The following is a 144,179-nucleotide window of genomic DNA, read 5'->3' as shown; positions in this document are numbered from 1 at the left end:
TGTCGCTTAACGTTAGACATACCATTGTCCTTACTATATAGCTCTCCGCGTTGTACTCAACTTAAGTGGAACCCTTTTCGTTAACCTCCATGCTTCAGCCTTATAGGCGACTACCGATGGGATGCAGTTGTTATGCCCTTTCCTCTTAAGCGGTACCGGTAAGGTGCTAGTCATAATGTGTGAGTACCTTCCAAATGCTCTCCATCATAATCATATTCTCCTAGTTATTTGCCTTTCGTGGTGCTTAGCTGCGGTTACTACCTGTCCAAAGTAGGCATAATCGCCTACCACTTTCATAGCTTCGCTACCTATTTTAAACTACTGTTCCTTTTTCAGGCTGTTCAACATTACATTAGTCTTCTCCATATTAATATTTAGACCTGCCTTTCTGCTTCTTCTGTCTAGATCAACAATCCTGTGTTGCGATTGGTCCCCTGAGTTACTTAACAAGGCAACGTCATCAGCGAATCGCAGATTACTGAGATATTCTCCATCAACCCTAATGCCTAACTGCTCCCATTCCATGCCTTTTAACCCTCTAAGCAAGCTGTAAATAGCACAGGAAAGATCGTGTCTCCAGGCCATCACCTTTCTTAATTAGAATTTTGTCACTTTTTATGCAGGACTATGGTTGCTTTCCAGCCGCTTTAGATATCTTGCAGTGCTTTCACAGATGGCTCACCTACACACTGATCTCGTAATACCTGCATCACTGCATCACTGCTGCGGGTTCGACCGAGTCAAATGCTTTCTCGTAGTCAGTTAATGCTATGTATAGGGATGGTTGTATTAAGGCGAAAGCTTTTAATGGGTAAGGATTTGCGTCCGCGAGAAGTGTCACATTTCTTCGCGAGGTTGCGCGGGACACCGGGTCAATCATATTGTTACAGTACGTAGTGACGGAGACGATGACGAAGTGCTGGGCTAATGAACAACGACGACGCTGAAGCTAGGTTCTGGTTGTCCTGCGAATGTGTCCTGTGTCCCTCACGGCGAACTGTTGCGGCTACAACGGAGTGTGCCTCGTAACATCTTGGTAGAGGGGTAGAGGTGCGGGGTAAGACACCAATACTGCAATCTGAATATCTGCAGTGGCCGCCAGCTTGGTCCTAGCTCTATGCAGTCCGACGCAGCCCCTTCTACGCCGGAGGGGGGGGGGGGGGGGTGCTGCGGTCGCCGCACGATACAGACGCATGAAGCTCCGCTTCTTCGCCCCATAACCACCGAATCTCTTCAACTCACGCTTCCACAAGCACCACCATCGCCTGGCGCAAGTTACAGGGAACACCCCAACGCAAAACCGGCAAGGTTGGGACCAAATTTCACCCGCAAATTGCAGTTTATTCCAGGATATCGAGAACTCCGAGTGAGACGCCGAAAACCCACCATCACAGTGTTGCTGGGCCGCAGGCGCGCAGCTCCTGGGTTGCGAGCGTCGGTCCGAGTACCTCCTCACCAGTGCTGCTCAGTTTCTACCACCGCCTCGCACCGCGCCCGCTGAGGGAAACAGGCCAGACGCCTACAGGTGCCCTCTGACCCCACTGAAGCTCAAGCCATGACAGTAGAGAATTCCGCTTCTCCCGCCCTCTGCCCCGCTGTGGAGTGTAAGACCGTTCCGCCATGTCACCATCCTCAGAAGGAAATGGCTACAGTTATCATAAAACCCAAGGGAGGCTTCTCCGTCCCTACCATCCCGGCCCACCTTCTTCACACGCTCATAGCCTCGGCCGCGGCACTCACACCGAAGGAAGTCCACCAAACTATTTTAAAATTACGACCAATGCAGAACCTAATAGCGGCAGATGTGTATACCTGTTCCACCAAAACCAAACTGTTAAAGCTTACTGAAATCAAGCTACTGGACAACAGCGCTATCCCCGTGAACACCTACGCTGCCTTTCGATATAATACCTGCCACGGCGTGATCCACGGGATCAGCGAAGCAACCCGACCTCAACTGCAAGCAATGCTGCAAGTGGACGGGCATATCATCCTCGATGCCCACCAGATGGGCCGCACGAACAGTAAAAAGATTCCCTTTCAAGGTAAAGTCGTCCCACGCCATATACTGGTCAACAGGTGCCCCTACCAATGCTACCCCTTTCAGCCAAAGATCCAGCTGTGCACGCAGTGTTACCAAATTGGGCACCGGCTGGACGTTTGCCCCAATATTAACCTAGCACCAATCTGTGCCGTTTGCAGCCAGCCAGTGGATGAAGGCCATAGCCAAAACCTTTGTGAACCGCACTGCCACCACTGCGGAGACGACGACCCTCCCACAGCCCTCCGCTGATTTCAAAGAAAATCCACCACTGAGGCAAGAATGAAAACTTACATAGAACGCCAACGGCGGCATTCAAGACCAAGACTCCTCCAAGTCCACATCCGATGCACCAGATGATCCTCCCAATTCATCGCACCTCTCACGCACCACCATCCGCACTAGCAACCGTTTTGCTGCCTTGAGCGACAAATCCCACAGCAACTCCGCGAGCAAATCTCCTGGCCCTGCCTCCCGCACTTCATCATCATCACCTCGCCGCATAAAGGGCCAGAAGTCGTCGTCGTCACCATCCCGGCAACAACTCAAGCCGGCCCTTAAATCTGTGCAGCCTGCTGCTCCCAAACGCCGCGTGTTATATGCAGTCCACAGCACGACCAATCAGGTGAGCAAGCCAGTTAGTCAGTCGAAGCCCCCCAAAAAGTTATCCAAGCCCCACTACCCCCTGCCTCACTCACAGTCACTCAGACACTCCCCCCTCCTCCCTCCGTCACTGCAAACATGGAGGTCGAGTCGACCCCTTCCACACTAGCCATCGTCCTCGCTGCTATCGAGCAGCTCACCACTCGTGTCAGCACCGTCGAAACAAGGATGGAACAAACCATCCAAGAACTGAATGCTACAAAAGAGCAGCCGAACGCACGCTTGGAGCAGATTTACTCAGCTCTCGAACACATAACTACTGTGCTAACTCAGCTCCAAGCACAGCTAAATGTAATCATGGAGCGATTCCCATTCAGCCTGCCCCCAGTCAACCTATAACACCCGCCACACACGCTACTACACCTTAGATCATGGCTTCCACTTACATACTACAATGGAATTGCCGGGGACTTCGCAAGAAGGCCGCTGCCTTTCGCCTGTACTTGCGATCCGTCAACGATCTCCCTGCAATCATTATTTTGCAAGAAGCGCATGGCTGTTAGAATATTCCAGGATATACGTCATGGGGGGGGGGGGGGGGGGGGGGGGGTATGCAGCCAAGCATACGTGCCAACGGCGAGCACATTCCCCTGTCTGTACGGTCCCTTATGTTCTCAAAAGCCTGCCAACCGTTCAAATCGACACCAGTCCCTACAACACGTCAGAGACAGAATATGTATGCACTTTTACCCAGCTTCCTCACATACCTGAGCCAATTTTAACACTCAATACCTATTGGGCACCATCCGCAAAACCTTCTCTCAAATGGCTCACTCCTTTTCTTCAGCGGTATCTTTTATGTCCAGTCGTATGGGCTGCAGATTTCAACGCTTTCCATCCCGACTGGCTTTACATGCGTACTACTCACTCGGGCCTTTCGGTTTAGCCTTTGTAACGACCTCACATCACCAACACGTCAGGGCAACAGCGTTCAGCGCGACACGGTTCCCGACCTCACATGGTCCCTATGAACACCAGGCGGTGTATGGGAAACTACTGATCTCACCTTTGGCAGCGACCACTTTATCATAACTTACCTCCTTCTTCTATGTTCCAAACATACAAAAAGCGCCCGCAGAGCTTACTTGACGAACTGGGCCCTTTCAGAAGGCGCCTTGAATCGATGTCCTCTCAAAATTACTTCGAATGGCAAGAAAATGTCACACAGACCACGCACGAAATGACCCAAAGTATCAAAATAACTGAAAACGTCCCCTGCCATCGACTCGCACCTGCTCCATCTTTGGGATCAACGCCACGCGCTGCAAAAGAAGTGGACGCGAAATAAGCACTACCGTCTGCTGAAATCCATCTAGGAGCCATTACAGCAGAGGCCCTGGACTACGCATGCCAGCTGGAGACCAGCAACTGGCTCCAGTTCTGTGACTCGCACACAGCCAGAGTATGGCACATACTCAAAACAGTGATTGGGTAGGCATGTGTTCCCACGCACATTCCGCTGTTACAGATATCTACCGGACTCTGATTCCACACTTTCTTCAGAACTCCACACCAAGTCTTTTCCGCCCCATCCTGCAGCTCCTGTAATAGACCCACCTAAAAGTAACCCCACTGACCTTCCCATCGATGGGGAATTCATCATGGCTGAATTCCGCACGGCTCTTTCTCAGTCTCGACAATGAACGAACCCTGACCCCGACGGCACAACATATGGCTACCTTCGCAATTTCCCTGACACTGCACTAGAAGACCTGCTCGGTCATATAAACGACGTATGGCATACAGGGATCCTCCCCGGGGCGTGGAAAACTTCTCATATAGTTCCCATTCCCAAGCCCGGCAAAAGAGCAACCCTAGACACCATTTGACCGATTTCTCTCACGTCATGTGTGGGCAAGCTTATGGAGAAGATGATCCTCGCTCGTCTCACTTGGCTCACATATAATCCTGACTCCCTTCATTGGGCCATGACTGGATTTCGAGTTCATGTCTGCACGCAAGACACGATGTTCTGCATTCAGCAAGAGGTCTATCAGTACTCTAGCAGTCATCAACTCCGCTTCATGGTAGGTCTCGACTTCCAAAAAGCTTTCGACTCGATCTACCATTCTGCCATCCTTGAACAACTTAAATGTGTACCCTGCAGCTCCCGCCTGTACAATTATATTCAAAACTTTCTCACGACGCGTCGCCACGCTATCAAGCTGCCAACTACCTTCAACCCTACTGGACACCCACTCGCGGGGTTCCCAAAGGGTCTGTTCTCTCACCTTTCCTCTTCAATCTTGCTCTTCGCCCTCTACCCCCTCGAAAACGTGCCGTCACTCTTCTTTGGGCTTTACGCGGACGACGTAATCCTCTGGACGTCCACAGGCAACCCCGGCACTATTTCACTCACCCTTCAACATGGCATTGATATAGCTATCAACTCTCATCAGGTAGGGCTAGCCCTTTCTCCTACTTAATCTGAATATGTAGTGGCCACTAATCCCCCTCACTGAGCTCCAGCGCAAGCCGATCTCAATCTTATCCACCTCACCCTAGGCGACACACCCCTACCCCGTCAGCGAAAAATCAAAGTACTCGGTTTCGATCTCACGGAGGATGGCAAAGGCACCGAATGGTTTAACACATGCGAACGAACGCTCACTCAACTTATTCACATAATCGGACGCATGACACATAGACTTCAGGGCCTCAAGGAGCATGACATACGCCACCTCGCAGAGGCCCTCCTCTACACTAGAGTTATGTATGTCCTCCCATACATACGACTTACCCCCTCCCAACAACAAAAATTTAACAGACTCCTACGCCCCGCCACACGCCTGGCACTCAGGGCGCCCCGCTACACCCCGCTTTCAAAACTCGAAGAAACCGCCCTTCACACACCTCTCGACACGGAAATCGACATGCACCTCCTAGCACAACAATCGCGCCTACGCCTGACGCATCATGGCCGACAGATTCTCAGCTCTCTTCACTACAACATCAACTACCTTCCCCCGATTCCACCAAAACCATCTGCTTGGACAGTTTTGCCTCGTATCATATACCACTCTTACCCCGCAACATACACCAGTAAACCATGCTGGCCGCAGGAAGGCTCGCATCTGCACACTACGCTACCGCTACCCCGACCCGAAAAATATTACCTATACAGATAGTTCATACCATGCCGAGACTCAGCAAGGCACAGTGACTGTTATAGCCCCAAGACAAGTGCCTGTTGTCACCCACTTTTCACATGTTCCTACCTCCTTATCTCTTGAGATCCAGGCCTTAGGCTCAGCCATACTCTGCCACACCACGCCTGGCCAACACACCATACTTACTGCCAGCCGAGACGCGCTTCGTGGCTTTCTTGAGCACGCGCTTCCTCCTCACATCCCCCACCAACTCTCAGTTCACTTAGCCCATTACCAGGATATGACCTATACACTAGACTGGGTTCCAGAACACGATGGAGTGCCGGGCAACGAGTTGGCTGATCAACTCTCCCGTGCAGCAGCTCTTCCGGGAGGCTCGCGCACTCCCTGGCCCACCCACTATCACCCCCCGACCATAGCACGCCAAGAACGAGCTAGGTGCCACAAGATCCTCCAGGAGCTCCTCACATCCTCCATTATATCGCCGGATGCCCCTCCCGCCCTAAATGCTCTCACTGCTCGGGATACCTTGACACCATGCGCGTGCTGTGGGACTGCCCACACAGCCTCCAATCCCGCCAACAGTACATAAACTCTCTCCCACCCAGTTATCGACCTAGGGCTCGCTCCACCTGAAGGGGCAGACGCGGTGGCATGTTAGAGGGCCCTCCTGTGCCACATCAACGGGGTCCTTCCGAATGGTTAATCCTTTTTTTAATCATTTTTTTGGCTCTGGACTAAGGGCCCACTTACGTTACCATTGGTTTTGTCTTTATTCAATAAAGTTTATTCACTCACTCACTACAGCGGCAAAACCAGCGCGCACTGTCGTCGTGGCGCAGCCTCGTGAGCGGGGCACCTTTTGCGGCACCGATGACGTCGACGTCAAAGACCGACTCGCTATGTACGAGCGAATCAGTAAGCACAACCGATGGAACGCAACATTGATACTTGCGAACGCCATTTTCTACCTGGCTGGTACGGCGTGCGTCTGGTTTGAGGCGCACAAAGATCTGAAATCCTGGGACATGTGCAAAGAGAAGCTTTGGAATCTTTGGCAAGCCGATCGGACGCAAGCTCGGCGCTAAGAAGGACCTAGCATCGCGAGCACAATCGTAGACCGAATCATATCTGTCGTACATACAAGACGTACTAGTTCAATGCCGCAAAGTGAACAGCACCATGCCCGAGTGTGACAAGGTGGGCTACATCTTAAAGGGAATTGATGACGACGCCTTTAACCATCTCTTTTGCAAAGACTGTACGATGGTCGATCCGTCCTCAAGGTATGTCAGCGGTTTGAGCAAGCTAAACATTGTCGTATTGCTCCCCGCTTCGACCGCTTGCCAAACACAGTTGCTACGTCTTCGTGCTAGGATCTGCCAACACTGCAGCAGGCGTTCCATTAGCCAAGTTTGACCAGGATTGTTCGCAGACAGCTGGAAGCAATGGCCCCCGTCGTATTCACACCTCAGCCGGCGGACGCTTAATGCGAACGTAAGCCTCAGCTCTGGTCAGCCCACCGTTCCGGTGGTAGGTGCTGCGGCTCCGACTGTGCCCTTCCCGACGCGATACCGCTACTGAAACCCGGAAGAATGGCGGACCTCGGACAACCGACCCATCTGCTTCAACTGCTCACATGCCAGCCACATATTTCTCCATTGCCGCAGCCGTTGGGTTCCGCCACCACGACCTCGCTACTATCATGATCGCAGCGTCGTCTGTGGACCACACCCACTCTCTCCGTGATACGCCCTCTCGTGAATTTAACTCGCCATCGCCACGTATGTCCAGCCGCTCACCGTCTCCCCAAACCCGCCGTTCCCGCTCTCCCCAGCCTCGCCGTTCATCGTCCTCTCACTTCTCTGGCCCTCTCCCGGAAAACTGATCAATGCAGCTCCCGAAGGTGACGCTGCATTGACGACCCGGCCCGAAAATCCTCTGTTGACCCTCGCTCATCGCCGCAATCTTCTAGATATCTGTATAGATGGTGTCCCTGTTACCGCCCTCATTGACACTGGTGCCCAAATTTCCGTCCTGAGCTCTTCGTTTTGCCGCCGACTCAAAAACGTTGTCACACCCGCCTCTTCATCAGCCGTTCTTGTCGCCGTTTGAGGCGTCGCTGCCGTCGTGGGACTGTGCACAGCGCGCGTGAGCATTTGTGGTCGAACTACCCCTGTGCTCTTCATTGTAATCGACCGCTGCCCTCACAATGTGATCCTTGGCATCGATTTTTAACGGCTCACTCTGCCCTGATTGATTGTTCAAGTGGCTTCCTTCGCTTAGACCTGCCTTTCTGCTCTGACCACACAGATATCAAGCCACGCCTCCGCTCCATCGAGTTTGTTCGCCTACCGCCCGAAGCTGCCATGTATGTTCCTTTGGCCCCGTTTCCTGCAATTCCTGATGGTACATACTTCACTTGTCCAATCAGCGATGTTGTTCTCCACCGTAACGTCATTCCCCCTCACACTGTGGTGACCGTCACGGATAACAGAACCTATCTTTCCGTCCTAAAATTCAGCCACTCCGCCCAAGTTTTGCCCCATGGCATTGCACTCGCTCACTTGTTTCCGTTGGCTGACTGCTAAGTTTCTGCCCTGAAGTCTGTGCCTCTGTCTGAGCCCCCCGTATCAGCTTCTCGTCCGACCCTTTTCACTCCCATGATAGCAGCGGATTTGACACCTGAGCAAGCTAGTGCTCTCTCCGAACTTTTGTTTTCGTACAGCGACATATTTGATTTTGGGTACCGATCTTTGAGCCAGACATCTGTCGTTACCCATCGCATCAATAATGGTGATGTCAGCCCCATTTACCGAATGCCTTATCGAGTCTCCATTGCTGACCCCCACGTGATACAGAAGGAGGTCGACAAGATGTTGACAAATAATATTATTGAGCCTTCCTGCAGTTACCGATCGCATCAATACTGGCGATGCCAGCCCCATTTACCGAAGGCCTTATCGAGTCTCCCTTGCTGAGCGCCACGTGATACAGAAGGAGGTCTACAAGATGCTGACAAACAATATTATTGAGCCTTCCTGCAGTCCCTGGGCATCCCCTGTCGTTTTTGTCAAAAAGAAAGATCAAACTTGGAGATGCTGTGTCGACTACCGCCACCTCAATCAGATAAATAAAAAAGACCACTTCCGAGAATTGACGACGCCCACGACTGCTTGCATGGTGCAGCTATTTTTCTTAGATCGAAATGCGTTCCGGCTTCTGGAAAATAGCTGTCAACGAACGGGATCAAGAGAAAACGCATTTGTCACCCCTTACAGACTATATCAATTCAAGGTCATGCCATTTGGCCTCTGTAACGCTCCTGCGACCTTCGAGTGCATGATGGACTCGCTTCTCCGTGCCTTCAAGGGGACAACGTGCTTATGCTACTTAGATGACGTTGTCGTTTTCTCTCCCACGTTCAAAGTCTCCTTCAAAGTCTTTCTACGATATGGCCGTCTTCCGCCGCGCCGGTCTTCAACTCAATGCAAAAAATGCAGCTGCGGCCGCCGCCAGATCAAAATCCTGGGACATTTGGTTGACGCAAATGGCGTGCAGCCCGACCCTGATAACGTTCGTGCAGTCCGCGAGTTCCCTACACCACGTAATGCAAGCGATGTGCGACGTTTTCTCGGGCTCTATTCCTACTTCCGTCGCTTCATTCGGAACTTCGCTGACCTAGCTCGTCCCCTTACCTCCCTTCTGCAGAAAAATGGGAATTTCTCGTGGAGCCGCAAGCAGGCTCAGGCCTTCACAACTCTCATTTCCGCCCTCACCGCTCCTCCTGTCTTGGCGCACTTCGACCAGTCTGCACCTACAGAACTGCGCACCGACGCTAGCGGACATGGTATTGGCGACGTCCTTGTCCAGTATCAGCACGGCCACTCTCGTGTGATTGCCTGTGCCAGCGCCTCCTACTTCTGTCCGAGCGCAATTATTCTATTACGGAGCATGAATGCCTCGCACTTGTTTGGGTGTTGACCGAATTCCGCCCCTATTTGTTTAGGCGGCCCTTCAGCGTAGTGACGGGCCATCATGCCGTGTGCTGGCTGTCCTCACTTAAGGACCCTACCGGCCGCTTATGTCGCTGGGCCTCACGATTACAAGAATACATGTTTACTTTTGTGTACAAGTCAGGCCGCCAACATCAAGACGCCGGCTTAGTTCGTTTCGGCGTTCTCAAAAGCGCCGTTACGATCTCCAGCACAGTAACACCTACTACCCTCTCGTACTCATCTGGCTCCCAGCCCGACGTGTAGGCATGTGCGAGAAACTTTGCCCCGCTACGTGGGCCCTTACCGCGTGCTGCAGTAACTTACCGATGTTACGTACGAGATTATGCCTGTGAACCGCAAGTCGCCGACAAACCATCATCCAGAAGTCGTGCATGTTGCCCGTCTCAAACCATACATTTCACGCTCACCTGTGTAGTCTACGCACCGGGACTGTGCTTCTCCAGCAGGCGGGGGGGGGGGGGGGGGGGGGTTGTTACGGTATGTAGTCACGGAGACGATGACAAAGTGCTGGGCTAGTGAACAACGACGAATCTGAAGCTAGGCTCTGGTTGTCCTGCGAGTGTGTCCCTGAGTGGGTGTAGGTAAAAACGTCCCCGGAAAAAAGGTCCCCGGAAGAAACGTCCCCTGAAGAAGCGGCAACTAGGAAAAAACGTCCCCAAGGCCAAAGCCGGCCCTAAAAAAGATTTCTTCCGGAACTCACATGAAAAAAACACCTTTTATGCCATTGTTTCTTGGCTTTGAGTTAAAGGCAATCATCATATGGAACGTGCGTCCTCTGGGGGCCCGAAATGTTTACAAGAACTGTGTAAAAGCATGGTGAAGGAGCCATCAGGCTCTTTATACGTTGCGAGGTTCCGAGCTCCGCAGCTCGTTAAGCAATCAAGCAGGTCTAATAAGTTTGGTAACGCTGCCCACTTAGAAAGGTATAACCGGATCGGCGTATGGTAGTCTCGGGGAACCGCCCAAAGCAGAAGACGTCACTAGAATTACTTTCCAGACCTTCTGGTGACGAAGTTCAACCGTTCTTCTGATGCTTGCGTAGAATTGTGATAAGGGTGATGATGGTATAAGCAGAACGAGGCTTAACCGGTCGTGCATCATGGACATATTAAAGCATCGCTCCAAGCTTCTCTGGTAAAGCCGGTGATAAAAATTGGTTCACAGGAAGGGAAAGGCGCAGTATCTGTCACAATTGTGTCTGTGGACACCTGAACCGCGCCGTAAGGGAAGGGAGGAACATGGGAGTTAAAGTGGAAAAAAAGAGGAGCCGTAGTGGAGGGCTACGGAGTAATTTCGACCACCTGGGGATCTTTAACGTGCGCTGACATCGTACAGCACACGGACGCCTCTTCGTTTCGCCTCCATCGAAACGCAGGCGCCGAAGTCGGGTTCGAACCCGGAAATTCCGGACAATAGTCGGGCGTCTTACCACTGTACCACCCCGGCGGGGCTAAAGCCGGTGGTCAGCTCCTCGTTTCCCCGCAAACAAAGTGAAGACGAGGCGCTGTCACTGGGCATTACCGCTGCCATAATTTTTTTTAGTCAGTTCGATGTTCGCGGTCAATTCCAAGCCGACAGGTGAAACCACTGTAATAAAGTTAACATGCATCATTCATCATTGCAGCTCTCCACGGGGAAACATAGTCTACGTCCTATAGTGCAAGACTTCAGCCCCGTTCGTGGACATTTTTTCCTACTTCGCCAATAGGGACATCTTTTCCGGGGACGTTTCTTCCGGGGACATTTGCTCCGGGGTCCATTTTTTCCGGGAACGTTTTTACCGGATCCTGTCCCTGAGTGTATCCCTGACGGCGAACTGTTGCGGCTACAACGAAGTGTGCCTCGTAGCAATATCCTGAGGACATCAGAAAAATAAAATATTTCTCCACCGGGAATCGAACCTCCATTCCTCAGATTCCCAGCCGAGCGCTTTAATCAACTCCGCCACGTATCATAATTCTCCTTGTCTGCCGTAAGGATAACAGCAGCGGAATTCCGAGAGTGACAGATTCTGCGCCTTTCCATTTCCTGTAAACAAATTATAGAACGCCGGTGAACTTTATGATGTGTTCGACGAAACGCTGGTTGTGTTCGACAAGGGGCGCACGATGTACCGTGTGCAGCAGCAACGCTCAGGCTTTCGCATTTCTCCCCTGCAGATTCTGCAGTGCTCCCGGAATTTTTCCGATAACTTTTCTATCACCTGGTTGATAGTATGGATATTATCGATGGTAGAGTACCCTTTCCAGAAACCTGCTTGATTCATTGGTTGATTAAAGCCTAAGGTTGTCCTGATCCTATTCAGAGTGATAATCACTGGCAGGGGTTTAAATACGCTTTTGATTCTCAAGAAGAAAAGCTGGAGAGGGGGAGGGTGGGTGGGAAGAAAGTAGGTAAAAAAGTTGTTTCCTCAGTATGTATTTCTCAGCCTACAATCGGTGAACCTGTGGCCTGAAAAAAAAATAAAAGCGGCAGTATCAGGGAAAACTACAATGCGGGGGGGACGACTAGATAGCACCTGAAGAAGGTTCGGTGCAGACACATCTTTCTTGAAAAGGGACAGGCATTTCAGAGGGTTCTGATAAGGAATATATCTGCAGGGGAACAATTTCAAAAGCATTCCGCAAAGGTGAGAGAAGGATAAAGATACACAAAAAAAAAAGAAAAAAAAAGTTCGAGGGCCAACATCACCGGTTTAGCCAGAGAAATACATACGGAACAATTTTTTTACCTAGTTTCTTCTCACCCACCCTCCCCCTCCCCAGCTTTCCTTCTTTAGAATCAAAAGCGTATTTAAACCCCTGCCAGTGATTATCGCTCTGCCCAGACGAAGACAATTCCACTTTTGTCGAAACGTTGGCTCGACCTGCGAACTGAGGCTTCCCCTCTACCCTTGTTCAGTGCTCTTTCATACCGTGTAGCCATCTTCCTCTCGTTCTACCTAAATCCTTAATCGACTTTGTGGCTCGAATTAATAAACGTCAAAACTACGCATCTGAAAGCTAATTGAGTTGGCTTTCCGGCAGCGCACCTTGATAAAATAGTGCCTATCTAATTTTGACGCCTCAAACACAGACGCCTTTTGCAGGTTGGTAACGTTGCAGAAGTTAGCATTGTTTTGGTGAAGTTACTACGCTTAACAACGTCATTACCTATATGCTCAATGTGGGAAAGCCAGCTCAATAAACTTTCAAATGCGCCTGTTTGGCATTCAGTATTGGGATCCACATTGGCAGTATGTTCCAAAACGTGGCTAACTTTTGATGTTTATGGCCTTCAATTTCGCAATGTAAATTTACTTCAATAAAAATAAAAAAAAGCTGATTTGGCGACTCTAGTATTTTGTCTAATTGTTAAAAATCATCAAGTAAGTGATGTCCGCCTTGTTGTAAAGCCTACCTGCACAGATAGCACCGACGTAGTTGTTGTAGTTGTCAAAATGGAAGTTCCTAAACAGTTGAAAGAAATGGTCATGGCACAAACATTTCATTTGCTTGAGGCATATATTTAAATAACGTTATTTTCGCAGCCTCCTGAATGCACACGCTCTTAACGCGATTTGAAACGCTGCTGTCTAAATCCCCAGAGAGAGAGAGATAAAATAGAAAAGCAGGGCTGTTCACTATATATACGCGATGCTGAGTAGGCTACCCTACACGTGGGGAAGGGTACAAAGGGAGACAAAGGAAAGAAAGGGCGGCAAGAAAAGGCGTTTGACACATGTCCAGAGATCTATGTAAAAGGGGTATAGTGCATACATTCCCCAATGTTAAAAAAACTGCAGTTAGTTCAACTTGGGTAAACAGAAGGCCGAGCGATAGCTCTTCGTGGGCACGCTACATGTTTCCCGTTCGTTGGCGGCATCGGATGCTTGGGCGTTTGCGTGGTCGACGGCTTCTGCAGAGCGCTTCGTGCACCTTCGTTTACTGATCCGATCCCGGTTAATCGTTCTTCTCATTCATCTGGAGTTTCCCTGTCTCTATTAGACTTGGTTTTACTGTCGTCGCTTCACCAATTCCTTTCCTCGACGCGCTATATTCGCTGGATGATCTGACCGATTCCGCCGTTAGTTGGCGACGCTGATGTTCAGTAGCACTGCGAGCTCGACGATCCTACGTGCTTGGCTCTTGACCCGTGACTGGTGAGGCAGAGGCTCGGCAGCCTCTTATACAAAGTGATTCCGCGATCCTGTGTCGTTAGCATACAGTCCTCAGTTACCAAGATGTTCAGCTACCGCCCGTAAGCAATCATCCGACATGCATATATTTCCCGATTTAAGCACGCCGTATGAACGTGGCAGCATGACCTATGAGTAGCGTCCCCAACTGGTCAATCCAAGAGGCCTGTATTCCTTCTCAAGAGCGATTCGAGTTGGTAGCTCCTTCGAACGTTGTGGCAGCATGTGGTATTGTCACGTCACACAGCCCATCGACTAATCCGTGCTGGGCCAAGTCATCTACCAACTACCACCCGGCCGGCGGCTCTGGCACTTAAGGTCAAAGGTCAAGGTCACTGGCCACACTGAATTTACTGTGGCTTAAATTTTTAGGTTTGATCTTGAGGTCGATTGAACGTCAAATGCTCGGCGCGACAAGAAACATGCATTTTCGTCGAGTAGAGCTATCGCCCTAAAAAAGTATCCATGGATAGCGCGCGCCTTTCAAACGCGAAACAGTGACTCGATCCCCGCATATTTCGACGAACTTACTTCTATCGGCTCTTGCTCTCTTTCAATGGACGGTTGTACCCCTACCTTGCTGGCCTCGGACGAACCGTTGCGCCCAAAGGAATGATCCGTATAACGTTTAAACTATCTGCAGTTTGTGTGAAAGGAGGCTTATATTTGTAACAACGCAGTTCGCTTCCGAAAGTCTCTGAATTTTTCTTGTCTATTCTTAAAGTTATAGAAGACCTTCTGCCGTCGCTTTCTTGAATATGATATGGTTGTTTAGAACGGGACCTGCCAATCGAACACAGAGACCATTGATATTGTACGAAGGAAGCTCTGACCGACCTATAAGGCATAGCTTCTCCCACAACGCTGATGACCCTACACCTTGCTCCTCGACTCTATTCCCATACCTCGAGATCGTAAACGCAAGACGAGTGCAGGCAGACTTCATTTTGTTTAGACTTATGATGGATGTGCATTTTCTCCAGACTTGCTGGCTGGAGATCTGCTTTAGAATACAGCTGGAAACGACGACAAGAAAATCTTCCGTTTTCCCATATCCGCATTATGAGACAGACACTCTACCTTCAGACTGCAGCACACATTACCATAGGACCGCGTGTGTATATGATTGTTTCTGAACTTAGTGTGTCCTTTCCGAACTGAAGTTCAGAAGGCTATGCTGACTTCGCTTCCTATCCGTTGCACAGCCTCTGTACGTACTAATCTTATTCGCTGATGTTGTTTCTTATAACCTAGTTTTGTGGCTCCAGTGTTCTTTGTCATATTTTGTTCACTGCAGCCATACGTGACATTTTTTTTTTCTCTCCTTTTATTTATTTATTCATACCCAAATTCCACTATATGTTGTTTTATATACCATCTGACATTTTCTTTTGTCACTCTTCTCGTTTTTTTTTTCTCTCCATCGTCGCTTTCCTTTGGCTTAATTCCTCCAACCCAATATTGTGATATGTGCTCATACTAACGGGCCGAACTGAACCGAGATGACGGTGGACACAAGCATCACGTTGTGGTAAACACAGGCCACTATGATCAAGGTCAATAGAAGGTGCCATCTCAATAAACTACCTTTTTTTAATTATGTTGTGTTAAGGGTTGAAAACCTTTGAATGTCTTATTCACCTCTAATTTAAGTTATTTTATTCGTCAATCCTTCGATTATTCTGCTGTAATTTCCGCGGAAAATTATGCTGCTCATTATTTGTATTGTAATGCACCTACATGCCTTGCATAAGCACAGTATATTGCTCACATTTTGCTTTCCTATTCAAATGTTCCCGAACAAAGACCCTCGCTGTTCGTGACCCCTATCAACAAGCTATAGTCGATTGATTAAATAACTAATTGATTGGTTGATTGATTGTTTGATTGATTGATTGATTTATTTATTGATTTATTTATTGATTTATTGATTGATGTTATTGTTGTTGGTTTGCGATATCTGTCAATGAGGCAAATTAGTACACACATGTCGCGATATAACCCGACTGGCGACAGCTTCCAATCGAAGATAATGTTCTGGGCAGGGATGCTGGTGAGCAAGAATTGCTATGTCATCGCAATATTAACGCGCAGAGCAGGATTAAAGAACATAAGGTACATCGAGATATGTTTTCTTTGTTTTTCGGGTTTACGTAGAGTTCTGCGCAGACGCTGGAAAAAGTAGAAGACATGGTGTTAAAGCAGTTCAATGGCGTTTTAGTAGCCGTTAGAAAGATTCGATCGAATGTACACATATGATATATGTGCTTTTAGTTCTCATTTCACCCATTTCCCTTGTCACTCTGATTCTCCTTCACTTTAAATGAAACTACAGAAAGATTATTGCCTCTCCTGTAATCGAAAGTAGATGTAAGCAAGAAATGGGTACGGGCGCCGTGGTGGCTTTGGGACCTCCGTGAGTGGCCGCATATTCATGGCGCTGTCGGCAGGAGTGAACAGTCTTCTGTCGTGGCTAATACATCGCAAAGTGATCGCTTTCCACATGATGTTTCCTACATCTCCTTTATCAGGTTCAATTGCTGTCACGAGCGGAGAATGCGCAAGCGTGTCAAATTTCGGGGTTGGTCTCTTAAAATGTGGAAGTCGCCGCTGACTTGGCCATAGTCAAACTAAGTTGGACACAAATTTTGGTCAAAATGAAACCAAATCGAATTTCGGGGATTCGTGGGCCGAATTTTGGGGGTTGCAAACGCAAATTAAAAGTTGCCACCATGGCCGCAGTAAAATTTAGGTTAGGCACCAATTTTCGCCAAATAGAGGTGAGGTCATTTTTTGGGGTACAGAGGACAACATTTTGGGGGAGAGCCACCAAAATTTGAAGGTCAGCAATGAATTGGCCATACTCAAATTAGCTTAGACACCACTTTAGGTCAAATTGGGACGGGCTCAAATTTCCGCGGTTTATCGCGCCAAATTTAGTGGGTGCGAAAATACACTTTTTTGCGCACACGTCCTGCAAGTTCTGTGCAAGGTTTTCTGCTGTATGTACCTATTAATTCTGTTTAAACAATGATAAGAAATTGGAAACAATGATTTTTATAACTCGTTTGGGCAGCACCTAGCGTTTGTATACAGGTCATGTACGAGGGCTTTGAGATCAGAGAACTCATCTCGCAAAATCTCATTCGATGCCCAGATGATCCCGTTTCGGCTCCCGGATGGCTGAATATTGGTACCAGGATGTTGGCTCTCGGTTTTGGCTCAACGTCGCTTCAAGGTCGCCGACAATGTGGAAGCATTTCATGCCGAAACCACACTATATAAGCGCGAATGGGTTTCCAATCACGCGGCTGCGCAAACAGACCAGCTTTGCTTGTCACTGCATGCCCACTGCGCCATCGCCGCAGGGGAGCACACCGCGTGTTTCACTGCCGGTCTCTCCCGCTGTGTTTTTATGTCGCCGTCTTCAGCAGCTTCCCTCCTTATGCAGTAATTCCAAGCACACCATTATCACATTGGCCTTCTCAATATGCGTTAAGCGGCCCAAATATGTAATAGCTCGCTACCACTAAGTTCCTCAATCACCGATTTCGTCGATTTTGTCTAGAGCTTGCAAGACCTTGAAAACCGAAACCTGAACCGATACAAAAGTGAAACCCGACGTGCTAACGAACATAATTCGCATTTGTCGTACACGCGCTAAATTACCCGCCATTTTCATAAAATAAACTTTGACTGGTTGTCACAAATGTTTGCTCTTTCAAGGCAAAACAGTACATTTTGCACTCAAGCGCTAAGCGAAGGATAGCCGTATCACTGTCAGGGATGGTTATTGTTTGCTAACTTACCAAGCTAGAAACATTCTACTTGAATGTGCCAGAGCAAATAATTATAGGCTCAAACTGCGGACATAACGCACTGTATATTCACAAAAGTGCTACATCTACCATTCCGTTGACCGTTGTGCCGCTGAGCAAGCTAATTCTTCCAAATGATTTTTAGCATCTATCTTGTTATAGTCAAGGTTCTATGGCAGAACACGACACAGAGTAGGAAAAAGCGAGGGGCAGTGGACTGCAGGGTCTGTTGCTGCAATTCCAACTTCGTTCCTTTTCACCGACCTAAGTGTTTTGCCGCCCCATAACGAATTGAACTGCGTATGCAATCAGCGAACGCTGAAATATTGCTTCTAAACGAAACATGGCTCTCTGCAAACGTCGATAACAGTGAGCTTCTGCAGACAGTAGACACAGGTTAAGTATTTGCGTTACTTTTCGTATCTTTCAATTGAATGATTTTTGGTATTCGCTATCTGTAGCATTCACTTAGCAGTTACTTTTCAAACAAACTATATGACGCTATGAGTATTCCTGCACGTATTCGGGATGTTCATGTTCTTTTAGTTAGCGATTTTAACTACGTACCCGTCACCACGTTGCTTAATTCATTTTCATTACCCGTCCATTTTTCGACTAAATGCTGTAACTTTCCGCGAGTATGTGAAAATTTAATCTAGCATGACTTATCACTTAACCAGTTCTAAAAAGATCATCTCCTGTAGTATATGATATCTACTATTAGACAGTTTTCCAGGACTGGCCACTCGTATTTCGTACTCACCCTAATTAAATGATAATAGATTTCTCCATTTCTATATGATTCGTTTATCCAGGAGACGATTTTGTCAGCCTCTTTTGCTGTCAGCCTCTTTTTCATGAATGAAATATGGGGAGTCCACGAAAGATTTCGGTCGATGACCACTCCCAGAAAGCGATGGCTGCTTTCGTAGGGTACTGCGTTACCATCAATACGTACCGTGTAAGGTGACATGTTCTTGCGTGTAAATGCAACGAGCGAACACTTTTCAGTTGATATCTGTAGACCTTGCAGGTGGAGGTAGGCCGCAACTTGCGTTTTGAAGCCTGGCGCGTAACTCCTGATGCCCAGATACAGATGTCGTCTGCATATATTGAAAGTGCGCCGACTGTGGTTTTAAGTCGACAAGCCCGACAAGAGTAAGATTGAAACGCGTTGGGCTTAGTACTCCGCCCTGTGGGGCTCCACGGGAAGTGAAATGAGATGTTGGACCATCCTCAGTCTGCATAAAGTAAGATCTCTTGGATAAATAACTGCGTATCCAACAAAAAACACGACTGCCAAGCTCGGTAACTTCCAGAGCGTCCAAAATGGCCTGGTGAGCGACGTTGTCATATGCGCTCTTTATATTCAGGAACAACGCCGCGGGTAAGCGCTTCAAAAATTTTTGGCGTTGTACAGATGATAGCAGGTCCACCACGTTGTCAACTGAAGATCGTCCAAATCCAAATTCTGACATTATATCCGCATATATGCGATAGCACTCCAGGTACTACTCAATACGTGTAAACAGCATTCTTTCCAGTGCTTTACCAACGCAACTAGCCTGTGCAATTGGACGGTATGATGTCAAGTCCAGAGGCGATTTGCCAGGTATCAGGAGCGGAACTAAACGACTGCACTTCCACTCGTCCGGAACTGTACTCTCACTCCATGATTTGTTGTAATGTTCCAAAAGAACGTGCCTAGCTTCTTGTCCAAGATTTCCAAGCGCAGTGTATACGTTACACCGTCTGGACCCGCCGATGATCACCGTCTACAAGAAGCCAGCGCAGCGTCAAGTTCCTCCACGGAGAAGGGAAGGTCCATTCGTGAATCCCGTGAAGCTGGAACATTGTTGAAATGTAGCGTTGCCATTGGAGTTGATTGGCCTGCTACCCTAGCGCAGAAATCTTCTGCTACCTCGACCTCACCACGTCTTTCGTAGAGTGCGAAAGATTTTAATGGGTAGAGCTGTTCAGAGGATGTTCGGAGACCACAAACGACATTCCAGATGCGTGATAAAGGCTTGCGGGGATCAAGCGTTTCACAAAATGACCGCCAACGTTTTGCCTGGAGGGCTTGAAATCGGCGCTGAATTTTCTTTTGCATGCGCCTCGCATCTCTGAGGTCGAGGCGCGACTTCGTGCGTCGCTATCTACGCTTTGCCCTCCGTCGCAATGCTCGCAGGCGCTGTAATTTCGTATCAAAATCTGTGTAGGTAGGCATTGGGGTGAAGAAAGACGTCGCGTTTATCATAGCCTCCTTAATTTTCTCTTCAATACATGCAGAGAGGCCTGCTGTGCAAGCATCTTCCATAAGTGCTTGAAATGCTGACCAATCGATGTGGCGCATTCGTGGGACAGACGTGGATGTAGAAAGGCCATTAATGATCGCATATGTAGGAATGTGGTCACTTCAGAGTGTTTCTATATCTGCAAACAATTGGACGTTGCTGGTAAGGCATCGAGACACGAAAGCTAAAAAAATCAAGACAGCTGCTGTAAGTTGCCACTCTAATAAAGGTCGGTGTACCGTCATTAAGACACTGCAGGTCATGATCAGAGGCGAAGGACACAAGCTTTCTTCCCTTGAGGTTCATTCGAACACTTCCCCACATGATGTGGGGAGCGTTAAAGTCTCCTATGATGATCCAAGGGCCAGGTGTAATCGCCATCAAGTCGCTCAATCGGGTGGCGTCAAAACGACTTGATGGCGACATATACGCACCCACCAGTGTAAACGTGAGATTGCGCTTCTTCTCTGTACTAGTTATCGTTGCTGGGAGAAACCGGATGGATTACATATGTGAGTTCTCGCCGAATGTAAATGATAACCTTGCTGTTTCCCTGGTGTGTTGGAGATGCAAATGCCTCGCAGCCTGACAGTCGCAAGATCTTTGGTACATTCGGCTCACAAATAACAAGGATGCATGGGGATGCGATTTGCATAAACATATTGTCGAATATCTGCAATTCGGGAGTGAAGCCAATGGGCATTTCATTGGAAAATAGAGGTGTCCTGGAGTTTTTTTCCAAATGGTAATGCTGGAGGAGCCATTGTGTCCGCTACTGTAAAGCCGCTAGAACTGGTATTAGAGCGTCCAGAACCTGTAGCGCATTATGTGCTGCTGGCGTGTGCAGACTAGATAGCACAGCGCAGATTGCATTCATCATGGACGTGAGAGTGGCAATTACCTGTAGGTCTCGGCCATGTCCCACATCCTGACTTTTCTCTAGTTCGGCAGTAGGTGCAGGACATTCGGTTCGCGGCAAGTTTCCTGGCCCAGCGGACGTGGAAGGTTTTAGTAGCGGTGGCCAGTTAACGTCTGAGGCAGCACCTCCAGATTCACCGCCCGTCGAGATCCCTTGATTTAAAACTGCAGGTATAGTAGTAGGACAAGATGCAGGAGTTCTCGAGGCCTTGCTGTCAAAATTAACTGCTTTCTTAGAGGATCTTCGGCGACGCGAACGACGCCGTCGCACCTTAGCAGCGGCCTCTCTGTGTGTAGATTGATCCCGCACCATGTTCTTCAGCACTGCCCTTTCTGTCTTTAAGCGGGGGCAGTCCTTTGAGGAGGAGTCATGAGGGCCACGGCAGTTGGCGCACTTCTGAACAATCGCGCTGCAAATGTCGCCGCTGTGCGACTCGGAGCATTTAGGACACACTATGGAATTTTTGCCGACCGCACTTACGTGCCCGATCTTCACACACCTTCTGCATTGAAGTGGCTTGGGCACGAAAGGCCGGACCGGGTGTCGGAAATGTCCAACCTTCACATGCGATGGTATGCAGTCTCCCTTGAAAGTGAGCTTGATGCATTTCGATCTCCCGAGGCGCTGCACTTGCAGTATGGAGGTGCTATTTGATGCTGGTTTTATTAAGACTGGTAGATCGGTGTCAGCGATGGCCACGTCAACATTGCAGATGACTTAAGAGAACTTCTTGTTGGGTTAGTTGGTGGCTATTCATTATAAGTTAAAGGCGCCAAAACAATACGCACACACACAAGAAAAGAAAAACGGGACAGAGCTCTGTCCCGTCTTCTTTTCTTGTGTGTTTGCGTGTTGTTTTGGCGCCTTTAACTTATAATGAATTGCAGTTGACGCCGGCCATAGTACCACTGTCCTGAAGAATATGGGAGCGCACACAGATGTCTCCGAGTTTTTTGATGGCGGTCAATCTCTCCAATGCGCACCGCTCCATGACATCAATGGAAATTATGTTTTTGTAAGAATTCACTCTAACGTCTTCAATCTTTCCAGGGACGAGGCTTTCGAGGAACACAGACTTGACTTGCCTGTTAAGTTGGTTCAGATTGTCTGTTGGCGTCTCTGGCACAAACAAGACCGTGTGTGTCGAAAGGCCTCGCGTAGTGATGACAGTAGACGTGCTTGATGAGGACGAATCTTATCGTCGATGTAGTCTTCGCTTTGCTTTCTTGCTAAGCACCGGCACGAACTCATCGTCGTCGGCCGAAGAGTCATCCTTAGCAGGCGAGTACAGCACGGTGGGCTGGCTGCTTGCGTCACTCGAGTTGTAGAGGCGCTTCCTATGGACGACCGCTGCCGACGCACCGGGTTCCACAGGAGGCCCATGGGAGTCCACTTGCATCGCCGTGCGAAAACGGGAGCGGCACCTCCCGGTTATGTGACAAATTCCAAAAAAAAAAAAAAAAAACGGAGACTGGAATGCAGCGTTCTGGTAAAGAACAACTTCTTATTTCTCCTCCTACGCACTGGAGTGTATTTAAATAAGAGGTTGGTTTCCTTACTTACACAAAAGTACTGCTAATAACTGTGAGGTCTAACAAGCAATCACTGCGGTTACGTCAGTCGATGCAAAGGTTTTGCTCACAAGAAAAAAAAACTGTTTCGGTATGCTAAACGAATGAATTCTCAGTGTCGGTGGGGGGTGTATTTTAAGGCAGCAAGGGATTACACAACAGCTATCAGAAGTACTAACTGCTCGATTTTTAACTACACTATTTGGGATGTAATGAATGAGGAAGGCGTTTTACTGTTGCATCTCCAAATAGCGTAATTTTTCCTCGGAATGAATGTTCCCTTGTAATCAAAATCGTATATTTCTCCTCCTTTTTGGTCAGCTCAAACCGGTATCTTGCTTTACTAGAAAGTCTTTGATTTTCCTCTGATGCATTCAATCATTTTCGACATAATAGTTTTAACAATAACTGAAAAGCCGAGGATTCCAAACCGAGGAAACCTCGGCTTCTCAGTTATTGTAGAATGTATGCTGTTATTTACAGAGAGTCTCTGTAAATAAGAGCATACATTCTACATTTTGGTTGAATACCAAAATGTGCTCGTCTGTAATCCTGATTAAACATTTTCAGCAGTCAATTCATACAGACGGTGTACCCGATGACTGGAAAATCGGCAAGGGAATTATCAGACTGGTGAAAACGCTCTCCTAATACCTATCTCCCAGTATCACTTACCAGCGTTCTGAGTAAGGTCATGGAATGCATAATTTACTCACATCCCGCAAACATTTCGGAATGGAATTTTTAAGGCGAAAGCGTGTAATGCCTCATCGTTGTCGACAAAAGGTTGTCAGCGGAGGTGTCACACTATCGAGAGCGAGAATAAAAAAAGAATAATAAGCCTTGTCTTCACCGGGAATCGAACCGGCATCCCTTGGATCCTCAGCCCAGTCTAAATTCTGATGATAATAACGTTTCACGGGCACTAAACAGTATCAGTCATACAAATAGGCGTCCTAACGACATGACCTTACGAACAAGAGTAACTCGAGCTGCTTCTACCTTGCTGTATAAGTGTGTTGCAAACACGTTAGTTTCTTAAACTATGTGTGGTACGTGAGCTGACAAATGGTATAAGTGACCATTTTGCTGTTTTTTTTTATTTGTTTTGTTGTAGACTGTACGAGGATAAATTTTCGTCGCGCGTACAAAGTTGGAGGCATTAAACCTCTACTGGGCCATATATTAAGAAAATACTTTTAAAATTTAATTTCTATCACACTGCGCACAAGTATGCACTCATAAAAGAATGTAAAAAAATAGAATCTTTTATTCAAAAAAACAAATAGAGGAGAAATAGGTGTGTTAACGTTTGGTAACATAACGCAGTATAGAGGCTAATTTACGTTGTGTGGAAGGTTGGTTTACCCCTTTCTTTGGTTTACCCCTTTCTTGGGTAAACCAAAGGTGCAGGCTGTTTCAAAACTCAGGATATGTCCTGGCAGTGCTTCTGATCCCTTGAAATCAACAGTTCTTGTCTCGGTTCTTTTTGCTTTCCAGGCTACCTTTTAGTTTCCTTTCCTACCTGCCAAATTATGTGATGCAGCAGGTTGCACGCCAGTGCCGGATGGTACAGGTGTAACAGAAGTGGTAGGCGGACAGTAGCTGTTGGAAGGCGCAGCTGGTGCTGAATGATCCAGTCGATGGCTGTACTCGGAGTCATAGGACTCATGTTCTCAATGCATGTCAGAGAAAAGAGCGTTCCTGCACTAGGCACATCTAAAAAAAACGACAAAATAGCCCGGACAATTGGTACAATATGCTTCGACATCCCAATAGACCACACCGCACATAAACAAAATATATCACCGCAATGAGGTAAATTGTGACACAAAGCATACAAACATAATGTCAAGGTCGTCGTCGTCTTTGAGTTACGAGTCTTCACTATCCCTAGGTATGCATCTGAAGCGTACTGATGGATGCTTATAGAAGAATCCGGAATCCATCTAAAAGAAGAGCATAAAAAGAAGAGAAAAGAGGAAATAATTCTTAGACTGCATGAATAGAATCAGAGAGAGTTGAATAGGAATGCATGAAGAAAAGCCTATGCACAACCTAATGCGCGCCATGTTACCGTCTGGTCACATACATGATTTTGAGAACCTTATTTTCGCCTGCGAAGCTACGCTCTTCTAAAGAAGTTCCCACGCGCATTTTTTTATTGCGTCGACATGCAACAAGCATGCTTATAACTGAAAGGGAGCCACAGACTCTTGAAGAATCACAACACGGCTCACTAGCAAAAGAAGGACGAGTATTATGCAATATTGCGCCATGTTACCATACGGTCACGAACGTTAAATTTAGTGTACCAAGCTCGCGATAAATGGTATCTAAATGAGCCGCAGACATCTTTCGCTTATTGGTGCATTTGTGCATCATTTTAGCATTACCGAGATAAGAGCATGCATAAATATAAAAATGGAGAAAAAAATTACCATAAACAGCACGAGCGCATGTGCTCCGGCCTCGACGGAAAGCTCTAGTCATGGTACCCCTCGCGGAGATATAAGTACTAGAAACATCGAGAAATAGATGCGTTACCAAATGGTCGCTTGGCGCGTTAGTGAACAGATTCGAGTGCTTGAGTCTCTGTGATTGGGTAGTGCGCGGTAAGTTACCAATTGGTAACGTGGCCCCGTAGAAGCGCTGGAGAAATTAAAATGAGTTATTAGGTGTCCTTCTTGGGATACTATATATCAGATGACCAATGTAAATGAGGTGGGCACAAAGGCTCCAGTCCAAAATTTATTTCATAATATGACGAAGCATTCCCGTTGAAAGAGAAAAGGATGAAAAGTAATAAGTTTAGAAAAGCATGGAAAACTAAAACGCTATATAAAGAAATTTAAAACAATATCAAGTACCATAGGCTATTGAAACTAAAAACGCTGATCTTTTCACTGAATGCAATAAAACAAAGGAATAAATTAAGTAAAAACTTGGGATTATCATTATTACGTCATTACTGAAATGCTAATTACAATAGTGAGCGCTTATAGAAGATTCGCAATAGCCCAAGTAAAGTAAGACTTCAAGCAAATTATTTACTGAATAGAAAAACGGACTGATAATTTTGAAATAGTAACCAGCAATGTAATAATGACTTGCTCTGATTTAGCTACTGCAAAAAATGAGATTTTGTTAGCGTTGGCAACGTAGGTTTCAGTAATCCAGTCTCATGAACAGCGCTCTGAAACCTAACTGTTACCTTCTAGTCCGCAATTTCCGAGAAATCGCTGATTTAATTAAAAACGTAAAATATAACGCATCAGCAGAGCATGATAACATCCCAATCATCTCCACTGAAAGATGTATTGGTGCATCTGTGATGTTTTGACGTATGCCATTAATATCATGCTTAATCTGGCACGTTCCCAAATCATTTAAAATAACTAGACCGTGTCCTGTAGGAAGGGTGGAAACAGGAATGAAATTTATAACTATCTTCCAGTCTTTATATTGCCACTGTTATCTACATTTTTGAGTCACTAAGCAATACCAGGCTCGAAAATTTCTTTCAAATTTCAGTACGGAACCAGCTCTCAGTGTGGCTTTGTGAAACGGAGGACTGCTGAACAGGTGTTGTTAACCATCAGAGAACATAGTTGATAACTTTGAATGCGAGAAATAAATCCTTGGTTTATTTTTAGATTTTCTGAAAGCCTTGGATTGTTCCCGATATATTTCGTTACATAAATTGGCTCACTATGGGGTTTGTGGTATACGCTTAGATTTATTAAGAGGTTATCTGTGCACCAAGCAAGATATTCATTGCGCGTATTAATGATGTCACTAATATTCTTGACTCGCCAGACCGGATCATATTTATTTATTTATTTATTTATTTATTTATTTATTTATTTATTTATTTATTTATTTATTTATTTATTTATTTTGTTTATTTAATTATTTATTTATTTATACACACTGCAGCCCCTTTATGGGGCTGCTGTAAGAGTTGGTTGAACTTATCTATGGTAAACTTCATACAGAAACAAATACACAAAAAAAAAACTAAATTCACATGAGTAAGGCATAGTTAATGCGGTCAGTTTGGCGTGTTGGTACATATTTTTCAGGAAAAATCAGCGCGAAAAAGACGGAGCGCCCGTCATTGTCGTCTCGTCTTTGTCCACATGTTCCTTGCACTGCTTTTTCAGAAAAGTAGAGCATATGTGCTAATTACACCAATATGATTTTTTACTGACTCTTCCTTGCCTTAAAAAGAAGTAAGGGTCAATGATTGCTTAAACGATTAGGGAATTGGTTGATGACAGACTAAGTTTTGAACCTTACTGAACCAACTTAAGTAATGCTTAAGCCAATCAACACAACAGCATTGTCTATGGCTATAAATATAACAGCAGGATTATAAAACAAGTGACTAATCAGAATTGTTTTGGTGTTTTGTTCAATGAAAACGTTGCATTGAATGTGCATACTTTTAATTTAGGAGAAGATATAAATAGAACCGTAGGATGTCTTTACAGAATCCCTAACTTTGCACCCGTCTTGCTGAAGATTTCAGTGAGGCTATTTTATTCTAAAATCATATAAAGTATTTTCACGTGCCTTCCACCTCTTCCTAGGTGGCTTGTTCGAGAGAAAAGCCCTTGAAGATATTGAATGGCCATTACGATATACCGTGAGATTTTTCCACAGAGACCTTGATTAAGAAATATGCCATCTACTGCAGTATACATTCATAGCCAGAGAAAGAGCGCTATAGCTGACGACAGACCAGGAAGAGGAGGACACACACACATGCACACACATCCTGGTCTGTCGTCTGCTATAGCGAATGAATAACCAACTCGCCCAGCAACATACCCTGTTCACATTCATGAAAATAGGCTGTATGCTACTCTACCAGATAAGCCTACCGTATACTGTATTATCTGAACACAAAGAAAACTTGTACTGTACCTACCAGTCGGAATACCTAGGACAGAAAGCAATGAACTTTTCAGATGTCATCTCATACCAAGAAAACATAATTAAATGCGGAATCCTTGCCATCGCCAAATGAATTTCAACATAAAATAAATTGATATTTGAATGAATATTATGTGCAGTTTCGTGGAACGTAGTCGCGTAATTCAGTTTTTTTTTTCTTTAATATGTAACCTTGTATTTGTATAAACATTCTTTAGTATGAAATTTGTGTTATCAAGCCCATAAATTGTTGGTTTATATATACAAATCAGAGCAAGTATCGCAGCCCTTTTTGAACATATAGCTTATAGCTTTGGATGTGGAGTCTTGCATTAATGATTGTGTTATATGTATATGCATTATACGTGTTTGGTGTTGTCGTATAATGAAGCCAAAGCCCAGACAGTTTTGCGCCTTTTGCTTTGGCTTCCCTTTACTTTTAGAAAGAATAAACGCCAATTCCAAACAAGTATATGCGTGTAACCCGCATCAGCACAACAAATCCTTATTACTAACTTAATAGTACTCCTCTTGCATGTGTTTCTTATTTTAATATTTTGGTGTTCTTGTATCTAATACCTTGTTCTACAGACTGTATGCTGATCACTTAGTTAATAATACATCAGTAATGCACCTGGACGTTTTAAAAGACACTGTTCGCCTTTTCCTAGCTCGCTAAAATTCCTTCCTTGCAAAGCCCTGGTTCGTTCAAAAGCGGATTATATATGCTCTGTATGTCTGGTATCAAGGAGTCGTTCGCTCTGTAAAATGTTCAAGGTCCTGCATCTAGCTTTATCTCGCATATCACCGCACTTATAGAGTATAGGCCATAAGCAACACAAAAATGCAAAGTCGCTTTTCGACGATGTTCTTTTCATAAATTATTTTATTATAATCTACATCTAAGGCAATCTACATCTACATCTACATCTAAGGCAATCTACATCTAAGGCAACACAATCATCTTAAACTTAGCCTTACACACTTTGGTCTCAAGGTAAGAATTGCGTCACTTCGCCCTGACAGTTCTTCATATATGTTTCATACCTAGCTCATCTGGAATTTTGAAATCCTCGTATAAGTGCCGAGATCATTGAGATTGTTTTTCGCGCAGTCATCACTAGTCTTCTTTGTAACAGTTTTTACCATGTGTTTTACCTGCCAGTTAAATCGTAATCTTGTTGAAAACATTTGGATGTGGTGTTCGGGGTCCCATTTTAACGGTAGCCTGTCAGGAAATATTACATCACGTATAACGAAGTTTTGCTGTTTCTGTTTGCTTTGTGATTTGAAATTGATATTGTCTTTGATGCTGGTTTTGTGCTGGTGATGATATCGTCGCACATCCTTGGAACCATTCTGCTTGGCATATAATTTCAGGGCTGTGGCATTAGAAGCCCCATCACGAAAGAAAAAATAGCCATTGAGACAGTCATGATATCACAGGACCACGTGTCATGACCGATCACTGATTGGTGAACGATGTCGTGAGAGCAGGTGACAAAACGCTCCCCAGTTCAGTGGGCTTTGGAACCCTCCCACACCACGCTGTGTAGGGGTCATATTCCAAGTCGTTATCGAAAGTGTCACTATCTCCTTGACGTCGAGTCATCTTATCGGTGTAAACGCCAGAACAGGATGTCAGTTTTTCGCTATCACTTCCGGTTCCGGCGAAGTCAGAGAGATGCGACACTTTCGATAAAGACGTAAACTCGGAATACAGACCTAGGGCATGTCTAGTATTAATGCAGCCTTGGGAGATTCATTTGAATCTCCCATGCTGGAGTGCAATCAAACGTCCGCTTGTGCGAAACTTAGCTACATTGCAGTGACTAGTACTGCGCCAAACCTTGCACACGGAAGGCACCCAGGCGTCCGTTTACGTAGCGGTTTCTCTCTGCCCCCTTTTCCCTAACCTATTGTTTGAAACAAACTGCTGAGCGGCCGTATTCCGTATGGCTGCTGCGTGACTAAAAACTTTGTCCTCATTTGCATACGCCATGCCGCCCGCACCTAACTGTCCGCCGTGCATTCACGCGCAGTGACCACCCTCGCACGCACCCGCGCACCATATTTCGTACATTTTCGTCGTCTTGCTTCGGAAACCATGAACGGCCGGTGCCCATGAAAACGGTGCAGCCCGAAAGCCGGAAGCGCGCTCTCGCGGACACCGACCGGCGCGAGCACGTGCTAGCCCGTTTTATTTGTTTCTTGTTCGCGACTGCCCACCCCGTTCGCGTTTCTTTCCCGGCTGTGTAGTAGTTGTAGCTGCTTGCCTTGGCCCTGTTACCAGGGGCGCGTGGGCGAGGGGAGTTGTTACCGGCACACCATAGCCCCCACTCCCCTCACTTTCGACTGTGACGACATCTGGTGGTCGAAACTGCCAACGAGACGTCCGCACGCAAAAGTTCCAGGAGACGCGCGCCCGAGTGCTCGCGCGTACGCGTTTCTCGATGTTCCTATGCGCTCCACCGCGCATGGCGGGTGAGTTCTGCTGGATCCGCTCGCCATGAAGGTTAGGGGAGACTAAAAGAAAGCGAAAACGAGATCCTGGGAGCACAGTATGCACGAGGATATCCGCGTAACCTGATCCCCATAAATGGGAAGAAAACTTACCTGTTCTTCACTTCAAGTTTTTTAAATAATTAATTTCAATGTTATCGGCTTAAGTTCATTTATTATGTCCGCGATGATCTAGAGGGAATGTCGGCAGCTTTGCAGAGTGTTCAGAACAGGCCAGCGTTCCTTCAGCGAAGGGTCGTGCAGATTTTGTACATCGCTGGATCCACCATAAACCAGCAACCCTTTAGCCCGAGATTAACAAATCCGGCGCACACACTGCTCACTTTCCAAATAAAACATTGCTTTATGAAGATGTTGTTTAATGCGCTTTTTTAATTTTAATAAAACTAATAATGAATTAATAATGATAAATTTAATTTATATCAATTCATCGCTCCCAAGAATCGGGTGAGAAATTAATGAAGGGAGAGAACAGATAAGCAAGATGTCAAATGTAAATAATTTGCAACATACAAGTGCTGGTCGCCGAATATCATTTCGGCTTTGCAACTACAGCACATAACCGCTTGCTCTACATCCGTTTGTTTGAAATATACTCGTGATTTGCTGCTTTTGTTGTGCGTTTTGAAAAGGCTTGTACAAGGGGGGGGGGGGGGGGGGAGTACATATGTTTTTACTCATTGCTGGCTCGCAGTTCTTTCGTATACCAGCGTGCAATTAATGGGTTTAGACGAGAAAAAAAATAAAGTGGAAGCACGAAGCTGAGAGAAGCTCTCACGTCGCCCAATGCTTTCTTTTACCGAGGTATTATTCTACACATGAATTTTACATCATTAATGTCGCTCGCACCGGCGTTCGCCCATGCCTTTCTCGAATGTCTCATGGGGATGAAAAAGCCGCTAGGGATGACTATCATCAACGTGAAATGTAAAAGAAAGTATCTGACCCACGAAATCAACTTTGAAAGTTTTAATGACAAATTCATTCTCATTATCATTATCATCATCATCAGCAGTAGCAGCAGCAGCAGCAGCCTGTCTATACACCCCTTCAACCGTATGTGTGCAATTAACCTGATCCAATGCCGGCTGCATGCATGCACTTGATCCCCGCAAACTTCTTAATCTCCTTCTTAGAATAAAAAGGTAGCACAATATGGCCGACCAGAAAAAAAAAGAGACCACAAGCACGAACACCAACTAGCCCAGCAACAGGTTTTATTGAATCATATTCCTAATCTCATCCGCCTGCTGCTTGCCTTTCTTACTGGCCAATAGGCCCAAAAAAAGAAGTGGGAAGGGGGAGGGGGGATAGGCAGGCGAGCATGACTGGCGCGCGGTACTCCTTTAGTCCAATCGCACCTACTCAATAAAGCAGCTTTGTTCGTAAGGTGTACAGGGCTTCAGGCATGCAGCGGACGATTTCACCGCTTGCGCAATACGCCATAGCGAAACGGGCCGCTCATTTTGTAGCATCCACGTTCGAAGACAATTGAAATTGCATCGCTGGACACCCTGTGCGCTTTGGTTTTACGAAGCGACGAAAGCACTGGAGAAAAAATAATCCCAAGAGCAGCAACGGCGACCGCGAGATGCGTGCGGAAACGCTCCGGCAGCGAGGCTGCTCGGGAAGCTTGTTTAAGACAACACGCAAGTCATTCCCTTTTTTGGGATGGATGCCGGTCCTCCACTCGACGAAGCAAACGGTGCGTAGGCCAGTAGCAGCACCCCACATCTTCCTCGCGGTTTTGAAGCGTAGGCGACCGGCTGGACTATTAACTGCACGGATGGACCGACAGCTGCACCAGGCCCTGTCCGCAACCACCGCATCCGTCTTTGCTCCGCGCAGCGCACAGAGGGCTGGTGAGGGCGCGTCGTAGGGAGAGGCAGGCGGAAAGGGCTGCGCGAAAGCGTTTTCTCATTACGGCCGTTTACGGCTGGGAGGTTTGTCGGAGACTGAGAGCTAATTTCTCTCACGGCACCCATGACCGCTCGCGAGGCGACGAAACAAAACAAAACAGGCATACGCTGCCGGTTCTCTGCACGTACAAGTCCTCCCTCCCGTTCGCTTTACCTCTCAGCTCTATTCCGCGCTGGGTCCAACTCCCCAAGCTGGCTGCCGAGAGGCTAACCCTTCTCGCGCTACTGACCATGCGCGGCCAACCCGCCAGATTAGTTCATAAAAGCGTTTTCCAGAAAAAGAAGGACCGACAAAGGGAGGCGGCAGAGTATGCGCAGCCAAAGCGCAAACGGGGAGAAAGAAGGCTGCCAAAGAAATAAACAAGCGGCCGTCGTTGAAACGGCGCCCCTACGGGCAAAAATTGGTGGAAAGCTGCCGGCGACGCCGCATGTTGCAGCGGAGGCAGAGCGAGAATTTCTCTCCCATTCCGCCAGCGTAAAGCTCGGCTCTTGTGCGGTTCTGTGGAGCGCCGCCATAAATGAAGCCAATAGAAAAAAATGAGCACACGAGTGAAGAAAAACGGAGGGAGGAGTTGATCTATTTGCCCCTCGTTGTAAATAAGTTTTCGCGTGCGGGCTCGGCGGCCAGCAGCGGCCAGGAGTCCACATTAGCTGGCTTAACGCGGTTGGGTATTCTCTCTCAAGCGTGTCCCGCGTGGTCACTTTGGGGATCGTTTTTTTTTTTTTTATTATTATTATTAATATTACTCCCTTGGTCATGTGTTTGGCTTCCACTCGTTTTCCTGATATGTTTATCTTTTTTGCTCGCTGTGGCTGTATGCGTGCGATTAAAAGGGGCAGGGGTTCCGTAAACTCTCCCCGCTCTTTGCCCCCGGCTAGAATCATGACACGCCTTGCGAGTGTGCGTTCATTCAGGCTCTCATATGAGACAACCTGTCCGTTTTTGAACCCGCCCTCTCTCACCCTGGCCCTTCTCACCACATCCGACATTTGCGCGACGTTCTCATATTTCTGCTCATTCTCTCTCATTTTTCGCTTGGGGGAACATTGTATGAGTAATGACCGCACTTCCGGCGTCTCGAAAACCCAATAACGGAACTCTGAAGCAAGCAGCCGTGTAGGTAAGCACGGCTGTCTCCTCTTCTCGCGACTGTGTGCACGACATTGAGTAGTGCGGTTGCATGTATTTCCTTATTTGGAACTCCTCCTCGGTTTATTTTTTGCTTATCATTGATTAAAATGCGCCAATCTAGGTAAGTAAATTACACAGTCGATGTTATGTAATGCAATTCAACGTCCGCTCCGAAATTGTCCTGGAATCTTTCTTAAGTTTTCGCTAACGGAACGCATTCCCCAAAACAATTTTTTTTTTAAGCTGTCGTTAGTGGACCAATTTCCTAAAAACAGTTTTTCCATTTCAGGACTGGAACCATTTTCGAAACAACATCCTAACAGGGACAAAAGTCTCCAGTACACGTGAAAAGCAATCTAAGAACATGTCAGTTCAGTTCAGGCGTTCAGTCGTGTCCGACTCTTCGTGACCGTATGGACCATGTCACGCCACGCTTTCCGGTCTCTCACTATCTTCTTAACATCACATAGCTTCATCTACAATGCCTCGAGAATGCCATCTAACCATCGCGTTCGCGGCCTACCCCTTCTCCGGCGACCCTCAACCTTTCCCAACATCAAATCTTTCTCCAGCGACTCCTCTCTTCTCATCAGATGACCAAAGTAGCTGAGCTTTAACTTTAGAATTTGACCCTCCAATGAGCAGTCAGGGTTTATGGTCGACAATATCGACTGATTTGATCTTCTGGCAGTCCAAGGAACTCTTAAGAGTCTTCGCCAGCACCACAATTCAAACGCGTCAATTCTTCGGCGGTCAGCCTTTTTCACAGTCCAACTCTCGCATCCATACATCACAACTGGAAAGACCATAGCACGGGTTATACGGATCTTGGTTGGTAGACTAATGTCTCTGCTCTTTACTAGGCGGTCAAGGCTAACCATTGCTCTCTTTCCCAGAAGCAGGCGTCTCCTAATTTCATGGCTGCAGTCTCCTTCCGAGGTAATCTTGGCGCCCAAGAACAGAAAATCTGTCACAGCTTCCACTTCTTGTCCATTGATGCTCCAGGACTTGATAGGGCAAGACGCCATGATCTTCGTCTTTTTAATGTTCAGTTTAAGCCCAAACTTCCCACTCTCTTCTTGTACGCGCATCAGAAGTCTCTTGAGTTCCACTTCACTATCTGCCATTAAAGTGGTATCATCCGCATATCTAAGGTTGTTGATACGTTTTCCAGCAATCTTCACTCCAGCTGAAGACTCGTCCAGACCGGCCTTCCTCATGATGCACTCTGCATATAGGTTAAATAGGCAGGGCGACAGTATGCAGCCTTGCCTCACCCCTTTCTCAATCGGAAACCAATCAGTAAGACCATGCCCAGTTCTGACTGTGGCCTCTTGCCCTTCATAAAGGTTCCTGAGGAGACAGATGAGGTGAATTGGAACTCCCATCTCTCGGAGAGCTTGCCACAATCTGCTGTGATCTACGCAGTCAAACGCTTTCGCATAATCAATAAAGCAGAAGTAAATGGGTTTCTGGAACTCTCTTGCTTTTTCCATGATCCAGCGAAGGTTGGCAATTTGGTCTCTAGTCCCTCTGCCCTTGCGAAACCCAGCTTGCACGTCCGGAAGCTCCCGATCCACATACTGCTGCAGCCTACCTTGCAGGATTTTTAACATCACCTTGCTAGCATGCGAAATAAGCGCGATCGTGCGGTAGTTGGAACAATCTTTGGCACTGCCTTTCTTTGGAATGTGGATGTAAACTGACCTCCTCCAATCCTGTGGCCACTGCAGGGTTGTTCAAATCTTTTGACATAATGTATGCAGTGTGTTAACAGCGTCGTGGTTGAGGTTTTGAAGCAACTCAGCTGGAATATCATCAATTCCGCTAGCTTTGTTCTTAGCAAGGCTGGCTAAGGCCCATTCAGCTTCACTCTTCAGGATGTCTGTTAACGATCGCCTCATCTGACTACCACACACCGGATGCTCTCACGACTGCAAATAGAATCACGAGCAAATACATAATAGCATATGGTTCCTGCTCATCTATTCTGCAGACTCGTGTCCAACACGCAAGATCTACGCCAACTCGTCGGTTATTTCAAGTTGTACTCTTGAGTGCAGAAGTATAGTAGGCATAAATGCACAGCCTTTGCTATAAGCATAGAGACCAAAGAGGTTTGTTTCTCACAGCGAAGCGCTTATGACATTCAGGCAAGTTTTCGAAGGATGAGCAGGAAAAGCACTTGCGAAAGATCTGGAGGTTCGGCGATACATAGTGAGTCACAGAGCACCGATCACAACGAGGCACATTGGGTTCTTTAGTTGTACGTGCAACCAGGAATGTGCTTTTAAGCTCAGCGTTTCTCCCTTCAAAGAAAAAGAAAAAAATAATAAGAAGGTAATAAATGAGTATACGGCGACTGAAAGGCTGGTTGCAAAAAAAAAAAAAAGTAAGAGCCACAAAAGGCGCAATAGTTGGTATGCGACCCGCCTTCGAGCGGGCTTGATACAGGGTGATTTCACTGCATGAGTCAAGTTTTTCAAGCCATACCAGTATTGGCCATGAAAGGGGGAGGAGGGAGGCCCTCCACGTCGCTCGCCATTTGCTGTTCAGCAACAAAGTGCATGAAAGTAATCTAATAAACCGTTGTTTCTACTTTCTTTTTTTTCTATTTGGCATAAGCAACCACGTCCGCCCCCTGGAACCAATCACTGGGACCACCACTGGGCCATACTAGTTCGCTGTGTGAGAATAAAATCTTCGGATCATTCTTCGCAGGCACAAAATGCACATGGAAATAATTTTAACGCTTAATTTCTTATTTTGTTAATGACATTTTTCTCTGGAACCGCTGGAGGTATGTGAAAAAGTTTCGATGGCAAAAACTTGAAGGGCGTCAAGAAAAATACGATAGTGTCTGAAGAGGCCGCTTTGTCTGCTGATTTTTAAGATACATTTACCAAGGGCCGATTCTCGGCCTCGAATTTCGGCCTCGGCGGCCGCTTTTTGATGGAGGCGTAACGCTAGGCGTCCGTGTGCTGTGTGATGTCAGTGCTCGATAAAGAACCCCAGATGGTCGAAATTTCCGGAGTCCTCCACTACGGCGTCTCTAATAGCCTGAGTTGTTTTGGGGCATTAAACCCCACAAACAAAACCAAACCAAACCTTCTGATGGCGAGAATGGAGGCAGTGCAGAACACACAGCGCGGAGTATGCATTCCGCTGCTGAAAACACATAGAAAATATTAGACTGTCCTCATGACCTCAAGCTTTACCAGGGATGCCGACCCATGCATACCAGAATGGGATGAACAATTCGTTTCAGAAATCCGGGAAATGTAGCGCGGAGCAACAACCCCGGCCCGCGACATACTTTTTCACGGAAAATCATCGCATCTGCAAACCGACGGGCGAATTTTTAAAAGGTAACCTTAATGCACTGGACAGAGCCTTCTTCTCCAGTGTAACTTACCGCGACTATATGCAGGATTGCTGCTCCGCCTATGGCTGGTTCGCTTTTACAAAGCAGTTAAAATATTAAACGTTGAACCGTTGAAACGTTATTAAAGACATTGAAAATGCTCATAAATTCTATAGATTTATAAGTTTCGCCTTGCCCAGTGTGCCGAATATTTCTAACGTATACAGCAGAATACCGTTTTAATAACGAACGTCATTTAACTGAAGTATTCAGTTGAAGGAACTTTCTGAAATCCCCCACGGAAGCTCCATTGAACGCTATGCAGATGTCCTTCATTTTAACGAAATTCAGTGTATATCATTTCAGTACTGCGAACATGTTCCGCGGCGTCATCTTTTGTCTCCCAGGTTATACTGAGCACTTCAACAAGCAGAGGCTCGCTTTTGTTGCACATTTTTTTACGTTGAGAACCATGCATGTTTCATTACCACATGGCGGAAAATGTTTGTCATTTAGCTTCAAACTGAATTAACTATCTAAATAATCTCGTAGCCACCCGAATCTATAGCTGGCTTTACACGCTTAAGTGGCTACACAGCCATACCTAGCCATCAACAGTCAAAGCTTCAGCTCTCTTATGCCTTTCTGGTCCAAGAAAGGCGTGTACGTATTCTTGCGGGGTTAACCATGATCTACTGAAGCAATGATCTGCTTCGAGAAACTCGAAGTTCTTGCTCCCCTGCAGACCATTGTGCCGGACAAGGTTCCCTAGAGCTTGGACTCAATGTCTGAGCTGAAGATCACTGCAACCCTAAGTTCAAATGTACTGCAAAATGTTGTTGTACTCTTTGCTTGCAGATGAGCGCCGTGACAAATAAATCGGCTGTGATGTGAATTGAACACCCGCTGCTCTTTGTAGCTAATGAAAACAAGTTTCCACGCATTATTTTGGTACAGCGAACATTCACTTTTACCAATTTTTTCCTAAGGGCCTTGATGTTTGTTCGAGTGAAGTTTGACTGTATAGCTGAAGCAAACTTGAAACGGACTCTGTGCAGCTCCTGATACAACACTCAATAGCTGTGGGTGCGAAACACAATGGCTATTATATTGCATAACCGAACTTCACAGGACATACTGTAGTTCTTCCCCTCGATCAAATGAAAGTAGAATTAAGAGATATCACCGCACCCTCGTCCAAACCATTTACACCAACTGAAAGACAGTGTGGGCATATACCGGTTACTACTGACCAGACAAGAAACAGACGAAGGCACTCTGAACAACTTAAATATTTTCAAGTCTGACTCTTTGCTCAGCAGCGTTAGCTGCAACCTTTCATTGAAAATTATAGAGAAGCGTCATGTCTGTAAACAAAGTTGACACTGCGGTCGGAAGCGGCGCAAGGGTGCAGGCATAAGTATACGTTATACGTACGCCAAGCGACGCTGCTTTCGAAACTACCCCGCGTGTGGGAGTAGTTCGAAGCGTGCGCATCGCTTGTGCGAAAAAATATTTTTGATTATCCCTGGAGAGTATGCACTTCCTCAGCCTATTTCGTTAGTGGAGTTATCAGGCGAAGCGCTGTATCGGCGTCGTTCTCCGCCCCTGTAGTTCGCAACCACAGCGCGGATACGATGTAGGATTATCTGACTGATTCAATGAAACCGAGAACGCACGTTGTATAAATACTGATAGCCGTAATATTCCGGGACGATTTCTAGAGTATTCAGGGACGAAGATGGACTAGGCGAGGTAACTATTTTATATGAGAAGCCTTTTTATGTGTTTGCTGCTTGTAAGGCGAAAGCCTTTCAAGTTCGTGGTCACATTCGTGTCCGTTGGTTAGATGTGTCCGCCAGGAGTGTCCGCTGCATGAAACTACAAAGAAAAAAATCCTGTTTCCCCCGGCAATCCAACCACTACCTTCCATCCCCATGCCAAGTGCGCTAACCACCACGCCCCGCCGGGGTTTATTTATTTATTTGTTTGTTTGTTTGTCTGTTTGTTTGTTTGTCTGCTTGTTTGTTTGTTTGTTTGTTTGTTTGTTTGTTTGTTTGTTTATTTGTTTGTTTGTTTGTCGTTCCCAATGGTCATGAAAGTGTGGTAAAAGAAAGGATACACTTTGTTTCAGAAACCTTTAAGGTTAGCCAGCTCGATCAAAATTGGCATCCATTCAGGTTTCTCACTTTGGACATTATAGCTTGCTTTGAGATTAGTAATACTTTCAATGAAATACCCACTCGCTGAGCGAGCACCCACGTCAGCTTCACTCACAGCCATTCTCGTTTTTCATACGCTGTGGAGGCAAAACAACATGATTAAGTCGTATGGCCCACCCCTTTGGTTATGGACATGCAAGAACCATATACCATACGGTGCGATTGACAGATGCTTTATTAACGTCCGTTGCAAGATGTCCCAGAGAAATGCTGCATCCCAGCCGTCAAGGAAAATATGGTTATAGTTTCCGGTTTACGGCAAATCAAGCAGTCCACCAATCACGGTGCAAATAAGTCTTTTTCCCTCAACCATGGTTTAACAGGTGATGTACCACTGTGTAAAAGAAAGAAGAAACGTTTTGCTGATGATCACACTGGCATATTTTAAACTCTTTTTAAGACGGCCTTACTTTCCCCTCCCCACTATAACGAACGATACACAGGCACTGGCAACATTATATCAAACAAGTCCTTGTACAGGTGCGTATGTGTTAAAGCACTTAGGTATTCCCGTGAGAATCTAACATTTCGAAATGTTAAAAGAAGCCACAACCTCTCACAAAAATGCATTCAACCTTCTGCTTTTGATGTTACTAGGCGACGCCAAAAATTTATGTCAGTCATGACATAGTCGAATGTGGAAAACTGTACGCAGAAAACATCGCATTTATCAAGTAATAACATACACTTTGACATTATTTGTCGCAAAAAATACGGGGCCAGACCAAGCCTTCCCCTCTTCACTGAGCGAAAAAAATTTGTACGACTTGTTTTCCCCCAAACCGAATCCCAGACAAAAACCACTAGCAATCTGTGAATTTTCTGCACGCTAACCATTGGCATAGGTAGCGCTTGCAATACATACCAGACTTTCGCAACAGTGAACAAATTGGATACAGCTGAACGTGCCCACTTCGTTGTTTTCGACTGCGCATGTTCACTTTCATCACTCCAGTAATCTTTCCTATCTTTGCAAGTGTTGAAGCGCTGCTCTGAGGCGCGTGAGAAACAGATCTTTGTCTAACTTGAGGATGATAGTAGCGATGATAATGACGATGGAGTTAGCCATAATGATGATAGTAGGATGATAATGACGCTGCAGTTTATTATGATGATGGCAGTAGCGATGACAATGACGGTGCATTTAGTTGATAATTATGATAGCACTGACAGGGATCATGGTGACAGTAGGGATAGCAATGACGATGCAGTTAGTGAGAGCAGTCCTGCAAAGTGACTTTCGCCATTTCTGCTCTTAAGCAGACTTAAGTGCCGCCTTGTAGTTTTCTTCAAGCTGCTTAATATGCTGTGATTTTGAATAGGAATAACACGATCTTTCAGTTCTTTGTGACTTCGCCGGGTGCGCTGCCAACTTGCTCTATTTTGCTTGGTGAAGCAGACCTTTGTCGTGGGAGTCGATCGAAGTCTTGAATTACTGGTAATATACATACATTGAGGTATGTACTAATGCTCTTATTTTACTCTCTTGCGTCTACCCGTCGCATGCTTTGCGGCCGCTGCCCGTCGCTTTCACCGCTGTCCGACTGAAAGAATTTTGAATAAACTGATGTAGTTATCTTTCTTGTGCCTCACGACGCAGCTAACCTCAAAACTTGTTGGGATGCCGTGAATTGTCCCCGAAAAACAAGCAAGCGCGGCACGGCACGCCTGTATGCGAGCGGTTCCGGCTTTTGCTATAAACAACGAAACTGACTGCTGTCTCAGCGCTGTTGCACCTCCGTGCCATTGTGGGCTGCGCTTGTCTGTAAATCTCAAGAGCTTTGCTTCTGGAAAATGTTGTGCAACTCGTCACGTACAACCAGCGCTGGTCCTAGCTTCTGCTAAGAGAGTCGAACTCCCGTCCTCATGCGTCCGAAAAGTAGGACTTCTGCGAGTGCTACTGGAGCCTGAATTCGCGGCTTAAAAGCAGCCGCTTCAATTGAATGCATCACTTTTGATGAAAGCTGCAAATTACTCAAAACAATGACCTTGCGACACTGTATTGCAGCTGGCCAGTGCCCTAATCGCTACAGCGTAGCAGCGATTCGTAATTATCGAGTAGAGCGTCACATTTCGAACCAAGAGCAGGCCGTCAGTTCGAGACCCTTGGGAACCACAACTTGGGCTAGCGCTAATTTCATGCCCAAGAGGACTCAAGCGAACGAAACTAATGATCAGCCGAGGTGGACTAGTTGCGCGTATGGACTGCTGATCATGAGGACGTGGGCTCGACTCAGTCCACAGTGGCCACGTTTCTATGAAGGCGGAACGCAAGTAGATCTTGTATACTCTGAGATATTAGCGCACTTTAATGAATCCCAACTGTTGAAATTACCAGAGCCTTCCATTACAGCGACATTAATAGGCAATGGCGTTTTGGGACGTTAAACGCGGTTACCATACCTGCCATACAATGCAATCATCGAAAGGTGGAATGCATATGAGGAGCTGTCTATATTAAGGCATAATGTGCGTTTTCTTCTCTTTTCTTTCTTTATTTTTTTTCTCGCCTGAGCACTGCCTATGCCAAATACAAAACTTCATCTTCCCGGAATTCCTGCGATGGATAAAATATTCTCTAAATAAAAAGCTTGCATAGGCAAAGGTGCCAATTTTCTCCTGGGTAATTTCGAGAAACTGGATCTTCTAACAATCGAGCAGACGACACTGCAACATCCAGTCCATCAAGGTGCACTGAACTACCTGTCATGTGTCAACGCTAACATGATATCACGAAAAAAAGGAGAGCTGTAGACATTACCGCATAGAGTGCACACTGCATACATGTGCACGGAGGTCTCTAGATGAGTTAACCGTGCAGTTCTGGTGAATTTGGAAGATTATAAATGTTCAAAAGAGGGAGTAGTAAGGCATTTGATTGAATACAGTGTCTTCAGCGGGCAAATGACAGATTGCCTTCGTGTCGGAGTTGTGCCCAGCGTTTCGCGTGCCAATGCATTTTTTTTTTCACACACTATATCACAGGCGCACATTATTGGCTGCGTCGCATGTGTATACCGCCGCCACCTGATAGATTTTGCGTAGAGTCGAGTACGCGCTACGATGCCAGCCCTAATTTTGTTCGGATGAAAAAGCAATAAATTCGCCTTTAACTTTTCGAATAAAAGAATGGAATGGGTTAACCCCCAGGGCCGACATGAGATGCAATGCTCAATATTTGATCCATCACTAGTACCTGCATAGGACTTCTCGCACCTAAAAAAAAAAAAAAAAAAAAAAGAGATACGTTAATTCACGAACAAAACCGAGCGCTGGTGTTTGCAAGGCAAATTACAGGATATACAGGAGTGGCATATTCACAGAATGAAGCATAATGCATAGAATAAAAAAAAGAACAGTGGTTGCAAGAAACTGCTTTTCGAAAGCATTTATTTACATAATTACAGCCTGCCCCCTTCGGTTTAATGACCCTAGTAGTATCTGCAGTATATGGATAAAACAGTAACCAAATATACATTATTTTTTCTGCAACAGTGATTGGTTCATAGAATGACCTACAAGTTCCCTTTGCAGGCAGTGGAATTGTGCCTCATTACTGAGGTTTCTATGTCTTGCATTTTTGTTGCCTGTGCTTTCTTGCACGTTTCGCTACACTGAAGTTGCTGAATTACTTCTTACAGAGTTTTACACCATATCGCAGACAAACTACAAAAAATCTTGTTTCTTTTTGTGCATTTGCATCAAGCATTACTTTCAATGTTTCATAAAAAGGCATACTTGTAACCAAATTATCACATCTGACATTTCTTTTTCTAACCATGACGTCGTGAATACCCTTGTTGCGGTCATGTTATGTTGCTCATCGAACAAATGCTGCGAAATAAGCCAGGTGAGAGAAGTAGCCGACGTTTCCCTATAGTTGCAATCAAAAGCTAATTCCATCGAAAGACTTTTAAACAAAAGTGTTTGGTGTTTGTTTGTTTTTTGTGTTTTTTTTATTGTTTGTTTGTTTTGTTTTTTTTTTTTTTTTTTTTTGTCTAGTAAACGCCCTCGGAAACGCAGCTTACTTTCTTGAGCAGAAAGGGCCGACCTGCCAGGGGCCGCCTGCTGTTGCTTTAGCACATTGAAGCGCCTCGCGCGTCCTTCGAGGGGCTTTCATTCTCTGAGCGAGGGCATGTGTCAAATTGGGCTAAATCGGCCGGCCAGCGGCGTTCAGCTGTGTTTGCCGCCGTCAGGCCAACACGCGCCAGGCGAAATCTCGGCGGACGTCTGCTCTCTCTCTCCTTCATACTTCTTCTCCTCTCAAGCCCGCTGTCTCGCGGTGCTCATTCGCGCGCCAGTCAGTGAGATATGGTGCCCGGAAAATCCACATCCATACAAAAGATATATGTCGACTGAGCACAGCCAAGCCTGGCAGCTCGTGGCACGGCGTTAATGGGTGAATCTCCATTGGATCGTGTTTGCCGAGCCTGCCTTTCACCATCGCGCCCGGTAACAGTGCCCACGAGGGGCAATTTATAACGAGCCGAAAGGCCATTTTTATCTATTTCTCTCACAACCGCCGGCCTTCTTCGTGTCTGGACCGCGAGGCTTCCAGCGAAGTACGGCTCCATTAAGATTCTTTACTTTACGTAGAATTTGTGGCCCGGTGTGTCGTGGAGTCTCATCTGATGCCGGCGCCTGTTCACATACGCGTGTCGAGCGAGCATAGTGATAGAAGCTTGAGGGGGAAAAAAAAAAAAAACAAAAAAAGGGAAAAAAAAAAACGAGAGAGCAACGAAGTGGCAGGATATATATATATATATATATATATATATATATATATACATATATATATATTTTTTTTTTCTCAGCGCGTTCCTGTGCCCAAAGACACGGTCTGTGCTGAACACCTGAATTCTGCTATCTATTTCTGGTTCTTCCGAAGAAAGAGGCAGGGAGGCTGGAAAGTGGAGGTTCTGTGTGATACTGAGACATCCCGTTCACCCTACGGACTCAACCGCAAGGGTTTAGGAGCTACTGATAATTTCATTTGTGGGACAATGCTACAAAACGATTCATTTGGAGAATAACTGGCATCACATTACAGTAGTATAACTGGTTATAATGGAAGTGAGACGCAAAAAGCTTATATTGAGACTTTGGCGTGCGTTTCGACTTGATGGTCCATATTAATTTAGATCGTTACTCTATACGTGCCGCACTGACAGGTGCGTCCGCCTCAGTGTCAGAAGTGAACAATCAGGGCTCGAGGGTTATATTTGTTTTCTGCCTAGTAAATGGCTTAGTAAAAAGGAATAAAGCCGCAATCGCAGCCTGACGAAGCTCCCAGTGGTCTAGTTGCGTCGTTTTGCAGTTAGGTGGAAGGAATGCCAATTAGGGAGCCATTAAAAGGAACAGGTACTATGGGACGTGTACAGTGATAATCACTCGTTACTGTATACAGCACAGATACTCAAGTGTAATATGCTAAAGAAAGATATTCCGGGTGTAGTATGATAGTAATATAGCAAACTGAACCAGCAATAAAGCCGAAGTCTTCGGTATAGGCGGTAGCACATACCTGAGACTGATCACCGTAGGTAGTTCTCGTACACGGTGTTCTTGAACACGGTATACGTACAACTATCATGGCATTTTGCTACCCGCATCACTAGATTAGTTTGAAGGTTTGTCATATATAGTTAAAGAAGCAACCCAGTCTTGAAGTTGTGATTTATAAATGTATAAATCGCGGAATTCCTACAGAATACTTACTGGCATAACCCTGTGCCTGTTAGCGTCTTAGGGATCTACATTTAGTATATCAATTCCCATGGACAGAAATCCCTAGATAATAATGTATGCAGCGCACCACACATCAAATGGCAATATCACTCGTGCGATTCAAACAGAGCATGATACAGAAAAACCGTTGGTTAGTAAAATTGAATCTCGACCACACAGTCAGGACATAAAATAATAAAGCTCCACAACGCGGTCAACACTACGACCCATACATAGCAAGCGAAGCAACATTAACCTGGCGCATCGATCAGATCTCTAGCAGGCACCGACGAGATAGGCAATGCGAGGATTCCTCTCGCAAGGCATTGAGTCGGAAGGAAATTCCTTGCAAATTCATCAAATTTCAAGCGCGGTCAGGCACATTTTATGTAACATAGTTTTTTGAGCTCTTGATAGCGTCGTTAAGTCGCGACGCGTCCGTTAGCGCGCCGGAAAACTCGCCGCTAGGACGTACTGCACATGCCACTGTTTTTCTTCCTTCGTCTACGAGTTTTGGCATTGTTTGCGCGTCGTTGCTATCGGGAACACTTACTACAGTCGCCGCCCAAAAGTCGTGCTTTCTTTTAGTTCGTCGAAAACACACGCGTGTTCAGTGAAGTATTTCCACGCCCATAGTTGCGCCCTATACGTCCGCTCTGCTGTAGCTGCTTCGTCGCTTCCGGAAGGGTGCAAAGTGTTTTCTCCAGCAGCGCATAACCGGAATCCATTTGCGACCGATTTCTTCGTTTTTCCCTCTCGTTTAGCCCTCGGCCGCGTCGAGTCGCTCGCTGGAGTCATTTTGCTTCACTTCGCTCCACCCTTGGCAGCAAGAAAGCTTTCGGAAGCCATTTCAAGCGTGACGACAATTTCATTTATAATATTCGAACGATGTGCTTTCCCGATGCTTTGTCATTCCTTCCCCACTGCATTCTCTGCCAGTCAGTAAATGCGTCAACGCATTCTCCTCCCACCTCCTTTGGCTCCGCACTTCTGGTCCAATTTCTTCGTATCCGCGTCACCTTGACGTTTTGTGAACGGCCGCTTTTTGCGTGTCTTTACTTTCTCCGCCAACGCCTTCTCGCGGCTTTCATTGTTACGCGTCTAATAGAAAGCTGCTGGTGGTTTTCCTTCCTTCGGCCCTTCTTACGCAATATCCTCCAGCTACTGGGCCCGTTGAAATTTCTTGCTTCCTTGCGGCCAGAGGATACATCGCGCCCGCAGGAGGCTCGTTTATCTACACGAGCTTTCCGCGGCAGCAGGCGGCGTTTAGGCAGCCGGGCGGCTGACATTGACGCATGCCTCGGGTATCAATCTCATTTTCCCCTTGAAGGCGCCTCGCCGTTATATGTACAAGTGCGCGCCGACGACAGCGAGGTTCCTTTTGTGCCCTTCTGTCTAATTTTCTTCTTTTCTTACTCGCGCTCGTTTTCTTTTCTTCGACTGCGTTGCTGTTTGTTTGCACGCTTCCATGGTTCGCATTCTTTTTAGCCTACAGTGGCTCGAACGCTGCCGACGCTAGTTGGCGAGCAGCTCCGCCCCTACGCCACGGTTGGCTGTCGTAAGGAAAAAATTATAATAGGAATAAAAAATAACACACGATGCGCTCAGCGTGAAAACGATCTTTCTCCGTCATACGAGCCGTCGCCGTATTCTGTTCACTTCTCCGTGGAACGGCGTTTTGTGCGCGCGCGACCTAGCAAAGCGGTCGGGTTAAACGCGTCGCATCAGCGCCATTTCTGTATCACTCCATTCTTCACGGAAGAGGAATTCTAGTGGAGTGTTGTTTTCTTTTTTTATATGCATATATAGAGCTGGCTAAATAATTTTTTTTTTTTTTTACTTGGCAGAGTGTCTGCATGCATTCGAAGGCACACTAAGCGCCGAACACTTTAAAACGTGAATATGCGAGGTGAAATGGTTTTCTGGCATTTTTTTAAGGCAGCCCCTTTAAGCCTAGAGGGGGCGCACCCAACCGTGGTGGTGCAGTGGTTAGGGCGCTCGACCACTGTGCCCAGTGATGCACGATCGAATCCCGGCCGCGGCAGCCGCTTTTCTATGGAGGCTAAAAGCTAGGCGCTCGTGTGCTGTGCGAAGTCATTATATTTTAAAGAACCCCAGGTGGTCGAAATTACCGGAGCCCTCTACTACGGCGTCTCTTTGTCGCCTCAGTCGCTTTGGGACGTTAAACACCACAAGCCATACCAAACCAAGCTTTCACCCCCTACTTTATAGCTCATAGAGTTAGGCTTGCTATTGCAGGATTAAACAAACGAGAAATTGTATTTAACTTTTTGTGATTTATTTTTAACTTAGCAACGAGAGCCATTTTTAATATAGTTACCAGTTGACTGGTTGGTTTGATCTCCCAAGAGGAAGAACTTAAGTTTTCACTTAAACTCATTGCGAGACCATTACATACGCACTTGCCAGAATGGTGAACTGATGTTAGAGCTCGACCTGCGAATCGAACGAAGTAGCATTACAAATGGCAAGAGTAAATGGATGTTACAAAACAAAACTTCGGCCCTCTAGTCCCAACATAATAATTTAGGACTGAATTAATCATCCCATAACTGAATATTGTTCATGCGTCAACTACTTGAGAGTATTCTCTGGTTGTATACCAACCTGGAACACTCACATCCGTGGTGAGCAAAACGCACTAAAAAACTGATATTCTCAAATGCCGTTTACTTCTCGTCATAAATGGCAAAAATTACTTTTAAAAGCAAATAATCACGTTACTGAATACTTTAATGTGAACTGAAAGAATTTAATTAAACATATTAAGAATTGTTGTCCACAACAGTAACGGCGTTACGTTAAACAGTCGTAATTACTATAAATTTACATATATTATGGTGAGGCTACCAAAAAAAAACATAAAATAATGTGCCTCTGCCCGTGCCACTAGGTATAACGGGCTTACTATGAATTTACAGTTAAATTTTCGAACATACAAAACTTACATGGACACAGCTCCTAAACGCATTTCCGACCTTGCAATCTTCTGCATCGCAGGAGCAGCCAGGCTTCAACGTGGGCATCGAAATTTTTAGTTTCCTTAATCTGTACCTTCCCCTGACTGAGAAGCCGTTCTATTGCTGCATTTTAATGCGACCTTGAATTACTCGTGGCTAAAATTTTTACAGCCTTGGGTAGCAACCTGACCTGTGGGACACTAGTGACAGCACTTCAGCATATGCTGCGTCACGCGGCCAGTATAGTTAGTCGGCGCGTGGAGCGAGTTACAATGGCTACCGGCGCCGGCGGGCCCCACTACCATGCGATTTTCGCGACTGGCCGCTTGCCCCTAGGGTTCTTCTGAAGCTGCCGTGATTCTGACGTCCGACCATATGAAATGGAATATGGAAAGCTGATGGCAATGCGGCCCCTGTAGCAAAGAAGCCAACAGTCGGCGAGGCCAAGGAAAGCATTGGGGATTGTACTTTATGTCCTTTTTTTTATTTTTACTTCGATAATCACATAAATTAGTGATGTAATCTGTTCAGGAGAAAGATACTTCAACGCAAAGTATAAGAAAAAACAACGTGCCGATGGTGGGAAGCGAACCCACGACCTCCGAATATCGCGTCGGGTGCTCTTCCAACTGAGCTACATCGGCCGCTGTCCCCCTGCTACTTTCTTGGGTATTATTGTTGTCTGTATACGAACCTTGAGAGTGTTCACCAGCGCCACCCTCAACCATAGCGGCGGACGTGGAACGTCCTGTGTTACCGCCAGCGCCACGTGACGTTCTACGTGACGGTGGCGGTAACGGTAGACTGTTCGCTCGTTTAAACGCTTTAATAACGAGCCCCTCATTTCCCTTTCAATTGTCTGCTATATATATATATATATATATATATATATATATATATATACCGGGTGTCCCAGCTAACTTGAACCAAGGGATACAAAATAATATATTTGAGGTAGGTCAGTGAAACCAATTGCATACAATTGCCAGCCTCCTTGCGCACTATGGGCAATTTTTTGTTTTGCAATTACTTAATTAGCTAATTATGTTAAATTTTCTAATTTATTAAATATCGATTTTAGACCAAAAATGTGAATTGAAAAGTTGTATAGCACCTTCAAAAACCCCCATTCCATTAATTGCGATAAAGAAAGTCTCACGTGTGTCTTTTTTTTCCGGGCTCAGAAGAAAGCCCGCGAAATACAAATAATGCCACGTGACTAGTGCATTTGTGCGCCGCGATTGTGGTGCACTCAGTCGTGGGTTGAGCGAACGAAATTAGCTGTGGCCGTGTCTCCTTGGCCCCGTTAAAGCGGCAGGCCGATATGACTGCGATGGCTTCTTCGCCCGCGTCAAACAGCCGGCCAACGTGACGGTGCAGTAGCAGCGAGAGCGGCGAGCCGGCACCACTGAGGTTCTAACAAGGGCTCCTTCTCTCCCATCAGCGAACGTCACGACAAACGGATGAGCGATAAGGTATCAGCCACTGAATCTGCGCATACAGGCTTGGGTAAAGGCGCAAGATGACAACATGTGACTAGACTAAAATTAATGATGCACCTTCATTTGCCGGTTCTTTATCATCAACCGCCTGTCGTGATGTAGGCTGCTGCGGTGCGCAGGCCTGGCCAAGATCGCGGCGGCGACGGGCGAGCTCGAGCTCGCTCCAACCATCGCCAACATTTCTGCCTGCCGCTGCAACGGGACCATCGGGTCACGGCAGCAGCTGATTTCGTTCGCTCAAACCACGACTGAGAGCACCACAATCGCGGCGCTCAAATGCGCTAGTCACGTGGTATTATTTGTATTTCACGGGCTTTCTTTGGAGCCCGGAAAAAAAGATACACGTGAGACTTTCTTTATCGCAAATAATGGAATGAGGGTTTCTGAAGGTGCTCTACAACTTTCCAATTCACATTTTTGGTCTAAGGTGAATATTTAATAAATTAGAAAAATCAACATAATTAGCCAATTAAGTAATTGCAAAACAAAAAATTGCCTGTAGTGCGCAAGCAGCCTCGCAGTTGTATGCAACTGGTTTCACTGACCTACCTCAAATATATCATTTTGTAACCCTTGGTTCAAGTTAGCTGGGACACCCGGTATATATATCATCGTCCTACTGGCCACTGGAGCGGAGAGTGGGACGACGGCATGCACAACAGATGCCCCATGTTGATTGATTGATCTTTCAATGATCTTGCAGGTGGGACCTGTTGCCCAGTGTTCCTGCGGCAGTACCCGCAACGCAGGCCACCTGCAGCCAGGGCTGGTGTTCTCATTGGCAGCTACACACTGCAGTGCATGTCATCCACCGCTTCGCTGGAGCGTTCTCTGTGGCAGTCGATCAAAATCTTGGTGCAATGTCTACCTAGTAACTGCTTCGATCAGCTCTTCTACTTCTCTGATCTGCACGGCGACAAACCATTAACAGTAGCAATGGCAGCTATAGAGACAAGAAGCCGGAAACTAATTAGATGCTGCGCTTAGTTTAGTGACGAAAGTTCATCGCTCCAAAAATGCGATCGAAGATGTTTGCTGTGCTACTGCAGTGACAGTCTCCAACTGACACAACGAAAAGTTTATTGACAGAGTCTAAGAACAGCATAGCATAGATACTGCCCATCGATTAGGTTACAACACAAGCCCGAGCGCAGAAGTAAAGAAGGAGGCCGTCACGCAGCGAACCAAGACGCGCATAAAACTGATTCATCGCGTGCCAAGCACTACTGCTGGCCGCTCCCTAGACGTCGCTTACTTTGAACCGTTTCGTGCTTCCCAATCGTGTGGAGAACAAAACAATTGGGCCAGGCCCAGCCGCACAGACAAAAGCCACGTGCTTGCGCTCCTTACTCCTCCTTTCCTCGCGTCTACTGGCCCTTTGCTTACGTCCGTTCTGTTTGGCTCTCTCTCTCTTCGCCTCTCCCCGCCCCCTCCCTCCACCCTTATTTTCGCCAGTTCTACATTTCTTCATCTTCTCTGGGGAAAAACACCACAAACGGCGTATGCGGAAAGCATCTTCGTGCAGGCCACAGGATATCTGCGAGCATATTGCCCGACTCAACGAGGGCAATTATATTTCGAATGCGCGATGCCTTCGTGCTCTGCCGTTGAGAAAAGACAAAAGCCACTCTAACGGACCGTAAGGACCGCCACCGCAGCCATCGCTCTGCCCACGCACGGGCCACAAACGCCGGAGTTTTCGTCCGGTTCTCTAATGTTCTTTCTCTGTCCTCCTCTTCTATTATTCCGACGCAGCGCGGCGAGATGCGTCAGCAACAGGAAATGCTCAGCGAGCATGCAGATACGTTTGTTTGTGCGCGCATATGATTTAGCGAACTGTTTGTGCTTCGCGTCCCCCGGTGCGGCCCCGGCGAGAGGCGCTGTCGGCACCGAGGGACGGCGGTCGGGCACGTGCGACTCGCGAGCAAAACACGCGTCCGCGCACGCGTGGCCTAGCGAGCCGCGGTCCGCTGCTGCTCGGCGAGTAAGACAAGAATTATCCGTCGCGGCATTGAGGTGAAACACGTAAGCGGGCCCCAATTAGACCGACAATCGGGCAGAAAAACCAAACAGCAGCAAGACAAAGGGAGAGACCTGGAGGAAAAACGGGGCCCTGGGCTTCTGGAAGAAATTCGCAGAATTAAGGAAACTGTGCTGAGGGCGCATGATAAAAGAGACGGTGATTGCCTAATTTAAACGCACTAACCTTGTTCCCAAAAAGCGAGGGAAAAGCACTGAGTGTGGGCGTACATGAACGGGGTGACGGAGGAAGAGGCGGAGGTAAGACCGGAGCTAACTGCCGTGCGCGCTTCCCTCCCTTCTCCGCTATTCTTGATTGTCTGGCGAAGCAACAGCGCAAGCCGAATTGGTGCCTTGAATGTGCGCGCAGCTGCTCGCTGGTAGCATATAGGAGCTCGTTAGACTAAGGCTTGCTCAATTTGGGTGTATACGGGCTGTGCCAATTGTGCTATTGCGTTCTGCGCGGCCATAGGAGCGCGCGCTCCTTCTCCCTCTCTCTATCTGGTCCAGCACAATGCTGTTGGTGACTTGCGAAGGCAGGCACGCGTTGCTGGGAAATGATTCACCGATATGTCCCAGCGCGCGCGACCGCGGTCGTCCCGTACAAAGAAACGCCTACTGGGATCAGAAACTATAATCTCCGTGTGTCCCGGAAGATGTGTCCGAATGGCGCTCCGCAGGTCTGCGGGGCGCCCTATAGTGGAACATAGCATGAGGCTCTTTTTGAAAAAAATTTGACTTACATAAAGGAACATACAAGGTCTCAAGATGCACACCTATATACCGACGGCGCTGCACATTGCGTAGTTTAGGAAGCGTATATGGTGCAAGTAGGAAGCCATTAATATATGCCCTTCTTAGAACAAGAACTCTAGGAACGCCTGCAATTCGCCTCCTTTATAAGCCAGCGCTTACGGTCAAAATACTGCCATTTATTTTGTGTTATTCTGATCGATCCTGACATCTCGCGAAATGTACAGTAAAGGCACTGCTTGCCTTGCCATCTCATCGGAATGATTCGATAATGGAAAGTTCCACTGAAGTATATGTAGAGCAGGCAAAATTGTAGCATAGAAAAAGTACTGCATTAGCATAGTTAACCTGATGGGAACATTTGCCTATTTTACGAGTGACAGCTGGTACATCCCGCTTCTCTTAATATGACGTCGTCAGATTCTTTTAATTTGAGTTTTTGATGTCCGAAATTCCGAAGGTTATGGAGTAAAAACTCCATTGAGACGCCATGATTAAAGACCGATAATTTTGAACCAGACAGAAAAGACAACCGACGGGTTGCAAGCTCTATATCAGAAGTGCTAGATCCGCTAGCAGCAATATCTTTCGTTTAACACAAAGAGTCTGAGCTCACGGACACACTCCGTTCGAACCTGGCAGGCCAGAAGAAAAAATGGTTCCACGAACAACTACACGAATATTTACAGCAATCCATGCGAGCAGTTTCTTGATGATCGAAGACTACCGAACGTGTGCAAAAAGGACTCTACCCTGCAGCCTACCGAATGATTCTTTTTTGCGCGCTAGGATAGTGCTGCCAATGGTTTGCGGCACATATCGGCATTGCTAGTTCCACACAGCCTGCTTACGAACTAGGGTCACGCGTCGCTTTTACTATAAATGTTTCTAGTTGAGGGGTAACTGAGTGCCACTTTTTTTCTGCTTAACACGAGAACTTTCTCGGTTAATAGAACGACTCGTCGGGGTGGTGCACTGTGCTGGTAAGCTGTCGTCTGCAGCCGACCTTGTTGTCCGAATTCTCTTGTGTTATAAATGATTACGAGATTGTTTGCTTGGAAAGTGAAAGATGCTCTAATTGTCACTTGCTAACGCCCTCTAGATGGTTCTCTGTCCGATTTATTTGCGTTTTTGGACAATCTTTTGTCATTTTTCAACCAAAATAAGTATAATGTGCTACTTGCCGAAGATTTTAATGTTGATATGAGCAGCAAAAGTAGGAAGAAAACAGATTTTGAAAATGTGTTACTATCGAATGGCTGCATAAATGACATTGTTTCCGCCACGAGACTAAGGATGTCAACACAAACGATTCTAGACTTGGTAATTACTAATTACGATGTCAGCCTTATTATTACTGGTGTTTTCACTTATCCTATTAGTGACCACTTGCCTGTATTTGTAGTATTAAGACCAGCACTCGGAAGAGCCTCCAGCCCGAAGCGTTTACTATTTATCAACCAGACACATCAACCCTCTTAGAAGCTTTTTACCAAGAGTTGGAGACAATCTGTTGGGACAACGTCATTCAGGCAACAGACGCGAATGTACTATATGATGCCTTCTTAAATTTGTTTCTTTCGGTTTATCAACGGCATTTTGTTTTCAAACTACGTACGTACAATAAGAAATCTGAAAAACCCTTGGTAACAAAAGGACCTAATGAAGAAGATTGAGAAGAAGGAACGTCTGTTTAAAAAATTTTTCGTTGTGCAGAATCTGACCTCGCTGCTTTCAAGTGATTCCGCAATGATTGAGCTAAGCAATTAGAGAAAGCAAGGGACGTTTACTATCCGAATATGTTCAGAGAGTAAAGCGCACAGACTTGTGAAATAACTCAAAATGCACTCATGGGCCGGAGCGAGAAAAATGATGTAGTTGAAGAAATTCTTCACGAAGGACAGACGGTGAATGGGTAAGAAGTGGGGAGCATCCTCAATGATTACTTCGTTTACAGAGACTTTATAATAAACCAGACAATATCATACAAAACTTTAGGGCGCGAAAAATCTAATATACTGTTTTTCGAACCCACAGATGCAAATGAATTTGCTTTGTCGTTTTGATTTTAAATAAATATTATAGTGTTGATGCTGACAGCATACAAATAATACCTGTGAAGCGTGGGGTGGGTATAATCAGCCCCATTCTAATGCATGTTTTTAACCTTTGCATTTCGACAGCTGTGTTCCCAACAAGAATGCAAGTTGCCCGCATGATTGCATTACATAAAAAAGATGATATGAGTGACGTATATACCTACAGGCCTGTGTCAATCCTACCCGCATTTTCTGAAGACCTCGAGAAAATTATTCTATGTCGAATATTACCCTTCTGTAGAAAACATAACATATTAACTACCTCACAGTATTGCTTTAGAAAGGGCAGGTCTACGGAGCTGGCGCTGCTGGATCATATGGAATATATTCTAAAATATTTTGAATTTAAACACATTGTTATAGGTATTTTTGTCGACTTTAGTCAGACACTCGATGATATAGGTCCATAGTACTCTTTTCGGAAAACTGAATCATTATGGTATACGTGGGCTTGTTTTAGCCTTGTTAGAGAGCTACTTTTTTTTTTTTTTGTACGCAAACTTGCCATAAGGCATATTATATAAACTCATGTAAGGTGACGTAAGTAGCGAGAGCTACTTACCTCACAGATTTCGATATGATGACGTCATTGGTTTCACTTTGGAACGAAAACAAATAGGCTCTGGAGTTCCACGAGGCAGCATTTTAGGCCCTGTCTTATCTAATTTATACAATAATGATATTGTACAGATTTGCTCAGATACTAAGTTCATTACATACGCCGTTGATACGAGTGCGCTATTAACGTCACGTTTTTAAGAGGAAGGAATTACTAAAGCAAACATTTTTTTTCCTGTATTAGACTCATGAACTTCTTGTAATCAGTTAAAAACTAACGCCAACAAACAAAAGTAGTCGTTTTTAGAACAAAAGGAAAACAGATTTCGGTTCCAGATGATATAACATTTTAATCTACAACTATTTATATGGTCGACCGCGTAAAGGTACTGGGGGTATATTTTACTTCAGCTTTACAATGGGATGATCACATCAACAGTCGGATAGGTAAATTAAGATGCGTAACTGGAATATTAAATCGCAACTGCTATGCTCCTCCGAAAAAAAGTTAAACTAATATTCTATAATGCTCCCTTGTCTCCCACCTAACTATTCTCGTTTAGTCGGGGGCACAACTACAAAAGCAAACCTATTGAAGCTACAAAGCCTACAGAAACAATGTTACGAATAATTGAACACGTCGAATACACAGCACCGACCTCGTGCAATTTTCCCTCGCTTAATATGATGAAAGTAAGCAATATACATGAGTACAAATTATGCCGACAGTACCGTATGAGTAACGAACGACACAGTTCAGCCTTTTTATAAATGCCAGAATTATAACCCAATAATCCAGTCCACAACACCCAAATTTCGGAACGGTGGAAAGTTTCAAAATGCCGAACAATATATGGAGAACAAATGCTCCACATATTCTTCCAAGATTATTGAATATTCTTGAAAAAGAAGGCATTGATATATTCAAAACCTCTTTCACAAATATATACCGATGTTGTTGCTGCTCATTCATTCTCCTTTCTGTGAAAATACACAACCACTATTCTTCATTTATATCTCTAGCTAATAGCATCGTGGTGTATAAATGAATTGTGTTTTAGGCGATCAAATTGGTTGCCGTTGCAGCAGAGAGGCTTTCTGCTAATGCAGTCAAACCGTCGCAAATGGCAACGAGCTCTGCTATCAGAGAAGAAAGATGCGTTGCTTCTGTTCTATACAAACATTTCTGGAGCATTTCAGGAAGCATTAGACAAATGAGGATAGTATGTAAAATCTCATAGTCCGTGCTTGTGTTTACATAAGCTTGAAGCGCCCCTATAGTATTTGTGCAATGATCGAGCTCTTCTTCTGCCACTGAATGTTGAACGCGGCGCCTTTCTCGTACCCGAAGAAGGTGCAGATCCGGAGGCGGTCTGTTTTCCTCTACCCAACTGGAATAGGTTGCAGCTTGTAGTGCTGTGCACAAAGCTTCCTGTTGATCCGTAGCTGTAGGCAGGGAGTTGTTTAGCTGAACAAGTCCCACTCTGTGACCAGGCAGCAACGTCTACGGCGGCGCTAACAATGTGGGTCTAAACCAATGAGTAAGGGATAGTGGTCACTACCCCAACAGTCTAGTTCTCGATCCCAGGAAACAGGACGTGCACCACATCACCTGGTGAGGTCTGGAGAGGAAGGCGGTGAACGGGGATCCAACGTCGTGTTGCGGTGCCTGGGGAGCTAAGGAGCACAAACTCTTCATCAGTAAACACGTCCAATACTACATTTCCCCGCACAGTAGAAGAGAAATAACCCCAAATTTGATGCGGGGTATTAAAGTTACCTCCAACCAATAGGACATCCTGGTGGTATGTACAACGAAGGTGCGCAATCCATCCCAGCTATATTTTAGGTGATCCACCTCTTTACGGACGTAGGTAGCACGAGACAAGGATTAATCAATTCGGGGGAGACAAACTAGCACAGCCATTTTCCATTTGTTGCACCATCTCCTGTGAAACCTCATTTTGGGTGTAACAATCGACTACATATATGGCCGCTTTGCCAGGTGTCTTGGACGTAGCACTGCATCGACAGTCTGGGATGCTCGGGTGAGAGTAGACAATGAAGCCAGAAAGGGGGGGTAGAGCATTTGTTTCTTGTAAATTGAATGCCCACGCAGGAAGTTTACCAATGCACATTCGTGTACGAATTTCGCCTGCCTTGTTGACGATACCACGGCAGTTCCATTGCAACACGTAGCTGTGGCTCTTCAATGTTGGATCCATGTTTAGAAAACTGGAGGAAGGCTAGCAATTAGCACCTTTGTGAGTTGTTTCAGTTGCTGTGCCACGAAATGGAGCAATTGCACAGGAGACAATGTGGCAGGTGCTTGTGGTTCATAAGGGGCAAGCGAGCTGTGAGCAAGAGATTGAGACGTAGTAGGAGGATAATCAAAAGGGCGAACGGACGATCGTGCAAGAAAGCCTCATCTTTGGGAGAGACGTCTTCGGGGACGTTTGCCCAAATAGTTACGCCGATGGGACAGTGATCCGTCCAGCCATCGAACAACGAAATTAAGCTCCCTCGTCAGTGCAGAGAATATGAAAGCTGTGTTCCTGACTTTGACAGTATTTCAGTAATCGGGAAAGAAAAGAGCAGGGAGGAAAGGGAGCTTGTGGAGGCCTATCACATTAGGATGCAAGACAGTGACAAGTGCATTAGTGCACCGTCTCTAATACTCACCAATAAAGAGGTTAGGTTATTAAGCAACAGTGTGCGCATGTAGGTATAAGTGAAATCTTGCGTGCATATATGATTGTCAGCGTCCTCACAATACTGTGTTGACTTGACACTTACTGGTCGTTTTGAGAGCGTTTGATACGAATGTCGTTAGGTTGCTTGGCCGGTCGTTTCAAGTAAACCTCAGTGGTTAGTCGAGCGCTGTCCCGTGTACTTCTTTTTTTGTGTTTCTATGTCTTTCGCTGGTTGAGTATGTTAGATTCGCACCAACTAGCCCAAGCGGTCACCATGTTAACCATACGTCCTCGCGCGGCAGAAGCGCCCATATGTGGCCCTTTTGTTGTTGTTGTTGTTTTGTCAGTGACCCCTTTCTCAAGCATTTCATCCCAGAAGAGCCGAGCTCCAAGCCGGGGGAAAGCTTGTACCCATTGCAAGCCGATGGGTACCCGACAGGACAAGGGCTCGAACCTGGTAACGCTTGAAGGTGAAGCGGATGCTCTGTATACCACAAGGTCGCCGCTTCGGTCACGTTTATTTCATATAATGCGGTAGGTCAACTTTATGTTAATGAGCAATGTGTGACCTGAAACATAAGTAAAAATCGGAATGCTTTTGTGCGTTAAGCCTAACGACGCTACTTTGTGCGTCTTCAAAACAGACATTCGGAAGCTCGTTCACTTCTGTGCTTCCAGACGAAGCGGACTCAGTCCCTATACTGCTTAGTCTATGCCGGTATAGTTGTAGATTTCCCAACGGTAGCAGTAAGACACTTCAATAAATTTGGGAGAAATTGAGAGAAATTGAGTCTGAGAGAAAACCAGGTCTAAAGGAGTATATTCGGATGCTTTGGTACTCAGCTCTTGAAGGCGTATTTCCTAAAATATGTTATTTTGACTGCCATGAAGTGAAAGGTGCTACGACATTCTGCGCCTTGAAGGCCGTCCATTATAACATAGTAGCCTCCATTTTTTTATACAGCATGCCACCTGATCGAACTGCTACGACGTGAGCCGGCAATTATTCATAGTTCCGGACAGTGTCGCAACTTGCGCTAGAAGGAACTAGCCCTAGAATACACATATATTACAAAGACAGCCATGAACTAGGCTCTTATTACGTTGTTATACTCTGTGGTGGGCGGAAGTACGAAATCGCTTGAGAGGTATTCCCCCTCCCCGTGCATAACACCCTCAAACACAAAAGCGGGTATACATGAAACGACCACACTCTAGTCTCAATGGTTTCCGAGGGGGCGCACAATCTAAGAGCAGCAGAGTGACGTGTATGAGAGGAGGCCATATTGTGGCGTGCGCGGTTTGAAGTCGAGCAATTTGCAAGCAATTACTCGTTGCAGCTCCGGAAATCCAAACTAGATTGCTCTCCTCTGTGTGCTGCGTGACGCCGACTCGTGTGCGCGTCTATTACGCGTCACCATACAAGACATGCGCGTTCCCGCTCGGTGAGTAAGCGCCCTTCTCTCCAGCCTATCCTTTTCCGAGCCCGCGTACTTTCCGTTCTTGCTTCCTTTTTCGCGAATGCGTTGCAAAATAACGTGCGGATCACTGCTGTACGTGCCGCACACGTCGGCCTCTCTGGAAACACGCGATGAGGAGAAATTGTTGTTTGCCATTTCTTTTCCACTCGTTCGGTCTTCCTTTGAAGGTTACTCCTCACCTTTTCGTTTACTTCGTTCCCATTGTTGGACAAACGATTCCGGGGGCGCGACTGCATATCTAGTTGCCGTGAACAGCGCTGGACCGAAAGTGGTGCACATGCCACATTTTGTCTGGGCACGGAACCTTTGCGTTTTCATTTATTTTCTCTATCAGTGTCAGAACACCCCCTGAAATTTTCTTACTTTTTGAATTTTCCGAACCCTCCCCCCCCCCCCCCCCCTTCTTCCTTTCGACCTTTTCTTTTTCGCCCATTCTTTTTTAATAGATCTGGTTATGCCACTGGCTAGGACCGACGAAATGCAGACAACCTTTAAGAGCAAGACACGTTCCTGATACGTCAGACATTCTTTTGCGCACGGCGTGAGCACCTCGTTCGAAACCTGGCACATAGGCATCTACGCTTTTAAATATCAGCCGTCGAAAGCGATGTTTAAATAAAATGACATGGCCAAAATGTCTTGACCAAGCATTTGCTTCTGCCGGTATTGTAACAGTGCCCTTCTCCGCAAATAAAAATATTTTTTCCGATTTTTCTCCTGTCTTGATTGGTTATCATGTACCATTTAGGCAGCAATATTGATGTATTTTAAGAATACTGTCAGTGTTATCCAGGACTAAGAGAGGACTGTGTGGTAACATCAGAAGTACACACGCAGAAATAAACCAAAAAAATTACACATCAAACACTTTCATGACCCCCCCCAAAAAATGTGAAAAACATGCACGAGCGCTGATAAAGCAATTCACGTAACAGACAAGTACTCACGGCTCTTAGCCCATATAATATTATTAGCAAGTGTAATAGAGTCTCGCTTCGGACAGGGCTAGCGAAGGTGGAAGACGCATACAAAAGGTAGGTGGGCAGTTCTTCGTGCGATAGCCACTACATCCGAATCTAACAACCGGCTACCGCATATAGGGGCCTTGGTAGTACAGTCTCGCGCTCTTTCGGTAAAAATGGAATATACTTATGCACTCTTCTCAAAATCATTTTTCTTCTGCGTGCTTGAATTTTTTTTATCACGTTATTCGGGAGGAGGACTCTTTTACATACTGTTGCATGTCAATCAGGATTGAATCATTTACGATGAAAGAAAAAAAGCGTTAAGCGTTGCTTTCTTTGCCTTAACTGTACAATTTTAAGGAGACCGCGTAGATTGACTACCGGGCCTGGGCCGGGCCGAGTCTTGGTTGCGCGAGCCTGATTCGGGCCTGCTCCAGATCAGCGTGGGGCCGGGCCGGGCCCGGGCTTGGAGCCATGGGCTCGGGCTTCAAACGATGGGCTGGCGCCGGTCCCGGGCCGGAAAATCAGATCCAGTAGCGTGGTTTTTTTGGGCTTGTTGGTACATGATTCCAATACACTATAGCGCAGCAAAAGACGAGGACACAAGAGCGAGAGACGAGCTCGTGGTGTTCGTCTCTCGCTCTTGTGTCCGCGTCTTTTGCTGCGCTATAGTGTATTGAAATCAGATCCGTACAGTGTTCTAAGCAGTACTGGGCATGTGTTAACGTCTCGTAAGGAATGTCCCGAAGTCCTGTAATAAGAAACAAGCAAAGCTTTTTAATGTGTGCCCATTTGATAAGCACGCTCGTAAGCTCGGATGAAACGTATGCTGGCTGATGGCGCTTATGTATCATTGTTCATTTAGCAGCCGTGTATTGTCGCTAATTGCCAAAAGATGGCAGAAGTGTTGCGGCGTGAGTAAGGAAATTATGTATGCATTCAGGAAGGGGGAAATATCAATGCAGTATACAGTCTTATCTGCGCCTTCGGCATTGAAACAACTCGTCCGGGTGCATTTTCGTCATTTTCTACATAGCTACCTAAATCAGGCCGAAAATAAAAGGCAAAAACAAAACCTTGTGCAGTAAGAACAACTGCGGCTTGGTTCACATTTTCATCACGCGCTTTAAAACAGGCGCAAGCTGCCACGGAAAAAACAGTGACAAACGAGAGGAAGCAGAAGACCGGCAGATTAGCCGATGCCACCTTCTACTTCGCCCTCTGCTGTCGTCGCTTTCGTTGTACATTTTTTCAGCAACTTACTTATACCTCTGCGAGCTTCGTTCGTCTCCGCTGGAGCGGAGCTCGAGAAGTTAAGAGCGTTCAGAGAAGCAAGAAAGGGCTGTCCTTCTTCCGTTTGTTGGCGTTCTCGCTTTTCCGTTCGAGCTTGTTAGTTTCCTTCTGACTGCCTCCTTTTCTTTTTTTTTTCTTTTTTTATGCGAGACCGGTTCTCTTTCTTCTTTTTCGTACCTACGCAAGCGTATACGCCTTCTCCATTTCTGGTGTATTTCAGTCGCACTGAGAATTTTATTTTTCTTCCACTCGGTGTCTTGGTGCTTTGTTTTCGCTTGCGTAGTCGCAGGCTTCGCGCCGTTTGCTGGGCTCCGTGGATTCATGCGCAAAGGACGGGCCTGGATGGGAGGCGTTACCGTTTGCGTGCGAGCAGTGGGACGGAATCGAGCATCTGCGCCGGTAGAATAGGACGGTTGGCTCGATGTGACGAATATTCCCTCCGCCAGGTGTCTTTTGAACACCATCAGGAAAACACTGTCCTTTATTAACATAAAAAATTAGCCGCGGAATAAAACACTCGAGCCTTATTTTTTCACATGAATTTATTTGGCACGCCTCTTTGCCAGCAAGCCAGTCAGCTGGTGTTAACCAGAGGGCAGCTCTGTCTCAAGCAAGCAATAATTAGCTGGTATGCTTTCGTGGGCATTCTTGTCGAGTGTCTTTTAGAAAAGCAGCGGAATGCTCACTCTACAGGTGCAGATCGGCGTCTTTTCTTTGTTCAAGCCTTAACTTTCATATATTCCTGTGTCGTAGAATTGGCTGTGAAGATTTGTAGAATATTTCAATGCGCGAAATTAAAAGGGAAATGAATTTTCTTTCGACGAAAGCGGCCCATCAGCCCTGTGTTTCATCTATGGTTATGAGTGTGAGGAAGGCGCTGAACCTATATATATATATATATATATATATATATATATATATATATATAACCTTTACTTTATTCCATTTGAGAGATTGCAAATTCAGGAAGTTTCTTTTTCTTTCTCACTTACTTTTTTTTTTATTATATGCAAAGAATATAGTGAGAACTCAGCTGTATTTCAGAGGTAAAATATCATCATTTATTTGTGGAATTCGTTGTACTGCTGCTGCAGTCGCTTCCGCCAAACAGCACTTCAGGACGTTAGCTATATCTTGCGTCCTCGAGTATCAGGTAATCAGGTAAAAAAAATGGCTCTCGCCTTTTGTCGGCGTCAATCACGGTGCGCTAAATGGACAGGTTAAGAAGGTAAACAACAAAAAAAGAAGAAAACCTGGCCTCACCAACTGCATAGAGCTTGGAATGCAGCGTGCAGCGGGCGCTTATAAATGGCTGCCACGAGTCGTTTGCGCTCGTTTGAAAGGAAAACTCCCCGTCCGGTAAAATTGCCGCCATTTATGCACAGTAAATGCCCTCAAAGCCTCCTTTAGCTCCGCAAAGCTTGTCTATTCAGAAAGGTGCGCGCTCAGCGCGGCGAGAGATAGTCATGGATTCAGGACCCGCGATGCATACAGCCAAATGATAGTAGAAATGGACGGCGAGTTGCTGTTTCACGCCCATACAGACTCGCCCTGCCTCCAGCAGGCTATGTTCGACCAGTAAGTCTTATATGATTTGCTACAGCAGTCGCTATTCTGCTGAAGACCAACTCTGTAGGACAGCTGTAGGACTGTTATCACAGTTCACAGGTCATCATTTGTTCGTCCCCCGTACTTCGCGTTGAACATAATTCTCCGGACTGTGATTTTTTTTTTTTCGGAGCCCTCATAAAAAGAGCATCATGCGCGTGGCGCAGCCTTTATTAACATGTTCTTTTTTCTTTTTTTTTTAGGGGGGGGGGGGGCAGCAGCACGCCGAGCAAGTGTCTTACCATGAAGACCTAAAGTTTTTCCCTGCTTATGTGCCAAAGAACACCGTTTGTAAAAGCTGTACTTAAGACTGATTTCAGTAAAGCTTTCGACAACTCCAAAATTATAATCTATTATTAAGCAATTCGTGGACAATGCTTATAAACGGCCGAAATTTCCGGCGCCCTTCACTACGGATTTCGGCATAGCCCGAGTCGCTTTCTGACGTTAAACACTGCAAATCAAACCAATCATATCCCATCGTGTAAACAAGGCTCACTTACACATTCGCACAAGGCCCATTGTTAATTAACGGAAGACAAATAATAAAATACCTTTATATACTGATTGTAGCGCTCTGCATATTTCTGTTTCAAACCTAGGTAACTTATTATTTGCATGCAACGATCTTTTCGCAGAACTGTCTGTGAGATAAATATAGACGCCTGAAATTAATCCTATATAATAGCTAACGCAATACATATTGCGACAGAAGTAGAAAACCAACTAACTTTACAATTATGTTCCACAGCCAGGAATTAGTGGTTGATGACGACCACAAATCCTTGATGTATACTCTACTTCTAACTCAGGCTTAGACAGTCAATATACCTCTGCCTAAAAAGCGTTGACTCACAATGGGGAAAAGAAATAGGAAACTAACTAGTAAGCATGCTGGTCACAAGGACGAAGAAATAAAGAGCATTAAGCAACAGTGGAAAACACAGAAGGCAAAAATTGGATAAATTCGATGGAAAAGAAACACAGTGTGGAATTATACCGAAAATGGAAAATACAGATCAGGAAGGAAGATTTCTTTGATAACTCAAAAGGCAGTGCACCCTAATTTTTGAAGCTAGATCAGGGTGCCTTAGAACACGCAGCTACAAAAAGAAATTTAACAATGGAGATGACGCATGTGCTGTATGTGGTAACTCCAGTGAAACAATTGACCATATTATACTCGAATATAATGGTATCCATCCGGAAGTTGATGCAGGCGCAGTCACTGTTCCTGAAGCTCTGGGGTTTAGAGATACCAGTGGCCGGGTGAATAATCGGCGGTGGAAACTAGCAGAAAACGACTGGAAGATTGGTGGCTGAAAACCAGAGAAGTGACATAATGGTAGTAATGTAGAAACAAAAATTTAATAAATAGAATGATGGTTTAGCTAACGAATCTAAATCAATAATTAAGATATAGGGAGAAAAATGAGCATGATAGCTACTGCTACCACCCCGCTTCAAAGGGGACGCTCCTATATTCCATCCATCCATTGTCAATATATATGGAGAAATATTTGCTTATATTAGATTACACATTAAACTGTGTAGACTAACCGTTTAAGGCATTTACAATTTCATCCAAGAGTGAGCTACATTCGTGCTTTCAGAACAACTCGTGAATATAACAAATTAAACCAATTGTCGCAAAACACTGCCGATATTATGTCCAATGATGCTTGCTTTTCTATGTTACAACAGTCACTTTTTAGACCTTCAGTGCTGCATATACTTCCCTGACTGGTATTTTCATTTTATCTTTGTTTATATTTATCACATCCTGGCATTATAGTAATTAATTTCAGCACACACTGTTCAGGCGGGAATTCCCATGTCGTCCACCCCTCTCACGGCGCCTTTCAGACTTACGGCATTTATAAATAAATAAATAAATAAATATATATATATATATATATATATATATATATATATATATATATATATATATATATATATATATATATATAGTGAAAAATGAAGACCAACGTGTGAAACAATTTATTGATGTTTCGGCTGTGGAACAGCCTTCGTCAGAATGTCGGCACTGAAATGAAAGTTACAGTATTTGTACAAAGATATTACAAAGGATTTGTACAAACCGCACGGAAAAGTATAGACGCATCGGGCACGTGGCAACAGGGCGATATGTGGGTCACTGTAGGCGGTGATAGCGTTTTGGAGTATTGTCTATCATAAATGCGGCGGCAGCAGATAAATATACATACCTAGAAACATACATGTGCGAGATATTCGGTAGGCATAGCATCAGTTCAAAGATAACCATGTACAATTGCTAGACAGCAAAATTAAAGAAACGAGAAATTACACAATAAAGAAAACGCGGCTCAATGAACAGCATAAAGATTAGCACGCAATATTATCACTACATCCTAAAAGAGAACGATATGCTCCACCCAAGCACAAAAAGAAAAAGAAAGACACGCAAGCGCTGTAGATATGCGAAGACAATGAACGAGACGCGGCACTAACACAACATTGACGTGGGAACATATTTGGGCGTTCAAGGTGCAGGGATCGAACGTAATTTTCCTGTGCTTTCATTTAAACCTGACGACACTGCTTTGAATTTATAGATAAGAAACGACTCTCTAATTTCGCGCTCATGATTGCTTTTAAAACCGGATTCGAGAATAGTGGCTGAAATCTGGTCAAATGAATGACCGGGTAGTTGAACATGCTTTCATAGAGGCAGGTGTGGAAGTGATTGAACATGGGCTCTGTGATTATTAAAGCGCAATCTAAACGGGGTTTCAGTTTGTCCTACTTATTGTTGGTTACATACGGTACATTGCAGTAGGTAAATAACGTTTGAAGTATCGCAGGTGAAGTCGCCGTGAATGTTAAAACGAAACTTTGACCCAGTGCTATGGACGCTCTGTGATGTGGTCATGCGGGGACACACTTTACACCTGTTCTTATTACAAGGATGGCAGCCTATGGGTTCCGGAGAATCTGTTTTCGATGATGTTAGTATATCTCGTAGATTTCTCGATCTTCTGTAAACTGCCCTGGGTGGCTCTACGAATATGTTCCTAAGACGATCACTTTGCATGAGAATGACACTCAACACTGAACACTGCGCAAAGGGAACCACCACTCTGCGGCGGCGGGTGCCGCCGGTAACAGTAGAGCTGACACCTCGCCTCCGTCGTACGTCCGTGGCTCCACCAAATTGGTAACCCTTCGACCGCGGACAGGAGCACATCTCAAAGTAGCTATACCTCGATTCCTCTGTGTGGGAGACCGAATACCGCATTAGTAGGCTTTGCGAACCTCACTATATATATATATATATATATATATATATATATGTGTGTGTGTGTGTGTGTGTGTGTGTGTGTGCGCGCGCGCGCGCGTGTGTGTGTGTGTGTGTGTGTGTGTGTGTGTGTGTGTGTGTGTGTGTGTGTGTGTGTGTGTGTGTGTGTGTGTGTGTGTATGTGTGTGTGTGTGTGTGTGTGTGTGTGTGTGTGTGTGTGTGTGTGTGTGTGTGTGTGTGTGTGTGTGTGTGTGTGTGTGTGTGTGTGTGTGTGTGTGTGTGTGTGTGTGTGTGTGTGTGTGTGTGTGTGTGTGTGTGTGTGTGTGTGTGTGTGTGTGTGTGTGTGTGTGTGTGTGTGTGTGTGTGTGTGTGTGTGTGTGTGTGTGTGTGTGTGTGTGTGTGTGTGTGTGTGTGTGTGTGTGTGTGTGTGTGTGTGTGTGTGTGTGTGTGTGTGTGTGTGTGTGTGTGTGTGTGTGTGTGTGTGTGTGTGTGTGTGTGTGTGTGTGTGTGTGTGTGTGTGTGTGTGTGTGTGTGTGTGTGTGTGTGTGTGTGTGTGTGTGTGTGTGTGTGTGTGTGTGTGTGTGTGTGTGTGTGTGTGTGTGTGTGTGTGTGTGTGTGTGTGTGTGTGTGTGTGTGTGTGTGTGTGTGTGTGTGTGTGTGTGTGTGTGTGTGTGTGTGTGTGTGTGTGTGTGTGTGTGTGTGTGTGTGTGTGTGTGTGTGTGTGTGTGTGTGTGTGTGTGTGTGTGTGTGTGTGTGTGTGTGTGTGTGTGTGTGTGTGTGTGTGTGTGTGTGTGTGTGTGTGTGTGTGTGTGTGTGTGTGTGTGTGTGTGTGTGTGTGTGTGTGTGTGTGTGTGTGTGTGTGTGTGTGTGTGTGTGTGTGTGTGTGTGTGTGTGTGTGTGTGTGTGTGTGTGTGTGTGTGTGTGTGTGTGTGTGTGTGTGTGTGTGTGTGTGTGTGTGTGTGTGTGTGTGTGTGTGTGTGTGTGTGTGTGTGTGTGTGTGTGTGTGTGTGTGTGTGTGTGTGTGTGTGTGTGTGTGTGTGTGTGTGTGTGTGTGTGTGTGTGTGTGTGTGTGTGTGTGTGTGTGTGTGTGTGTGTGTGTGTGTGTGTGTGTGTGTGTGTGTGTGTGTGTGTGTGTGTGTGTGTGTGTGTGTGTAAAGTAAAGTAAAGTAAAGTAAAGTAAAAACCAATTAGGTACAAGAAATAGAATCCGAAAGCATGGTGAAAAATGCGATGAATACCCTCAGTCAAGGGCAGCAGCTATACGTTTCACAAACACACAAAAAATAAGATATCTCTACATGCGGCAAAAAAAAAAGTGACATGCTCCATAATATGGCAGCGAGTGACTGTTAGCAATACTGGGCAAAACGTAACGATACATTGCTCCCTTGGGGCCTAATTATCACAAATACTCGCATCCGTTCTGACGTCACTACAGCGGGTACACCAGCATCTGAGCAAAGAGAGAAGCTTAGCGCGCATTGACGCAGCATGCAGCTCACGCGTGTCTATCAGGACAGAGCTCTGTGCCCCCCCCCCCCCCCCCCCCCACCGCCCCTCTCCCATCGCCGCCATTTTCCCTCCTTCACGCGTCTCACTACTACAAAGCGTGAGCGCTTTTCCTAACTTATCCCGTTCTTCAGTAGGCGGCGGAAAGAAATCTTCAGCTTATGCCTAACTGCACGGAACGCTGCAATTCACCGCTGGGATACATGAGCAAAAAGGAAACGATAGCGGAGTGGAAACGCATCGCGCTGGTAGCACGCACGCTTCCCTCGCGGACGGAATCTTGAGCGCGGAAATTTCTCAGCGTTTTGCTTTCCTGGTTCTTTGGAGCTGTTTAGTGCGGCGCCGCAAACGGCCCGAAAGGCGAGATCACGTACACGGGACAAACTCGGGCCCCGCAGAGCGGCTAGCGTGAAGCCCAGCTTTGCCGCGCCAGAGCTGTATATAATATATGTTCAAATAGGCAGCTTTTCTTTCTTGTGCATTCGACGTGACTCCGGGCCCTAATGGCTCTTCCCAAACCTTAGCCGGCCTCCGGAGCCGTTAGCTTGGAGATCTGCTTACGCATGGGGAGTATTATTCCCCTTCTCTCTTTTCATCGCGGAAGGGTAAGCGATGCGAATCGCTGCAAAGATTAGATAGGAGCAAGCACAACTGCGAAATGGACGACCCGCTTCACCCTGGGGCGTCCGTTTCCTTCGCCAAATATCGCGGGCCCTTTTCCTCTGAAATGCGGTTGCAGTTTTCCCGATGTATTAAATGGACGAGTACAAAGCTTTCTACCTTCAACACCTACTTCGTCGTGAGCTCGCCTTACTTAAATGTCCCTAAGTCCTCTTTTTCTGCGTCTGAAGAGCAGGCATACCACCGCAAACAGCTTCTGGAGTCATGAAATCTCATGTGTAAGGTCTTCCTAAATGAGACAAGGAACTACCAACTCCTAGGCAGCTCTCAGTCGAAGTACCTTTGAAACGCAGTAGAACCAAAACAGCGCTGCTTTACCCGTCTCTGCTAAGTGCTTCGCTGTCTTAAGCCATTACTTTGCATGCCTTTCCAGCTGAAAAGCTTGCGTTATTAACTGTAATTTTTGTTTCACCAATAATCCCAGAAGTAATCTGAAGCAACTAGTTGCAAGACACAGTTGTCCTATATGATATTTTAATGCTATTAAAATGTCCTACCATACCTAAAAATCTTGAGCAAGTTTTTTTTTTTTTTTTTTTTTTTTTTTTTAATGGGAGGTTGTTTACCCCTACAAATTTCTGCAGAGCGTATGATTGCACCATGTCAGTCCATATATCCGCTAGACATCTCCTGGGACATTTTTATTTTCTGGCTTTTTGTTATCAAATCGCAACCCATTGTGTTTTATGGCACTTCCAACTACTCGGCGCGACCGCAGGACTAAATTTTGAAAGCAATATTTTACTCCGCATCAGGATGTTATATAATTCCCGTCAGTTTCCTCATAACAGTTTCTTGCAATATTCCACAGATGTCTTAGTGTTGAAAGTGATGTGCCCAAAGCTGGACTAGAAAATGCGAGATAATTAAAAAACATTCCGAGTGCACTATGGAATCTACACTACAAAAATACGAAAGCCTGAGCGTTGCTGGTGCGCACGGTGCATCACGTTTGCTTTCATTATCATTATCAATAAATGCACCGTCATTACTATTACTAATGTCATTACTGTCATTATCACTAATTGCAGCGTCATTGTCATCTCTACTATCATCCTCACTGTACACAAGGAGAATATTATGTGTGTTCCTCGATGCGGGGCGTGGCGCAGTTGGTTAAAGGGGTAATGCCATGGTATTTCAATATATTGCAGTTTTATAGTCTGGCAGATATAATACTGGACATTATTTCATTTCCGAAATTTGAGCGCCTTAGACACATTCTTTATTGCCAAATAAGTGACTGAAGTTGAGACCGGAGCTCCTCCCACAGAGAGCGATGACCGTGTTGATACGAGTGGTGACGTCACAGACTGGCTCTGCGTCGTCTGCTGCTGTGCCGGCGCCGATAAGCTGTCAATACACGGGCTGTGTTAGCGCTTGCTCAAAGACCAGCATGACTCCGAATGAGTGTACTCAGCATGCTTCTGAAAACAGAACACGGACTGTAGTAAAGCGCGATTTAGTCCTTGCCCACATATCCACCTTCAGCGTGACCCCCCGTCATCGTCCATAGCAGCACTTCGTAGCAACAGCATCGTCCGTAGCAGCTAACTTCTTATCTATTATAATTAGGCGCCTGGTATGAAATGGCGATTGGTTGTTGGCTCTTAGTTGTCGCTAATAAGAATTTTGAATTTCGTAACCGGAATTGCGCTCCGTTCTTTGGCTCAACTAATCCCCGGACTCCCAACTTTCGCGCGCTTTTGAAAAACCGCGCGTCTCCGGAGCATGTCATTCCGCGGCATATGCACGCGGCCATCTCGATGCCTCAGCAGTCTCCGCTGCTCAGGCGAGTGAAGCTCACCTGCCACGATGACATGAACTGCTTGGCGTTTCTGCGTGTGCTCCTAAAACGCGCATTTTTTTAAAGGCGCGCGAGTTGACCAAATTGTTGGGCCAAAGTGATAACATAATTGTCTTTTGAAAATGCTAAAAACTTATATGTATGTAACTAACAGCCGTTTAGTTACATATAATAATTTATATCACGGGCGTAATTATTATGGATAAAAAGTTCACTGTAAGAAATTAGGTAACCTGCCTACAGTTGACCTAAATCGCCACCTTTCTGTGAAGTCTGAAAATATGTTGAATACGCGGGAGAAGACATATACCTCAAAAAACCTATTTTCAAAATTAAGAGAACTGCCCGACACAATACGTATGTATACCCGGAAGTCAGGAGTTCATGAGCACGTTCCCACAAATAAACTGCACCGCGAGCCATTCTTTGCAGACATTGCTTTCAAAATAACAATGAGAGCGGACAGTAAAGCAGAAAAATGCTAGCTAAACAGACAGAAACAATGATTACATACACAAAATGCCCACAAACTATCGGAGTCTGCGCGTTCACCTCCCTCCTTGGAAAGCAGAACGTGCTCGAAGCAGCGCTGCATGACTCCTTTCATGCTTGAGAAAGCTCGCGCTGGACAAGACGCCACCCGCACACGCGTTCGAGTTGCTCTCAAATTTCATGCTTGGCGGCGATGGCTTCTCAACCCGTTTAGTCTGTTTGAGGAGACTCGCTGAGCGGTTTCTTGTTCGCCAACGCTTGAGGAAGCAGAGCTCAGCTGGTCTGCTCCGCACATCATAGCGCGGAATAAAACCTTGGCTGTAAAAACAAAACAAAAAAATCGCGGAATATTGACGAGGATCTCAAGCCGTGACCTTCACAGATGTGCTCGAGGTCAAAGTCTTGCAACGCAGTGGTGTAAGAGGACGCCGAGGGCTGCTGCTGCTGAGACGTGGTAATTATCTTGAACATCAGCTAATACATAGGTGGTATTTGCAATTGGAGTCTAGGGTACAAATACATTGCGTTTTTATGGTGTGGGCAGAGATGATTAAGCAACAAATACGGCGGAAAGAAGTTCACCCTTAAATGATTCTGTTCACCCACCTTGCGGCCCCGATACTTTCGCTCATGGATGGCAGACCATTGCCACGAAATATGGTTCCATGATCAATGTTGCAACTATAGGAGCGGCGCAAGCGTTCCGCTAAGGCGCATAGCCACATCATAGCGAATAAATCAACTGATGCTATCAAAATCATATATGGTGATATGGCAGAGACAATACTTTCCACAACTGATGCCAATAATACTGGCGAGACTGATGCTGTTCCCAAGTATGTCCTGAAAGTGGCGTAGGTCGATGTCACCCATCTCGTACTGAATACGGCCGCACTGCCCGGTATCGACACGTCGACGTAGCGCAAGTATAGCTTGCAGCCCTCCCTAAAACTTCACAATGGGTCCTGCAAACGTTCCTTAATATTGACTAAAGGCACATACTCTGCACTCTCTTCGCGGATTCATCTCGCGCGTATGAAAAGTGAAGACGAGTGAGCGAGAGTGCGTCAAGCTATCCAGGTAACGATTGGGCCAACGGCGAGGTGCGAACAGCAGAACGCAAAATATTAACCGCGCCGTACGCACTTTCCACCATTGCGCGTACCCTAACCTGCATGGTGTAACCTTCCACCGTCAAAGAAATCGCGTGGAAGCAACACACCATAGTCCTTGAGCACCTCTGCAAAGGAAGAGAGGAACGCGCCGAGGAGCAGACCCGTCGCATTTCCCATATGCCGGAGGAGCTATCGAGAGCCACGCAGACTTTAGTCGCCGGCTCGCAACCAACACTGCATTAAGCCGCCGTTAAGACAAACAAAAAATTACAAGGGTTCAACGCTGTTGAACCAAATATTGAGCGAAAGCATTAGCTGCGGGTGACCGAGCGTTCTTCTTCTCTTTTTCTTCTTCCTCAGCCCACATATAAAGCCCCACTTTAACCAAGCCGTATGAACGTGCCTTAGTGGCTTATAGAGGTAACGTGAATGCCAGGGTCCTAGCAGGCTGATTCTGACATAACCGTCTCATGTGAAACGAGAGACCCAAGTTGACAGCTCCTGCCCATCTCTCGCTGTTGTGTCACGTGGGGTGTAACGTCACGCTCTGCGCCGTGGCTGCGACCGCGCTACGTCGACCGCTTGAATTGGTAGCCCAGCTCTCACCCTATTGTCACGTGGGGCGTGACGCCACAACGTCACGTGGGTAAGACGTGGCTACCAGCCACGCTACGCTGAAGGAATAATTCAGCAGCGGCCCCGAAGAAGAGAGGTAGAGGAGGAGGAAACAACTTTATTTAACGCATTACATTAAGCGTTAAGAATGTCCTGGGCCAGGGTCCCCAAGGCCAACTGATCTTGCAGCTGGAGAGGCTAACCGAGCCCGCCACGTTGGGGGAGGAGGGTGTGGAAAGTGAGGAGATTGGAGGGCGACAGGGCATGAAAAGATGCAATGCTCCAAGTTTGCATAGTGTTCTGGGCAATTTGGGCATGCAGGGGAATGTATGATTCTGTATAGAAAAGATCGGGCAGGAGTAATCAGTGTATTTAGTTGTATGCGTCTAAGAATGCGGATTTGTGGGGTAGTGAGAGATTTATCAGGAAGAGGAAGTGTACGGAGAGTTTCTCTAATGTTGTCGTAGTGAACGTTGATTTCTTTTTTGTAGTGAAGAGTAGTGTCCCACGTTGGTGGATAAGGCCAGGGAATCCCAGGCGCCCGGTGTTGAAGTTCGCGGGCGAGGCGATGCACTACCTCATTGCCTGGGATTCCAGCGGGACCAGGAATCCACCTCAGTGTTACAGTGTGGGGACGTAGTTTGGTAAGAGCTCTGTGTAGATCATCGTGTAGTTCTTCAGGAATGCGACCCGTGTGAATGGCGCGTATAGCTTGTATTGAATCAGTGTATATGGTATATCCTGAAGGGTTAGGGGGTGCTTGTGCGAGATCTTGAATACTGGTAACTATTGGTAGGGTCTCGAGAGTCGCTGTAGGAGGAGGATCTATGTAAGGACCGAGGGTATGCGCCACTACATCGCTACAGCTCTGAATTGAGTAAGCAGCCGCTTCGACGTTAGTTCGTGATGCATCTGTGTAGATGATCGTGGAATCTGTTGGGTGAACATGGTTGGAAACGCGAGCGTAACGTCTGCCTGTGTTAATGTCGGGTGCAACGTTTTTTGGAATGGGGATTATTCTGAGGTTATTAATTAAGGAGGGGTAATTATAGGGAGGTCTATAGGTTTGAGTGCAACCTGCTGTAGTATCCAATGTCCTTGTTTGGATGCTAGAAAGACGTGCCATTTGCCGGTCGCGATGTTGTTGTATGAGGTCTCCCAGAGGCAAGAACAGCCCCGTAGAGTATAGGCGCTCTGTGGACGTATGTACAAGGACGTTAAGGGCGGCCTTGTACAATATGTGAAGCGCAACCTCAATCTGATGTCTTTGGCGACAAGTTAGTGTAAGGTAACGAATCGTATATAAAATTTTGCTAAGTGCTAATGCATGGACAAGCTGCCTGACTTGACCCTCGCCAAGAAGAGATGTGCCTTCACTGCCAAAGCCCATCGACCGCTACCATATATAGTATGGGAATGTCCGGAATATTGCGACATTCGAAGAAGGGCTCTCGCAGAAACCATTGCCATCCGCCCGGCCAACTACATCGACTGAGCCCTGCCACTGCCCCTCTACAGCGCTGCCGTCGTTATGTTCTGGACAAAGCTCAGAGACTTTGTCGATGCAGGCAGAGCCAAGCTTACGGCAGTCGATGCCAAACGAACCAGCGCCCGAGTCGGCCACCGTGACTGGGCCAAATTCCCTCATAGTTGCATCTGGCAAACGTGAATACTCATAAAGACGTGTTTCAATCAATCAATTAAATCCGAACAATGTCAGCATGTAATCTGAAACCATACACTCGCGTTATAAGTTTGGTGCGTCAGATAATGTGAAAGCATCGCAAGTTGCGAAGGAAACTGCCGTTATGGAAGATGCGTAAAACGCAGTTTATTTGAATGAAATTATTTGCCTCCGGCTACTAATCATCTGTAACTTGTCCGCTTCAATTTACGGCCCGGGCGGCGGGGGAGGGGTGGAATTGCTTAACCTACTTCACTAGTCTCCATTTATGTGAACATGACCATGAAAGCCTTCGTGTGGTCATTCCTGTGCTCGCTGTGCTTTCCCTCTCCCCACGCAGTTTTTCCTCTCCTTAATTTCTATGTACCATGCATATGAGCTCAGCAAATCATACTTGGTTATGGTCAACCACCCTTGGTTTCCTTTCTTGGCTTTCGTCCTTGTCGGTCTAGCGAAATCAATATTCTTTTTTTTTTCCCAGCACATTCCTCGGGTGATGATAACTTTGACCTTGGGACTGTGGGAACCAAAGAAAAATGCTGCTGGCGGTGACGTGGGCGGACACAATGAAGAGTGAAGCTTCGTTCAGTACACGCAATATTATCGATAAGGATGCCTTGGCGGATCACAAATGAGTGCTCAGTGCACTGCTTGCATACCACCGCGAGCAGCAGGACCCTACTGCCCTTATACCGTCATTACACTGCACTTTCAATAAAACGAGAATTACACTTTACTACACCCTTAATCTTGTTCTACATACTTTTCAAACAAGTTCCACTTATTGCTGAAACATAAGTGGAACCAGATCCGAAATATTAAGAATCTTCCCGCTACCGCCAAACGATGCCGTTTCCTTTCTTTGTAAGTCCGCTTGAAATAGCGTCATGCGCTTGACGATAAATGAATTATTCGTTTAGTAATCTGCACTCTACTGCCACTGTTCCGGAAGAAAACCGTTGTTTCGCATACTCTCTTTGTGAGCTTTAAAGCTTCGATGAGGACAACTGAATACTGTGTCCCCGCCGGGGTGGCGCAGTGGTTACGGCGCTCGACTACTGTTCCCAAGGACGCGGGATCGAATCCCGGCCTCGGCGGCAGCTTTTCGATGGAGGCGAAAAGCAAGGCGCCCGTGTGCTGTGCGATGTCAGTGCACGTTAAAGAACCCCAGGTGGTCGAAATTTCCGGAGTCCTCCACTACGGCGTCTCTCATAGCCTGAGTCGCTTTGGGACGTTAAACCCCACAAACCAACCAACCAATACTGTGTGTGCTGGCATATTACCACGTGCTAGCTGCACAAACAGATGACTCTTTTCCCAGATAGAAAAGGTAAACACCTGGAACGCAGGTGCCATTTTTACGAGACCATGCGCTACTGTACACCGAAAGGTTTCTTTGGATCAGATTTCTGAGGCTAGGATACGACGTCATTCACTTTAAACGGTGATCGCACAGCTCTTTGCGGATTCTACGTCAAGTGTTTCAAAACGGTGGGAGGAAAATTTTTAATTCCAATTTTCTCAGCCATAAGTAGGTATTTTGCTGCAGAACGAACATCAACATAATCAAGGACATATATATTTCAATTTTTACCGATAACAAAAACTCCATGCATGAAGCGTGACGTACGGCTTGTTCACAACTCCTGCGCGTTTACGGCGTGCTAAATGCAAAGGACTTATGCAGCTTGGTTAATGACACATCTTGTAAGAAGCGATCCTGCATGGGCAACGCCAAAGACGGTTTCATTTACACCTCAGGTTGTGAGATGATTGTCTCGAAAACGGTTGCTTCAGTCGCCACTCTACATTACCGCGTGTACCGTTAACGCATACGCACGCACGTGAATCTCGCCCTTCCCCTCCACACTGCCCTCTCCTCAATCGCACACTCGCTGATGGCCCTTATATTTGTGCTCGCTGCCCAGCCAAAAAAGAAAAACAAAAGCATGAAGTGGCAGTTCTCACGGCTGATTGTTCTCCTCCGGACACACCCCGCGAAACTCACTGTACTGCAACACCTCTTTTCCTCGAGGAAACTCCCGTCCTCACGGCGCAAGCTAGCGCTCGCGCAGCCAGCACCTCTTCCCACGGCCATCTCGAGCCCGCTCATCTGTCGGCAGTTTCTCGGGCCTCTCCGCTTCCCAGCAAACGCAATAAACGCACCATTTTGAGAGGCGGTGAAGACTGGCGTCCGTGCATGACTCGGCGTGTTTGCGTGCTCCACAGTGTGTGTATGATGGCGCATAAACGCGTATCCTAACCTCTATCGCTGCCGCAGTTCGCCAGCAGGAGACAGGCTGTGCTGCTTGGTCGCCCTTTTCGACTGCCGAAGAAGTGCACGCACATGTCCGCTTCGCCACCCGCGGATTACACGCACTGTCGTCTCGTATACGAGTTATGCAAGCGTCCAGAAATCTGAAGTGTCGTTGCACTATAGCGCGGCAATACTACAGACGGCTACAAAAATGCATCCGGTGCGAAGGAATGAACAAGGCTGGGACAGACGATGAGTCGCTGGTATGGTAGTGACATCGAATTCGACCGCAAAGACTGCATGTCAAGTGCACACAGGAGGAGAGTGTTGCTATGGGAGATACCGCAGGCGAGGAGAAAAATTTTGTGCAGCACAAGTACACGATGCAGAAGGTGTTCTGCCCGGGCAAATCCTTCGGCACAACAAGGGCAAGGAAAACACAACGTTTACTTGACCTGGCCCCTTTTGAATCGTCATTTGATTGTTAAAAATTTTGGCACTGTAATTAAAGGAGCGTCAGCTAGTATCTGCCAGAAGTTTTGTCGTGTGTGTAAATTTTTTGTTGAAAATACATCAAAATTATCTGATTATTTCAGATTGAATGAATTCCTGTTGTGAAACCGCATCCCGATCACTGAAGAGTTCGTGCGGTGTGGATTTCTGCAGTAAACAACATCAAAACTTCTACCTGAGTTTCGGTCGGCATCCTCAAGTCTACAGGAACGTCATGAGAACTCAACAAAAATTTAATCTCCATTTTTATAAGGGTTGCCTCCATCTCTTCCCAAATCCTTCTTCCTTAGATCGGGCCAGCAGCACTGAAAGGTTGATTCTTATTCCCCTTTTCCACCTCAAGTGCGCACCTGAGTTGGCAGCCCCTTCTGTCTGATATGATATGGTCTCGTTAAGCCGCACTACCATCGAAGGATCAGTGCTCGGCCAAGTCAGCTGCCAGCTACCACCTGCCAGAGTCATGTCCGTCATTTTTCGCTCACAGCACTGACGCCGTCACGGCGCAGACATTGACTTCGATGCCGAATTTTCTGCGTAGCTTGCCCTTTAGTGTTATCGCGTTAAAATAAGCCAACACGAAGAACAGAATTAAAACAAAAACATGCAAGCACTCTTTCATACTACACAGCATACAAAATAAATTCGAGGGGAACTCAAAGTTTTGCTGGCCTGGGATGTCTCCACCGTTTGAAGCCCGCGAAGCAGGTTATTTAACGTTTCGGCAGTCCTAATAATCAACCCCGACAAAGCCTGCGGTCGGAAATGTTCCCGCCATATGCATTACTGCCTGTTCCCCGGTGCATAACCGAGCAAAGCCGAGCCCTTAGCAGATGCAACCCTGCCACTCTCCCCGCATCCCTGGCTTGTTCTACAGAAAATCCGGCGTCAGTGTCGGCGTGTGCTTCGCAAACGGAAAATCACGGGCATGCATGTGGTATGTGGTAGTTGGTAGGCGACACGAGCCGTACACTGATTGGCCGGTGGGATGCATGACGTCACGAGACCACATAACGTGACCGGACTGGCAAGAGCTGCCAAACCGGATAACACGTTTGAGATAGGAAGCTGAGATGGAGGAAGAGAACCTAGACCCCTGGATCCCAAACCAGACACGTAACTCCGAGGCCACTGCGACATGCTTGTGCTGCTTGGTAAACGCGGCGCTTCACATGTCCTTCACGTAATGTTGTAGTATGCAACTGCGCACTAATGTTGTCTTAGAGATAACGGAGGCAGAAATTAAGGGATTAAAGCGCGTAGCAAAGAATGTGTATACACGAACGGGGGTCCCTAAAGGGAGCCGCACACTGGAGCCATTAACGCTGTCCTGTCATGCAATTAATTGCGCAGCGAAGGCTTCCCCTCATTTTTTGAACTTCTGCATAATATGCTTCGATCTGATTTGGATCCCTTCGACTCCACACGCGCACGGCTTTATATCTTCCCGCTTGGGGGATGATCTCAATCCGTGCATTCTATAGCCTGTAGCTTTCGTATACGCGCGGACGGTGACTCGACGGCAAAGGATACCGGAGGTCTTGAACTCACTACGTCTTACTGAATTCTTCGTATCAGCCGATATCTTAACTGGCGCAGTCTTGCCGAGCGCCATTCAAGATATTCGGGCGCCCCATGCACCTATATATAGCACGTGGGGGTGCCTACACAAAGATAAAAAAACCCATAAAAATCACTTGCTAAATAATAATTACTCTTACTGCGAAAGTGCTGCCCCAAAGTAATTAATTACACTGCTAAATTACTAGCGGAGAAAAATAACTTATTACAATAGAAATTACCGCGTTAATGTGCGCAGTACAAAGTGATGTCTAAGGAAAAGACTTCTGCGGCAGCACTGCTGTATCACCAGGGTGAGGGAAGCCAATTACAATTAAAAGTAACATTTTTTGAGTCAGAAATAAAATTTTGGGTTTAATATAAATATTAAAATGAAATGAGTAAGGATATATGATAAGTTAAAGGGGAAGTGATATACACTGCCACAATTGGAGATACAGCTAAGGAACCACCAGACCGTCAGAGCCTCGAGGTTTTTTCTCATGTCGCTTGTAGACTTCGTCCTCTCTTCAACTCTTTCCTTAGGCTTGTCGCAGATCAGGTTCCTCATCTTCTCGCGTTGGTGTAATATTCGTCTCTTGGACTATGCATGGATACGAGGAAAGTTAGCAGTGAGATCGAAAGGTTAGTCTAGAAAGGAGTTATTTTCGTTGAATGCGATGTGGGTATGGTTCCTGTGATTTGTGTTGTTGAACCGAATAATGTGCTTCCTACTAGTTTAGCTCATAAAAGGCTTTGCGCCGCAAGCCTGCTGACCTCGATGTTCACTTCACGATTTAAGAGCTAGATTATTCATAAGATTTTTCGATTACTTATTTAGTTACATTTGCCCAGCTCGCTCAAGCAAATGACATATCGTCTGCGTCATGTAGTTGTCTTCTGTGTAGTTATTTAATATTTCACTTAGCTAGTTAAATAGGAAGCATTAAATCTTCGAAACGTTTAGCGTTCAGATTACGACCAAATGTGTTTATTAAGTTGTACAAAAACAGTTGATATAGTTTTTCCTATACCAGCGCACCTTCTATACGTAGCCGTTTTTTTTTCTGCATTTAAAGAAAGGCCGCAAATTATTAAAAAAAAGAAAAACAAATCAAGGCCGCAACAGTAACCCCCGAACCATCCTGTTGACTGTGCCCAAGTGAGTAGCGCTGCTGTGCTCATTTCGACGCAAAACGAAACAAATAAAGAAAACGGAGCCTACCTTGAATTACATGACTGTTTTTTTTTGTGTGTGTGTGTGTGGTAGCTAAAAGAAAGCGCCATATGAGGAACAATGGGATCCGGTGAAAACGTCCCCAGAGTAACTTCCCCCGGAACAAATATATATACATGTATATATATATATATATATATATATATATATATATATATATATATATATATATATATATATATATATATATATATATTGAAGTTCAAGAAACGGGTCCGCGAGCCATGGTCTCGCCCGACGAGTGACAAATCCAGTCTCTTAAAAACACCGGTTTATTCCGGATAAACGAAAAAGCAAAAAGCAAACAAAATCAGGCACTACTGAGCTGAGAACACGTTGTGCATGTGCGCGACAACAGAAGACCAAAGAAAAGCGGGAAGAATGTCACGGCTTTACCGCGGCGAGACAAAACACACTGTGGAGCGAATAAAACGAGAAATAGGGCCAAAGCGCTAACAGCGGCACAAGAAACATTGCTCCTTGCGTGACAACAACTCACGCCAATACGCCTAGGCTGTTTCTGCAGGCACTGCTCCATCTTCGTGTCGCCGGTGTTCTTTCCGTCGTCCGTGCACACCCCGCTGGCCCATGGCGCTCGCTGGCTGCCCCGCGCTAGCCTCCCCGGCGGGGCAAAAATCCCAGCGCCTTGCTTCCGACGCGCTTACCTACCCTCGTCTTTCGCCGCTAACATCCCGCCCACATGATTATCTGCTCGCTCATGCGCAATCGAGCTGCCCACGCAAACGCAATACAAATAGAAAAACGCGCGCGCGGTTTAAAGCACTTAAAGGGGCTGTGGAGCCCCACAATATATATTCGAAAGCGTCCAAATCTCGACGGTCTATGCATGTGTAGGAAGACTCCAGTCAGTTTTTGGGGTGCGGCACCCAAATAATTTTGAGATATATATATATATATATATATATATATATATATATATATATATATATATATATATATATATATATATATATTCACCCAAAAAATGACTACACTAGTCATTTTTTGGGTGAGGCACCCAAATAACTTTGGGGGAGGCCACGTCAGCTAATAGTGGCCCAGATAGGTTTTGAAGCTGGGCCAATTCGATTTTCGGAGTAGTTCAAGTCCAATTTTGGAGCGTACAAACGCAGTGTAGAGAACACCCTAACCCAATTTTGGGCATTGGCCATGCAATCTCTCCCGAGCCCAGCTAGACTTGCCGACTCTCTTAATCGGCCAAGGGCATTCCAAGGTTAAATATGAGGTGGGCTCAACGTGCAAGTATTTCCAGTGTACTATACCACGCATTTTCATTCATATCTTTCAGAACCATCTCCAAGATTGGGCTTTGCTTGACCCCTTACCATAACTGCCCATTCCTTTACTGAGTCCGGCTGAGTTTTCGTTTTTTAGTCGCGAATACGTTGAAGTCGCTGGGGGTAGGCTAGAAGTGCTTTCGCGCTAAATAATAGTCTTAGGAGCGCTACCTAACGGCAACAACTGCGACATTTCGAATAAGGTTAGCCTAGCGGTTAGGGCGTCAGGGGAATAGCTAGTGTGTGTGGGGGGGGGGGGGGGGGGGGGGTAACTGATCATGCGCAGAATGCTAAGTTGAAAAGACGAAGGGCGTGACCATAGATGTGGTTAGCGTCCCTGTGTTCGCTCCGAACCTGTCCTAAAGCTGTCTGCCTTCGATTTCAGCCAGTGGCCCTGCGCTGCCTTTATTTAATACTCGGCTCAATTTACGTGAGCCGCTATGTACTGTCAGAAACAAAAGCTTGCGGTACGCGGACTTGTGAAAAAAATATTTATTCCTTCGTTGCCTCGCTAGTGCCTCGTCTTATTGTTTTTTTTTTTTTTTCTCGGAATGGGATGTACACGTCCCATTGTGATTCAGCCTATTTCATTCTCCATATCTGACCGACCGTAGAGAAATATTTTTCCACGAACTCGCGTCCCGCAAACTTTCGCCCCTGACTATACGTACATTCTAATCGACGGTGTTCGCAGGAGCTAATTTTAACGCCTCAATACCCCAAGAAGAAATGTACTCCGGTCAGTTGAAACCGCCTGCGGGTCTCACGAAGTACTGTCAATGCACTGAATCGCTATTGCATGGTGTTCTATCCCCTTCGCGTAAACATAGCTTATAGAATTTTTAGCCACCTGATTTCCTCCGCGCTGCGCTCACGAAGTTTTGCGCTGCCACGGGAATTCAACCGGTTCAACTGCCTTGCCTTGCTGGTTAGACGCCACCGCGTACCGAGCAAACTTCGCGTTCGCACGCCAGCGACCGCGCGCGAATTTTGCGCATTTTCCGACGGCTCTGCCTACCGCGCCCACCGTGGCCCGGTGCGGAAGCACTCCGACTGAGTTTGCGTGTGCGCTCGGAGTCGGGGCTTTTTTTTTTTTTTTTCTTTTTTGAAAAGTGTTCTGTTAGTTTCTTTTTTGCCCTCCGCTGTCCGTGGACGACAGTTAATCGAGCGACTTGGTTCTCATGGTCGCAATCGTTTTCTCGCGTTTTTCGACGCACTTTTTTTCTTCCCTCTCCTCGACGGCGTACAGGTAGCGCTTCCCGGAGGAGAGCGTTCCTATACGCCGCGCTCAGCGAGCGCGTCACGCCTGAGAAGCCTTGTTTAAGGCCCGTTCCGCACAAATTACACGCAGCGCGGCGAAAGCTGATACCGCGATCCAATCAAGAGCGCGCAACATATTACTGGATGGGAATGGCGCGCAACCCCGATGTTGCTATTCATGGCAGAAACGCTTCGCGCGCGTCCGTAGCCGTTCACCAGAATCGCGATGACGACTCTGTCTTTCCGAAGCGAGGGGCAATTTTCAGTTGTGTAACTCATAAAACGCACGCGCATTGCGACCCACGCGGCCTCCGAAGCCGCTGCATACAACTGGGACGATGCGAAGTACACACACTTTGGCATCCTCCCACGCGCGCGCGGCGGCGACGCATTTCAGGGTCGCTTGACGATCGCTGCCCGGCTCTCTCGTTTGTTGCCGCGCTCGGACGCTCTCCAGCGCTGCGTGCGCAACGTGAGAACGCTGGCGGCGTCCCTGTCTTGATTGGAGGGTATCCGGCGTGCCGTATGGGCCATGCGCGCGCGCACGGGTTGGTAGCCGACGGAAGTATACGCGAGGCCGCTGCCCCTCGCACGCGCTCATTCATGTGATCATTGCCTTAAGAGCAAAAACGAAGATGTCGTCGAAAATGCTTTTAGCGAGTTCGCAATGTTCTTTTTTCCCGCTCTTCTTTCCGCACCTCACCGCAACGCCATCTTCTCTTTTTTACTCGCTGCTTCTGTATCTCTTGCGGCCGTGAGAACTGCTTATAGTTAGTCGGAGCGGGGAAAAAATCTTCCCGCGAGATGCACTTTTTTTTTTTCTTCAACTGGGATGAAACGCATTTTTGTGCTCGCTGTGCGATACAGCCACCTACGGGTGCGCGCTTTGACATCGGCGACATTTCAAGGAAGGAAACGGGCGGGTGATTTCAAGGAAGCGAGACTTGCGCGTATATTGCTGCGCTTGCGGCACGGTAGGCATTCAGATTACCAGACAATAAAAATCTCCGCGATACAAAGCGTTGGCCGTGGTCTTACCGCTCCATCTCTTCTAGCCCTTATCGGCTCTTTCTCGCGTGCGCCTCCAGAGTTACAGCATTGCCCATATAGAAAGAATGCTCTCCTCGGAAGTAATGCAAAAATTGAGTGACACGCTTATAACCCGTTTTAGTATGCTCTCGACTGACAAAACGGTTTTCAATAGCGCCTTTCGGCGGCAGACTGCTTTCGCAAGATAGTGCGGCTTTAACGGCAGGACCCGTTTTATACCAAAGATATACTGTATCAAATATTACCACGTTGTTCAGCTGACCTTTCTGCGTCTGAGCCACCTGAAGCATCCGCTCAGGGGGCCAAGTATGCTTAATCACCTTCCAGAAAGACACATCTGTAAGAAAGCGTATTCGGTCGTATTTTTCTGGTTCTTCCAAAGAAACACGTATTTGCCGCTTTGCGAGAGGGCAGTCCATCTGAGCAAACTAAAATTGACATAGCATTTAAACTATACCTATACCCCCTCTGAGACAATTGTTTCGTAACAATGTTATGATAGGCCCTTCTTCTGAAGTAAGCAGAAAGTTATGTATAGTACGAAACGCTGGTGTTGCTACAGGCTGTGGGACGCATGCAGCGCGTACACTGTACAATCTGAGCAATGTTAGCGCTATTTATTGTACTCAGGGGCGCAATGGTAATCACTGAATACTAATTACGTGTCCCAACCAGCCTATTAATGCTGCTAGAGAGGCTTTTAGCAAATCGCTATTGCAGGTTAAGACCGGTACAAATCTTTTACGTCTCATGGCGGATGATTACGCAAGCTAAAATTCCGGCTATATATGAATGTGGCTTCGTTGAGTATTAAACCATAGTGTAATCCTATGCGGGGATTCAACGCGACGTATCAAAATCGCTCCCAAGCACCGTACGGAGTCATTCAAAGGCTGTTTGGCCTTCAACTCCCTTCAAGGATGACGCAGTTTGCACAGCTCTGTCATTAGGCAGGTCAAACGCCGGCGATCCGATAGAGCAAGCGCAGCGCCGCTCCATGCGTCTGAGCTCGCCAGATGCCCTTCGTTTCCGCGCGGTGCTTGGGCGGGCGTGTGGGGCTCTTGGTACTCGCGCGTTTGTCCGTGGGAGCCGCCAAACGGACAAAACTGGCTATGATTGTCGTCGGATGGAGGAAAAATAGGGAGGAGGGCTAGCACTACGAGCAGACTCAGCTTGGAAGAAGGCAGGGCCGGCGAGGGGGATCTATTACGTCGTCGCCTTTCGTCCCCACCCCCGCGCTGGCACATACCGTCACCGTGCGTGGGAACCATTAGGCGACGAGAAACAGCCCGCTCTGTATGGCGCGTCCAGCCAGCAACAGCTCTTTGGGAAATTCTTTCCAGACTGACCCCCCTGGGAACGGGAGCAAGTTGTAGAGGCGCAGTTACGGCTTCCGCCTATACACCGGTGTAACCCATCTGGGCGCTACTTCGTAGAGGAAGCTGAAGAGCGCATGCCCGCTGAACGTCGATGTTCTCGCGCACTTCGGGCGTTCGCCCGCGTCGTATGCTGCTAATGCACGCTAACATCCGCCAGCAGAGACAATGGAGAGGCATCTTCGAGACCTTCACACGTTCACGCCAATGCCTGTGGGCGTCCTGGTCCGGCCGAAGTTTCGTATGGCACTCAAAAACTGCGCTTTGTCGCACATGGTCTGCTTTTGTATTTTTGAATTAGCACTGCCTATTGCGACTCATCAACAGCATCAAGGATACGAGAAAACATATGCGTTCAATTGGAAACGAAGTCGATACGTGAATATTTAGGCTTTGCCGATTACGCCAACGGAGCTCAATGCAAACGCTGCCGCAAGCTGTTTTTTTTTTTTTCCTCTATTTTCCCCCTTCTCCGCTTATTACATAAATTTTGATGCCGCTAAGTGATGCTGGAGCCAGTGTGTCGGGATGGGAAAATGTGGCGCTATCCTACACGCTGTGTCTAGAGGTCGAGATTTTCTGAATAAAATAAAACGAAATCGATATTATTTGGCTCACCTGAATTCTTAAAATTCTCTTTCAATCGAAAAAAGACCGACATCGATGACATGCGCACCTCTGTTAGTTGGCTACTCAGTAGGTGTTGCGCTCAGTCGAGTGTCAAAGTTTAAATAAGCACGGGATCTAGTGACGCGTTGCGAAGCGGCGATAACTCTTTATAAGAGCCATTGTGTGTTTTGAGACCATCTGCAATAGAGCGAAATTCTTTATCTTCAGTCTTATCAACATGCAGCTACTTTATCAAGTAGATTTTACCAATTCAAGTGCGTACATTGAGGGCGAAATGAACTTCCGCCTGCATGTTTCCATATACAGGGCTACGAATAACAACTGAACAAAAGGAGCACGCGTTCCACAAGGCGCTGACTTCAACAATGGTTTATTGGTGCGCACAACGAAACATAACAACAACGAGAGGAAAATGAAAATGTCGCTTTGATCTGCCAACACGACCACATTGCGTGAAACACAACCTCCATCGACATGGGCAAGGAAAAGAAGCTTAAAACCAGAACGGAAGAATTCCACCGCAACTGAGAACAATGGCCTCATTGTTAAGCCTCGGAGACCGCATAATTAAGAACACCCAAGAAATGTGATCTGCTCGATATCCTAGCCCTGTGGCCGAGCTTATATATAGGCCAAACAGGCAGAGACACATGGAACACAACAAGAACGTCGTCGGGGCATCTAGTCATCTCGACATCCACTGCCGTCATTGCAAACAGCTGTATAAGGAATTAACATGGTCGCTTCTTGGAAAGGATTATTCACGAGTATGTTAACAAATCAGCCAAGGAGATAGCTGCAAGGCTTGTGAAATCGCAGATAACGCAGACGACTGTATCAGCGCGCCATCGGTGTTTTTCAATGAAAAAGACAGCTGTCTTTTATATATAGGACTTCCCACTTAGCAACGCTTTAGTTGCTATACCTCGTGACTTTTTTCATTCCGGCTTTTTAGCCTGCTTTCCTTGCTCATATCTATGGAGGTTGTGTCTCAGGCAATTTGGGGCCTCTACCAGGTTCAGAGTGACTTTCTACTTTTTCTTCCTTTGTTGCGCATGCATGATGTAGCTCTATGTTTTGTTACGCTCAGCAATAAAGTTTTATTGAAGTCAGCGCTTTGTGGTGTGCGCTCCCTTAGTCAAGATGCCCCGTGGCCCCGCCGTGGGGGTGCAGTGGTTCGGGCGCTCGACTGCTGCGCCCAAGGATGCGGGATTAAATCCCGACCGCGGCGATCCCTTTCCGATGGAAGCGAAAAAGCTATAGGCTATAGGTGTACTGTGCGATGTCAGTGCATGCTAAAAAAAAAAACCGCAGGTGGTCGAAATTTTGGAAGCCCTTGAGTAGGGCGTCTCTCACAGCCTGAGCCGCTTTGGACGTTAAACCCTACAAACCAACCAACCAACCAACCTTTGTCCAATTGTTCTTCGTCGCGCTGTTTATATATGGAAGCCTGATTCCCCAACGCACCCATGTAACTGGTTTTAAGCAATTCCACTTGCATGCGTTTCCGCCTATGGCTGCATCGTAAAGTTTTTGTTACCTTTCTTGTTTTTTTGTTAATGACGATAGCTTCGTCGAACAAGCACCTCTTTAATACGACCATTCGAGCGTTAACGCTGCACCGTGATCCGCAGGACCAAATAAAGTTAGAGTGGACCGCCCTGGCGGCAAAGGCCGCGATCGTCATTCATTGAATGAGAGCGCAGCCACTGGGCTCCATTTCTGAGCAACAGATGTTTATTAAGGCGAAAACGTTTTATGACTCACTAGACGAATTCTTGTTCTCAGAACCTGTCACGGAAGTTGTCCGCATGAAGTGGTACCAGAAGTTGCGTGAAGCAGTGACGTTACAGTGTAAATTGTTTTAGAGAGAGAGTGAAGATAGGGGGTTCAAGTCCTAAAGTATGATCAAGAATTCTAGTCCTAAACTAAGACTCTGGTTTGAAACCCGGGCATAGTGAAGGGTTCGAGTCCGTCTCTCGCGTCACAGCAGCTGTGATGGCGTGCATGAAGCCGTGGGTTCGACCACTTCGCTCCCGTCGAAGTTGTCGTATCCACTGTGAGGCCATCGCAGTTTCCATGGCAACTGTGACGGCTAACGTCACAGTAACCGTGGGAACTGTGACTTCAGCCGTTGTCGAGCCACCGAAGAGGCAAGTGGAACAACGGCGTGCACAACTGGTACCCCTGTCCCCCTTTATTACATCTATCACGCCATTCGCTCAACGTGGTGTCAATCGGTCCATTTTCCCTTCAAACTTTTGACTCCACCATACTGATGTGTAGCATTGCGGGTGGTGTCATACCACTTCGCTGCCTAATTCCCCATGAATCTGCTAGTGGAGTTAAGGAGTTGACGCGATAACCCCCTTTCGTTTTTTTTTTTTTTTTTTGACGCATTGCCAGGTGACGACAACGGTGCCCTATACTCGGCGGAACCAGTTGTATACGCGCGTAAAATTAGGAGGGATTTAACTCCGCTTAAACCAATAAGATGTGCGAAAGCACACTGTGGCATGATTTGGCATGGTTTTGCTTGGCGGTTTGTCACTGATAGACTGGCAGAGAGTTTGCATATAGCGTTAAACGCCTTTAATTGATTTGATTTTGCGCAAAAGGATAGGCGCAATACCTGTCTGACTCCTCGATGGACACCTACAATTACAATTAATGGCACACACATATGCCTACTGCAAGCTAGCCTCCAATGACCAGCAGATAGATAATAAAGGGAAGCGAAATTGTATCCCACCACGCTGCACAAAGAAGGGTTGCGCCATATTTTTCATTCGAAATGACGGCCATGTTTTTTTATTGCGAAAGCAATACTACTTGCACTTGCAAGCCTTTGTCGTACCGTGACGGTGCCACCACTGACCTTCCCAGTGACCTCTGTGTGACGTCACGCCGAAGAGCTGGGCGACCATCTCGCGCCGTCTGCGAGCAGTGGCGGTGCCACCACCGGCGGCCTAACTCCTATACGCTGTCCGCCAGGAGCGCAACAGGTGTTGTGACGTCACGCCGAAGAGCTGGGCGACCATCTCGCGCCGTCTGCGAGTAGTGGCGGTGTCTCCGCCGGCGGGTTAAGATCTGCTTCGACGATGCTACCTACCGCTAGGGAAGCTCGTCGCAATGAGCGTAAGAGACAGCAGCGAGCTACAGAGACGGAGGAACAGCGTATCCATGTCGTATCCAGAGTGAATCATTGTATAACCACCACAGTCTTACCATAACAAGCATATCCATAAGCACCACCACCAGCCGAACATTAGCTGAACCTGGGCGTAGCCATGGGTATTGCTTTCGCAATCTACCGGGCTTAACCAAGCTAAGCCTCTGCCAATTTTTTTTCCAACACGTTTGGAACGATGCCATGTCATGGTGACGCCTTCTCGAAGGAACGAGCTGTATGTGCTATCGCGTTAACATTGAAATTATATCCATATCGTGAAAGGTCATCCCTCCATGTTCTTTATAGCGGAGATTTTAGTCTTTTTTGAAACTGAAGCTCTTGATTTACCTGTTGTACTAACACACCTGAACTGCTAATACGGCCAAGAGAGCCACGTGGGCACGGGGGAAGTTTTAATTTCCTCATTTAGTGATATTTTTTTTTTTATTTTTAAAATTGGTTTGTGGGGTTTAACTTTTCTAGGCGACTCAGGCTATGAGACGCCGTGTGGAGGGCTCCGCAAATTTCGACCACCTTGGGTTCTTTAACGTGCACTTACATTGCACCCCACACGGGCGCCTTGCTTTTCGTCTCCATCGAAAAGCGGCCGCTGAGGCCGGGATTCGATCCCACTTTAGTGACTGCAGCAGTCGAACGCCCTAACAACTCTTCACACAGTCTCCCGTCTTGAACCTCAGAGCATATCAATGCATTGATTGGTATCATTTTTGTTAACTGTACCTTTCGCAAAACGGCGGTTATGGAACCTGCTGCTTCAAGATGGCGGTATTGAATCGTGGTTGCGATGTGGTTAAAACAAGCGTTAATAATGGCAGGACGTTAGGAATGAAAGAACCATAATGTAGAAAACGCCTTGGAAGTCGTTTAATCATTTTCATTCGGCCAAGGTTGTTGTTTCAGAGGGCGAAGTAGTAACTATAGTTATCTTTCTCCAACCGTGGCTTTCATAGATACGTCATAGTGCCTGCAAGCACTGCCGCCCAAACCTTTTGTGGAACGGCGCCTTTTCTCCTGTGCGCAATTTTATGTAATTTGTGAGTGTTGTGAAATATATTAAAGGCACTACCAAAATGACAAAGGAAATATGACAGGCAAGATTGACAGGGCTCTTTAGCCCCCCCCCCCCCCCCCCCCCTTCTTTACAAATATCAAATGCAGCAAACACTGAATCCCAGAGCGCAGTGATATCCATTTCGTCGATCCAAGCCGGTAAAGAAGTTGCTGCTCAGACAAATAAAAAGATTAAAGTCCTCTTCTCCCGAGAATTCTTGAAATTTTAAGCGAGTGCAATTGCCTCAGACTAGCTCCCTTCTCAGCATTCCGAGTGCTTATAAGTATTCTCTGCAGGCACATAATGCAGTAGAAGCACAACGGCGAATGGTAAATGGGCGGCAAGAAACGACTGTAGCGTGACGCGGATCCTTAGTAACTCTTGACAAATTAAGTTATAGGCACAGCAAGTAACCGCGAATCATTTTGTTTATTGTCTCATTGCCGGCGTCGAATGAATGAATGTTGTTGAAAATTTACTCCGATCCTTTACTGTATTTTACTCTCGTGATGGGCACTGTTCCATGAAGGACAGTGAAAAAAAAAAAAAAAAAAAAAAAAAAAAAAAAACGCTTCAAGTTACTCGGCAGGCGGCTTAACAAAAGAGCGGCGCAGAATCCCAACGGTCGTGTCCTGCGGCCGCCGATTTCGAAACGTTTTTCGTGGTTATGCTGGGCCGTCGCTTGGTCTCACTGCCAGTGACGTGCAAGTGTGTGATATGAGCAGCAACCTCCTGGTTGCAACAGCCTGCCAGTCCCGCACGGGCAGAAAAGCTTTGCGAGCCGAGAAATCGCCCGCCGGCGTTCTTTTTCTCACGACCGTAAGACGGGACGAGCGAAGAAAAAAAAAAGTAAAAGAGCGCGCCGACGAATAAGCGACGAACAAGAAATAGGAAGGAAACAAACTAAAAGAGAAAGAGCCGCGAGGGTGGAAACGGAGGAGACCGGTCATTTTCTGGCCAGTTGCAAACTGGAAGGGGGAGGTAGGAGGCTGCAGGAGGCTTCCAAGCGAGACAGGCGCGTTTGATAGCCAAGTGTGTAGCCGACTGCGTAAGAGTATAGGCTTCAGTAACGCGATTAGGCGGGCACGGACAGAAGCCGGCTCTTCGGCGGCGGAGATTGTCTTCTACGTTCCCAAGAACGTCGGCGGCGCGCGGACACTGCCGACTCTGCATCTCCGCCCGCCCGTTGTCCAACGCTGCTATTAGGGTCGATCGCCGCGACACCGGCGCCTCTTCTCATCTTGCCCTTTTCTCAAGAGGACGGCGCTGGACGGACATGGCATGCGGCGAAAACCGATTCTTCTTTCGCCAATGCACGCCCCGCTGAATGTACACGTTTGTTTCTCGATGCTCTCTCCGCGTACTTCCAACACATTTGGGAAAAGTGCGCGTCAGGGCCACGCGGCTTCCTCCTTTTGGCACTTTATAGTGAAGCGGCACTACTACCCGCATTCTCGCGAACACCCGGTGTCTGAAGCCGATTTGACCTTTGCGAGTGCGCACAGGGGAGAGAAGGAGGAGGAACATAGCAGTGTAAGGTAGGACCTCTTCCTTCCTGCCTCAAAGGAGAACGTGTTTGGGGTCCGGTGAGCAAAACCAGCACCGTGGCGCAGGAGGTGCGGTGCCGGTGCGTAAAAATGCGGTTGCACTAATCGGGAGAGGAAAGGCTACCCGTACAGGGGCGATGCGAGAACGCTCGACGTGTGTGAAGCGAACAAGCGAAGTAAGAAAAAAAGTGACGTCACAGGCGAGGTATAGGAAAGAATCTTGCCTCGTTTTGCATTCTCAGCTAGGAGTACTTGACCACGTTTTCCCGCGGCTCTACTTCACGGGTCAGCATGAGGATAAGCCGTGGTCATCCGTGTTGTCTGGCGAAAAACAACGTGCAAGACAACAGCGGAAGCGAGAATCAGCGGAGACCGATACAGTGGCTAAGAACTCAAAGCACAGAGGCAGAGAAGTCGTCAGCAAGAAACCAATAAACAACGAAGACATTATACTTCTAAGAACATCGTTTCTGTTAAGCACATGCAGTGTGTGGTGAGCATAACCGCCAAATTAACTCAGCAAACAATGCGTACTCAATGAGACGCAACCATATAAAACCCCATTGCTGCTTTCAAGGTATTCATCATCATCATCATCATCATCATCATCATCATCATCATCATCATCATCATCATCATCATCATAATCATCATCAGCCTGATTTTACCCACTGCAGGGCGAAGGCCTCTCCCATATTTCTCCACTTAACCCGGTTCTGTGCTAGCTGCATCCACTTGACCCCTGCGAACTTCTTAATCTCATCCGCCCACCTAACTTTCTGCCGCCCCCTGCTACGCTTTCCTTCCCTTGGAATCTAGTTTGTTACCCTCAGCGACCATCGGTTATCCTCTCTTCGCACTACATGTCCTGCCCATGTCCATTTCTTCTTCTTAATTTCCACTAGAATGTCGGTAACTTGAGTTATTTCTCTGACCCACTCTGCACGCTTCCTATCTCTTAATGTTACCCCTACCATTTTTCGTTCCATAGCCCTCTGGGTTGTCCTCAACTTAAAGGAGCCCCGAAACGATTTTTAAGCACATTGTTTTGCCCCTTGGTATACGTAGATTGAGTTATAGTGACACTATTAACGGTGGTTGTTTTGTGTATTATCAAGTATTTAATATTTTAATTTGTTCGTGAAAGCGAGTTCGGACAACTGATGGTGCCGGCACACAGCGGCCATTTTTTGGCAGCGGATATGACGACATTGGGTCCGATTTGATGATTGGACGAACAATAAATTCACGGCTAAATGAACTCATGATTAATGATACGCTCTGTAATGGTCTTGCGTTTTCTAATATACTTACAAAACCGACATATTTATTTTAGATTAAAGCACTTCAAATAAAATGTTACAAAAAATAACGCTAGAGGCTCTGTCTATTTTCCCGAATCCAAGAATTTTGCGCCCCTCTAGTAGAAATAGTTGCTCATGTAGCTCCTGTTTGCCCTGTGTTTGCCTCACGTATCGTATACATGTCGTATACTTGCGTATACCTTGCCAGACTTTGCGTGTGGTTTGCAGTTTGTTTATTCCTCGTGGTTTGTTGTAGGTGGTTCTTCGTATCCTAGTAGGCTGTCCTGCCTAGACCGATTGGTTTTCGCTGGTGAAGCCTGGTTATATTTCATGCTGTCAAGAAGAAATTATGCGCAGTCCCAGGCTGCTCGAGCAGCGAAGGCATTGGAGGAGTGTCGTACCACAGATTTCCTTCCCATAATGAACGAAAAAGAATGTGGTTAGAAGCTCTGGGCATTGAGAAAGAACCGAATCGGCGTGTGTGCTCGGCGCACTTCACTCCAGACGCCTTCGAGTGTTCATCGGTAGCTTATGCATCCGTAGGCTACAAGCAACGGCGGCTACGCAGCAACGCAGTGCCAACGATGCCAGGCGCTCTGCGAAAAACAGTCGAAGACGGAAGTATCGTGACGGACTGAGCAGTGAATGTTGTGCCAGTGACCACGTTTTTGGTCAGCGAGTCTGTCGAAGTTCATGCACGATCAAGGATTCAATGTTTTAACTGCTGTATACTTTCTCAGAGAGTCATCGTTACGAGTAACGACCTTGGCAGCCGCTCACTGTTCTCTCGACTGTCAACAGATCGGGCCGCGTGAGCGCATAAGCACACTTGATAGCTCGAGCGGTGCTATGAGGAGGAATGGCAACGAAATTTTAAGGTCGAGCGCTGCGTACAACCTCTCGAATTATATAATATTGGTCAACTGTCGATCGCGTGGCTTGTCTGAGAGTTTGCGCAAGCTTGTCGATTTTTTGTTTTTTTCAGAGCATGGCTTGCTGGACTCCGACCGCATTATCGAAAAAAAAAAGGGGGGGGGGGGGCAGATGAAACGCGTTTTACCCCCCCCCCCCCCTGCTCTTTTTTCGATAATGCGGTCGGAGCTCCGGCAAGCCTTGCTCTGAAAAAAAATAAATAACGACAAGCTTGCGCAAACTCTCAGACAAGCCACGCGACGACATTTGACCAATATTATATAATTCGAGAGGTTGTACGCAGCGCTCGACCTTAACATTTCGTTGCCATTCCTCCTCATAGCACCGCTCGAGCTCTCAAGTGCGCTCACGCGATGCACTCACATTATGACCGCATCTGCTACTTTGGCTGCCAGTTGTAGTTCCTTTGCCACACTGGCTGTGGCTGTGGGTAAACGCAAGAGGGGGGGGGGGTAATAATTGCAATTTTATTTTAGTGTTTGCAGACTTGGAATATGGCCACATCTTTAAGGCAGTGCTGTCCCTATGGGAAGGATATGGCTGCTCCAGCATGAGCATTTCTAAGGGGCCAGTGACAACCAAAGGAGGCCAGTGCTGAGGAATCGGCCGTGGGTTAATGGAGCTGCCAGACCATGAGAATGAGCAACAATTTAGCGCGGCCACATCACTCAACGATCACGAGAAGTGACAAGATAGTGGCTGGTATAGCAATGTGGACAATAAGAGTCTGAAGCAATGAATGTCATGGATTTCGGTGACACTTACTCCAACGACGAAAGGCATCATTTTCAAAAGGCAAAGCTTCATCATGTTCCTTATGAGCCCATAGTACTAGTACTGGGATCAGCACAGACTCGCAGCTGATTCTCAATGCAAGGGCTTGCAAATGAATGTTCGTACAGAAGATCAAGTCACATTCTTCTCGTCCCATATTGCCAACATCACAGTGAAAGCCTGGTTTCTGCAAGCCGCATAAGAGGAGATGTGTTATCACGGTGTTATGACATGATACATGAAGAATGACGTTGCTCACTGACTGCTACAAAGCGTTTGTGCACTGTTCTACTATGTTTTCCTGACATTTGCCATAACAGCATATGCCACAGAAAATTTGACTGCGGGTTCAAAGAGCACGCAGCCATCGAGCTTGCTGAAATGCTTTCCCATTGCCTTAGATGCAAAATGTCTTAGACAAAGTTTTGTACCAAGAATCATTGCTTCATGCTGTGTGGTTTCATTCATGACTTAAAAACTTGCAAAATGGACTTTATGCCAGGTGTGGTGATCATCCAGCTGGTTTCGATAGCTGCTCCTACTGGCTTCCACTACAGCATTGAAAGTTCCTTGTTGTCAGTCCCAAAATCTAACCGTGCCGTGTCGACCTTGTGCATGACCTGTGTGCTGAAGATGAATGTTTTTCTGCATCTGCAAAGTGTGTCCATGTTTTTGACCAACTGCATTTGATCCAGTCTCCACTGTCCCCTAAGTGCAAACAAGTTCAAACGGCTGTAGCAAAAATGTTCGTGTTATTGAGGGACCAGGCCACTGCAAGACGTCATAAGTGGCATGCAAACAATCTGCTGTGGTCCAGTGTGTCCCAGTCAGCATCTTTTTCGGCGTTGTGAGGGATTATGGTGTGCAAATTACGGAGCTCAGAAATGAAGATCAGTCCTTCCTTCCTTTATATTTTGTTCGAAGCCCTGTGTTCATATGTCCAGCGATATTACCTGGAACCTTCACCAACTCCTTACAGCTGTGCTTTTCTTGTAGTTAATGTTTAGCACTTAGAAAGCAATGCTTGTTGTGTTGTATATGACCTTGTTGAACTTTGCAGAACTCAAAACCAGCGAAATGTGCCAGTTGTAATGCAGTGCAGCTGCGCTGGGACGAACCTGAACTGAAAATATTCTTGAACAAAACCTGTGGTCCAGATTGTGGCCCTCTCTGAAACTGGCTTGCTAAAAGGAAGATCTCTGTCTAGATATATGACCGCTAAAAACTGCCACGTAAACTGTTTTTCTTATATAAGTCTCGCTGCTATACATACTCCAGGAAATTCCGCATGTGTGTTTTGATAACATCGCCAATCTTTGGTTGGACGTCATTAAAGTAGCAGATGTGAGGATACAACTCTGCTCACAAGCTCTTTCTGTTGTTTCTTTGTATGTGCTTCCACAGAAAATTTTAACTGTAGCTTTGTAACTGGTGCCCATCTCCTCAGATCACATGTTGATTTAAATTTCTATCCGTCTCTCAGGGTGACAAGAACACAGATTCCTATTTGTGAAAACTTCTAGACATTGTTGACAGTGATAGAAGCCACGCTTCCTATTATCCTTCAGCTTCTGCTGTAGACCTGCCCCTGCATTCATTCAACATCCAAGTGAAGTGGTCACTGGCACCTTGCTGCATTTGGAGTGACCATTGCTTGCATTTAGTGCTGCCTATCATCTATGTGGCTCCAAAAGTGCTATCTGGGTTAGTATACTTGGCAGCAAGGAGTAGGTGTCGAATCTTGCACATCAAGAATATGAACCTCTTTTTCTTTTTTGGTATGCTCTCGACATTGGAAGCTCAACATGGTCTGCTTCATACCTTGCTGCCTTCATACCTTGCTGCAATACTCCATGCGTCAACATAGCTGCAGGTCAAAGTTATGCAATGCCAGAACTTTTGCCTCACTACCAGAATATAGGTATTGTTGTGGCTGAGCCTTGGAACAGACACCTATATGTGTATCCGAAGTGCCATTGGCACAAGAGCCTTTCCAAAATGCATCACTGAAAGTAGCCTGGCCAGTTGGTGCATGTCTCTTTGTGGAGCAGCATGCAGTATTTCTTGCCTGCAAGCAATATATTTATTCAGTTGCTAGCGAGTTCTGTGTTAGTGTCTTCATGACTCTGTTCCGTCACCCTGTGCACTGTTTTGCTAAGGAGAATTTAAAAAATGGCCATTAACATGACCACAGCGGAAGCATTTGCTTTTCTCGGTTCTTCCCGGTGTTGCAATATGGTGTTGTAGTTTGGCCTCCGGAAAGTGTAAGACCAAAAATGAAGAGCCCTGAAAAAAAGTGTTTCAAAAGTTGTATATCTGTGTTGCCCTTTTCTGTCTTTGCCTGGCATACTAATTGCTTTTCGGCTTAACAGTACCACATGCTGTAATCCGTGCTGCAAGCTGTGCACTGTATAAACAAATGAAGCTTGAAAAAACTGAAAACTGGGTTTTTTTTTTTTTTTACCCCTCACAGTTGGGAAATTTAACCCTGTGTAGCGTTCCGGTGGAAACATCTTCCTAATCATGGTCACCGCACTTGAAGGGATCCCTCTTTGTTCTCCAGTTCAGTCTCTCCCCCAAATCCATCTTGCAAACTGGTGGTAGGCCACATAACATTTTCTAGAATGAAAAGAAGAGAGACATCTGTGAAAAAGCAATCTCGGGATTTACAAAGCTCCAGTCCACATTGGTTTGACTCAAATGTCTAGCATACCGCAAAAAGAGTACCACCACAAATCACCTCCATACCTTGAGACAAAGTACCCTATGTCGAGTTTTTTTTTTAATGTTTTCTCGCCTCAGGGAATAAAAAAAATATAAAAGAAAAGGTTGTACATAGATCTAATAAGTTCTGCTATAGATTAGTCATTACATTACTGATAGTGCTTTCTACACATATGCAATGATAATAAATGAGTAAGCTGCACTAGTGAATCCAGTGAAATACTGTGCTTTTACAGCATGCACACATGTTGGAAAGGTTCAAACGTCCTTAAAGTGGAACCACATGGCTCAACATCTCGGCAGCACAGAGGCTCCGTACACCTGGACGCAGCAACAGTTTCAAGTCATCAGTGTGGTGTTTTCTCCGCTCGCGTGACTTCCGGGGTTAAAATTGAACGTGATGTTACCACAGTGTCTCTATCACCACGTTTTTAGTCGCGATATGGACAAGGCACATTTCGTCAATATACACGTATGTTGTTTTTCGAAGTTCGCGAGGCGTGCCTGCGTACCGAGAACGACTTGGCGGAAACGATCTAATCGAGCCACTGCATTCTATAAGAATTCGTTTCAGACCCAAGAAAGATGCAAAAAAAGTGCTGCGGTTCCTATTTACCAGTGCGCATCGTCAGCTTGGTGGTGGTCTGGCAGCGTTGCTGGGCGACCGTCGTCAACACCGCGCGGTGGACGCGACGACGCTGGTCGGCTGCTGTTCGTCCCCTTTCGGCGTATCCCCGCACGGAATAACGCGCAGATCGTCGCTCCGTCGCGATATCTCGCGTTTGAGTTCCGATTAGTCTGGCAAGTCCATTTACGGTGACTTCTTATGCACTCCTAAGGTGCTAGCAGTGCTGATATCGGATGGTGAAGCGTCGCTGACCATCCACCTGTTTATCAACATGGGAGCGACGCTGTCAACTTACGCCCACGTGTTCCTTGTAACCATAGAAACGACGCTGCCATCCTTGGCAGGAACGAGTTAAAGCAAACAGGCAACCATGCAGTGATAACTTCCGCGACGTCATCGGTTTGCCTCTTTTGATTGGTCGCACCCAATGACGTCAATGGGAGAGCGAAATGGGAATGGGAAGCCCCGCAAAATTGGAGTTGAGGGCAGTTTTTTGTTTGCTTCTATTTTTAAATTTCTTCATTGAATAACTCCCGTTCCTGTGCACCGATTCTTGTAATTCTTTTTGAGCTAGTATCCCTGTGACATAAAGAATTGACCTGAAGCATAACCGATATCATATTACGAAGCGCTTCGCGGCTCCTTTAAGTAGAACTCTCTTGGTTAGACTAGCGAAGGCAATGGAAGAGAAGCTTATCCTGGAGCAGAAGGAAGAGCACATTAGGTTTGTATGTCCTACACATTTCATATCTGTGATATTATTCTTTTTGTGGCTAATTATCCTATTCACGTTCAAAGAATCTTACTTAAATTGTAGTCGCACAAGATCTAAAGCATTCATATTTTTTAAACTGTCTACTTTGTATCTCATTTCATCAAAGCATTCTTTATAATGCGTTTTTAGTCTGCTTCAACCTTCGTATCAGAAATTCTTTCAAAATTTTATTCATACAGAACAGAATGCCTTTAATTTGGCTTTGTTGCTTAATGTCCTGCAGTGATCAGGTAGCAGCTTATGCAAGTTGTAATTCAGATCCCTCACAACTGTGCCCAAGGATGTGGGATTGAATCCCAGTCTCAGCACAATGTAAGAATTTTGTGCATTTTCTTTGTTCAGTATAAATGCAAAAGATGTGGTGCATTAGGAAATTTTTTATGTTAACTTCGGTAATGTTTCAACCAAAAAATGTTTTGTTGCTTTCACCTGTTGCCATAGATTGTTCAAAAAAAAAAATATTTCAAACCTGTCAAACCAAGCAATTTTTAATACAATATATTACACAAAGCAAATATTACCTTAATTCAAAAGAAAGAGGACGCCAAGGACTTCAAATGCAGCGGTGGCGTAGCAGTAGAACATCCACCTTGCATGCAAGAGGACCGGGGTTCAAATCCCGGTGCCGCGCGATTCTCCACCGGATTAAAAAGAAGAAAAAATCCGCATGTCGATGGAATTGCATAAACAAGTTTGGGGTGCGACTTGATGCCGGTGAACACCTCCGGCAACGCACTCCCTCACCAGAACAGGAGTTGACCATCCTGGTTTAGTAATTGGCCGCAACCTCTCATGATAAGCTCCATTTAAAGGTTTTATTTTCTGCCATATTTTTTTATATGCGGAATGGGCTGGGGAATTCAGTCTACATATACAAGTGCCTCGCTCTTTTAAGGAATCAAATTGCAACGAATTAAAGCGCAGGTAAACTTGTTAAATGTCAACGCTCTGAATGGCAGCGAATATTTTTAATGGTAATAGAACTCCATCATTCGTGAAGCGGTGCGTAAAGTTACGATTATATAAAAAATACCCACTAGAAATTTTCGTCGCAACTATCGTCAACCTTGCTCCAACTTAAGGCGGCACTGTTTCTCTTTTGGACGCAGAAAAAAAAAATGTGTGAAATGAGACGCAGTTATAAATTTAAACACTGCCAAATTGTTCCTCACCTACCTATCATCATGCTAAAATGGTGTGAAATGGTGTGAAATGAGACGGAGTTATAAATTTAAACACTGCCAAATTGTTCCTCACCTACCTATCATCATGCTGAGCGGATATGAAAAGGCTAGGCAAAAAGGATCGCAGCAAATTCAGATAAATTTTAAAGCTTCAAAATTTAGCATTATCATCTGCTGTGGGGGGTAAAATGAAGCAATGGTCGGGGAAAAATGAGACGCCTTTCAAAAATTAGCATATCTCTTATTCTTTCAAGGAATGCACACAGAGCTGGCTTATGGACAGCTATAATCTTTGCAAGACTAGACCTTTTCATCGTACTAGGGAGTTGTCGAAAGTGCCCTTCTGTGGATAGTCGGAAACCGGTTTCGCTGCAGTATCCACAGTGCTTGCGATGGGTGTACACGACAGTCCAGTGAACAATGTGGCAGCGCCCACGTAGCCCTCAATACAAAAGTCTATTCAAATGACCGACTCTATACTCAAACCGAACACGGCACAGTTTTGTTCCATGGTTCGGCACTAATGTCCATAAGCAATTCTACCGTCAGCCTCTGCGTATATAGCCTGGCTTACCGGTAGTTTTGAGTCGCCGTCTTTCATCGGAACTCTCCGCCCAACGATCAACCTTATTGCAACTGCATCGAGACTGCGTTTCGAAGTTGCGGCGACGCGCGGAAAACCTTTTCGCCAGCCACATGCAGGAGTGCACTACGTTATCGGCGCATTTTTTTAAACACAGTATTTGATATACTTGTGTACATTTATGTGAACTAATCGAAGAGATTTCAGGAACCATTGCAAATGGCACAGCAAGATACACGGCAACAGCACTATGTACAGGTGGGAGGTAAGGCTGAGTACTTCGCGAAGAGAAAATGCCACTGCGGTTCAAAGTGAGTCTGTTCGTACACTTCTCTGTGTTGAACAGTCATTTAGAAATGAGATTTCGTTGAAACAACAAATTCAGAGTGCCGATCCGTCATTATATATCTTTCCATAAGCTATGTATTCCTACTGAAAAAAAAAAAAAAGAAACATATCGAGAGGTGCATCAACATATTGCATTGCGATGAGGTATCGAAAAATGTGGAGTCAAATAAATTAGTTTTTTCAATGTCCGTTGCAGGGCATTATTTCATCAAATTGTATGATATCGCCGCAGCCGACCATTCTCGTGTTAACACTGTCACTCTCTCCCTCTGTGCATTACCAGTCCTCTACGTTGAACTCCATCAATGAACAATGAATTCAAACACACCGCTGTCGCATTGCCCGTTTAAGGTGCGTTAAGCTGTCCCAGAATATTATAGCGCGTAACAGTATACGCTCTACGTTCACCGATCTTTGCCCAATTGAGTCTGAACTCGAAGCCCAAGCCTCGAACAGAAAGCGCAATGAAACGCGACGTACTCGAGCACATTTATACTTCTCCTTAGGCCATTTTTCCTCAAACGACGACATTCCTTTTCTGTTTTAGTGTCAGGGTGGCTGGTCTTTCGCTAAGCCATTTTGAATGTACACGAGGTTTGGGTTGATTCGTAGAGTGTATACTTGGGCACGTGCTCTGAATATGGATGCAATCCAGAGCGCACATAGATACTGCTTCATTGCTAGAATGTGTTCTGCAAACAGTTCTTCCCCTTAGCCGGACACAATGCGACGCTCAAGTTAGCCAGATTTCTTGTGTGGTTCCGACCTCTCTCATTTTACTTTTCGTTGGGAGCACCAGGAGACCAGGACACTCGATAGTACGGACGCTTTCTTCACGCCTTTTGCAAACGTTGTGCAGTTGGATTTGTTTGCCTGCCGTATGTCCGGACTATCCTAGAGAGCGAGGAAGTATTTGCAGATTTTGAAAGCAAGTAATAAAAGCCATTACGTTTGCTTTAATCTCTTCAGATTATTTCAACCTCCCGTTTAGCCCCACGTGTAGCATGCTGCTTACATATTTCTCCCTACAAAACTAAATAAATATATATATATATATATATATATATATATATATATATATATATATATATATATATATATATATATATATATATATATATATATATATATATATATATATATATATATATATATATATATATATATGTATATATATATGTATATATATTTATTTAGTTTTGTAGGGAGAAATATGTAAGCAGCATGCTACACGTGGGGCTAAACGGGAGGTTGAAATAATCTGAAGAGATTAAAGCAAACGTAATGGCTTTTATTACTTGCTTTCAAAATCTGCAAATACTTCCTCGCTCTCTAGGATAGTCCGGACATACGGCAGGCAAACAAATCCAACTGCACAACGTTTGCAAAAGGCGTGAAGAAAGCGTCCGTACTATCGAGTGTCCTGGGCTCCTGGTGCTATATATATATATATATATATATATATATATATATATATATATATATATAACCAAGTGTTTGCGTTAATTCATGCGCCGCCAGAATGATTGATCTACACAGCTTTGAAAAATGTGCTGTACACAATTTCGCGCCTTTTCGGCCACTTCCTCCTTTACTAAAGCTCCCTCTCTTTTCTCTTTTTTTTCTTCCTTTTTTTTTTTCCTATCTGCTCTTGAGTAAGAAGTCCTGACAACCTTTAGTACATAATATAAAGATACAAGTTAATTTAAATGCTCATATAAAGGCTAGGGTACACTATAAGTAACAAAATGTGTTTTCGCCCGGTTCTCATTCCGTCCCCCTCTCCCCAAGCACGTATGTCCGTGAAACGAACTTCCGCACTCCAACTTGATTACAGATGCGAATTAAGGCGATACCGAGCGCTCCGGTTTGTGCGTTCCTTCTCCAGCTGTGCAGCTTGGTCAGTCCCCAGGAATTGCTCGACTATTTATTTGGACTGGCAGCGTGATCCCAGGCACCGTTTTCCTTCAAGATGTTTTGCATATTCAATAAGCAAACTGTACACCCCCATATTCCTGCGGTGAATCCAGTCGCGTGACATATCGGGCGGGATAAGTTGCTAAAAATTTATTCCATCCCTCGTCGTTATAATCGTGGCAACTGCTCGCTGAATTTTTAGTGGAACAAATACTACACGGAAAGAGAATTGACTGCATGCATCTATATATGTATTTCTCTCTCTCTTTCTCTTCGAAGCGGCCGCGATGTCCATTTGTGCCCACACAATGCGGGGAAGGCAGTCTACGCCGGTGCAAGTATTTTTTGAGTGCGTAACCTTGCCGTTTGTGCGTTATTTCGTGCAATGCTACACTCACGCGTGTCCATGGTGCAGCTCAGTATGTTCTGGCAAAGCGAGGCGCGCATTCGTGGGAAAACGTGGCGCATGCAAGAACGGTCAAGCACCAGAAGCCACTTCCGTTTAGTCGGCTATTGAGCCTAATGAAAGGGCCTGTCCGGTGACGTGGGACTCCTGCCTATAGCGATGTGCGCGGAGCGCCCGCCTGTCTGTTTCTGTACGAGTGCCGCTTTCGGGCCGACTGCCGTGCCTTACTCTCTCGAGCATTGTTCGTCCCGCACTTGGGATATAGGGTGAATCGCACAGAGGCCTATGAGATGTTCAAGCACATTTCTTTATTTATTCATAATACGCCTACCGGTCCTCCCGCCAGAGTGTTCCTTGAGCAGGAGAAGGGGGAGGAGAGGAAATGGATGGTAAAATCTCGGACCCCCCTCCCCCCTCAGAAAAAAAAAAAGAAAAGAACATACTGGTGCACAGTCAGGTGCGTGAAATAGTACATATAAAACGCACTTTATACAAAAGCGAGGAGAACGAATCATAAATGCAAATCAGCCTGCAGTGAAATTGAGCATAAAAACTTGAAAATGCATATCACTGATAGTCTCGAACATATATTGCCAATAAAAGAGCGGAAGAATTCATGAAATTACAGAAACGTTCCTAAGCAATAGAAAACGGAAAAAGGAATAATAAGAAAGCGACCACGTGCCAAAAAAAAAATAATTTGAATGAACTGCATTAATGATGACAGCACTACGTATAAGGTCAACATTTTTCTATTTTATGCCAGTATCATCTTTTATGGCCTGGATTTGCAGTTTTCAGTCTAGAACAATACAAAGTGATAAACGTACGCCGAATTCTGTTTTTCCAAAATTCAGTTTTATCCGGATAACGTCAGTATCGTAGGTCACAGCTCCCGGCTGTTGAGTACGAGCTCCAGTAGACAACCAGCAACAAATAACAAAAACGGGGTCACATTTCGACAAAGGGATTGTTGGAATAAGTAATGCAGATGTATATTTTTTGAACTACAACACTAATCCAGACTTACGTCCAATGCGTACTGAGGGGCTCCACCTCCTCGTCAAGCGTGCTCTGGTACGTTTTGCTATCACCTTATCACACCATTACTGGGCTGAGGAGGATGCCGAGTTGGATGACTTGGTTGTAATTCATTTTGGATAGAAAAAACAGCGCAAAGGGACCAAGGATAAAAAAGGAACTGGAAGAACACAGACGAGCGCTGCGTGTGGGAAAGGACAAGAGAAGCAAATATGTTTACTCAAAAGCACAACCTAGGGTGCAATTTTGAGCTCAACTATGTATGCGTATCCTTTCTTCTGTTGTGTGCTGTGTACAGTTGGAACTCTAAGTCTCTGACAGAGTCAAACACATGCCTTAATGTGAATTGTACACTGCAACTAAAGGGAACCTTTTGCAACAACAACCAATTCGTAGTGCAAGTTGTGCTTTGCATTTATGTTAAAGTGGCACTAAAAATAACGCTTTTACATGCATTGGTGACAGCTGGCATTTTTAGAAGTTTTCAGTGATGTAGACAGACTTTATTTTGAAGGCTGCTTTCCAGAACATGAATTGCTGAACCAGTACCGGCTCGTTGGAGCTCGTTTTAGGCCAACACAACTGAAATGAAACCATTTAATTTCGCACTTCTGGTTGTCGCAGGCAATCATACGGCCTTCTTCAGGCCCCTTCCATAGGCAAAACGTTTGTGTTGTTGCATTTTCTTTAGCAATCGATGTTTGTGTTTTTTTGCTGTCGAGCATTGTATTTGAATGCTGAGCATTACATTGCAGTGGTGCCAAAGGCATGGGGCTGCTGCTGGTACCTTTCATTGTATCTTTCTGGCTGTCAGTTAAGCTGACATCCTTTGTTACTGAAGGTTCTTTACCTTTGTTGCTTTTATTCTTGCTAGAGTTTGAGAACCGATGCGCAACTAGTTCTGGTAAGAGGACTTTCTTCAAGAAATTGCTTGCAGTGGCAAGTTGCATTGTGATGAATTCGTTGTCGCTGAAAACTCGTTCAACACTTATCTATTTCTCATTCCACGGGAAAAAAATCTGCATATTCTGTTTTGCACACAAAAATCTGTAATTGAATCTGGTAGTAGTAGCGACGTGTTCTCTTTAGTTGCAGAGCGCCGTCACAGTCTTTGACATAGGTGTTTGTATCTTTGAGCAAATCGCTCAAGAGGCCGTCTTTCACTCTCCACGGACACTTTGCTTCAACAACTCCTGCTCCACAGCATGTACACTGGACAAGCATGTCAGGTGTTGCAGCCACGAAAGGATACTTCTGCGAAATAAAAAGTCCAGCTTGTTTGAATTCAACGTTCTGGTGGTATTACCTGTTTGTACTTTGAAAGTGCCTCGGGCTCTTTTTCACGGCCATATCTTACTGCAGGTGTGGACAGCGTGCTCGTCGGTGGGGTACAATTACGATTCATAAGACTTGCTGAGGGATCCTCTAGCCGTGTATGACACACGTCATACAGTGTTTTTCCAGTGATTCGACACCTCCTGTACAAATGCCAACTAGCCTCCATAGCCTGGTTTCTCGTTCTTTTCTCAATGCTTGTGATGGCTTCCTCACTAATTGTTAGAGTCTCAAATGCTTGTTCACATTTTTCCAATAATGTTTTGTGCTGTAAGTCGGCTGCACTCTGATCGTAAAGCATCCGTAGGTCAGCACCACTGCAGCTTCTGGCTGCAGGCACAAATAAGTCGCAGCACTTTGGGTCTGTGCTTGCAACAGCAGGCCGAAGTCCACTGGCATTCGCGGCATCAAAGAATGTTTCCCACTCTCTTCTCGATGGTGGGGGCGCAGGTTTTCGGGGAGGAATTTTGCGCTCAACGCCTGAAGTGGGATGTTCTAAACGAAGTTTTTTCATGGTGGAAGATGAAAAATCCATCTCAACAATAGGCCGTGCAGTGATCTTTCGGATGTGCGCTGGCAGCCAGCTGTTGTCGCAATCCGTGCACGATTACTCTTCACGTACACGCACACCGTATTCAAGATAAAATAGTAGCGCGGCGACGTGGGAGCAAGCTTCCCCTTTCCCGGCCATGCACATGCAGTGCGCTGCCAACACCTCCCCGTCGTGTTTTGCAGCAATCCAAACCTTCTAAGGTGGGTTCGCCAAACTTTGTGAGTGATTGACCTGCATGTGGAATGAAGTTAATTACCGGTGGTTTCAGCTCATCCATAAATAACGTGTCTGGCGCAATTACATGCACCCCGTAGAATGCTTTTCCTGGGATTATCTTCATTCTCGAGTACTTTAGCTGGCCAGCTAAATTGCTGAAACCTTACAGCTGAAATTTCCCGTGGAAATGGCAACTGGTCGTCAGCAGTTTTTAACATCAATTTTGTTTGAGCTCCTGTCCCATTCGATCAGAAGTCGGATGCTCGCATCCTGTGTGCCCCGCCGTGGTTAATTAAGATGCTAGACTACTGTGCCGGAGTATCCGGTTCGAACTCGACCGCCAGCGAATGCGTTTTGATGGAGATGAAACGGAGAGGCGTCCGTAGCCTGTGCAGTGCGAGTACACGTTAAAGATCGTGTGTGGGGTGTAAAAGCAAAACAAGCATCTCTCCCGGCGATAGCGGCGATAACGACGAAAGCATCTGTGATGCACTCTCGTTGTTTACATCTGCAGCGTCCTCCTGAGATTCGGTGAAGGAAGGTAGGCGGGCCGACTTGTTTTGCGGAAGGTTAGTGCTTATTATGAACTATTTATAAATAATTAGCATTTGGCCAAACCTGCACTAAAACAAGAGTTTTGTTCGTGCATCGCAATCTTTTTAAGCTCGCAACGCAACGAGATGGCACCACTGCTGCCATCGCTGCCACACACGACGCGAACAACCCACTTTTTCAGATCGAATGAGGAAAATAACCCAAACAAACTTGGTATATAAAAGGTATAATGACGACCAAATATTATTTCTGTGTGAACTTTGAGCTTCAGATATTCAGCAGTTTAGCCGGAAGAAGCACTGTACGGCATGAATGTAAGTGCGCAACTAAACTGCGTTATGGCGATGACGGTGCCTGGGTTCGTCTGCTTTAGCCACGGCTGCTTAACCCACCCGCTTGTAAGGTAGTTGTGTCCTTCAAGTGATTTGTACTTCTTCATTTGGTTTCTGGTTGTCCGTAGCACAAGGAACTCGTGGATGTCACATATATTTATGCGCGCCCAGAGGTCGACACTTACCGTGCAGTCGCGCATATCGACTGCGAACGGGTCAGTGCCACCCAGGTCAATTTTTTCAATGTAACGTGCTCTGTCCACATCGCGCAGACTTTCCAGATAGTTGAAACTATCAGTCATGATAGCGATTTAGTTTTCATCACATCAATACTGTCATTAAGTAGGAATGACAGCGAAGCGCACACGAGTAGCTGAACCGCTAACCGGTGACCGCACTAGTCGAAACAGGACACAAAAATGGCGTCGGTCAAGCGCTGACATAAGCTGTGACGTCACGTAAATACCCCCTATAGCTTCATAAATTTCATGTGACTGCGCCGAAATAGATTTTTTCGCCAGACGACATTTCGTAAATTTTTGATGCAAACAATACTATTCGCTTGTTGCGAAATGGTTGCTTGTTCACGGGTATTAAATCTTTTCTTGTCCCTTCTATAGGCAGCACCCTGCGCATCTAACTGGATCGATGGATGGATGGATGGATGGATGGATGGATGGATGGATGGATGGATGGATGGATGGATGGATGGATGGATGGATGGACGGATCGATGGATGGATGGATGGATGGATGGATGGATGGATGGATGGATGGATGGATGGATGGATGGATGGATGGATGGATGGATGGATGGATGGATGGATGGATGGATGGGAGGGTGGATGGATGGATGGATGTGGATGGATGGATGGATGGATGGATGCGTGGGTGGATGGATGGATGGATGGATGGATGGATGGATGGATGGATGGATGGATGGATGGATGGATGGATGGATGGATGCGTGGATGGATGGATGGATGGATGGATGGATGGATGGATGGATGGATGGATGGATGGATGGATGGATGGATGGATGGATGGATGGATGCGTGGGTGGATGGATGGATGGATGGATGGATTGGTGGGTGAGTTGTTGGGTGGGTGGGTGGGTGGATGGATGGGTGGATGGATGGATGGAATATAGGAGCGTCCCCTTTGAAATGGGGTGGTAGCAGTTGCTATCGTGCTCGTTCTTTTTCTATGTCCTAACTATTGTTTTAGATCGGTTAACTATACCATCATTCCATTTATTGAATTTTTGTTTCGACATTACTAACACATTTCTGCTTTTAAGCCACCAATCCTCCAATCGTTATTTGCTAGCTTCCACCACAGGTTTGTTCACTAGGCCACTGGTATCTCTAAACGCCAGGGCCTCAGGAAGAGTGACAGCCCATGCATCGACATCCGGATGGATACCATCACATTCGATTATAAGATGTTCAATTGTTTCTACGGATTTACCCCATATTGCACATGTGTCATCTTCATGGTTAATTTCTTTTTATAGCTGCATGTTGCAAAGGCTGCAAAGGCACCCTGATCTAGCTTCAAAAATAGGGCACTGCCTCTTGAGTTATCAAAGAAAGCTTCCTTCCTGATCTGCCTTTTCCACTTTCGGTATAGTCCTACACTCTGTTTCTTTTCCTTCGAATTTCTTCTATTCTTTTCCATAGAGCGACATGCGCGCCATTCGCGGCGGCGAGCGCGTTCCTAACATGGAAGGCTATAGAGCAGACGACGGTGCCCGCAATGCTGTGCCGTGTTGTGCGCGTCGTCACGAATGAGAGAAACACAAATTGCGCATAAAAAGAGCCGGACACACTGCTGTGTTTTAAGGTGCAGTAATACACACATGAATTCTCCTGATGGAACAAAACTTTACGGCCTCCCAGCGCGGCATTGCGAGACAGAACAACGGCAGCGATTCGCCTTCTTCGTCGCGAAAAGGGAGTTTAAGGTCCGTTTTCTTTTTTTTTTTTTTTTACGTACATCATGCTGTAGGAGGGCACTTGTTGAAGTCTTAAAATGCGCAAAAGGGACGTTTCTTGGCATCTTCCATGCATGCTACACGTACATGACGCTGGATAAAGGCGCCGTAGATCGTTCATTGCATGCGCGTAACAGAGTATGCTGCTTACTTCTGCAGCGAAGATAGCACGGACTGGGTGCCTTCGGTGGGATCCAGGCTATGCAGCAGCCATTTCGTGGGAAATGTAAAATCGAACGAATGGCACCCATCCTACTACCCTATTTTCCCCAGTCTTCAAAACAGCGAAATTCCCTCAAAGCATGGAACAGCCCAAAGCGGACGTCACCCAAACAAGCAGAGAACCGTAGCGCGGTGCCTATACACTACGATACATTCCAACGCAAAACAACTTGTAAAAATATATATATATATTGTGGTGGACACAGAGCCGCACTCACACAGGAGACCTTGCTGGAATCATACCACGCGCAAGGAAACATAAAACTACACCTAGGATCCATCCTCTGCTATCTTATATGCGCGGGCTCCATTCGGTGGCCCGGCTTATGCCTAATCGCGGGATAAACAAAAAAAAAAAAAAAGGTGAGCTGCAACAATCCTGCATCCTGTCCCCTTTCTTTCCGCCGTCCGCAGCTTCGGTGCTTAAGATCTTAGATAGCAATTGCAGCGGACGGCAACATTCCTTTACGGCCACTTTGATGATTTTTAATAAGCCACCACCACCAAGAACTCGCTTGCAGTTACACCTGATGAAGGAACCGAGTAGGCTCGGAAACGTCGTTTGCAAGTTCTCTTTTTTTGTTGCCGTTCCTGTCTATCACACTTCGGTAATCCGGGTCGGCTGTTGCATTGTATAAACCTAGAAGCGCAACAGTTAGCATACTAAAAGCCAGCAGATAAACATATTTCGTACCTTTCATTTGATCATTTTCGATGGCGCACTGATGCTTGTCTGCGCAACGCACTGGGCTGTTACGTGGACCTCATCACGCGAACTTACCTCCAACACCTCGTATACATGGCCTGCTTCAAAAAGCTTCGTTCCCTTTCTGGTATATGCGCTTTGAAAGAATCAGCGGCACATCGCTAGCTTACGACATCCCTGCGAAGAAGCGGAGGGAGGCTTCATCACGGCCGGTCTCGAGGGAAAGCGCGCGAGCACGGCGCAAGCGCGCTCTCCCTCGAGACCGGCCGTGGCTTCATATTAGGGACGTGGTACGGCCGCGCGGGGAATTATGGTTCCAGGGTTTACTTTCGGAAATGTGGTTTTGTGCCTAAAACCAAAGGTAAGTCGACATTAGAAATAAATCAGAGAGCCGTCGGACAAATATTACCACTGGGTGTCCACGGTAAAATCACAAATGGGTGGTACAGGGAAATATGGGCTAGGCATCTTTCGAAGTACGGGAAGCTCAGAGTAAAATATTATATGAGGAACGCCTGAGGAAATTGGACAGTAACAGGTGGGCAGCTTAAGTATTTGAATACTTATACCTAAAAAGCGTTGACTCACAGTGGAGGAAAAGAACTAGGAAACTAACTAGTAAGTATGTTAGTCACAAGGACGAAGAAATAAAGACTGTTAAGCAACAGGTGAAAAACACAGAAGGTAAAAATTGAATAAATTCGATGTAAAAGAAACAGAGTGTGGGACTATACCGAAAGTGGAAAAGGCAGATCAGGAAGGAAGCTTTCTTTGATAACTCAATAGGCAGCGCCCTACTTTTTGAAGCTAGATCAGGGTCGCTTAGAACACGCAGCTACAAAAAGAAGTTTAACAAGGAAGATGACACATGTGCAGTATGTTGCAAATCCACAGAAACAATTAACCATATTATACTCGAATGTACTGGTATTCATCCGGTAGTCGATGCAGGCGCAGTCACTCTTCCTGAAGCTCTGGGGTTTAGAGATACCAGTGGCCGGGTGAATGAACCTGCGGTGGAAGCTAGCAAAAAACGATTGAAAGATCGGTGGCTTAAAAGGAAAAAAGTGACATAATGTTAGTAATGTAGAAAGAAAAATCTAATAAATAAAATGTTCGTATAGTTAACCGATCGAAAATAATAATTAAGATATGGGGGGGAAACGAGCATGACAGCAACTGCTATCACCCCGTTTCAAAGGGGATGCTCCTATATTCCATCCATCCATCCGTACAGTGGCGGCGCCTAGCGGGTGCAAAGTGCCTATATCAAAAAAGCATTCGGAACTCTCATGAAAGACTGCCAAGTCAAAACACTTTCGGTTGATGATTGAAATTCAGAGGCCGTACGTCTTCGTCTGATTAGAAGACTTGCAACTGAAAAAGCATACAGTGGTAGGCACGCATACAACCGCTGTTAATTTTGTATTTTCTATTAATCATCTGTGTTCTGGTATTATTCTCTATATAGTTGATTCGAACAAAAAAAGTAAAGAAAATATTTAGCCGCGGCACTTCTTATCACCTGAGCTGCGGGAGGCGGAAATGAAGCGAACAGGGAGGTGATAGAGGGGATGGAAACAAGGAGAAAAAATGAAGAAAGGTCAGATGTAAGGTAAGTAAAAAAATTTCGCAAGATATAAAAGAACTGCAAGATAGCGCACCCCCGTTGTAAGATAGCGCACCATGCTGCTGAGCAGCTTAGATGCTTTTCAGCTGTTAAAGACACTTTCTGTGCAAGACGGCGTAACGCGTGCGCTTTCTGCGTAGTAGGCCTCGGCCCTCACGCAGCTAGGACCGCTTACGCATACGCATACCAGAGAGGAGGAGGGGCGCTGCGCGCTCCCAGTTCGAGGCTGTTTTCCTCCTCAAAAACTCTTGATTTCCTTCCACCTAACACTCCAGGTAAACAGTGCGGATTGAGTAGTTTTAAAAGGGCGATTTCTGGTAGATCTTTCGGTAATAAGTTGACACGGAATATTTTTAGTAGTATTTTCCATATTATTATGACACGGGGGGCATTCGAGTTGCCGATGAGAGCTAATGTGGAACATGGGTTGTATATTGAACCCATTCTGATACGCTCACTCCTACCTCATTCCACACAACCTCACTTTTTTTCTCCTGTCTCTTCTTCCAACTGCCCCCTACTCACCCCTGCGGATCAGTTGCGGGGCCGCGGAGACATTATCGCTTTGTCTGATGGAGGCACTGGCTTGCACTGACTTGCAGCATGCATGGTGCTTCCTTCGGGCTTTCTTTCCAATGATCTCATATGCAGCTCTTCTTTTTTTTCTGTGCTCTCATGGCGATGCGACAAAAGTGATGTGTTACTCTTAAGTTCTGGAATATCCTAAGACGTACCTGAGGCTTTCCTTGAAAAAATCGTTCTTCGCACTATAATTAAGCCCAGCCCCACGCCGAAATGTGACGCGCTCCGTGTTGAGCGCAGAGCGATCGCGCAGCCAGCTTCTGATTACCTCCATTAAATCTGCTGTGAGTAGGTACGCGGGCCGCTCCTTGCAGGCAGTTTGCGTTCCTCATTTTAATGCGTAGAGTTACTTGGCTCATGGGTGCCGTGTATGGACTGTGTGTGCAGAATGTGTGCACAGAATGTGTCCGCAGTGGGTGTAAAGCTAATATCAAGCATAATTGCACTAATTGTAAGTCCTAATTTATTTCGTCAGTTATTAATTATGATTCAGTTCGTTTGGTTTTAGTTCTAGGGGGTTTAACGTCCCGAAGCGACTCAGGCTATGAGAGACGCCGTAGTGGAGGACTCCGGAAATTTTGACCACCTGGGGTTCTTTAACGTGCACTGACATCGTACAGCACACGGGCGCCTTGCTTTTCGCCTCCATCGAAACGAAGCCGCCGAGGTCGGGATTTGATCCCGCAGCCTTGGGCACCGTAGTCGAGCGCCCTAACCACTCACCACCACGGCGGAGATGTGACCCATTTGAGCTTTACGCTACATTATTAAGTCATTTTCGATCGCTTTTGTCGAGCATAACTGCAGGTCTTAATTATTTATTTTTAATTAGTAATTCCGAATAAAACTTGAATTATATGCTGTAGCATCAATCACACACCATGGTGATAGCTAAACACTGAGAACGACTGCACTATAATAATGGCCGGTCTTGCATGCTATCAACTGGGTGGTCGAAAATTCTTGGAATATAGCCAGCCCCTATAGATAGCATTCATAGATTACGATAGCATTCATAGCATTAGATAGCATTCATAGATTAACATTCATAGATAATGAGCGAATTCTGACAACCATCGTTTCGGTTATACAGGACGGGCGGAAGAAGTACCACGGCCTGCAGCGACCGGCGAAACGTCGGCTCTGGTCTGTCGGCTGCTGGGAGATTCGCGAAATTCGACCGCTTCCATCGGCGCGCCCCTCGCTCGTCATACACCCGAGATGCTTTGCATCGCCGTCCAGCCATTTTTGAAATTTATTTATAACTTGCAGCGGTCTTTGTTCAAGACTTCAGCAGGCTAGGTACACATAATAAATTTTCATATATAAAAGCAAATGTAGGCCATCTACCCAGAGCTCGGATTTCATTGATATCGATGTTAACAACCGGCGTAAACGTTTTCTTTCTCTCTCTGTTTTCTTGAGTGTTGCGTGCTGTGGTTGTAAGTAGCGCCCTAATGACGTAACTCGAATAAGTTCCATAGACTACAGATTTCTGGTCATGCACTTGGACATTTGTCTGTGAAGAATTTAAGACATTTTAGACAGTTTCAGATTGCCTGTAAAGAAAAGAAAATAAGATCTGTTATAGACTTCAGGTTATAAATAGTCTATATAGACAAAGTACCTGTAGGCTTTAGTCTATACCTGCAGGGAGTTGCAATACCTTTAAAAATGGCTGAGACGTCTCTATATGAGGGCAAAATTTGCGGCAGGAAGCAGCCTGTGTACTCGCCGTCAGTACATTAGCCCGTCCATCGCGGCGTGCGTTCTCCGCGTACACTATGATAGACCGAATGGCGTAATTCTGAATACCCATCTACGCTAAATGGAAACTGACTTACGCTGACCGGAATTATGAACTCGGTGTCACTGCGCATGCGCACAGCTACCTTGCGTGTGTTCCTCATCAATGCGCTTATGCCACTCCCATGCACCGTATACCGAGATGGGAGAACAGCGAAATTGCCCGTTACCATATACGGTGATTACCTCCTGCAATTCGCTCCAAACTTTTGGTACCCCACCTTCCTGAAAACATGAACCCAGAATGGGACGGGAAACGTAGAACAGCCAGGGCGCAAACCTTACTCAGACAATATGGAGAAGACCCCAGTGTAGCATATGTAGATGCGGCCACTTATGCAAACACCCATCGTAAGGTACTAGGAGTTGCTAACAATCATGCGAAACTTCTCTGCTTGCTCAATTCCTACCGATTCTGCTACAGAGGCGGAGGAGGCAGCCATTGCGCTAGCCATGACATCCACACCCGCTGCGAAAATAATTTCGGATTCTAAAACAGCTATCCTAAACTTTGCCAATGGTTCAGTGTACGCCAACACCCACCGCCTTTTACGTTTTTGGCAACCCCGACAATCTGTTACTCTTATTTTGACACCCGCGCATGCGAGCCTTCCAGGTAATGAGGAGGCTCACTCTCAGGCCCGACGTCTCACTTTCCAGGCTGAGGAGGAACAGTCTTCTTCAGATGCCGGGGAGTAGTAGCATAGTAAGTGGTTCTTTATTATAATAGAATAAAATAAAAATAAAAAATAATAAAGGAAGGAAAAGATTTTTGCTGCCCCGGTATCTGCTATCGAAATAAGCTGAAGCACCTGAATTAGGGCGGCGAAAATAAAGGGATAGTAAGGAGACAGGTAGGAGAAATCAAAGAGGTGAGCGACGGGGAGAAAGGCCAGTTTAGGTTAAGAGGTAAATGAGTATAATACAATATTGTACATTCCACACAGTATGAGTTTGTTTGAGGCCCGCCCGCGATTGACTTAGCACACTGGAGCACTCGGCAATGAGGGCGAGCCTCCAAATGTGCATTACGTAAATAAGTAAAAATAAACACGCCAGCCGCACGCGTGCTGTGTCTCTGTCACTGAAGAGGTGAAACACACACGCACGGCGCATTGCACTTGACGGCCGGAGTAGGGCGTCCGGTCGTTATCGTCCGAGCCGGGGAGTGCCTGCTGTCCTTTCGTGACATCCTTACCTACCATCGCGAAAATAGGAGGACTTACGCACCCCCTGCCCCGAATCTTACAATAACACAAGCTGCCCATTGGCGCAAGCTACAAACGCGCACAGCCCCATACCCCATCCTTCTCCAGGCCCGCTTTCCTGACCAGTTTTCTTCTTCCTGAAAGCTCTGTGATAATCCTGGCGACTTTCTACACACACTACTCACCTGCCCCTCATTCCCTCATCCTCTTTCACTAGAAGTGGCCCTAGATTCCTGGGAGAAGCTATTCACCAGTACCTCATATAAGGACCAACGCAAGATTATTACATGCGCTCTCGCTCGGATAGCCCTCCAAGGGATTTCTTTTGCTCTGTAAGAGGGCTCCGTACATGGAGGGGGCTCTCAAATGCCATGTAGGGGGCAACGCCCCCACCCTCTCTAATATTGGCAGTAAATGTTTCTACCACCACCACCACACCTGATGGTTGCCACTGGCAGCCTGCCATCGCTGACTGCACTTAAGATGGTTGGTAGTCGCGCTGTCCGTTCTCCTGTATATGTGGCACTTTATCTGTAATTAACAAAGCCGCGATCGTAGCCCACTTAACGGCTGAACCTGGTGATTACAGCGCTCACTTCCCAGCCACTGAGGGTGCTCTTTAACCATCTGGGCCTTGTCGTGACGCTGGGGCTACGTCGACCCGGCCTTCACTTGGTAGCGTGCAGAGACTCGGGGTTGAAGTAGGACTGAATCTTCGAAGTTGGTGAAATATGTACAAGCAGGTTTTATGGCACTTTGAGAAAACTTATTTACAATATTTACACGAAAAAGAAGGGTACATCAGCAAAATGGCAAGCGTTAAGAGTTCATAGCGAGAAGCGACTGGATGAGCCGTTTACCCAGGGCCCAGAGCGACATTTCGTGCTCTGCAGCGTCCTTAAAAACCCCCTATGTCCAGCCCCTCTCTGAAGATGCTGACCAACCAAATCCAGGGCACGCCCCTCAGGTATCGGCATCCAATCGAACACATCACTGCACTGATGGTCTGAAGCACTGACTGGTCCGGCATTCATTCGTTGGGCGTGATCACTTGTTGGCGGGAAAAGCTTGGGAACGGCGAGGAGAGGAGGTACATTTCTATTCTTCAGCAAAGAAACCACAGGCTGGTTCTGACAAGGGGTTTTACTTCTCAGAAACCCGAGTGCACGTGGCGCCGCATAGGGCTCCCAACATGGTCCCTTTTCGACAATTGCAAATCTTTCCTGCATTCCCGGGAAATCACTTAATGGCCGTATGAGTCATGCTCCTTTCTTGTCCTGCACGTCAGCGGACATGTCACTCTGTCGTCTCCTTTGGATAGGAGGCATTCATCACTGGAGGATAGCACTTCTCGACTGGAAGGGTGAACAAAAGAAAGAAAGCACTTCCTGCTATTTCCCGCAGGGGGACGTTTCTTTGTGTTTTTCCAGACGTTCTCTTGACAGGATCAATTTGGCATTTGCAGGTTGTCCACAAAGCAAAACAGGCTTACAAAAACAGAATTCCTGGAAACAGGCTCACTTAGAGCCATTGGACCATCACCACATATTCACAAAACTTATCCATGCCCACAGGCGAACAATAGAGCGCGCAAATGCGGATGCTTGGTCGTAACAGCCTGGATTGCAATCACCTTGTGAGCTGACTCGAGTGGACGCTCTCGAGAATGTGCCCCTGCAGTCGTCTGGATATGTGGCCTATCGGGTTCGGTGAGCTGAGCAGGGGTGACACTCCTCGGCCTCTGATTTGAGCTCACCGTTGGCGCAGATTGAACTGAGTCAGCACGATTAGCGATTTGTATTACGGGAACAAATTACACGAAGAGCGTACACTAACGCTGATGATTCATAACAAACCACAAAGCGCGGTACAAGAGTCTCGGGATGTCTATTTATCACACAGGCTCTACGGTGTGGCACATTAATGACGGAGTGCGGTTTTCCGCGATCAAGGTTTGTAGAGATCGTGCTGAGGCTAAAGCCATTAATCGCTCATAACTCGCCAGTGTGTCCGTGCGTTCGGAGAAGGTTCCGCGGGATACCGCGAGACTGTGACGTCATCGCCTGGTTATGTCATGGCCAGTCGTTACGTCTGGTCATGACGTCACCAGGCGATTCACGCATATACGGAGCTGACCCCGCCTGGCGTCCGAACCAGGCGCCTGCGCTGCGCCTTTCATTTGCCGCTTCCTCGAACCCCGCACCATACCGAATACAGGTTCCCCGGATATCGCTACATTCCACGCATCAGTCATCCTGATGACGCCATCAGAAAAATAAAAATCCTGTCTCCACCGAGAATCGAACCTCCATCTCCCTCGGATCCCCTGCTGAGCGCTTTAACTATATATCTATGCCATGCTCGGAATCGTAACAAGCACGTCATAATTCTCCTTGCCTACCGTGAGGATAATAGTAGCGAGATTTCGAGTGACATATACAGCTTCTTTCTTTCCCTCTAAGACAGTTATAGAACGCCGGTGAACTGTGATGCGTTCAACGGAACGCAGGTTGTGTTGGACGAGGGGTGCGTGATGTGCCGTGTGCAGCAGCAGCTCTAAGGCTTTCTCATTTCTCCAATGCATAATCTGCAGTGCATTCAAAATTTTAAAAAAGAACTTCAAGTAACGTAAAGAACAGTTTTCAACAAGCATGCCAGAGGAATGGTGTACTCGTCCAGAAGCAATGAATGTACGGATGATTAAAAATGCGTTCTTGGTACCTTCCCGGGTTACGAGAGATGACTACGGTCCTAATACACATTGAACTCTTACTTTAACAAAGCAATCTTCAAGCAACGCAATTATGTAAACAATATCAATAAACCGTATTCACTGATAGGCGTGTGTGGCAAGTCTGCATTGTGGCAGCCACCATGACGCTGCCCGGTTCAAAACAAACACTTCAAAATAGTAGCGGAATTTCGAGACGTTGACAGATACTGTCTATTTTTTTTTCCTGTAAGACAATTATAGAACGCCGGTGAACATTGATGCGTTGATGGGAAGGCTGGTTGTGTTCAACAAGGGACGCGCCATGTACCCGTGACGTCATTAGGCGTTCCACCAATATATAAAGCCGACCCCACCGGGCGCCCGATCCAGGCGTCTGAGCGGGGCACCTTTCATTTATTCGGCACTTCTCGAACGCCGCACCACACAGCATACAGAAGCAGAGGCAGTACAGCAGGCAATATCAGCGTTTAACTCAATTTACAGAAAGAAAAATCGCAATATCTGTCACCATTCTCCATGAACTGCTCAATTGAGCTGTAAGAAAAAGGAAAAAAGTGAGAGTGAAAGAAGAAAGAGAGAAACACGTGCCGTAGTAGATGACTACGGATCACCGCGCTATAAAGGCTTTCGCCTCATCGCAATTTAGTGTTCCAAAGTGACCCGTGGAACGTCTGTTGGCAACTTCAGCACTGGCTTTATGAGATATCAGTTGCCTGTGGGAAGCGGCATTTTAATGCAGTTACGTTGACGTCGGAGTCGTATTTTTTGCGCATTCTTGTGTGTGTATAGCGTGAGATGGAGCTAGTAGAGGTTTGCAGGAACCTATGTATTTTGTTGCGGCGGAAACAAGTTCAAGAGTCAGTGAAAATAGTGATTTCAATGCGAAAATGCTCGAAACGGGACGTGACAATTTTAAGCACCAGGAAAATGAAAACCGGGCATACCAGCGATGGTTTGTGCAATCTGCTGAGCGCTTTTATCCCCTGTACACAGCTTCGACTGCTACACATCTTCCATTTGTTTTCACCATGGGTTCTAAGGCGAAAGTTTTTAATGCCTCATACTGTTGTCCTCAAATGTGTCCGCGTTTCGAGTGCATGCCTTATAAGGGCATATGCCAATCACCCTTGAATTGATACTCAATCAATACCAATCGGATGATATCGGAACATGATTTAGGGCATTTTCAAGATAATTTCATTATATTTTACGACTAATAAAAAAATAGTTAGGCAGTTGCCCTTAGGAACCCGTCATCGTAACTGTCACTACCCATCACCTACTAGTTAAGGCTTGTTTAACGAACACTAACCAGACGTTAACCAGTACTCAGAGTGTGCAAGTCATGGTTAAGTATCACAAACCAATAGTAATGATTAGACGTTTCGGGATGTCCATAGGCGTCATACGGTGACGTCATTGGCAGTGACGCCATCATGATGTCATATCCGCTCATGTCTAATAACCAGAAGCGATAATGACCTCACATCATGTCATAACCTCATGACTGGTGATGACGTCACCAGGATATTCAAGCATATACGAAGCTGACCTCGCTGAGCATTTGATCCAGGCGTCCTTGCGGCGCCATTCATTTGGAGCTTCCTCGATGCACCACAGAGCATGTATAGAAATAGGCGCAGTAGAGCAGGCATCAGCGGCGTTTAAAATTGGTTGACAGCAAAGAAAAGGTGCAGTGTCTGTCACAATTCTAGTCGATCACAAACGGTCTCGCAGTCAATGCCTAAGCAGCGCGGCGGGGAAGGCTTCCGCCTTGAAGGCCTTTAGTGAGCCAAAGTGGCCCTGAATTTTTGTGGTATCGCGAGTATTTTGGGAATTCCTGGATAGGCGGATTCTTTTGGAGGTTGGATGGGGGTGGATGGGGGCATTTGGGAGGTGAAGGTTGGTGTGTGGGTTGACGCTCGTAGAGGAGCGTCTACCTCTGACTTCTACCTCCGTGTTTGGAGGTAGAAGTCGCAAACGATAATTAACGGACACGTTTTGTGTAACGGTGCGCTAACGGAAACAAACTGAAGGTGAACACTCGTCACAAAGCTATACTTTGCACCATAGGAAAGGAAACAATATGAATGCGTAAAACTTCGCAATAATGTTCGTATGCGTAAGGTCGGCCTTGTGTTTCTCTCAGCCCAGAAATCGTGGTGGCATTCGTTGAGTCGTGCTTTTCCTGCTTTAGCCGTCTCAACTGCCCGAGGCTAAAGCTAAAAAAAAAAAAAAAATTCTAGGGGGCACTTTGCACCACTGAAGTGCGCTGAGGCGAAAGCAATAGCGCTGATCCGTGGCCCTCCACTATGGCCCCTCTTCCTCTCGTTCTTCTTTCACTCCCACCTTCCTCCTTTTCCTTACGCCTTGGTTCAGGCGTCCGCTGAGACTTGGGCGGCGCCTCTTGTTTCTGTAAACCAATTTTAAACTCCGGTATTGCTGCTGTGTTGCGTCCGCTTCTGTATGCTGCGTGGCGCGGCGTTCTTGGAAGCACCAAATGAAAAGTGCCCCACGGACGCCTGGATCGGCCGCCCTGCAGGGTCAGCCTCGTACTATGCAGGAATCGCCTGGTGACGTCATGACTAGTCGTGACGGTACAGTGCGCGCCCCTTGTCGAACGCAACCACCGTTTCGTTGAACGCATCAAATTTGTTCACTGGTGTTCTATAATTGGTGTACAGGAAAGGAAAGGCGCAGCATCTGTCAGTGGCGGAATCTCGCTACTATAAACCTCACGGCAGACAAGCAGAATTATGGTTTGCGTTTTACTATCGCGTGAGATGCGCCATTGGTTAAAGCACTCGGCTGGTGATCCGCGGGATGGAGGTTCGTTTCTCGGTGGAGATAGGATTTTTATTTTTCTCATGACGTCATCAGGATGACTTATAAATGGAATTCCGCGGTGTCCCGCGCAATCTGTGTGGTGAGGCGTTCGGGGAAGCCTAGGCTCCGCATAGATGCCTTTATTTGGCGTCCTCCGTGGTCAGCCTCCTATATGCGTTTGTTTGTGTGAACAACTTTTATTTCCACCAGAATGGGGGCCCCCTACGCCGCAAGTCTAGGGGACGGGGGCCGGGACCTCCGCGATTAGAGGCAGACAAAGAGGTCTTGATTCCTTGCAGCCTGTACCGCAAGGCGGATGGCTTGCTTCTGAAAAGTTGGGTCCTCGCTCCGCAGAAGGGTTTTCAAGGCTTCTCTACTATTTTTGTCTTAGCCCCTGGGGAGCTAGCGCATTGCCAAATTACGTTGTTGAGGGTGCCTCTCTCCCCACATTGCTTACTTTTATCGTCCTGTCTCTCAACTTTTGGCCTTGATATGCCCATACCGGATGGATGTAATTCCCTGCCGGTTGACGCCGCCTTGCGGTCGCCTCTTTGTTGCTCAGACGCTTATCCGGTGGTGGCATCAGCTTTCTGTTTTGTCTACGATTTTCGACTATTTCTGTGTAATTTAATAGACGTTCGTCCGTGTTCTAGCAATCGGGCGTCTCCACGGTTACCCGGAAGTAGAGAGCTCGGGCTAACATGTGTGCCGCTTCGTTACCATGAACACACGCGTGCGCTGGAGTCCATATTAAGCTGACTTTTCTGTTTAGCTGTTTTCCGGTCAGGATTCTCACCGCTTCCGGTGAGATCCTGCCATTTGTGTAATTGTAGATGGCTGTTTTGTTGTCACTAATTATGAATTTTGCTTCGGTTCCTAAGCAAGCGAGCGCTATCGCAACTTCTTCAGCTGTTTCGGAGTTGCGGCTTCTGATAGTGGCTGCTGATACTGGGGCGCCTCGGCCGTCGATTACCGAGGCTACCGCCGCACCCGACTTCTCACTCGCTGCATTAACGTATTGAACTGCCTTGCTGTCCAGTGGCTCGAGGCGCTTTTTGAGTTCTTCTGCTCTCTTTTGCCTCCTTTCCGCGTTGTATATGGAGTGCATATTTCGATGAGGAGGGGATATGGTTAGCTTATCTTGGTATATCTCTGGGACGCTCGACTTTTTTTTGCATTCTCCTGTTTGTATGCAGGCCTACCATATTTAAAATGGGTCTTCCTTTAGTTGTCTGGCTTAGCCTTTCGAGTTGTGACACTGACTGCATCTGTTATTTCTTTCCACGTATTGTGTACCCAAACAGCGTGCAGCCTCTCTGTGGATGCACTCATTAGTAGGCCTAGGGCCATTTTTATGCATCGTGTAATGAGCGCTTCTAATTTTTTTTTCCTCTGCTCTAAGGTTTAAATATGGTGTAGAGTAGCTTATGCGGCTTATGACATATGCCTGCATAAGTCTGATCACGTTCTTTTCTTTTATACCTCAGCCCTTCAATATTATTCTCCTGAATATGCCTGCGTGAATACCGGATGTGAGTCATGATGACGTCACATCATGCGAACGCACGGAAACGCTGGCGAGTCATGAGTCATTAAATGCTTTCGCCTTATTACTCGAAAGGTTGAAGGCACCGTGTCGTCTTTTGCTCGCGGACACTTAACCGGCCCCTCGGAACCTCAACTTTTGGTAAGTGGCTCTCAATTAACTTGTCCTCAACGTGATGCATTCGCAGCACGGAATGCTGCTGACAGAGGTTTATTCGCGACAAAGTGACTATCTTCATGTCTCAAATAAATAGTTCACTTGTTAAGGAATAAGTACAGAGCGACAGTCAGAGAGAGAGGGCTCACACAAAGACACCACGTGTGTGACACGAACTGCCGGGCTGGTTGGTTGTAATCCATGTGTGTGTGTGTGTGTGTGTGTGTGTGTGTGTGTGTGTGTGTGTGTGTGTGTGTGTGTGTGTGTGTGTGTGTGTGTGTGTGTGTGTGTGTGTGTGTGTGTGTGTGTGTGTGTGTGTGTGTGTGTGTGTGTGTGTGTGTGTGTGTGTGTGCGCGTGCGTGCGTGCGTGCGTGTGTGTGTGTGTGTGTGTGTGTGTGTGTGTGTGTGTGTGTGTGTGTGTGTGTGTGTGTGTGTGTGTGTGTGTGTGTGTGTGTCGTATTGTTTTGCGCAGTAATTTTATTATGTGGGGTCACCAACTAGCCCTACAATCTACACTATACTTGGAATGGGAGCAGTTGGGGTTCCGGGTTGATGGAGAATACCTCAGTAATCTGCCATTAGCCGACGTAATTGCATTGCTGAACAATTAGGAGACAAATTAAAACGGATGATTAAAGACCAGAAAGGTAAACGCACCAACATGCGCCTTAAGATCAATATTCAGAAGCCTAAATTAATGTTAAATAGCCTCGGAAAGGAATACCAGTTTATATCAAATAGCTGCACTGGAAGAGGTTGGCGATATGTTTACTTATGACATGTCACCTCAAATTCGGACCACGAAAGGGAAATAACAGAATAAGATTGGCGTTGAGGGCATTTGGCAAGGACTCACAAATTATAACTAGCAGCCTATCGGCATTGCTGAAGAGGAAAGTATTGGCGTGGGGTGGATCGCTCGCGCCACGCCAGCTTGCCATTACCCCAAATATCATGTTCATGTCATCACATCGTCTTGTTTCTATCATCTCGCCACTGTACATAGCTTGCCTTGACGTAACATCCCGGTGGAGGCTCGGGGTAAGTCAGCGTTCATCATTTTGTCCATAGAGCGAAGCCTTTCCCTCCATTCAGCTTGGCCGTCGGCTGCAGCTACCTGCTCTGTAGCCCTGCTTAACCTCAGGCCAGTGTGACCCGACTTAACCAGCCGCTCTTTCCAGCCCCGCCCCTAGACCTGAGCGAAAATCACGACGACTATGAAGAGCTGAGACCCGAATCGAGCGACCCCACGACCACAAGACAGCACTCCCTTTCAAGCTGTCCGGCGTGTCCATGGGCCTTCGGCAAATAGCGGGCGTTCGAAATGGATCTCCAGAGGCAAGCATTCATCACATCTTCCCATCATTGTGGTGATCTCATAATCTATTAAGGCGAAAGCCTTCAATAGCTCATGCTGTCGTAACAAAGTGTGTCCTGCTTTTGCGGCGTTCTGATTGGCCGATGCGGGATGCGTCCCAGCCATCTGCAATGCCACACTTGAACGCGCGCCAAGGAACGCTACGCGACAGGAGTGATGGTGTGCCGTCCAATCTCACACTTGCCGGAGAAAGTGTGATAGATACTGCGCCTTTCCTTTCCTGTGAACCAATTATAATTATATGCAGCCCTGCAGCGAATGCCGAAAAGAGGCTAACGATGGGGAGCAAATTATAGGATAGAAGGGGTAGGCTTTCGCCATTCTCCTCTTAAGAGACATTTAGGAGACCCTCTAATTTTTCATTCGTGCGCTCATAGTCACTTCATGTATCGCGTTTCAAGCAATCGATTGGGACGATCGCTCGGTGGCCGCTGGTTATGCAAAAGCGCGCAGTGGCGCGGGGCGGAGCGCTCGCGCCTGTTGACCATTAAATCATATCCCATCGTCATGTCATCACGTTGTCTTTTTTCTATCGTCTCGCCGTGGTTTATTGCTTGCCACAACGTATATACAGTTGCATCTTACCGGCACTCACCTATGTGGCTGAAACGAGGAGCCAGGCGAAAAGCGCTCTACTTAAACCGAGGAGTACACAGAGAGCTATGGACTGTATAAAGTTAAGAGATAGGAAGCGTGCACAGTAAGGTAGATAAATAACTCGAGTTAATGACATTGTATTCGAAGCCACGAATAAGTGGGCATGGGCCGGGCATTTAGTGCGAAGAGAGGATGACCGATGGTTGATAAGGGCAACCCATTCGATTCCAAGCGAAGGAAAGCGGACGGCAGAAAATTAAGTCGGATAATAAGTTTAGGAAGTTGTCAGGGATTAAATGCAGGCAGCTAGTACAGGACCTGGTTAATTGGAGGAATATGGGAGAGACCTGCGCCCCGCAATGGGTGTAGTCTGACTGATAATGATAATGAGCGAAAGGTGACAACCCTGTCATTTCGGCTATAGTGGACGGGCGGATGAAGTACCACGGCCTGCAGCGACCGGCGACACGTCGGCTCTGATCGGTTGGCTGCTGGCAGATTCGAGTACAAGATCATGAGGCAGATATTGATCACTTGTTGTGGGTTTGCCTGGCACTGAAGGTGACAAGAATACGGCATCTGACGGCAGTTGGCCTTTCGCCAAACAAGTCATCTTGGACGCAAGGGCCTTATCATCGATCTCTGTTGAACTTTATTAGAACAGCCAACCTTTTTTTCTTTCATTTAATACCCTCTTAAACTTTTTTTTTACATATTCCATTACGCCCTGAAGCAGTAAATACTGTTATTAAAAAACATTCTACCGCTTCTAGCTGCGCGGCGTTCGCTCGCCATACACCCGAGATGCTTTGCAAAGCCGTCCAGCCATTTTTGAAATTTATTCATAAATACAGCGGTCTTTGTTTAAGACTTAGGCAGGCTAGGTACACATAATAAATTTCCATACATAAAAGCAAATGTAGGCCATCTAGCCAGAGCTCGGATTTCATTGATGTCGATGTTAACAACCAGCGTAGATGTTTTCTTTCTCTCTCTGTTTCCTTGCGTGTTGCGTGCTGTGGTTGCAAGTAGCGCCCCAATGACGTAACTCGAATAAGCTCCACAGACAACAGATTTTTGGTCATGCACGTGGACATTTGTCTGTGAAGAATTTAAGACATTTTATACAGTTTTAAATTGCCTGTAAAGAAAAGAAAATAAGATCTGTTATAGACTTCAGGTTATAAATAGTCTATATAGACAAAGTACCTGTAGGCTTTAGTCTATGCCTGCAGAGAGATGCAATACGTTTAAAGAATGGCTAAGACGTCTCTATATGAGTTGAATACCAATCTACGCTAAATGGAAATTGACTTACGCTGCCCGGATTAATCAACTCGGGCCACTGCGCATGCGCACAGTCACCTTGCGTGTGTTCCTCGTCAATGCGCTTATGCCACTCCCATGCACCGTATACCGAGATGGGAGAAGAGCGAAATTGCCTGTTATCATATACGGTCATGCCACACCTGATGGATGCCATTGGCAGGCTGCCATCACTGACTGCGCTTAGGATGGTTGGTAGTCGCGCTCTACGTTTTCCTGTATATGTGGCACTTTATCTGTGATTAACAAATCCGCGTTCGTAGCACACTTAATGGCTGAATCTGGTGATTACAGCGCTCCCTTCCCGACCACTGAAGGTGGTCTTTATCCATCCGGGCCTGGATTACGATCACCCTGTGAGCTGACTGTAGTGGACGCACTCGAGATGTGCCCCTGCAGCCGTCTGGCTATGTAGCCTATTGGGGTCGTTGCGCCGACTGGGGGTCACATGCCTCTGGGAATTCAGCTTTCCGGTGGCGCAGAGCGAACTGAGTCAGCACGATGAGCGATTTGTATTACGGGAACAAATAACACGAAGATAACGCTGATAATTCACAGCAAACCACAAGGAGGAGGAAGACGAGGAGGAAAGGCAGGGAGGTTAACCAGTAAAAGCAACCGGTTCGCTATCCTGCACTGGGGGAAGCAGATTAGTGGATATAAAAGTTGTGAGAGAGGGATAGTACAGTCACATAACAGACATGCCACTCACATCACGTCACAGTCATATCATAGCAAACTCATAGTCTTTCGATTAGGCATGTGCTTTTCATAAAGCGGAGCAGTGCCTGGGAAGCCTTCACCTCAGACGATCGCCTTGGCCAGGGACCTAAAATCTTAATTTCAGTCAATGAGCGTCCATCTAGATGTTCCAGCGTACGGCACAGACACTGCCTTTGTTCACTGTATATCGGGCACTCACTAAGAATGCAGCCTATAGACTCGTCACATCCACAGTTTGTACATGTAGGGCTGTTTGCCATGCCTATCATAAAAGAATGCGAGTTTGTGAATGCTACACCAACCGACAAGCGGCACAGCCAAGTTTCTTCGCGTCGGGGTAGGCCAGGTGGAAGCCGGAGCTTCAGGGCAGGGTCCAGGGATTTTAAACGGCAGTTCGCAAACTGGCCATAATTCCACAAGAAGAGTGTGTGTTCCCGCGCAAGCGCGCGTAGCCTGCCCACTGTGTCTGCCCTGGAAAAGGGGACCAACACACAATCGCCATATTGGTGGGCTGTTCGTGAGACCTCGTCGGCCCGAAGATTGCTCACTATGCCGCTGTGTCCTGGAAGCCATTGGTGATGATGTCATGTCCTCCATTGATTGCACAGTGATGAATTTGTCGTATTTCCGCAACGAGTTGTTCATGGTCTCCACGGCCAAGAGCCGCTTTTAAGGCTTGCAGGGCTGCTTTTGAATCTGTGAAAATAGACCACCGCTGGGGGCTCTGCTGACGATATGCAATTGCGACACGAAGAGCGGTTCGCTCTGCAGCTGTTGAAGAAGTCTGGTGAATTGTCCTAACTTTTATTTCTGTATTCATTGAGGGTATGACCATGGAGCCTGAAGAACTCACGGCATTCACTGAACCATCGGTGTAGACGTGCAAACGATTTGCATGGTGCTCATGGAAGTATTCAAGAGTGATCTGTTTTAGTTCTTTCGGCAATAGCTCAACCTTCTTCCTGATGCCGGGTATTGAGAGAAGCACGTGTGGTTTATGCAGGCTCCATAGTGGAGAGGACGGTCTAGATGCGGGTGTGAACTGGGACGGCAGAATCGCGATGCGCATCAACGGTCTCTGTAAACGATGTACGCGGCCTGGTAATAGGAAGATTGGCCAAATGATGACAGGAATCCCGACAGATGTGTCGGAAATATGCCCTCAGGACGTCAACTGTAAGGTAGGTAGATATAGGACGCTCCTGTGCAATTAAAATGGCAGCAGCCGTAGAGGCACATTTCGGCAATCCCAGGCAGGTTCGCAGAGCTTGAGCTTGAACGCTCTGTAGAATTCCTAAGTTGGTTTTCTTTATATTTCCAAGTGCAGGTAAGCTGTACCGAAGATCCCATAAATAATGCACGGTATAGTTGGAGCATCGACCGCACGGACGCTCCCCATGACTTTCCCCCCAATAAAGGCAAGTACGTGAGTAATTGCTGTCAGCCTCTTTTTCATGAATGAAATATGGGGAGTCCACGAAAGGTTTAGGTCGATGATAACTCCCAGAAAGCGATGGCTGCTTTCGTAGGTTATTGTTTTACCATCAATGCGTACGGTGTAAGGTCACATGTTCTTGCATGTAAATGCAACTAGCGAACACTTTTCAGTTGATATTTGTAGACCTTGCAGGTGGAGGTAGGCCGCAACTATACTTGCCGCCTTTTGAAGCCTCGCTCTAACCTGTGGGCGCGTAACTCCTGATGCCCAGATACAGATGTCGTCTGCATAGATTGAAAGTTGCGCCGATTGTGGTATTAAGTCGACAAGCCCGACAAGATTAAGATTGAAAAGCGTTGGGCTTAGTACACCACCCTGTGAGACTCCACGGGAAGTGAAATGAGAAGCTGTCACTCACCAGGACATTTTGGAAGCTCTAGAAGCTGCCGAGCTTGGCGGTCGTGTTTTTCGCTGGATATATACGCAGTTATTTATCCAACAGATCTCACTTTATGCAGACTGAGAATGGCCCAACATCTTCTCACAAACCACAAAGCACGGTACAAATGTATCGGGATGTCTACTTATCACACAGGCTCTACGGTGTGGCGCATTAATGACGGAGTGCGGTTTTCCGCGATCGATGTTTGTAGAGATCGTGCTCAGGCTAAAGCCATTAATGGCTCATAACTCGCCTGCGTGTCCGTGCGTTCGGAGAAGGTTCCGCGGGATACCGCGAGACTGTGACGTCATCGCCTGGTTATGACATAACCAGTCGTTACGTCTGGTCACGACGTCACCAGGTGATTCACGCATATACGGAGCTGACCCCGTCTGGCGTCCGATCCAGGCGTCCGTGCGGCGCCTTTCATTTGCCGCCTCCTCGAACGCCGCACCACACAGCAAACAGATTCCCCGGATATCGCTACATTCCACGCATCAGTCATCCTGATGACGCCATCAGAAAAATAAAAATCCTGTCTCCACCGAGAATCGAACCTCCATCTCCCTCAGATCCCCTGCTGAGCGCTTTAACTATATATCTATGCCATGCTCGGAATCGTAACAAGCACGTCATAATTCTCCTTGCCTACCGTGAGGATAATAGTAGCGGGATTTCGAGTGACATATACAGCTCCTTTCTTTCCCTCTAAGACAGTTATAGAACGCCGGTGAACTGTGATGCGTTCAACGGAACGCAGGTTGTGTTGGACGAGGGGTGCGTGATGTGCCGTGTGCAGCAGCAGCTCTAAGGCTTTCTCATTTCTCGAATGCATAATCTGCAGTGCATTCAAAATTTTAAAAAAGAACTTCAAGTAACGTAAAGAACAGTTTTCAACAAGCATTCCAGAGGAATGGTGTACTTGTTTTGAAACAACGAATGTACGGATGAATAAAAATGCGTTCTTGATACCTTCCCGGGTTACGAGAGATGACTACGGTCCTAATACACATTGAACGCTTACTTTAGCAAAAGCAATCTTCAAGCGATGCAGTTCTAAGCACTCTCAATAAACCGTATTCACTATCAGGTTTAGCGATAGGCGTGTGTGGAAATTCTGCATTGTAGCAGCCGCCATGACGCTGCCCGGTTCAAAACTAACACCTCGAAATAGTAGCGGAATTTCGAGACGGTGACAGATACTGCCTATTTTTTTTTTTTTTCCTGTAAGACAATTATAGAACGCCGGTGAACATTGATGCGTTCATGGGAAGGCTGGTTGTGTTCGACAAGGGACGCGCGATGTACCGTCACGACTGGTTGTGACGTCACTAGGTGTTCCACGCATATATGAAGCTGACTTCACCGGGCGCCCGATCCAGGCGTCTGAGCGGGGCACCTTTCATTTATTCGGCGCTTCCTCGAACGCTGCACCACACAGCATACAGAAGCAGAGGCAGTACAGCAGGCAATATCAGCGTTTAACTCAATTTACAGAAAGAAAAATCGCAATATCTGTCACCATTCTCCGTGAACTGCTCCATTGAGCTGTAAGCAAAAAGGAAAAGGTGAGAGTGAAAGAGGAGAGAGAGAGAAACATGTGCCGTAGTGGATGGCTACGGATGACCGCGCTATAAAGGCTTTCGCCTCATCACAATATAGTGGTCCAAAGCGCCCCCTGGAATGTTTGTTGGACTTGAGCACTGGCTTTATGAAAGATCAGTTCCCTGTGGGAAGCAGCATTTTAATGCAGTTCCGTTGACGTCGGTGTCGTATTTTTTGCGCATTCTTGTCTGTGTAGAGCGTACGATGGAGCTAGTAGAGGTTTGCAGGAGCCTGTGAAGTTCGTTGCGGCGGAAACAAGTTCAAGAGTCAGTGAAAATAAAGAGTGATTTCATGCGAAAGTGGTCAGAACGGGATGTGACAATTTTAAACAGCAGGAAAAGGAAAGCCGGGCATGTCAGCGATGGTTTCTGCAATCTGCTCAGCGCTTGTCTCCCCTGTACACAACTTCGACTGCTACACATCTTCCGTTTGTTTTCACCATGGGCTTCGCGGCGTCGCGAGTACTTTGAGGATTCCTGGGTAAGTGGATCCTTTTAAAGGTTGGATGAGAGTGGATGGGGGCATTAGGAGATGAAGGTCGGTATGTGGGTAGACGCTCATAGGCGCCTTCCATGTTTGGAGGTGGAAGTCGCAAACGATAATGACGGACACTTTTTGTGCTAACGGTGCGCTAACGCAAGCAAACTCAAAGTGATTACTCGTGATAAAGCTATACTTTGCACCATAAGAAATTTAACAATAGGAAGGCGTAAAACTTCGCAATAATGTCCGTATCTGTAAGGTATCTGTAAGGTATCAGTAAGGTTGTGTTCCAGCCTAGAAATCGTGGTGGCCGCCCTTTGAGTCGGGCTTTTCTCGTTTTAGCAGTCTCAACTGCCTGGAGTATAGGCAGAAAAATTCTAATTGGCACTTTGGACCCCTGAATTGCGATGAGGCGAAAGCCTTTATAGCGCGGTGATCCGTAGCCATCCACTATGGTACCTTTTTCTCTCTTTCTTATTTCACTCCCACCTTCATTTTCCTTACGGCTCGGTTCGGGTGTCCGCTGAGACTTGTGACAGGGGCGGCGCCTCTTGTTTCTGTAAACCAATTTGAAACTCCGCTATTGCCTGCTGTTTTACGTCTGCTCCTGTTTGCTGTGTGGCGCGGCGTTCGAGGAAGCTACATGCCGCACGGACGCCTTTATCGAGCGCCCGGCGGGGTCAGCCTCATACATGCGTGAATAGCCTTTTGACGTCATGACCGGATGTGGCGTCATTATTACGTCAATTCTCACGCGAAGGCATGGACAGGCTGGCGAGTCCTGACCCATTAAATGCTTTCGCCTTAATATTCGAAAGGTTGATGGCACACTGTCGTTTTTTTACGATCGAACACTTACCTGGCCCCTCGGAACCTCAACAACTTCACCTTGTTTTCCTCAAAGTGATGCACACAAACACTGAATTCTGCTGCAGGAGTTTTAATCGCGTTGAAATGACAATTTGCATGTCTGAAATAAATAGTCCACTTGTTAAAGAATAAGTATAGAGTGACATAGGAAGACAGAAAGGGCTCACACACAGACACCAGCTGTGTGTGGAAAGGGGGGGGGGGGGCGGGGGGGGGCGCGCACGTGCGTGTTGCCTCGCTATTTATACCTTAATATCAGGCGCCAACAACCTCAAGTGTCTATCCACCCTTTTGAAGTTGTTCCAGCCCTTTGGTACTCGGTAAATAGTAAATATTTCGGCCCCCTTGTCGACGTGGAGATTACCTTGCAATACGGCCTGAAGAAAAATTTGCTCCCGGTCTGCAAACCCCCTTGCACATCACTGCACATCACATCGAGAACACCGTCAACGCTTAGCTACGAGCTCATTCTCGCAGTCACTCGACACGCCAATTAAGTGCATACTTAATCCCTCCGACTGGGCCAAAACAAGGAGCCTAGACAATCGCCGTGCCGCCTGCAGCATTCAGACGATGTGCTGCGCACTGCTCGAAACAAAAATAAAGTGGGAACAGTTCACGGACGATTAATGAAGTAAATGCGGCCTACAAGTGTGATCGTTGGATTTCTAATCGCGCTATGTGGTAGTAACTGTCGAGGCAAAGAAAGGAGAGTCATAACCTTGTAGTCAGAGAAGTAGACACTAATGTACCTAACATCTTCCATTTCTCTTTGGTTGCGGAAGTCGAGGTCTATGCAGATGTTCCGCTGGGTTATCACAGATCCTCTAGGATGTGCCTATCAGGCTCCCTCTTCTAAGGTATGTGTGAGACGGCGGCCATAATGGTTCCCGTCTGCATGGCCCCTTGGGGATCCTCGCTAACTTAATCACCAGCACCTTAATTTTTTTTTACTCTGTTATCTCACAGACATACCCAATAGTATGCAGTCGTAATGTGCTACATTGTGGTAAAGGGCACTCTAACGAAAGTCCGGTAGATACACTTCAGACAGCTTACGTGTAAGAATGCGAAAACATCACTGTTTGTGTGGCCGCAATTTTGTTGCAATTGTATTGCGTACCAGACCAGCGATAATCGGACCTTGTCATTAATTGCAAAGCGACGAGAGTTTCTTACTTTGCGTGGGCTGGTATACGAAGACGTATAGTCGAAGTGCATTCGAGGTTTCATCTCTTCATTCTGCGCAATGCTTCAGTGTGTGCAGGCCTGTCATCATCAATCATCGCGTAAGCACAGCTACCGTGCTCCAAGATTGCATTCGATGAGTGTTTTGTGTGTAACATCAGTACGAATCCTCAATATGTGTTACTAAACTATACGTACCACAATGACACCATTATATACGCCTATAACACGCTTGAATCAACTACTGTTCGTGGCATATGCGTTCCGTGCTCGCCTGGTCATAAGAGGGTCTTCGTTGGAACCCAAGCGAGATTAACCTAGTTTATTGAATTACTTAATTTTCTGGTCCCACTCACAACTATTTCTATGAGTATACTATCGTGCCTCGTTAATATGGACACTTTGATTTCCGCACAAAACTGTTCATAAAGCGAGTCATCCGTAATAATGAATCGACAATTTTTTTTTCTGAAAAAAAAAAAAAGTACGCTTAGGATAAGGTTTGCTTTAGAGCATAAGGTTGACCAGCGAAGTTGACATTAGGAGCTACAAGAACATTCGAGTCACCGTTATGCTTCAAATGCAATGCAATTGAAAGTATTTTGATGCAGTTGCATATTGTTCGCGATGGCGTTTCATTAAAAAAATTACTTGACTTCTACTTTTCATCTACCACAAAACCTTGCTACGTATCAGAAAATTCAGTTGTCTGAAAGCTTCTGAATCCAACTCTCTACAAGGCGCCAGCTGCTGTCAGAGTTTTGTTCAAGTGAATTCATGCAACACAAAAAATCGTAACGTGCATCTACGGTGCAACTTCTCAGTGTAAAATATTATTCCGGTGCCTTTCAACAAAATCTAAAAGATAAATTATCTTTGAAGCACTGTAACGATTCGGTTTTCATGACTGTCCATGTTAACGCGACAAACAATACATGAACCCCAATGGTATCTGTGCATTTCCTCGGTGTCCATTGTCCGGACAGCGAGTTTCCAAGTTAACGAGACGTAAATGCATGGAAAAATGTTTGGTCCCCAGAAAAACTGTCCATAATTCGAGTCGTCCATATTAACGGGGGTCGTATTACCAAGGCACGACTATACCCCCCATTGTTGACAACAACGACTGCAAAACGAAGCCGGACGAATATCCGTGTAATGGAACTAGTAATGATTTAACATTAAATTAGATGTAACTGAGTCCCTTTTTAACCAAGCCGTACTGCCGTGCCTGCGTATCCTATGAGCAGCTCTCCCTTATCAAGAGACAAAAACGAGTTGGGGGGGAGGGGGGAGGTGGGGGGGGGGGGGGCAACGCGTGCCACATCGGCCATGCCATATGGGCTCATTGCGTCACATAACCCGTCGACCAATCGGCGGCTCATAAGGTCACACGACCCACCAGTCAATCGGTGCCCGGCCATGCCACCTGCCAACTACCACCTGTCAGTGGCATGCTCGGGAGTTTCCAGAAGTGCGATGCCTGAAACAGTCGACGCCGCCGGACATTTTTGTCCGGCTTGGTAATACTTACGTTCACGGTTAAAATAAGTGTTATCGAATACCTCCGACAGCTCACAGGCGGCGCCACCACCTGTTAATTTCTATGTATAGTGGCCGCGTGAAACAGCCAGATTTCGGAGCGGAGCACCCCAATTCTGGTATGCTCGAGGAGTTACCGCTCTCAGTGCTTGTGTTGAGTTGGGTTTTGTGGCTATCATGCGCAATGCGCAAGGTTAATTGTGTGTTCAGTAAAACTTCGAGTTGATTGAGCGAGTTGGAACATAATTAAACAAAAAACAGCGCAACAACCTGTCTTCTCGCTTGTATCCGTTGTTGAGCTTTTTTTTTTAATTATTGTGTGTTCTGGCATCAGTTCCGTCTTTTGTCCGTGTCATTCCATAGTTTACGGATTGTTATTTACCATGTCCCACCAGCTGGCCCAAAATGAAGCTCTTTGGTTGGTCGGACCTGCTCGATTGTTTTTTTTAATGCAAAATAAACGCAAAAATGAATAGCATTGTTAAATCGCAGCGGTTTAACGTAGCTACACCTATAACTAGTGCGAACGCACGCTCATGATGGTCAATTTTAGGGTAACCCTAACTGTTATAGAATTACTATGCATCTGCTAGACAACCAAACAAGGCAACGTTTTGCTCGAGGTAATCGCTACCCAATTAGTCATTTCGCACTAAGAACTGAGAAGGAGGGCCCGACCGCGCATGCAACTACATGGGTTGCGGGCGACGATCGCCTCTCCAAGGAGCTTTTGCCGACCAGAGTCACTTTGCGTCATATAGCGCACCGCGGCGTCCGAAGCACCGTGCTTCAATGGCCTCGCCCCCGGCACAGGCTACCAAGGCACCCTACCAATCTAGTCGTTGTATTGCACCGCAGGTGCGTTGTCATGGGAACTGCGGTACAGCTCTCGCCATATCCACGCCCAAGGGCCAGGCCAGTAAGCAGTTTGAGTACCTTCCTTTTTTTTTTCATATTATTAGCACATTTTTATTGCCATATCTACGCGTGATTACAAACTTATATACACAAGGCGCGTTCAGCTGCGCCGCACACCCTAGCTTCCATTCACAATGTCACTGGGGAAACAGCGCACGCATTGTCCACACTCACTTTCTTATGACCTGACTCCATGTCCGGTCGCGCACAGCACACCTAAGCGCGACTTCACGTCACACAATGAGACAAGAAAAAAAAAAAAAAGGAGCCATACAGCGAAAGGTGAATGCAATACGGAGGTCGCGTAGATGGTCTCTCGAACCGATGGGCTGTTGTGGAATGCCGCTTGAAGTGGGTTCACGACGCTTTTCTGTGGCCGGCCGTATAGCGTAACCATGCCATCCTGTCCATTTCTTGCACACAATTGGATTCCATCGCTTTGGTTGAACCAACTTTCGCGCACGAGGCTGTACGCCGACCTTCCATCCGCGGAGTCCTACTTGAACAGGCGTTTAACGCTTGCATGTCTGATCCGCGCTATGAGGATGCAAGCACAGTGATTCCGTCTGCCAGCGGTTTCCTTCATTTTTCCTCTATTTACACACTGTGGGAGTTTGCCGTCGAGCGTGGAATGCTTTAGCGGTTACACTTAGGACAAGCCATGACAATAGAACAACTCATTTAATTTCCTGTCACCTTTGCTCCCATTCCGCCGAGTTGCCCGAGTACTACATTCGCAAAGCTTTTCAAGCTATGCCAACATCACCATTTAAATGGGTCACCAGTTTTCTCTCCAATGAATATTATTCGATATGAATTCCATAGGACACAATCAACAAACCCAAATGCGTTTCACAGTATGCCCATGTTAAAACATATCGTCACGACTCGAACAACAGCGAGTTCGAGTGGAGCATGAAACGCTACACTGCGTAGCTAGGAACTACGTCTTGGACCGTAGGTGGGTTTGAACGTAATTGGAACGAAAATCAAGCTCGATGGTAGCACAAAGAGACGGCGCTCAGCCGTAAGTCTGACTTCGGCCTAGATGCTCCGCCAAATAATGCTCTACGGCGGTAATAGTATCTTCGCGGAAAATTGAACATACCGCACTATCTTCCCTTCTCTTTGACACCCTAATAATACTTGTAAAATAAAACGAAAATAATCGGAATTTAATTCCGCTAAAGCCCTGTCCTCACGATTCCGGAGCACCAATATTTCTGTAACAGCGGATTTCCGTGGCTCCGCTCGCCTTTGCGCAAGAACGGCAGGTGCTGGAATTGTGTGGGTGTAACGACTAGACTTTCCGCTTCGAGTGATCCTCCCACTTCTCTCGTTTCGCAGTGCTTCAAAAGACAAGCGAGGGAGAGCGCTGCTTTCTACAGGGACGAGCAGGAGGCGCGGTATTACAACAGGCCTGGGTAGTAAGTGCAGAGGCCGACGCTCCCTTAGCAGGACTCCCTACTCGTCGGCCTGAAAGAGGACACCGAGGACGACAGAGACGACGACGACAAGGAGGACGACGACGTCGTCGGGAGGGCGAGGGGTGCGTGGGAGGCGGCAGGCGCTGCGGGCGACGACGGCGATGGCCGGGCCGTGGCGCTCGGCGAAGCGCTCGCCGCCGAAGAGCAGGGCGGCATTTGCGGGGACACGACGGGCAGTCCGTTGCTTGAGGCCCCCGGCGGGGGATGGCCATGCGGTGGGGCCCCCGCGACTCCGGGCACCCCCGGGACACCGGGGTAGAGCCGGTACGCCATGGGCTTTTGGAGGGCGGCTTGCCGGTAGTAGAGATCCAAAGCCGCCATGGTGCTCAGCGAGGACTGCGGCGACAGACCCGTATAGCTGGACAGCCAGTAAGGGGCCGTCTGGAGCATTCGCTGCACGGCCGCGTAGTTCCCAGCCTCGGCAAGGAGTTCCAGGCCCACGGCAGTCTGGCGCTTCCACTTAGTCCTGCACAAGTAAGGAGGCGCACGTCCCAGGTTGAGTAAGAGGCGGGGAACAACAGCAGGTTTTGAGCGCACGACTCCATCTATTACCGAAACATTTGTTGGTTAGCGTGTTGGCCATATCCTACGCTGGTATGAATTAGTGCCATGCATGTCTCGAACGCGAGTTCACCAGCGTCAAAAAAGTTTTTATTTTTTATTTTTCAAGCACTATCCCACTAAAGAAGCGGCAAATAATTCGGCTACAGGCCCAGCATAATAGGTTTTGAGCAACTCAACACTATCTTTGGAGACCACGAGCAGGAGTACTAGCTGTAGTGTTAACTATTATATTTTATTTTTAACATGCGCCACATGCAGAGCGATTGCCGACATAAAGTGGGTAAGGCAACTCCCCTTCGCTCACTAAAGAAAAAAGAAAAAAAAAAAAAAACAAGCAGCTGAGCGTAGCGCAACTTTAGTATTTGTTCAAAAAGCTATGTGCTGCCCGAAAGTTGCAACCCTTATTGGGTGCATAGGAATGGGCCTACATACCACGCACTTTTGTTTCTGGCAGACAGTAGTAGCGATAAAGTACAGGCCGTGAAGGAAAGTTTTTATTCCTATATATAAAGCCTGTGATGCTTCAGGAATCCTATATATGAAGCGGCCCACAAGTGCGCACTCCTTTCCTAAGTTAAAGTGGTCTAAAAACATCTAAAGACTCGTGTACTTTCACTCTGAATGTTTACATGCATTTTCATCTATTCCATGAGCGCTCTCATAAACCAGAAGCGCCATTGTGAACTTTTGGGGTTGCGTGAGATATCCACGTTTATCGCAGAGGGAAAGCCGCGGAACGCAATGACGGGCGTAGATACAGATACTGGTAAAGCAACTGTAGGGTTAAATGATTTAGTAATAGTGAAGCGGGTCGATGAACTACAGCGTAACGGACCATCAGGTGAAAGACAGAGATATATGTTAGGTGAAAAAACAAGCTAAAAAAATATTGAGACTACCATGTCCAATGCACCCACACCCTTGCAATGGCGGCCTAAGGCTGCGCAACCGTATGCAGGTACTCAGCAGCTGTGAACCGATGCATGAATTGTTCGTGCCAATTGACCAAATTCACAAACGGCCCGAAGAGGACGCACGCAGGGGGCGGGGAAACCAGCGAAGCGGTTTTTGAAAAATTAACCATACTTACAAATGGCTTCTCGTTTCCTTTTGCCTCTAAGTGTTCTAGTATATACGACGCACTAAGGAAGCAATAGAAAGAAAAGCCGACCGGAGCCTAAACGCTCTAAACGCTCGTTTTGTACACACGGCGGCGGTGGCGGCGGAAGTCCTTTACGTGAGCGCTCAAGAGATAGCGGCCAAGAGAGATGAAAACAAAGAGACGCGAGGGAACGCTGAATACGGCTGCGGTCATGCGCGGTCATTCATTTACGAGCGTTCTCCCGGGCTCGGACGTTCTCCCTCCCGGCACTTTTTGATCTTTTTGTTTATTTCCGCGCACGAGCAAGCTCCAACGCGCTGCACCTCGGAGTCTTCGTCCAGCACCGGCGCGCATAGCGACATCGCGTGCGCGCCTCTCCTCTCGGCCATTTTTTTCTAGCTTTTTCGTCGGCGCAGAAAGCAACGAATGCAGTGGCAGCCGTTTAGTGGACGCGGGGGAGAGAGCTCGCGCGTATATATCTCTCTCTTAAGCGATTCCTGACAGGACCGGCCGCTTAGACGACGTCTTAGCGACAGAAGGGTGCGCTCCGCCATGCCTCGTGGCCGCGGCCAGCTCGTCTCCCACGATGCTCAGACACCATACTTCCTGCCGCTAAGTTGCGGGCGCCGGAGTGCGCAAGCGCTTTGGCGAGACGCAATTAAAGGCGGCACGGAAACCTGGAAATGAGACGCCCTCTCGGCAACCGCTCAAGAAGCCTTCGGCTGAGGGCAAGCCGCGCGACGAGAGGCGACGTCGAGCGCGGTCGCTGGAGATTCTCCTTCTTCCCCTATTCCCGCCTTTGCTGTTGGTGAAGGGGACTGAACGCGGATACGCCCGTGTTGCAGTGATATAGGGCGCCACATGCAAGTATGGATGTGCTGCCCATGCCAGACGGCGACGCGATGATCCGGTCCGCATAAATACAAGCTCACACTGCCGCACGCTTGAAGCATCGTAAGAACAAAGAAACAGAAAGTATAGGACAGAGGCAAGACGGTTTCGATCCCACTAACTGGCTTACACGCAACCAGACTCAGTTATACGCTTGAAGCACACGGGACGTAGCGTAGGTACCGTGCATTTGGTTGGCTGACCACCTACAGTGAGCCATGGTACCGTTTACCAATTGCTATATATAGGCCTCAAAATTTGCACTGAATATGTTTTCATCCTTAACCACGACTAACGAAAGAAGGAAATGTTTCGAGATGTCACTGAGCATGCTGCGATGGCTTCAACTATAAAACTCTGTACCTCCGTTCTATATATATCCTATCCAACGCGGGTTCCCTTATAGTCGTTGTCTTATTGCTCGATGGTTTATTCAGTGCATCCGGCGCTAGGAGGGGGACAGCAACCGCTCAATTAAGTTTATTCAAATAATCCAGAGAGGAGGCGTATGGACAGCTCGCTCATCCGATGGCGAAGTCTGTTATTAACTTGTGTATCGCTGTCCTTAGCTGCTTGAAGCGCTTATAAAGAAAGCGCAGAATTTGCCAAAGCGCACCACTCTGCAAGCATTATCCGGGCCAGGACGTTGCCTTATCAGCGGCAATTTAATCACATGTCCCGCTCAAGAAGTTCAGTGCTCTTGAAAGTGACATTAGCATGAATGTACACGCCTTTCCATCAATACGTCAACACACTGATAAACGTAAAGTCACTAGGGAGTTTTAGAATAGGGGGACCCTATCGGTTAGGGGGATAGGGTAATAGCGGGGCGCGAGTGCGCATGCGCAGAACCCAAGCGGGCCTTGGGTTTTTGGGTCAGCGGACGACGGCGACCCTATCTCGGCGAAATAGCGTGGACCCTATTGCCGGATAGGGTCGGGCAATATGGCGGCGTCCGGTCAAGCGGCCGCCGCTCGCCTCGGCACACATTCGTCGTTACCGCTGCATTGTGTCAAGCGTTCACAGCAAACGAAAGGCCAACGAAGCTTGTGCTATGTCTCATGATGCCCGCACCACCAAATTTAAGCGATAAAACGCCCCATATTGCCTGATTGCTTCCGGATTTACCGAGCTGCTAGGCTTAGCGAGTTCGCATCGTGTGGTTGCCATGGCGACCAGGCGTCGGAAAGCGCGGAAGGTTCAAATGAGGTTTCCCGGCTCAGCCTGGATTGATTAAGATTGGTCGATTTCGTATTGTCTGAAGAAAACAGATTATATAACTGGTATTTTTAGGATATTTTTGTACAATGACAGCAGTGTCTGTTTAATAAGATAGCGTTGTTTTGGCTTTTATATATTTAAATGCTTTCACGGTTTACCGTCAGGGCGCTGCGATCGACGAACGCAAGCCCCGCTCCGCTGCGTCGGCAAACCCCTATTCTAAAACTCTCCGGTCGGCTCGAACGTTACGCCACGGCACGGTATTTTCTTGGGGGCCCCAATCCTTGGGTTCCCCTATTCTAAAACTCCCTACTAGCTCCTCGTCTATCTAAATGTAAGGTATACTTTTTCGTAGTGAGAACACTACCGGATTATCTGTTTGCTTCAATGTTCATGCGCTTCCTCCAAACATTTATCCGCTACATCCAAGGCACTCACAATCAGCAAGAGCTATCACGTTCCTCCAATGCTTATGTCTGAAAGAAAAGCGTACCTCCTGTTTTGGTACCATGTTTTGACCTGTGTGTCGGTGAGGTTGAGCTTCGCCGCCAACTCCATGCGGTCCTGCACGCTGAGGTACTTCTGGCGCTCGAAACTCTTCTCCAGCGTCTGCAGCTGGTGGTCCGTGAAGGCGGTGCGTGCTTTGCGCTGCTTCTTCATCTTGAGCGAGCACATGCCCCCGCCTCCACCGCCACTGCCTCCAGGGGGCGACTCGAGTGTCCGCTCCGGAGATTCGCTCCCTGCGAAACCGAAGGGGCACGTATACGATGAGCGTCGTCACGGAGACGATTAGCATCGAGATCCACAATTGTCAACTGACATTATCTCAGCAAGCCAACGATACACTACAATGCTCCGAAGTTACATTACTGTGCTTGGAAAATCATGATCAACGCCTCCTGCCCACCCATGGCAATCGGTTCGATATCATATATTCGAAGGTGATCTGTAATTGACGTGTAGGCTGTGAAGCGAGGCGAGAAGCGAGAAGAAGAAGAAGGAACAGAAAGAGAAGCTACGTCGGCTTTGCTTACGCAACCTACCGGGTTTAGCTAGAGCTGAACCCCAGCTAATGTTTTTACTGCTACTTGAATTTTTTTAGTTTTGTGTGTATTTTGTTTCTATTTACAATTTTGCTTCTTTCACGTCATTGCGCATTTTATTCTTATAATTGGCTCATTTCGCACTGGCTCCTGCAGCAGACCATTAAAGACCTGCAGGATGCATAAGCAAACAAACAAAAATACAAGTTAATTGTGACGCAGGAGCAATTCTGCGCTCATTATAGTAGCATCTGTACAGAGCTCGACGCAGAGTGGAGTGGGCAAGCTTCCTGTATACAGGCAGGAAATAACCCAGAAAGTTCAGCCAAATGCAATCAAAACATTTTGACCATCAGTAGGAGTTATGCAATAACCTCTACATGCAACACAGAAACCTAACCTTCCATATCAATCAACCGTGACAGTCACGCGAAAGCCATTTTTACACTATATATCAGATCACTGGATCACAGAAAGCTCCCAGAAAGCTCTCAGAAACACTCGGCCCGGTGTGGAAATTGTGTTGCCTATCGTTTACCTCAGCTTTCACGTCCGGCGAAGCTAAATAGATAACCAAAACAATAACACCATAAAACTAATATAGATACACAAAAATGGACATCTGCCACTCCTGGAATTGTCCGTGTGGTGCTTTAGCGACATTTTAAAATGGTATTTTCAATGTAATCAGTCATATTAAAAAAAAAAGAAAGAAAAAAACGAAGTTCCGGATTAGGAATTGACGTGCAACCGAAAAATAGTTCCCGTCTGTGGGTTATCGACACTCTTGAACGGATGATCGAGAAAAATATTAGCGTTTTCCTTTCACCTAAACTCGCGAAAAACGTGGTAAGGGTCTAAGCAAGGCTTTAACGTTATGTTAGGCGTGGTTTTAAATGGTTTAGCAAGGTTTTACATGGCTTGTCTTTTATTAAATTTTCCTGATTTTCAAACGACGTAACGATGATGTGATGTCAGTGATGCCAGCGTTGACATTTCCCGTCTCCTCCCCAGAGCCGCTGTTGCCATTACCCTCAACGCCGTATGGCGTCCTTATATGCTAGACAAGAATTATGGACTCGTTTTCAAGGATGTTGCCGTGGAGTAGCGGTTAGCGTGCTCGGCTGGGTCATAGAAGCATGGTGGCTATAGTCGTGGTGTGCATGGACACGGTACACTCCTTTTTCTTAGTTTCGTCTAACTCAGGCCTTCACGGTAAACGTGACAAAGCGAGGAGAAATCCGAAGTTGCACCCCAACTGAAAAAACTTCCGCTGTAAAAATGCTCGCGGCAAGAATAGCGCCGGAAGAGTTCCGATCAGTTCGAGAGAGAAAGGGAAGCGTATCTTTTGCTCATCCTAGCCACTTTAAAAATACTCCTGAGTAATCTCGGAACGTGATTACCTCCCCAAAAGTTGAAAACCTTTAGAAGCGCGCACTCATGAAGAAGCTAACCTGGAATTAATGATCCCCGATCTAGTTGTGAAGTTAATTCCATCGGTTAATGGAGTAAACAGAGGCTCGATGCAACAGATAAGCGCCGTTGTATCGGTATAATAGCTGTTGAATAAGCCGCAAGGCGAGTCTTTTCAGTGCCCTGCATCATCATCATGGTCATTATTAAACGCTTTATTCTCTCGCAAATGTTTCTAGTTTGTTTCGCTTCGGTTTCTTAGTTTCATAAATAGCGATCATAAGCGCTATCACCGCAAGGCCATTCCATTCAAGGTGTCACCATCTCGTGTCAGTCTCTATCGCATTCTGGTTATCGTTCAATCATCTCAAGTTAGCCGCCTTTTGCAATCATCAAAGCTGTCGAATACTTGATATTCAAACCGCCGATATACTTACATGTATTTACTGGGCTCTTTTCTGTCTTGTACCGTTTTCTGTAAAATTAGCAGCTGTTCAGCTACGTTTAGACCGAGTTAAACGGGCGAAAGAACGGTTTAATTCGGTTTTGCTGTTGGTCGGTATTTGTTTTTGTTTTTTTGCTCTAAGTTTCTATTTGGTTAGATTCTAGAATATATACACATTAGACAACGTGTTCACGTTTACGGCGTGTTCTCTCCCGTTCCAACTCAGCCTGCCGGACACGGCGCGCTTCTTCGGCCGAGACAGTAGAGGGACCCTTCTCACTCGCCATTCTGGCGTGGTCTGACGTGCCGATAGCAATTACGCAGTGCGCCTATGCAGGCAACCATGACGCGCAGCGAGATGTTACTTTATTTATTTTTCTTTTTATTTTAGGTTTTATTTTATTACTTTATCCCACTAATTATCATGGATTATTATTATATTAGTATTGTTATCAATTGCAATCATCATTATTTATCATTTTTACGTGCCCTACTAATGCTTTCATTAGTAAGTGGTTTACAGGAAAGAAAAGCCGCGATATCTGTCACGCTCTCTGTGGACACCTGAATAATATAACAATAATTGGTTTACAGGAAATTAAAGGCAAAGTAACTGTGGCGCATATCCTGAAGGCCCGGTTAGACCTCGTGAAATAGTGCATTGCCACTAAAATCAGACATAGTTTTGCCAGAACAAAGTATAAAATGATAGCCTGTCCGCTTGTCTTGCTCCAAACTGCCTTCTCAGTGTGTGTCCTGTCAGAATAAGTCTTGAACGTGCAAGCGCGATATGTTCTGGTAATAGCGACTCGTGTGCTCCACGGAAACTGCGTGCGCGTTTATTAAGTCCCGTGACCGCAATAGTGGACTCAGTTTTATGGCTCGCTATCATCAACACTATATTTTTCTCCTTACTTGCATTTAAGTGCAAGGGAGAGAGACGTACAGAGTGCGTATGAACCAGCGAAGAGGCTTCACGTCAGAGCTCCCCGCCAAATTCCGACTATACGTCAGTGCCCTGAAGATGCTACTTGGAACCTGGTGGGACGCAGCTTCGGCATTGTGCACTGCGAACGCCCTCCTAAATTTCCTAGGGACGCGGGTATTATACAAACTCTGTGATAATTTAGTTTGGGTATGTGCGTGTGAATGAATTTTCCTTCATAAATATCACTCTCATCATCTAAATAGAGTCCTAAGCAAATTACCAGTCTAACGCCTCCGGTGATTATTAAACAATGCCTGCCCGCAACGACAGTTCACGAAATTGCGGAGCTGGCTGAGCCCTGCAGCGCTTGTATACAGATGAAGGTGTATATTGAGAACGCTGAACGCGCGACTTTCAGCAGCAGCTGATCGTCGGTATAAGAACGGGAGAATCGCAGTCAATAACTGCCCCGGCTTCCGTCGCGCATTTCCGAGTCGCCGCCGGCACTCCTATTCAGCCGCGGTCATATCTGGCTGGCCGTCGGGTGTTCGGGCCAGCCTCGTGCGCAGCCTATTCACGTGGTGATGGACCAAAACGCGCGCAGTCCGCGGTACATGCAGCGGGAGGATGAAAAAGCGCGGAACGTTTTAGCCGCGCTTGGCTTGTTCGCATTGTGGCGGCTTCCTCTTTGCGCCAGGCAAATCGGCGCGCGCCTCCCGCGGGAAGTAAAGGGCCATCTGTAATGGCGCTTTTTGGCGGCCGCCTGAAAGCGCACCTGCGCTATCCACCGCACGCGGCTCGCTGCACGGAAGCGCGAGAGTTGGATGACATGAAATGAGACCCTTTCCAAAGACAGGCTCCATATACTTGTTTTCTTTATTATTCGCAGTTTTTTACCCTCCGGATTCGGATAACATTTCCACGCACGGCGTACCTTTTGTGCAGATTATATGCACTGCAGTGTGAATATGCATACAAGGCCATTCCAGGTGCTGTAGCTAGGAGACCGAGT

At 46.6% G+C, this 144,179-nt stretch overlaps 1 protein-coding gene across 1 annotated transcript in view; it reads right to left on the bottom strand.

Moving 5' to 3' along the window:
• Positions 1 to 135,524: 135,524 nt before the first annotated feature.
• Positions 135,525 to 144,179, bottom strand: part of LOC146187602 (uncharacterized) — a 48,881-nt gene continuing 40,226 nt past the window's right edge. Inside the window, exons 2-3 of the mRNA XM_084603034.1 lie at positions 139,832 to 140,078; positions 135,525 to 136,026 (exon numbers count right to left, since the gene is read on the bottom strand). Of these exons, the coding sequence (XP_084459160.1) occupies positions 135,525 to 136,026; positions 139,832 to 140,078 (749 nt within the window). The remainder of the gene's footprint in view (positions 136,027 to 139,831; positions 140,079 to 144,179) is intronic.

Source organism: Amblyomma maculatum, chromosome 5 (genome assembly GCF_055883805.1).
Source record: "Amblyomma maculatum isolate TAMU_Amacu chromosome 5, ASM5588380v1, whole genome shotgun sequence".
Taxonomy (NCBI): Eukaryota; Metazoa; Arthropoda; class Arachnida; order Ixodida; family Ixodidae; genus Amblyomma; species Amblyomma maculatum.
The sequence above is the reverse complement of the archived record's forward strand: the minus strand, read 5'-3'. Positions and strand labels throughout refer to the sequence as shown.